A 105,256-nucleotide genomic window follows, 5' to 3' on the forward strand; every position below is an offset into this window, starting at 1 on the left:
GTAAAGTCAATATTTGACTAGAGCTGACTGTGACCGATACAGATGGACTTTTGGGATACAAGAGTAAATCTGAGCTTTCATACAAGTTTTTTTTTGTTATTATTATTATAATTTAAACGTTTAAAAATATTAGCAGACCAGTTACAGAAGTTTGATGTAATAACAAAGGAACAATAATTTCTTAATTTCTCAGTAGTTAAGAGCTGCTGGCTTGCTCCTGTGGTCACTGCGGAGCACATTTATGATGGTAAACAAATTCACTCTCCACTGGGGCCAGTGCAGGGCTGGGTTTCTTCCAAAAGGGAATCCTAGTTCCAGTTGTGCTAATTAGATCTGATGCCCTGGACCCACACGTGATCCTTGATCACAGGTTTGGGGAGGGTGGAAATGAGGCATCTGGTTACTGGACACTCCCATGAATGAGGCCAAAGCCAAATTTCAGTTCATCCACAAACAAGGAAGGATGAAGACAGGCTACTTTTTATTGCCCCATGGAGCAAAACAAAACAAAATGTATTTATCTTAAGCATGAAATTAGATTTTATCTTTTAAAAGAAGGAAAATACTCCTTTCTTTCAGTAGGACAGGCACCAAATATCCCATCCACTTTCCCCGGAGATCAGAAGCCCAAGGAAATATTAAGATCAAGTCTTTACTTCACGGGGTGCCCAGGCTTGTTGGAATGACAAAATATCAAAGCTAGTGTATTAGATAGTCATGTTCATCATTGATTGCAAAAGAGAAAAAAGTACAGATGTTATTTATAATAGCATCAGGAAGAAGCACTATTCTGGAAACCATGGATCAAACCCCAGTCTAGACCAGTCAATGGCTCTCAATCGGAAGACTGGAGACTTTGGGGTTTCAGATCTATATGCCAGCATTCAACAGGCTGAACAAGTGAAACATGGCACACACACACTCATTACCACTCATCTGTTTGCTATGTGCCATGCACTGCGTTAAGTACGTCACACATGATAATTTATTATTTAATGCTCAAAGAAAATCCCTGTGACATAGACAGTGTTATGATTCCCATCTATCTCAGAGATGAGGAAAACTTGCCCGGTGACCCGGGGTGTGTTCAGTGATGAAGCTTCAAGCGTCCACTGTGTGCAGACCCCACATGTGTATGCAGTGCTCAGTCGTGTCTGACTCTTTGTGACCCCACGAACTGTAGCCCGCCAGGCTCCTCTGTCCACGGGATTCTCCCGGGAAGGATACTGGAGTGGGTTGCCAATTTCCTCCTTCAGCGATCTTCCCAACCCAGAGATCCAAGGCACCTCTCTCACATCTCCTACATTGCAGGTGGATTCTTACCCATAAGCCACTGGGGAAGCCCGCATAGCAGCCTGCTATTATTCAAATGCATGAAAATGGAGCTGTAATCTCTAAAATAAGTAAATATTTTATGAAATTTCAGTAGCTGTTTTGGTTAGTAGTATAATTTGTGTTTTCTCAGTCGACAGACACCAGAAGTAGCAAGAAATTATGAACGTCCTTAACATTTTTGGTACTACAGTTTTTTTTACACCAGTCATATCGGTGATGTTCTAATTCTTAGGTTGGGACTGTGGTATATTCCCAAGGTCCATTATGTTGGTATGTTACATAACATGTATATGTATACACATATGCTCATCTCACATTTTCTTGAACGATTCAAGAACTATTTTTTTTTTAATGTTTAAGAGCATTAGCAGTCAAAAAAGTTCCTTTTTAAAGAACCTTTAACAACAAAGGATTTAGGGAATTTCCTGCTGGTCCAGTGGTTCGGACTCCTTGCTTCCACTGCCACAGGTTCAACGCCTGGTCAGGAGGAACTAAGATCCCACACTCCATGGCCGAAATAATAATAACTAAATAAAAACTCAACATTTAAAAACAAGGGATCTTTACGTCTGAGGGATTGGCCTGGCATTTGGGAGGTGCACCATGTGAGTTCCCAGAAGGCTCATTCTGACAATAATGAGCCAGATAACAACAATAATAACAAAACTAACCAGAGCACCTAAGGAGTAAGGTGGGGAGTGGGGAAAAGGAAAAAGTGTGCTCTCTTCCTCTAGCAAAAGGGGGGAGTTTCAGAAGGACTTTGAATGACTGACTGGTACTACCGAAAATAATCATGTTGTTAAACACCTTTAAGGGAAATACTGACTTAAATGGGCTGAGGGTTAAAAAAAAAAAAAAAAAAGTGGGGGGTGGCTGGGAAACAGATGAGGGAGAGGGAAAGAAAATTTTGGGAATTTCTTGGTGATCCAGTAGTTAGGACTCTGCCCTTTCACTGACAAGGGTATGGGTTTAATCCCTAGCAAGAAAAGAAAGGAAAACAGATTGAAAAAGAAACAAACTGATCTGTGCACTTTCTACATTGAGTATGTTTAAGTTTTACAATCCGAAGACTATAATGTAAATAAAATGGTAAATAATTCTAGAAACAGAAAAAAAAAATTTGGGGGGATCCTGGAACCCTAGAACTGTCTCTCCTCACCCCTTCCACCTCCTGGCTCCCAACCATTCATTGACTGAAAGAGCCCAGCACTTCCTCCCTGGAAACCTTTCCCTCTGACCCTTCCCCATCCAGGAGGTTTTCCCCTCTCTTACAGACCTCTGTATCCTATCCCCGTCTCACTAGAGCACTCATCCCATCAGAATCATGAGCATGATTTCCTAACCAACTGTGTGAAGGTGGGCACTGGGCTAGATACCTGACACACATTCCCTCTTTGTAACCATCACAACTACCCTCGGTGACAGGTGTTCCTATTTCTGTTAATCTGCCCCAAGTCAGTTAGTATGTTGGGGACCCAACTCCTTGCTTACTCTCTAGAAAGAGCACGTGCTCTTTCTACTGTAAGTATGTATGCAAAGGTGGTCATATCTTCGGTGCTCAAGTAAAACGTGCTGACAGACTAGAAGATACCTACAACTGTTTGCTGCCAGTAAAGAAATAGATGCTTTTAGAAAAGTATTACTGGACCGGAACTTTTCTATACTAACCTGTTCAGCCAGATAACACCCAGTGGCCCCAGCTTCAAAAGAAACCAGTACACACACGAGAGTGACCGCACACAGGTGCAGGAGCCAACAAGAAGATAACTGCCAAGGCGGCAAGCCAGCACCCTAGTCTCCGCCCGTCTCCTGCCACTTTGGAGGGCCACCGTTCCTTCTAACCCTCCTGAGGACAGTGGTAAAAAAGAAGCAGATTTAATCTCTATTGAGTCAACCCCCCCAAGTCCACTGAAGGTCAGTCACCGAATGAACAACGTCTTAATCGAGGCTAAATACATTTGCTGTAAATTGCTGGAAGAAACGATTTTATTTCTCCTGCATCCCTTCCCAGCCAATTCCAACAGAAAAGACTACAATGAATTCCCCGGTTATAATACTGAAATTTCATCCGAAAACAGCCCTTCTCGTTTTCTACCTATATAGGACAGTCTTCATAGTACAGTGGCAAGCACTGAGCAAGGGCTCCAAAACAAACAAAAACCTTATTTCTACTGGCATACAAATTCCGGCAGCCAATAATTATTTGATAACACGCACCAGACACTAAACTGGGCTTAAGTGCTAAGGAAGAGCAGGACCCTCCATACACAGATCTTTTTGTCAAAAGGCTATTGTTTCGGTAACTATGGCGCTTCCTAGTCGCCACGGGAAGTCCATGAGCACCCGGGAACCCAGTATTAAGAAAATATTCCTTCTCATGGGCCTTCAGTAAGATGCAGTGGCTCTCCTCGCGAGTTGAACCCATTCTATGTGTTCAGTTGTATTATTGTCGGGGAAGGCCCCTTTAATACGCGGGCCATTTCTTGCAAACGGGCAGCTTGCAGCGTTTCGCCGGGCCCTGGGCGCACGCTGGCCTCTCTCCAGGTAAACCCAGACGCCTCCCCGGCCCTGCGCGCCCAGGTAACGCTCCCCTCGCTCTGCGTTCAGGACGCTCGCCCAGGCAGGCGGGGAGGCCGGCAGCCCGCGGCTCGGGTCGGGGAGACGCACGCGCGGCGCCCACGTTCGGCAGCGCGGCGTCGGATGCTGCGGGGGTATCGAGAAGGATCTGGAAGAATCCAGCTAGACCGGGGGGACGGGAAGGGGAGGCCGGGAGAGCGAGCGGCAGAGGCGGGGGCTGGCTGGCTCTCGAGTCCGAGGGTCTCGGGGCCGGGGCGGGGCCAGGCGGCCGGCGGGAGGAACGAACCAGAAACCACCTTCCGCAGGAGCGCCCTGAGCGCCAGAGCCTGAACCCGCTCGGCCGCCGGCGCCTCTAGAAAGTTCTCCCCCCACGTCCCTCGCGGCCGCCCGGCTCCTCCCAGCCCCTCCCTCCGAGGCGGTGGGACCAATCGCTCCCCCGGCCGCCCACGACCCCACCTCCTCCTCCCGCCCGCGCCCGCGCCGGAGCAGAGAGGTGCGCGAGCCCCGACCCGCCGCCCGCACCGCCGCGCACACCCCGGCGCCCGCTGCCCGAGAAACGGCGTGATGACCGCCGAGGAGACGAAGGCGGCCGAGAGCGGAGCGCAGTCGGCGCCGCTGCCCCTCGAAGGGGTGGACATCAGCCCCAAGCAGGATGAGGGGGTGCTTAAGGTAAGGGGCAGGGGGCGCCCCGGGGCGGCGGCGGCGAAGGGGGGCGGGCACCGGGAGCCCCCCAGCGTCTGGCCGGGGCTTGGACGGCCGCCTTTGCAGCCTCCCGGCCGGCAGTTGAACAGGCCGTGCAGCCGTGGCCGGGCGCATCGCCTTCCTGGCCGGGCCGCCGGTTCAGGGAGGGAGGGCGGCCACACGCTCGGAAGGGGAACATCTGGGCTGAGGCTCCCCAGGCCCGGGAAGGGTCCCGGAGCGCAGCGCCTGCTCTGGCTGCGGCATGCGCCGGGAGGGGCGCGGCGGGGGGCGGACGCGCTCGCGCGGGGGACCCGGCGGCGTGCACCGCCCCGCTGCGATCTGCGACCCGCCACCGGCTCCTTCCCAGCCGCCGCCGCCGCTGCCGCCAGGGAGCAACCCCCCCAGCCAACCCCGGCCGCCTGCGCCTCCGGGGTGCGGAGCTCGCCGACCCTGGCAGTTAAACATTAGCCAGGACGCGAACAGGGTCCCGGGAGTTATTGCCTGACCCGCGCGGGCCTTTGTGCGACTTGGCGCGCGGTCCCGGCGCCCTCCGCCCTCTGGTCACCCCTTTCCTAAAGGCTGGGACCCGGCTAGGTCACCCGCTCGGCCATGCTGTCCCCTCCCCCCCCCCCCACCCCGGTGCATGCCGGGACCTGTAGTTCACCCCGCCTCCGCGCCCGCACCCCACCCCACCCCACCCCCGGACCGGGGCCTTCCTGAGCGCGGGGTGCGGGTCTGGGAGGAGGTGCTTTGGTTGGGCGCCCTAAACCGTGTTACGGCCGGAGGAGCCAGGGGAGGGGTCTGGGAGCCAGGCAGCAGGGCGTCTTGACCCGGGTCAGGACAACCGGCCGCGGTTCGGAGCAGGTTCTGCGCTGTCCAGGATGGCGAAATCCTAGGCCGGCTTCGTTCGTATCCTCACCCAGCGTTTCTGCTCCTCCTGGCTTCCCGCAGCTCAGCCCACGTGTGCGTGTGGCCAGGGCGGGTTGGAGACCTCGGGGAGCTTCTTAGCTGTTTCAGAAACGCACCTGGCTGCTCTCCGAGTGTGCACGCGGGCTTCCAGGGAGACCCATTTCCCCTTTTCATTCTCCACGCCTTCCCTTTCACTTTTCTGTTTGTTCGAGTCCATGTCCATTGCATCGTGGGAGCTTTCCCTTAGAGGGTAACTTGCACACTTAACCAGATAGCCCACCTTTTTATAAACGCGAAAGAAGAGAAGCAGGTTCTTCTAAACTCTGGGAAATATTCTAACCCTGACTTCAAGGACTGCAGTCGCCTACCAGTCAGGAACGCTCAAGTCCCAAGTCAGAGCCTAGGGCCTGCTCAAGGGCCTTGGCTCACTTGTAAGCTGTTGATTGCTCTTACCTCTCCTGGACTTTCTGGTTTCCCTCTTTTCTTTCTAAACCAGACCTGATTGGATGACTGGCGTTAGGAAGAATGAGGAAATGTAGCGTAAATACTTTCCCCTTTGCTGCTGATAATTATTCAGTGTTTTACTGGTTTAGTTCTGTAACCACTCTGATAGGGTTTATCATCACTACTTTACGAATATGGTCAGTTTAGAGAGTTAGAGTTACTTTTATAAAATCATAACAGCAAAAATGATCTCAGGTGTTTTGTCTCCAGTGTTTCAAACCAAGTCATGTCGTGGTCCAAGAAAGGGAGGTCAGTTTAATTGTAGCCAAACCTCACAGCAGAGTCATTTGATGATGGGTTTGTTGAGTTACTTACAAGGAGGCAGGAAGAGACCGCTTACATTCTGGCCAGAGGCATGCGGACAGGTGCGGTTCCTCTCCATGTCCATCCCCAGGGACTCACCGTCTCCGCTTCCCTGCCTTCCAGGTCATCAAGCGAGAGGGCACGGGCACGGAGACGCCCATGATTGGAGACCGAGTCTTCGTCCACTACACAGGCTGGCTGCTCGATGGCACCAAGTTCGACTCCAGCCTGGACCGCAAGGACAGGTTCTCCTTCGACCTGGGGAAAGGTGGGCATGGTTAGCAGGCTCTTAGGACAGGGTGTGCGCGCTGTCACAAACAGAAACTGAATTCTCAGAAGCTTAAACAGGGAACGGTTTATTACAGTTCTTTTTTTATGTCCACTGTCCTGAAACTCTATTGATTTTTTAATCTCTCATTGCCTTGATCACCTCTGAAAACCTTGCTTCCTTTTCCGGGGTGGACTGCTTTGTTTTCTTGAACCTCTTTGTTTCAGAGTTGAGTGATTTTTCTTTTTCTTTTTTTTTTTTGAGAGGTCTGAGACCTGATACCATTTATCGCAACCAGATTTTCTACCTTCCTGGTCCCATTTCTAAAGAGTACCCAGCTTCCCTTTGGGCATGGGACAGTAAGTCTCTCAGGCCACTGTTTGAACCTGGAGGGAGAGTCCTGCCAAAGAGGACCTGTTTCTTTTCTGTACCTACAGGGGAGGTCATCAAGGCTTGGGATGTTGCTGTAGCAACCATGAAGGTGGGTGAAGTGTGCCACATCACCTGCAAGCCGGAGTACGCCTATGGCTCAGCTGGCAGCCCCCCGAAGATCCCTCCCAACGCCACGCTTGTGTTTGAGGTGAGTGTCCAGCCACAGAGGGCCAGGCAGAGAGCCAACCTTAGTCTGGCTGCCCTCCAGCCCTTCCTGCTGCCTGGAGACAATGTAGCCAAGGCTGAGGGCCTGCCCTCAGGGGAGGGAAGACATGCAGTGCGCATCACCCACTGCTACTGCCAGAGAACCCTCAGTGAGCAGGTTTCAGGTCGGGGGAGGTGACCGCAAGCCCCCCTTTCAGACTTGAAGCAGCGGGGTGAGGGCTTAAGTCCTGTTCATCTCAAGAGGGGTGCTCAGAGGGAGGTGGACCAAAACGAAGGAATCAGGAGGTCACAGGCTACATGCAGTCATGACTGACAGTGGCGAACATTGGTGCCCTAGAGATAAGATGCGGGCAGAGATGCTTCTCTTGTGGGTCGAGGCGAGGGGCAAGCATTTCTGAGAAGGTGGAACTTCACTGTGTTAAGACTCAAAAATGAAAAAAAAAAAACAAAAAAAGACTCAAAAATGGTTGAGCCCTTCACAGTGGAGGCTCGGAGAATGTTGGGAAGATTGGTGAGAGGTGTTGGGTCATTTCTAATACCTGTCAGAGCTTGTCTGGCAGCTGAATTAGGACCGTCTGGAACGTGTGCTTGTTCTATAGAGCATTCATTAAGAAGACATACCAAGGTTGAGACCAGGGCCGCTCCTGAAAACTTCGCTACTTGGTCCACTCCTCGTGTGGCTGCCTGTGCAGTCAGACCTGCTCTGGCCCTTACTAGGGACTCTTGTGAGTGAGAGGGGAGCATGGATCCTTGGACCTTGTCCCACAGGTGGAGTTGTTCGAGTTCAAGGGTGAGGACCTGACAGAAGAGGAAGACGGCGGGATCATCAGGAGAATACGGACGCGGGGGGAGGGCTATGCCAAGCCCAATGACGGCGCCATCGTGGAGGGTGAGGCTGCACAATCCGGGATTCCCACTCGGGTTCCGCTGTGCAGGGCCTGGGTGGGTTTGGGCGGGTCCATACCTTTCTCTGATCCAGCTTTCTTATCTATAAAGTGAGGGATTGAACCACATTCTCAACATCCCTCTATCTGAGAATGCAGAAGGGCATCTGGGGAGTAGGAAGGGACAGGGCGATGGGGCGGGGGGTGGCTGAAGGTGGCTGGTGCGTCCCTCAGTCACCAGCCCACTGAAACCCAGTGCATTGTCTGTCTTTAATGCCAGTTGCACTGGAAGGGTACTTCAAGGACCAGATGTTTGACCGGCGGGAGCTCCGCTTTGAGGTCGGCGAGGGGGAGAGCATGGATCTGCCCTGTGGGCTAGAGAAGGCCATCCAGCGCATGGAAAAAGGAGAACATTCCATTGTGTATCTCAAGCCCAGGTGAGGCCAGCTCTGGCCCAGGTGTGGGCAGTCTGTAGAGCAGGTGGGCGAACCGAGGTCAGATCTCCTAGTCCAGGTGACTTACAGAGCCGGCTTGTATTGTATAGCCAGCTGTATCCCTCCCCTGCCAGTGGTCACTATGCGCTGGGCACCCCGCACAGACACTGTCAGGACCTCTGTTGTAGTCAAGAGTGTGGCCACAATCACCCACGTCTTTTTTGAATCAAAACCTCATCTCTTGAGTTACGGCTGCGGCAGATTGCCTTTTCCAGCCCAGGGTTTTTGTCTCCTGTTAATTGACTCAGTCATTACTGATGTTTGTTGAAACATACCTACTATGTGCCAGACACAGTGTGGAAAATTCCTGGGTGTTCAGAGACATTGTTCCCACCTTCTAATGGCTCTCTGCTCAGGAAGATAATCGTACTAGTGTGTAATGTGAGTTACTAGAACGATGTATAAGATGCTAAGAGCCCAACTAACTGTGAAGAAGCAGCATCAGGGAAGATTTTGCCAAGCAAGGAAGTTTACACCAAGACCAAAGGGATGGAGGGCAATTTGCAGGAAGCAGGAAGCCGTTTAAGTGTGAAGCAAGTTAAGAAACAACCTGGTGTTTTCTTGCCCCCACAGCTATGCTTTTGGCAGCGCTGGGAAGGAGAAGTTCCAGATCCCACCAAACGCTGAGCTGAAGTATGAAATACATCTCAAGAGTTTTGAGAAGGTGAGTTTGTTCAGGGTCTTCCCTGCCCCACCTTGGACGTAACTCCTTGGGGCGGCTGACAGCTCGTTTTTCTCCTTTGGGGTATGGCAGGCCAAGGAGTCCTGGGAGATGAGTTCAGAGGAGAAGCTGGAGCAGAGCAGCATAGTGAAGGAGCGAGGCACTGTGTACTTCAAGGTGAGCCCACAGCGAGGTCCTCAGACACTCCCAGGGCGCGCTCTGCCACGACAGTGGGCTTTCTGCCAGGAAGTGGACAGGCTGGTACCTGCAGCTGTCACCAAGTAGATCTGAGCTGGCTGGTCGGGGTGGGGGGCGGGGGTCATGACTCTCACGCCCCTGGGTCACTGGTGTCCATGGGCTGTGACAGCCTGGGGCCACCGAGCCTGCCCCCCTTGTAGGAAGGCAAGTACAAGCAAGCTGTGCTGCAGTACAAGAAGATTGTTTCCTGGCTGGAATACGAGTCCAGCTTCTCTGACGAGGACGCACAGAAGGCGCAGGCCCTTCGGCTGGCCTCCCACCTCAACCTGGCCATGTGTCATCTGAAGCTACAAGCTTTCTCCGCTGCCATTGAGAACTGTAACAAGGTGAGGCTCCTTAGGAGGGTGAGGGCGGTGTGCCCAGGCAGGGCTGGGTGAGCTACCAGTGTGCCTGAAACTTGGCCTTGGGACTAGGGCAGGGGTGGCAGGATGGAGCTGTGGGGCTCTGAAGTGGAGGCCCAGAGGCAGCAGTGTGGGAAGCAAGTGGTTTTTTGGCTTAGTTAAGGTTGGGGACGAGGGCACTGAGGCGAGTGGAGGCACTGGTTGGAGCAACCAGTTCAGCACTATCTCCTCCTGGCCCTCTGCCTCTCCCTCCTGTGTACCCGCTTTATTCTGAAGGAGGATGGGCGTCCCTGGAGGTCCAGTGGTTAGGACTCAGTGTTTCTATCACAAGGGGCATGGGTTTGATCCCTGGTGGGGGAACTAAGCCATGAGCCGCATGGTTCTCCTGCCCCCAAAGAGAGAAGAGTGTGTTAATGTCCCAGGTGGTTTTCATCTGAAGACCCGTCTTCCTGTGTGCCTCCTGGACTAAATGAGGTGCCTTCTAGACTTGGGTCCTTTCCACGTGGTGCCCGAGACTTGTTCATTTGGGGGGTGGGGCCCCATCTCACCGGCAGTGACTTGGGAAGATCTGAGACTTTGCTGCTGCTTCCTCTGTGTGTCTTAGGCCCTGGAACTAGACAGCAACAACGAGAAAGGTCTCTTCCGCCGGGGAGAGGCCCACCTGGCAGTGAATGACTTTGATTTGGCACGGGCTGACTTCCAGAAGGTTCTGCAGCTCTACCCCAGCAACAAGGCGGCCAAGGCCCAGCTGGTCGTGTGCCAGCAGCGCATCCGCAAGCAGCTTGAGAAGGAAAAGAAGCTCTATGCCAACATGTTTGAGAGGCTGGCCGAGGAGGAGAGCAAGGTGAGGATGGGCAGGGTGGACGGGAGGAGGTGGCATCACCTGGCCCCATGCCAGTTTGTGTGTGCCCCTGTGTTTGTGTGTGTCCCTGTTCAGGCCCTGGGGGTGGGAGCTGGATGTTCTGGTGAGCTGCCTGGCCGGTATTCTCTGTGCCCATTAGTAAAACAGGTTTAAGAACCTGAGGTTTAAACAGGTGATGCAGTTACATGGTTCGATTCAAACTGCACAGAAGAGCATGTCGTAAAAAGCCTGCAGGACAGGCAGTGCTCCCGGGTGGCGCTGCCTCCTGCTTGTGCCTTGTGCTTTTTGGACGTCACACCTGAAGCTCATTTTACATCAATGTGCAAAAGAGCTTTCTCGTTCTCAGGCTCACATAGTATTTCACTGAGTGGGTTTATCGTATCTTATTTACCCTGTTTCCTGCTTCTTAGTCTCTCAGTGTTCTAAACCTGCACTAACAGAAATATAATGCAAACCACATTTCTAATTTTAAATTCCTAGTAGCTATGTTTAAAAACAAGTAAAATAGGTGAAGTTAATTTTAATATTTAATCGACTGAAGATATCTAAACATTTTAACACATAGCACTTTTAAATTGCGTTCTTTTCCCCTGACTGAGGCTTCAAAATCCAATGTGCATTTTAAACCGGTTTGAACTAGCTATATTTGAAGTGTTGAGTGCCCTGCCATGGACACGTTCAGTTTTCCATAGTATTGCAGTAAACGATGAGAGTCCCTGATTCTGTACGTGCATGCACAGGTGTGTCTTTGGTCTCTGTAATTCTGTTGGAACTTAGTGTGTACTATTTTTTACATCGGGTGCGTGTTTTGGGTGTTTGTGTGTGTCAGTGTGTCAGTGTGCAGGGCGATCACTTGGGTGCAGGCAGGTGAGTGGGGACCTAGAATGACAGTCACCTTTCTCATCAGGAGCCAGGGACAAATGAGGACTGGTGTTGATGCCCTGCCCCTCTTCCCTTCTCACAGGCCAAGGCTGCAGTGGCTGCGGGAGACCAGCCAGCTGACGCAGAGATGAGGGATGAACCGAAGACTGAGGTGGCTGGGGGCCAGCCTCAGGTGGAGGCGGAAGCATAGCCTTGCCCCAGCCCTGTTCCCATGGCTGCCTGCCCGCCCCCCGACCCTACTCCACCCTGTTAGTTTTGTACAAACTGAAGAATTTTGAGTGAATTAGACCTTTATTTTTCTATCTGGTTGGATGGTGGCTTTGGGGGAAGGGAGAGAGGAGCAGGCTGGGGGATTGAGGTGGGTGGGCTCATTTTAGGTGGTGTCGCCCCCTCCCACCTTCCCCCATTCCATGTGAATGAATGTCCCTCCACACGCACACTCATCAGAATGTTAATTTATTTTGTTTCCTGTTTGCTGTGTCCGTTTCTCAGACAGTAGAAGGGGCGAGTGGTAGGGATGTGAGGTCCGACAAGAAGGCAGGGTGGACAGGGAGACTCCTCCTGGGCAGCCACTTCCCCTCCTCCCTCCTCCCGGTCTGTTTCCAAACACGCGGCCTCCACGTGGGTGCTAGGGGCATGGGAAAACCACTGCTGTGCCCGTTACCTCCGCTCCCTTCCTGCTCAGCCCAGGTGTCGCGGCTGATGCTGTCTTCTGGTGTCATGTGACCACCCTCGTACCCCCTCCGTCAGTGTCCCTTCTCAGCCAGGTCGCGTCCCCACCCCCTCAGCCTCTTCTCTGCACGTTGCTGAAGGTCCAGGCTTGCCTCAAGTTTCGTGCTTGAGCAATAAAGTGGAAACACTAAAAACCTGGGTGTTGGGCAGCCCTTTCTCTGTTCGGCCTCAGGGTGGGTGTGGGCGGCTGCACCGTGGGGGCAGAGCTAAGGGAGCCGCCCACGTACCCAGCCCCACCTGCAATGCAGCAGACTTGGTGCAGCGGTCCAATAGGGCCTGCTCCGCTCGGACTACAGCCGGGCCTGCGCTGAAGGCCTGGCCAGGGGTTCCCCACACCCCTCCCTGCAGCAGCCTGGCAGGTTTTAGTAGCTCTGGTTTTTCCTATCTGCTCCGGGGAATAGACAAGCATCTAAACTTCTGGGACCAAACTACTGAGTTTGCTTTGAGGCTAGATGTATCGGCTTCTGCCTAAGTGATTCAGTAGAGAGTTCAAGCTTTCTTGGCTTCCTTACAGAGTGAAACCCCTGGTGTCAGCAACACCTGTCACCTGTACACAAGGGAACAGGGAGGAACGGTCACGAAGCCTGGTAGCACCGACAGCCACTCGGGCCCACACTGCAGCTTGCTGCTTGGCCTCAACGGGGAAGGTTTGTGCTGCTTTCTGGCCGTGCTTTGACCCGTGGCTTCTGCAGCATTCCAGGGCCCTGGGAGAAGCCAAGGGGCACAAGTGAGGCATCACACATCTTGTCCAGATGCTCCCGACTGCAGGCCAGAGCCTGTGTGCCTTTCTGCCCCTGTGTGGGCTGTCCAGTCCTCCCTGCCCCGTGATACAGGTAACCTGCCCATCATGCCTGTGCAGTTCCTTCCAGGAGGACTTTCCTCCATCCTTTGTCACAGTGCAGGATCCACTTCTGTGTGGAAAGGTTCACCAAGCCATAGAGCGCTGCTGCTGCTGCAGCCAGAACAAAAATTCACCTGTTCTCTCCCAGTGCCTCTGCTTGCTCTCTGCTGGGGTCACAGCAACGCTCTGGGCTTAGGGTTTGTGTCCTGGTGTCACAGCCCATGATATAGCTAACCCTCAGTAAGCACTTCTGATGTCAACCCAGCCCTAAACCAAGAGCCTCACACAGATTAACTTGGATCCTTGAAACCATCCCACAGAAAGAGGCATTGCCCCAGATTACAGGTGAGGAAACCAAGGTTCAGAACTTGAACGGGAAGGTCTGCCTGGAATGTGAGATGACCTCTTAACCAAATACAGAGTGGCCTGAGGTTCATGAAACCTTGGGCAAGTTGAGCCTCTGCTCATCTGCAAAAATGGAGATGGAAAAAAGAAACGTGTGAGGGTCCTTCCACCTCTGGGTGCTTCCGCAGGATTCTAAGAATTTGAAACATAACTGGAAAAGAAAAACTGCACTCATGTAGAACCCTGGAACTGGACAAGTTCTGGTCAATGTAACATTAAAACTGTCTTCTGAGGATGTTTTACCAAAGCGTTCAGAAGCCTTTAAGGTTAAAGATAAATGCACCTCCTACTCCATTCTGCTCTGGGTCAGCTGCGAGTGCGTCTGCCAGGCAGCTGCACCCTCCTCACCAATGCCTAAATCTTTCCATGCACAGAGAATGTGGAGTAGACAGAACCAGTAGCAACCAGGCCTGAGCAGTTCCTGCAGAGTTAAAGTGGTCTCTGGAAAATTTTAAATGGGGTTTATCTTGTTCTAGTGCTGGTCTGAACATCACGTTCTATAGATTTTATCTCCTGAGTATCTGCAGTCCTGGTTCCAGCAACCTCCTTCCAGCATTGCCATGGGCCCCCCCCCCCCACCTCTGGTCCCATGAAAGGCACCCCAGTGTTCCCTTGAGTGCCAGGGACCCTGCGTGGCAGATCAGACCTCTACAGGCTTCAGCCCTGACTGCGCCTTCCCAGCCCATCTGGGCTGCAGGTCACCCCGCGGGCTGGGGCCAACCTGCCCTCCCAGTGGTGGTACGCTCGACTCCCCTCCACACCAGTCTGCGTGAGAGGCTCAACTGTGTCCACTGTTTCAGTTGGAGAAAGAACAGACGAGAGACATTTTCGGCAGGACTAGTAACAAGGAATCCCCTTTCAGGAAACTATTGCTTGAAAATCAAGAATGACACAGTGGAACCTCTGATACCTTACCCCTCCTGTCTCAAAGACCAGCCTCCCCTGTCCCTGACCACTTGTGCTTGCAAAGTTGCTTCAGTCGTGTCCGGCTCCGTGAGCCTATGGACTCTAGTCTGCCAGGCTCCATGGGATTCTCCAGGCAAGAATACTGGAGTGGATTGTCATGCCTGCCTCCATGGGATCTTCCTGACCCAGGGATTGAACCCATGTCTCTCACATCTCCTGCCTTGGCAGGCAGGTTCTTTACCACTAGCGCCACCAGGGAAGCCTGACCACCAAAGCCCTCCTCAAAGCCAGGTAAACCTCAGGTGGAAGTGGCAGTGGGTTCAGGGCAGTGCTGAGAAAAGCCAACGTGAGAGTGAGAAGACACCCCTGTTCTCTTTCTGGAAGTCGTTATGCTGGCTTTACCGCCTGAGTTCCCCAGCTGCTTGCCAACCTCCAATAACATAGATGCACCAACAATCCTTAATTCTGAAATGTAATAAAACCTTATTTAGCATGTAATGAACAACACTAAATACACCGCTTTGGGAGGCAAACTGAGAATGTGAAAGATTTACAAAGTGGTTCTAAGGAGGAATGACCAAGAAAAATCAAGGCCTTTATGAACTCCAAGAGTTCCCTGACTAGAGGTGAGGACCAGTCATACCTGTCCCCCCATCCAAGACACACATTCCTTGAGATCTCCAGTCTCCGGTTCCATGGTGAGAAGTGCCTCACACAGAACGTGGTTCCGGTTTTTTTTTTTTTTTTAGGTGAAATTCACATAGTTTTACCCATTCAAAGGGAACAATTCCGTGGCACTTAGTCCAATTACAACGTTGCACGACCACCTGGATCCAGCTCTAAAACGTGTTCACCATCCTTTGCTTTAAGCCCATTTCCTTACGTTTGGCCTTCAGTGACAAGAACTACTCTTCATCCTTCAGTTAATGGGCAATAGAGTCTTGAACAGACAGCAGCCCAGACAGGTTCTGAGAGCAAAGCCTTCCTGAGCTGGGGGTCCTAATAGGGCCAGACCTGTGGTGGTGGGGGGACTGAGCAACCACCTCTCTCAGAGCAGGACTGCCTGCACTGTTCTGCCTAATCTCTAGGTCAAGTTCAGTCCGAGGGACAGGTTTCTGTGCTTCAGGGCCCCTAGAACCCTCCATGTGCTAAGGCGCATCACTAGTCAGACTGGTGGAGTCTCACACAGCCCACTGGAAGCTTGGCTGTGCCCTCGGGATGGTGCGCGGCTCTGGGTCTCACATACAGGAAGAGATTTCTTGAAAGGTCCTCTCTCTCACTAAGCATCCGAGGTCCACACCCTGAACAGGACAACCCATGTCTACTCGGGGAGAAAGAAGTGGACAAACAATCTCCCTGGAAGTGCTTCCTGCTTAACACACCTCCCCTTGCCCTGCTGTTAGCAGGTTTCTACTGAGGCTATTGTTTGGCTATTGTAGAGAATATGCCACCTACACAAACACCACGTGCAAGTCATCTGACCAGGAAGGCGGCCTGGGGAGGAAGCCAAAACCCATGCTGAGAGTGCTTGGCCTAAAGGAGCCAAGCTCTAGATGGTGCCGGTGGAGACCCACCAATCATCTCACCAGAGGGTCAAGAACAGGAGTCTCCTTGTGGAGCCAGGGCTCTGTCCACAAGGCTCTGCAATGCTGGGGCCCTGTTCCTCTCACTGACTGTAATGCTTGGTGCAATTAAAAGTAACCGACCCAGAAGGGAGAGGCGTGGCAGGGATGTAGGAGGGGGGCACTGATTCATGCCTTATTTCCTGGAGACCTATCTTTCCTTTCTTTCTAACTTTATTTGGCTCTCTTGACAAAAGCCAAGAGGCAATGAATCCAGGTTCCAATCACAGTAACATGACCTTCATGACATGACAAACAGAGCAAACAAAAACAGGCACCCCGGCAGAGAAAGGTCAAGAACAATAAGCCCAAGTGATGAGGAAGATAAACCAAGGCCTTGTGGGTGCTGGGTCAGGGTACCATTTCAGAGAGGTGAGTCAGGTCAGGGCACTGGGTGACTGAGGCGAGGTGATCCTCAACTATTTTGTCCCAGATTATTTATTATTTTACTATTTCACTCAAAAGAGCTGGGAAAAAGAGAAAACAATGGAGTCATACATACAGTGAAAAACACAATTCAAAACTAAGTTTATTACATTCAGATATAAACATTTAAAAACTGATTGTTTTTCCACCCCTTAAACCTGGTGGAAGCTTAGGATTGGGGCCAGGATGCGAGAACCGAGATGTGGTAGAGCCAGGTGAGGCAGCACACGTGCCCGCCACAAAGGATGTGGGCTTACAGCACCAGGTACACGTGACGCTCCTTGGAAGAAAAGTTATGACCAACCTAGACAGCATATTAAAAAGCAGAGACATTACTTTTGCCGACAAAGGTCCGTCTGGTCAGAGCTATGGTTTTTCCAGTAGTCATGTATGGATGTGGGGGTTGGACCATAAAGAAAGCTGAGTGCCAAACTGATGCTTTTCAACTGTGGTGTTGGAGAAGACTCTTGAGAGTCCCTTGGACTTCAAGGCGATCCAACCAGTCCATCCTAGGGGAAATCAGTCCTGAATATTCACTGGAAGGACTAACGCTGAAGCTGAAACGCTGGTACTCTGGCCACCTGATGCGAAGAACTGACCCATTGGAAAAGACCCTGCTGCTAGAAAAGTTTGGGGGCGGGAGAACTGGACGACAGAGGATGAGATGGTTGGGTGGCATCACCGGCTCAACGGACATGAGTTTGAGTAAACTCCAGGAATTGGTGATGGACAGGGAGTCCTGGCGTGCTGCAGTCCATGGGGTCGCAGGGAGTTGGACACGACTGAGCAACTGGACTGACACACGTGTGACCCAGGGCCTTCTGCGTAGACCTGGCATGAAGCAGAAAGCTGCGGGCACTGCGCTCAGCGTCTGTCCAGACTGCCTCCTCTTTACTCTTCTGACCAGTTGCTCCCTGTCCTCATCCCACAAGCCATGAGAGCCACAGTACCTCCAGGACAAAAGGTGCCACCCCCTCCCCAGCTCCTGGGGCTTTCTTCCACTGTGTCAGATGATTCCACATCTCCAGGTAAGTCCCTAAGTTGTGTCCGACTCTGTCACTGCTATGGACTGTAGCCTGCCATGCTTCTCTGTCCATGGAACTTCCCAGGCAAGAATACTGGAGTCGGTTGCCATTTCTTCCTCCAGGGGATCTTCCCAACCCAGGGATCAAACCTGCATCAGCTGCATTGGCAGGCGGATTCTATACCACTGAGCCACCAGGGTAAGGTAGATGTCCTTATTTTTACAATGTTGACTCCTGAAAAACCCATGTGTAAATTAGTCTGGGCCTGCAGGCCTAAAGCTGAAAACCCACGGAGCACCTGCAGAATCTCACAAATAACACTTTTGATGCTCTGACTGATGAGGCCCAAAGAAAGGCTGCACTGGATTCAACATGGAAGGTTTCACTCCAAGTCTAGACTTGATGGGGACGTCCCATTTACACTATAGACAGAGACCCTTGAGGAGGGCAAGAGCTTTGTGCTGAAGGGCTAGACCAGACCCAGAATCCCAGCGACCCTGATTTCTAGCCTGAGGACTTTTCTGGGAACTCTGGCAGTCAATGACAGGATGTGGGTTTTGGCTCAAACAATTCTGGTTTGACCCACCTCCATAACTTTCTGCCTTGCTATTTTATCTTGCTGAACCTGTTTTTTTCAATAAATAATCTGGAATAAGCAGACAAGCTCACGTGCACTACCTACATGAGATAATATATGTGTAATGTGCCTTACAAGTGACTATATGTGCTTTACAAGTGATTTTCAAACTTTTACCAAGAGAGCATACCCACCATGGAAAAAAATTTCTTTACATAGTAAGTCTGTATTCACATATATGTGCGTTCAGTCGCATCCGGCTCTTTCCCACCCCATGGAGTGTAGCGCACCAGGTTCCTCTGTCCACCGAATTTTCCAGGCAAGAAGACCACAGAGGGTTGCCATTTCCTTCTCCAGGGGATCTTCACAAACACATGGGTCCAACAGGCATCTCCTGCAACTCACGCATTGGCAGGCGGATTCTTTACCACTGCGCCACCTGGGAAGCCCTATATACATGTATAAATATATACAACTGAAACAAAGGTTTCAAAAAAAAAAAAAACTTACCTTACTACTTGAGATTACTTGGCTTTTTCTATTTCATTTTTTAAAAAGCTGGTCCGGTTCACTACCCTCATTTCAAGACTACTAAAGGGATGTTAGTTTTCTTTCTTTTAAAAACATTGGAAACAAACAAAAAAAATTGGAAACCACAGAGTCGTTGGTTATTACAGTTATGATTCTCAGGGATGGTCTGGGGACTAGGAATCTTCACTGCCAGGGCAACAAAGGACGAGGTCAAGGTTATTAGGTCAAGCCCTCGAGAGCTCTGTTGTCAAGGAAACGACTCAGCCCTGCCAGCTTCGGCTGACCGGTACACGCCGCAACCTGCGGAGAGGAGGAGTGGCCCGAGGCCCTGTCACTCAATTCAGGCTCGGGAGCCCCGCCCACACGCCCGGCGCGCCCGGAAGGCCCACCCCCTCGCCGAGGTTTAGCGAGGTAGGCCGCGATTGGAGGTTCAGACGTTGACGAAGCTTTTCGCTTTGGGTGGCCTCTCCGCTCGGGCGGCTGTTGAGAGGGGCTCGGGGAACACTTAGCGGGGCTCCACGGTCCTTGAGCGCTCGGAAGTGCGATGAGGTCGGTTAGCTACGTACAGCGCGTAGCCCTAGAGTTCAGCGGGAGCCTCTTCCCACACGCCATCTGCCTCGGAGACGTTGACAACGACACGGTCGGTGCATGCGCACTGGAGACGCAGTCCTCTGCGCACGCGGGCGCGGGGCCAGGGGCGGGGGGAGGCTGCCGGCGCCTGCGTGCTGCGTGGGAGTGGACGGCGTGCCCTGCAGGCCGGGCGGCCTGCGCGCGTGCGCACGGGCGCTAGGGGAAATTCACTGGGAGGGGCCGTGTGGGCAACTCCGGTGCGCCGCGTCCTGGCTGCGTTGGTCCGGAGCGGTGTCCTTCTAGGGGCTTCCGAAACGGGCGCGCTGCGTGGTTCAATGACTTGTGTCCAGGAGGACCCAGTAAACTGCGTGGCCGGCTTCCCCGCCCTTTCGGGGCCGTCTTCCCTTTCAGAGCCTCGGAAATAAACACGGAGCGCGCGTGCGGCTCCGCAGGAGCACCTGCCGCCCGACCCGTCCTGGCCCGGCACACCGGACGGTTTTAGGCGCCTGGCCGGCCGGCCTTGGCTTAAATTACAAGCTCAGTGTCCATCTCCCTTTCCTCCCCTTCCTTCTCCCTTCGTTAAAGTGTGTTAATACCAGTAGAGCAGGCCCGAACCGCGTCTGGTGCTCGCTGAAGGCTCCGGGACGCCTCAGCGTTGTCGTTAGTGTTGGATTGTGGTCCGAGGACTCTGCGAAATTCTGGGGGATTCAAAAGTGGACAGAATACTCCCAGTCCGCCCCTCGTGGGGCGGGGGATAGGAGGGGTGGAGAGTGCGATAGTCAAAATAATAGGGAAATGTCATGAGCCCATTGATTAAAATGTGCCAAGGGTTCTAGGGTGGAGGCATCGAAGGGGGCCGTGGCTGTTGAGGGTGCGGGACCCTTTTTCCCCATAATCTCTCATAGTCTAAATGCAAAGCACATTGTTGCCCTTCTGTGGCTACCTGCGTCTCATCCTCACTTCCTTGTTCTATGCTGTCTTTTCCCTGGCAATACACTAGGGCTAAAACATCCCACCACTCACTCCCACCCCACCCCGCCCCGCCCCTAGCCTCCTTTGCCCTGTGATGGGAAAGGTACTTTGCTCTTCCTTCTCTAGGGAGGAAAAAGTTATTCTCGTAAATTTGTATTATGTTTTCTGGGCTTTCACGTTTCTTCATATACTAAGCAGTATAATTTAATGAGAAAATCAAGGGAGGCATTTTAGAGCAGTAAATTACCGAAGTGACTCTAGAGATAAGTCATTTTCCATTTCATCCGATCATCTTCTTTGTTTAAAAGGGAAAATTATATGCCTTTTCTCATAGCTTAAGTGTCACTTTTTTAAAAATTAAATTGTACTTTAATAACTGCATTGCACACTCAATTCTGCAATATTACATATATTATACTATCCTTAAAAAACAAAAGTTGTAAGCTAAATAATGACAGGAATTTTTAATCTTTTTTTCCGCTGCTGTATTCCCTTCCAACACCTAGAGTAGTGCCTGGTGTGTAATTAACACTTAGTAAATGTTTGTTGACTAAATGAGGGTTGTCAGGAAAGGCAGATGTTATTATGTATCTCAAAGCAATTTGAGGGCTTTACCTGTTATCAATAAATGTAATTTTAAAAAGGGCAAGTAGGGGAGGTAGTTGGCTAGTGATGGGATGTGGTCCACTCAGCCTGCATGAGTGTGGATAGACATTTTGTAACTGGTGCTCCAGGCCAGTCTTTGGAGATTCCGGGCCAGAAAAAAATACTTTTATTTCATCCTAATAAACCATTCACCTAAAGTTTTTTGCAAGTGATTTATTTCCTGCTAAGAGGGAGAAGCCAGGGGTGGAATACACACCCACGCAGAGAGAACCCGCTTCCTTTCTGTCCGCATTTCTGAGCAGAGCTGTGATCTGCAGCTTGGTCCTGTGGTGTCACCGGGTAACCTCCGGAGGCCAGGGCCAGGATGGCCTGCAGAGGCGCGCTCACGCTGGGGCGTCTGTCTTTGGATCCCCACCAGGGATTTTTCCCTGAAAAAAAACTAAAGGGCTGACTGGGCATTCTCTTTCATTCTTACTTTTCTTTGTTTCTTAAAAAAAAAAAATTCTAATTTGTCTATTAACGGAATTACCTGGCAGTCCAGTGGTTAAAACTCGGCGTTTCCACTGCAAGGGGCACAGGTTTGATCTCCAGTCCAAAAACTAAAAGATTGCTCATGCTTCACCGCTTGGCGGAAAAAAAATCAAATCTCTTGAGAAAATAGTATTCGTATGAGGACAGGAAGGGGTGTTAGATGTCCCCCTAAGGGGGAATCTTGAAACGACTTCTGGAAATAGGTTTATGGAGCCAGTTGGTTTTCATGGTTATCCCCTTGAAAGGGTTATCCCCTTTGGGGAACCTCTGGGAAAGAGGGCCCAGATGTAAATGGTGAAGAGGCTCCAGACTCTCCTGGTAGCCACCACTTGAGGGCACTAGAGGCCCAGAACTCAGATGCTGCTCCTCAGGCATGTCCACCTGCTTTGTGTTCTCTCTGAGGCACCAATATTAAAAGGTCTTGTTGCTAGAGGAGGGAGTGCCCCAGAGCCACCACTGTTTTTATTTGGCCTCTGATTAAATATGAACTCTGAAGGTAAATTCCTCAAGTATGTTAGTTGCTCAGTCATGTCTAACTCTTTGCGACCCTATGGACTGTAGCCCACCAGGCTCCTCTGTCCATGGGATTCTCCAGGCAAGAATACTGGAGTGGGTTGCCATTCACTTCTTCAGGGGATCTTCCTGAACCCAGATCTCCTGCAGGGCAGGCATATTCTTTACCATCTGAACCACCAGGGAAGCCCTAAATCCCCCAAAGTTGCATATGTGGGGTTGTTTTCAAAACGTGTCCTAGGCATCAGGGTGAATTACAAGAGCCAAAGGCAGGCAAGTAGGGCGTTGAGCTGTTCAGATGTCAGGCTCTTCTGAGATGGGTCACAGATTCTGTATTGCCCCTCCTCTGAGCTGCCCTGCCCTCAAAGCCCACACACCCGTGTGGAAATAAACTGGGAAACCATGGCTGTGTTGGTCTCAAAATATCTGTGATAAAGTCAATGAAGATACAGATTGAGGTCTTGTGGTTTCTGCAGGGTGGGCCGAGTCTAGAAGGCCTTGCGTGGCTCAGCAGGACCCAGCCTAATCCTCTCTTCTCTCTCCTTTTGAAGTTAAATGAACTGGTGGTGGGGGACACCAGCGGAAAGCTGTCAGTGTATAAGAATGACGACAGCCGGCCATGGCTCACCTGCTCCTGCCAGGGAATGGTCAGTATTCAACCCTGGGTCCCTCCTGTCGAGGCACTGTCGAAGCTGGGGGCCCCCATTGAGCTCCCCAGCGTGTGCTCGGCCACCAGCTCCTGGTTCGGGGCTCATTTGAGTCGGGGGGGGAGGTCCCCAGGCAGAGCTCTCCCAGCTGTCCCACATGGGCACGCATGCACACAGCTGGGCTGGTTTTCATTCTATGTGGTGGAATGACTCCCTTAGTAATTCACGGGTCTGCATAGGTTGCCTGATGGTATGAAGTACAGTAGAAAATGGTGGTGGTCATTTGATTATGTCTGGAAATGGTAGTCTGGCTCTCTTGATACATGTAGTTTTTGTTTTGTTTAAGCCCAGGTTGTCTTCACCGCTTTAGGTCCACGTACCGCTGTCCGGTACACGGGACCCAGAGCACAGTAACGGGATTAGCACAGCCGCTTGGCGCGGGCCATGTGCACGCGCTTTCAGCAAATGACAGAGTTGCAAGGAGGTCAGGGAGCACTGGGGTCCCTTGGCGTGTCCCCCAAGCTCCTCTCTCTTCTCTTGCAGCTCACTTGCGTTGGGGTTGGGGACGTATGTAATAAAGGAAAGGTAAGAAGCCCAGGGGCCCCCAGGCTTCCCTTGGCCTACCCCCGATTCCCGTGCTCTGACCACCAGCCCCCTCCTCTGCCTCATCTCACCCAGAACCTAGTGGTGGCCGTGAGTGCTGAGGGCTGGTTTCACTTGTGTGACCTGACGCCTGCCAAGTCCCTGGATGGTTCCGGGCACCACGAGACCCTTGGTGGGGAGGAGCAGCGCCCAGTCTTCAAGCAGCACATCCCTGCCAACACCAAGGTCATGCTGATCAGCGACATCGGTGAGCATGGCTGTGTTTGCAGGCAGCGGGGGAGTAGGAGTTGGGGCAGCAGAGCAGAGGTCAAGGGAGCCGGGGGGTCGTCAGTATTCATCTGGGTGGTGGTCATGCGTTTAACGCCGAGTTACTGCGCTCCTGTCATAAACCAGGCATCATCCTGGGCACTGGGGTTGCAGTAGTGAATAAAACAAAGATCATGGCCCTCTTGGACGTTTACAAGGTAGGGACAAAAAATAAGCAATAGAAATGGGGTAAGAAAATTAAATAGTACACTTGAAGGTATAGAGGAAATACATCAGGAAAGGGGCTGGAGGGTGTTGAGGGAGAGGAGTTGTCAGGGAAGTCCCTGCTGGGAGGGGTCATCTGAGCAGCAGGTCAGGGTTGAGGGGAGTGAGCCCTCAAGGTCAAGGTCAAGGATGCGGGGCAGGTACTTGGGCCAGAGGCCGTCTGGAGGGTGCCGGTAGGGATACGGGTGCATCAAGGCACTGGAGACGTGTACCCGGGGAAGAGATGACAGGCTCCGCAAGGCAGTTGCCTGGTTCTGGACATGAGGGAGGGCAGAGGAGCGGTCCCGGGCTCCAGGGGGCGGTGGCAGCTCAGCAGGTGGGCCCGAGGTTGAACCTGATAAAAAGTGCTGGTGCTGGAGAGGTGGGGAGGGCATGCTGGCAGGACTCAGCTGATGAAGGCAGACTTGGCTCCAAACCCGCCATGTTTTCCGGATGTGCAGATGGCGATGGCCGTTGCGAGCTGGTGGTGGGCTACACAGACCGTGTGGTCCGGGCTTTCCGCTGGGAAGACCTGGGCGACGGCGCCGAGCACCCAGCGGGGCAGCTGGTGTCGCTCAAGAAGTGGATGCTGGAGGGTCAGGTGAGCATCTGAGGCCGGAACCGCAACCCAGGGCTGGGGAGGGGCTCCCTCCTCCAGGGGACTTGGGGCCGAGGCGTGGGCGGAAGGAAGGGAAAATTGCCCTGTGACCGAGACCCAGAGGAGGTCACTTCCAGTGAGAGTCTTAGGGGAGACGGCGGGTAACGGGCAGACAGAAAGGGCCTCTGTGCTGAGGGTGTGAGGTGGGTGTGGTGTGTCGTGGCGGGTGGTCCCCAGGGACGCTGCCCTTCCCCTACCGCTGCCCTCGAAGGCTGAGGACGTGTCCCAGGGCCCCTACCCGCCTGCCCCGGCCTCTGCAGGCTCCCCCTTCTCTCCCAGCCTCCTGTAAGCCCCCATCCTCTGGTGCAGGTGGACAGTCTCTCGGTGACACCTGGGCCCCTGGGTGTTCCCGAACTGATGGTGTCTCAGCCAGGCTGTGCTTATGCGATTCTGCTGTGTACCTGGAACAAGGACCCAGGGGCGCCCCCCACCTCTGAGGGACCCATGGAGGGCACTCGGTAAGGGTTGTGTGGGTCTGTGGACAGTGGGGTCCCTGGCACTGAGGTAGGCGCCCAGGGCCGTGGACGGATCTGCAATTGGCAGAGCTGCGTTGGCCAGGTCCCCGCACCGGCAGCTGAACCCCATTAAGGAAGATTGTTCTGGGGCCAGGGAGTCCCTGCCATGAGTTGTAGCAACTGAGGAGGTTCTGGGGTTCCAGCCTGGCAGCTCCGCGCTCTCTCCCGCTCTCTCGACATGTCCCCTGGGCCAGGCTGGCTGGCCTGTCAAGTCTCCAAGCTGCTTCACGCCCTGGAAGCTCGTACAGAGATGAGCCCAAGGGGTTGGGAGAACCAGGCTTTCTTGGGCTCCCACTTAGCACCACCTCCCTCCCACCCCCTTCCCCACAGGGAGACCCCGGCCGCCCGGGACGTCGTGTTGCACCAGACCTCTGGCCGCATCCACAACAAGAATGTCTCCACTCACCTCATCGGCAACATCAAGCGAGGTGGGGGCGGCGGGGGCGGGGTGGTGCGGCAGGTACAGGGGTGAGTGGGGGGGGAGGTGCAGGGCCCCCCTGCGTCTCTAGCCCGCCCCCCCACCCTCAGTGCCGGCTCTGATCTCACCTCTCCTTCTTCTGGTCCTTCCCCCCACCACCCCCCCAAACCCCTCTCCACCCAGGCCACAGCCCCGACAGTGGTGCCTCTGGTCTCTTTGCCCTCTGCACCCTTGATGGTGAGTCCCCCAGGTCAGCTGCGGGCCGTGCAGGGTGGGTGATCGTGTGCCCAGGCTTCTGCGCAGAGATGGGGTCCCCAGCCCGGCCTGCCTCTCCCCGCAGGGACCCTGAAGCTCATGGAGGAGGCGGACAGGCTGCTGTGGTCGGTGCAGGTGGACCACCAGCTCTTCGCCCTCGAGAAACTGGACGTCACGGTGAGCGGGACCTGGAGGAGGGGGACAGCCTCCTCCTCCTCGGGCACTTTCAGTGGGACTGCTCTCCCTCCACAGCCAAGTTTGCTCCCTGCTCCTCCTACATCCGCTCTCTGGCCTTTTTCAGGGTAACGGGCATGAGGAGGTGGTCGCCTGCGCCTGGGATGGCCAGACGTACATCATCGATCACAACCGCACCGTCGTCCGCTTCCAGGTGGACGAGAACATCCGCGCCTTCTGTGCAGGTGGGACCCCTCCCCGTGCCCAGCACACCTGTCCCCTCGCTCCAGTGACCTGGGGAGAGGGGTCGTCACCCAAGAGAAGCTGCCCGTGTTCCCCGGGGCTGCCACTGAGACAGGAACTCAGCAAACACCCCCTGGGACACTGTCCTGCCTGGGTGTCACTTAGTGCCTGGAAAGGACCAGATACCTTACCGTTTTACTTGCTTTGCTGAGTTCCCGACAGTAGAAACAGAAAGGGGCCTTCAGTGTTCTGCTCGGGGCCTGTGGGCACCTGGAAACTGCTGACACAAACACCGTGGGGCCTGAGCCTCCCAACCTTGTCTCCCCATCCCTGACCTGCCAGGCCTGTATGCCTGCAAAGACAGCCGCAACAGCCCCTGCCTCGTGTACGTCACGTTCAACCAGAAGATCTACGTGTACTGGGAGGTGCAATTGGAGCGGATGGAGTCCACCAACCTGCTCAAAGTGCTGGAGGCCCAGCCGGAGTTCCGGGAGCTGCTGGGAGAGCTGGGCGTGGGTGAGCCCTGGGATTGGGGGTGCTGCTGGGAGAGCTGGGTGTGGGTGAGCCCTGGGCCCATGGCTGCGGGCACCCAGTGGCACAGGTTCCAGCAGACCCACCAGCCTCCGTCTCGCCCTCAGATCCCGATGAGCTGCCTGCCGCCCGCGCCCTGCTTCACCAAACCCTCTACCATCCAGACCAGCCTCTACAGTGTGCCCCTGCGGGCCCCCAGGACCCCACCTAGCTGGACCGGCTTCCTGGCAGAACAAGGAGCCTTCTGAACCTGCCCGCCCCCACCCCCCCACTAGCTGTCTGGCATCTGGAAGACAGGAAGTGCACATTACAGGGGAAGGATGGCGCCCCCCTTGGGTGCTGGGGACTGTAGACCTCCTGGTCGTCTTGGTGAAGGAAGAGACAAGCTGCCTGCCCCTCTGCCCATTTCCTTCAGCAGGCACTGCCCCTCACCCATCCCGTCAGCAGGCACTGCCCCTCCCCAGAGCCCCCCACTCCTGTTGTTTGTGAGGAGTGGCTACACACACAGGGCCCCCTACTCGGGGGGCCCCAACTTGTAAGGAGACCAGGCTTCGGGGCCAGAAGAGTGAAGGCAGTGAGGGCCCAGCCCCCCGCAAGTTCCGTCTCCTGCAGCTCCAGGCGACTAACCTTAGTGACTGTGACAGGAATGGCGAACCACAGATCTTTCACCGTGATGGGGTTACGCCCTCATTAACCCATTGTAGGTTGAAAATACCGTTAAGTGGAAAATGCATTTCCCACACCCCACCTGCTGAACATCACAGCTTAGCCTTGTCCATGTTAACTGTGCTCCAAGCACTTATATCAGCCTGCAGTTGGACACGATCACCTGACACAAGCCTCTTTTATAATAAAGTGTCATTATAAAAGTGTTAGAATAAAGTGGGTATCTTATGTGATTTACTAAATACCGTACTGAAAGAAACTGGTGACTGTGGGTACAGAATGGTTGTAAGTATGTTAATTGTTCACACTCATGATTTTAAAATCTGATGTGGGTTTTCGATCCCAACTACAATCAGAACGGTACCTGGTGCTCTTTATATCCCTTCAGCTGTGGATTCCTGTGCTCCAAGTCAGTGGTTTTCACATTGCAGGTTGCATGTCCATGCACACGTGTGTGCTGAGGGCAACATAGAATATCCCTACTGTGTGTGAGCTGTGTTCAGAGGAACTGGAAAACCTGTACTCAGTTACACTGACCCCAGCCAGAAGGTCACCCTGGGGGGAAGGTCCACGCTCATATTTTCTTCTGTGTGGGAGTAAGGGCAGGGCAATCATGCAGTGTCCTAGAAGCAGAGAAGGACACCAGCTTAGAGAAACAGGTGTTTATTCCAACAAAGTCGCTGCTGAGCTGAGGGCTTTCTTGGGCCTGGGGTCTGCAATGGCAGAAGCAACAGGTGGAAGGGAGAGGAACAGGGTGAGACCCAGGAGCGCAGGGGTCATGGAGGGTGACAGCAGGGGCCAGCACACTCCTGCACCTGTGCCAGGGAGCCCCTCCTCTGGGTGCCAGGGACATAGCTGAGGAAGGTATGCCCAGGGGGCGCAGCCTTTCCTGGGCCTGCTCTCATCTAACTTAGTCCGGGCTCGGGTTTTGTTTCCAACCCAAGGGGCATAGTCCCCTGGTCAGGTTACCTATACCACTGTTTTACTCTTCCCCCAAATTTGAGACTCAGACCAGCCAGAAGGACACCAGGCGCCTGGACCTTAAGGTTTGGGATCCTCTGTTCACAGTGAAGGTAGCAGAGCCTCCTTGGGTCTTTACTGGACTCAGGGCTGGGGTGGGGTGGGGTTGGGAAGAGCTACCAGTGCCAGAGAAGATGAGCTCAAGCTCAGGAGGCCAGAGGTGAGGGGCAGGAAGAAGGTTGAATGAGGTGGATAGTTCTGGAAGTAAGGAATACTGGCCAGGTAAAGTTGGTGCTGACAATCCCACCCTCCCGTCTGGCTTGGGGGGCAGTTCTCCACATGCCCCCCACCTGAAGTTCAGGGGCCTAGCAGGTGAGAAAGCAGGTGGAGGGCAAGTGTTTGGAGTAAGTCATAGAGGTATATCCAGGGTGTGCACGGGGCAATCAAAACAATAACCGGCTTCAGTTGTTTGTAGCCCCAGAAAAGGCAACTGATGAAAGAGCCCACCGCCTTGTGGACCGGGTGTTCCTCTCCCGACACGTCCCCGTCATGACGACGGTTTCTCTCTTGCTCAGCCGAGCACAGAGTCAGAAACGTGGGCCAGCAGGGCCAGGGCCCAGGGCCGGTGAGGGGGCAGGCTAGTTGTGAGGTGAGCAATGTGGAGTCAAGGCCTCGGGGGTGTTCAGGGTGGACAGGGCAGGCAGGGATAGGCAGCAGTTTGCAGCCCCGGACTTGGGGCACCCTGGCTGCGCCAGGGCCCAGCATGGAGCCCCGCTTTGCTGATGTCCTTTTCTGCAGTCCTGATGCGGCTCTGTTCTTGGGAGGGGATAAGGGAGGACAGGGAAACCAGAACCCTGAGGTCTCGGGCCCTTTCTAGGAAAAGCTTTTCTTGGGGGGCAGGGCAGGTGCTGAGAAGCAGAGGAGCATGGCCGCCAGCCAGGGAGACGGGACGGCGGGGTCAGGGTGGTGACAGGCGGGACAGTCCCCAGCTACCCAGCTCTAGTCATGCCCCATCCCCCAGGGCTTCGCCTCCTGAGGCAGGGAGTTTTCCCCTGGGGACCGTCCGGGGCTGCCATCGTCACTGGCCGGGCTCTTGGTACAAAGGCAGGAAGGGCAACTCCGAGAACGGGGCTTTCAGCCGCAGCACATGATGCTCCAGGTCGATGCAGCACTGTGGGTGGGGGCAGTGAGCTCATCTGGGCAGGTGACCCCCTTCCTTCCCACTGCACCCTACTCCTTGCGTCTCCCCATTTTCATGCACCCAGACTGCTGTCGAGAAGGGACCAAGTTCTCCATGTTCTTCAGTTGTAGGCAGATAAGGAACCTCTAAGGAATTGAGGGTAAAATTCCACATCCCCAACTCCCTTCTTATGTGATGGAGCCTGGCCCACGCGCCCACACCCATGCCTCCTACCTCTTTTTCCTGGGCCCCAGTTCAGGCCAGGGTGTGGTACCAGTGTGAGCATCGCCTTACCTGGAGAGAGAGCAGGGTCTGCAGGCCAAGGCAGAGTTCAGGACTCTCCACATCTGCGGGAACCATTTGAGGACATTGCTGTCCTCCTGTCAGCTCTTGCCCTTCTCTGCCCACCCCCGCCCAGGCCGGAGAACCTGGGGGATAATGGGAGCATCTTGGGGGCTGGGGTGCCTCATCTGTGTTGGCCAGAGCTGAGAGGCTCTGCCTTTGCCCCACCCAGGAGGGAGAGAGAGAATTGCTGAGACAGACGCTGGGCTCTGACGGAGCGAGGACTTACCTACCACCTGAGCCGAGCACTCCACGGTCTCCTGGCCCAGCTGCAGCTCCAGCTGCTCCACCAGGGCTGGGGGCCCCCGGTGCAGGTCCCCACCTGGGGCTTTTAGGACCCTCTTCCCTAACCTGCAGTTGGGAAGCAAGGGTTATGGCCACCACGGCCCCCACCCCCACACCATTAATGTCCCTCCCACCACATTTTGGGTTTGCAGCCCATCCCTGGCCCCACGTAGAGTCTAAATCCAGTCTTATCAGCCAGAGCCCCCACCAACTCTTTAAAAAAAAAAAAAAAGAAGAAGAAAACAGTTTTATTGGGACTTCCCTGGTAGTCCTGTGGTTAAGACTCCAAGCTTCCGTGACAGGGAGCTCAGGTTCGATCAGGGTACTAAAATCCCACATGCTGCATAGAGTGGCCAGAAATAAAATAATAATAAAATTAGTAGAGGTTGATACACATTTTTAAAAAAATCAATAAAATAATAGCGTTATTGAGGTATAGTTCATATATATAGTGAAAGTCACTTTTTTGTGTGACCAAGCCATGCAGCTTGTGGGATGTCAGTTCCTCAACTAGGGATTGAACCTGGGTCACAGCAGTGAAAGCCCAGGGTCCTAACCCGTAGACCACCAAGGAACTGCTGAAGGTCACCCTTTTAAAGTAGACAGCAGAGTTCTGCAACCATCACTACCTAATTTCAGAATATTTCCATCACCCCGAAAAGAAGCCCCTCCCCCACTGGTTTGCGCGCGCGCGCGCGCACACACACACACACAGCTCGCCTTACCCGAGGCGGCTGAGGCATCCAGCAGAGATTTGATTGTACTGGGTGCCCGTGTCCACCGCCACCTGAAGCTCCTGGTCCCGGCACTGAGAAAAAGGGAGGGGTCTCCGTGAGTCCCTGGGGGCGGGGGATGGGGGGGCGCAGGCGCAAGGGGGAATGGGCTGCGACTGACTGGGTCATCTTTCCCAGCCCCTGATAAGTCCCTTTCAGAAATGAGTGAAGGGAGTAAACTGAGTCTTTAACAGTGATTCTTCTGGGAGACATACAGCTGAGACAGAAGTGGATCAGATCAAGAATTGTGAGTGGTGAGCGCATACGTTTGGGGAGAATGCCGTCAGAAGTGGAGGAACCAGTGGAAGCCCTTTTGCTGAGAGGAGAGCCGAGCGCCTCCTGTTGGAGGGATCTGGGGTGTGAGTGAGGAGGGGTAGGGGTGGGGACCGCGGCACCAATTAGGAAACGAGACGCCGGAACCAGATTCGCCACTGCAGGTGAAGAAGGATGAGGTCGCTTTCTTTTGGATAAAAACAGAAGTTTGAGTTTGCACTTGATACCGCAAAACAAGTCTTTTCCTCCTTGTACGTGTTTGCTGAGGTCTGCTGTGCGTGGCAGGTGGGAGCGGAGGCAGGGGAGGCTGCCCCCCCCCCCCCCCCCCCCCCCGGTGTCAGTGCGGCGTGGAAGGTCACCCGTTGGGGGAGAGAGTGTCAAGCTCTGTGGGTTGAGGGGCTAGAGCCTTAGATGTTGAGCCAGAGGAAAGGCCCTTCCATTGGGAAAGTTAGGGGAGCATTCCTGGAGGAGGTGACAGCTGGGGCTGGAAGGGCATGGGATGACACCAGCCAGTAGGCAGAGGAGATCCCAGCAGAGACGGGCAGGAGGGAGCGGGCCTGTGTCAGGCAGGGCTCAGAGATGACCAGGCTGTGGCCTGGAGCGTGAGCTTTCCCAGGAGGGCTGCGTTACCCACTCGTGTGCGCCATTCGTGTGCAGAGCACACTCAGGTTTAAAGAGGATGCTTGGCTCACGGGAAAGGAGTCCTGTGGACCTCAGAAGACGGGGAGGCAGGGAGCAAAGAAGGTGGAGGACCCCAGTTCTAGGCCTAGGCTCGGGGAGGAGTGCCTTGGCTCCCCACCCCTCCTCACCTCCGGGGCAGAAGCGAGGGTGGGTGAGGGCAGCTGGGCCCAGAAGAGGTTCTCACCTTGCAATTGACCAGAAGCGCTGGCCTCTCGGGCTTGCTGGTCATCGTCCTGCTCTCCTGCGCCTGGGGAGGCTCCCCCTGAGGCCGGCCCGGGCTCCCCTCCACCACCAGGCGTCTCTGGATCACGCTGTGTGGCTGCTGCTCCATCACAAAATGTGGAGATGCTGAACCCGGGGCCTGGTCTACTCGGTCCCCGAGCTCACAAGTCCCAGGCTCTCCTGCTCAGCCCCACGCCTGGCCCAAGTCTTCCGAGAGTAAGAAGGGGCAGAAGCTTCCCCAAGGGTCCCAGCGGTCAGATCATAATAGCAGAGCAAGCCCCAGCATCAAATCACCCTGGTTTCCAGGACCCCAATGGATAGATCAGTGATGGAGAGATGGGGGGGAGGGGGGTCCATCCTGAGTTAGATGTGACATTGCAGGCACTGGTGGGATGCTGGGAGGCAGGTGGCAATTCTCTCTCTTATCTACAACACATATTTGGGGACATCTTTTCTTTTCTCCTTCCTCTGACCTCATTCTTCCATGGGATGCAGATCCCAGGGTTGACAGTGTGATGAAAAGAAGTCAAAGAAACAAGAACAAAAAAGAAAGGAAAGTCCAAATATTCTTCACTAGGAAGCTGGGAGCCATCCTCCCGTCCTTCACCCACAGCCACTCCGCCCTGTCCAGCCACTTCTTGGTTCCACCAGTTTCGCCTCCTGTGTTTACAGCCCACCTTGCCTTCTGTTACTGATTCGTTCAGCACAGCTCTCCCAAATCCCTGGGACGCCTCTGTTAGTCCATAAGAACCTGCCTCTCAAATCCACCTGCTCAAAGCCAGGGAGTCTCTGAGACTGTGCTACTCCAAGTGCCGTCCTCAGATCAGCGGCTTTACTGTCACCCATTAGAAGCACAGAATCACGACCTACTGAATCAGAACTTTGTTTTAACAAGATGTGCAAATAAGCTATGTGAACCTTGTTTTAACAAGACGTGCAAATGACCTACAGGCACAGGAAAGTTTGAGAAGCGCAAAGCAACCCGTCAGACCAAACATGTCTCTCCCTTGCTTGAAATCCATCAGAGGGACCTCCCTGGTGGTCCAGTGGCTAAGACTCTGCACTCCCAGTGCAGGAGACCAGGGTTCAATCCTCGGTCAGGGAACTAGAGTCCACGTGCCACAGCTAATTGTCCATGTGCCACAATGAAGAGCTGGCACAATCAAGTAAATAAATACTTTTTAAAAATATTAAAAAAGAAATCCATCAGAGCCTTCCTCTCCCCACTTTGCTTGCCTGGAGGTAACAGCCTGGTGAGCTGGCCACTGCCTCATCTCCCTCCGCTGCCATGCCTGGGCCAGGCTGTCCAGGCCTCTGCCCCTGCTCATCCCTCCTCCTGAAAGTCCTCACCCTTCTCTAGGCCAGCCTGGCTCAACTCACTTGTTCCAAAACTGCTGTCTGGGGGGAGGCTTTGATTTTCAGTCTGGGGTTCCGAGAGCATGCTGTCATCCAGGCAGGGTTCACCTCCTCCAGGAAGCCCTCTCTGACCTCTTTGCGTTCTTCCGTCCACACACCAGGTGGGGGCAGTGTTCCATCTCTCGTCCCCCGCCCCCTCCCTGGCATGCCTCTCACCGCTGTTTTCTGCCCTTGAGGTCAGGTCTGTATCTCACTCCTCCTTATATCCCAGGGCTGGGCTCGGCATACAGTAGGCACTCAATAGATGCCCACCAAAGAATGACTGTGTCCCTCCAGGCTCCACACATGATTCCTCACCTGCCCTCCTTTCATGGGAGCCTGGGACTGTTTTCCTACCCTGGTCTTAATGAGGCCCTTGAGGCTGCTCCTGCCGGCAGGCTGCCAGCAGAAGGCCTAGCTCTGGGAAAAGGGGCGGTGAGCGCTGGGAGCGGCTGGGAAGGGCGGCCCGCCCACCTTTCCCACGAGGGGTGCAGGCTCTGGTCCGACTCCCATGCATCGTGCTCCAGAGTCACCCAGGGAGGGAGACAGGGTCCCCCTAACTGCTGTGTCTTCACTCCCCAAGCCACACAAGATAGCTGCTCCAGATCGATTTGAGAGGTCCTGAGGGCAGAAGGCCTGATCTGCTATGCTGGAATACCAGTGTTACTAGAGCCCCTTTGCCAGGGCCGAACAGATGAAGGTGGGCTGATGAGAGCCGAGAACCTGCTTCCCTGCTCCCTTGGGGTCTCAGCGGTGCCCGCTGCTAGCAAGGCCGTTCTCTGAACTGAAATCTCAGTCTGCTCACTTTTCCCTTGAGTGGGGGTGCCGTTGGGCCGGCTTCCTGGAGGGGGAACAATTGGCTGGGAGGGAGTGGAGAGGGAGGGCTGGTTCAGGAAAAGAAGTGAGGGGCTGCATCTGGGTCCAGGTTTCTGGGGAGAGGGGACAGCTGGAGTGGCCCGAGGTCCCCCAGAAATGGCCTCACATGCCTCCCCTTGTAGGAGTCCCTCCTCTCCATCCCCCTGCCTACGAGGTGAGAGAGGCGACAGGGTGCCCCCAGCCTTTCTACAGAAGCTCTCCTCTCTTCTGAGCCAGAGGCCAGAGCCATCTCGTCTTCTCTGGACCCCGTGAACCTCACTTCCTCTCAGGCTAAATGGAGGAGTAAGAGTAACTGGAGAAGGGACTTCCCTGGGAGTCCAGCAGCTAAGACTCTGTGCTCCCAATGCAGGGGGGCCTTCAGTCCCTGGTTGGGGACCTAGATCCCACCTGCTGCAACTAAGAGTTTGCATGCCACAACTAAGACCCGGCGCAACCAAAATAAACATTAAAAACAGAAGAGTAGCTGGAGGAATAACAGCTTTTAGATGATGCTCCCTATTTCCCAGGCACTGTGCTAAGCCCTTTACAGGTTTAGCTGATGTAATCCTGACATTCCCTATGAGCTACAACCTGTTATTTTTATCTTCCTGTAACAGATGAAGAAACCAAGGCTCAGAGACAGAAAGTAACTTGCCCAAGTTGCTAAGTGCTAGAGCCAGGATCTGAACCCAAGATTCCAGGCTCTGCAGAAGTCCACGCTTTTAGCCCCTCCCTCTGTCGGAGGCGGGTGGTGAGTGTATGAAGCTGTCCCCTGACTCACCCACCCCTTGGTGGGCACTCCCTGACCCGGTATCCTTGCAGGGGGGGGCACAGCTGCTGCAGGGGGATGGAAGGAAAGGAGCCTGGAAGGACCACATCACCTAGGAGGAGCTGGGGGGGCCCTGAGGAGCTGAGTACCCAGGCCAGAGCCATGGGTGTTCTAGCAGGGGTGAGGGGGACGGGCAATGAATGTCCAGTCCCCGTGTGCCAGGACCTGTGGTTTCGGGAGAGGAGCAAATCACAGCATTGAACCCACTGGTCCTCCGGGCCCAGCAGTAAACTGCCCCCTGCAAGCCTCTGCTCTAACCAGCACTCTTCACCTCCCCAGAGGGAAGCCTGGAGCTCTCTAGGGAAGCCGAGCAATAGATAGGGTCCCCTAGAGCCACCAAGCCATGGCAACAACCCGGTGAGGAGCCGGGAATGGTCAAGGTGAACCCACAAGTCAGGGCCGCCTCCCCCTACCCTGGGGACAGGCAGGTGTCTGGAGGCTTGGGGTCTGCACCCTCCCAGCAGAGCCAGAGAAGGGGGGGGGGTCCCAGCCGCCCCGGGGAGGGGAGGGGAGAGGGTGGCCTCACCCAGTCCTTGGAGGTGCCGAGCCTCTTGAGGCCGTCCAGGGGCAGCAGGTCGGCCGAGTCCTTGTGCAGGAACTGGGTGGCCTGTCTGAGCCGGCGCTGCTGGCTCAGCCGGGCTCGGCCCCGAAGCTCTGCCTCCCGGCCCCTGTCCCCGCCGCCGCCCTCCGCCCGCGGGGCCTCCGGCCTGATGCTCATGGCCCCCTCGGGGCGGGCCGGGGGCTCCTGAGTGGTCCCGCCCTCCGTGCTCCCTGCCTCCGCAGCCCCTGCCGCGTCCCGGCTGCGGCTCTCCTGACCGGAGGGTCGTCTCGGCGGGAAGAAGAGAGGAAATAAATAAATAACGTGCAGGAGCAGCCGCGTCAGACATCAATTTCCAGAGCTTGCAGTAGAGGGAGCGGGGCTCCGGCTGGAAAAACCCAGCCCTGGAGGAGGCGGGGGGTGGGGGGGGGTGGCGGTTGGCAGGGCTGCAGCTGGCAGGTTCTGCAGCATCTCCAGCTCTGGGGTCCTGGCCGGAGTGGGCGGTGGAGGAGTGTATGTGTGTGTGCATGTGTGGCTGAGGGGGTGTATCTGTGCTGTAAACTGTCAGGGTATCCGTGCCAGGTGGTTGGAAAGGCAGCATGTGCCAGTGTGCGGGGGCAGGCTTGAGATGCAGGACAAATATCCCTGGGCATGTGTCTCCTGGGTTTCCCGGCCGTGCCCTCTACCTGGGGTTCTCTGCAGCCCCAGGGTGGGGTGCAGGCCAACACCTGGGGTGCAGGTTTGGAACAAGGAGGTCCAGCATCACATTTGTCTCAACAGGGAGCCTCTTGCCTTCTGGGTCTCAACCTTTTAGCATCCTTTGCTCCTTTACTCTAGGTCCTGGGTTTCAGGGTTGGCAAGAGCAACTCTGAATCTTCCTACTAGTAGGGCCCCAGCTTCCCCTTCCCCTTTGTGTGAGGCTCACTGAGTCTTGGCTCTTTTTTTTTTTTTTTTTTTTAATTTTGGCTGTGTTGGGTCTTAGTTGCAGGATGCATGATCTTGGCTGTGTCGTGTGGGATCTTTCATTGCAGCACATGGACTCTCTAGTTGTGGAGTGAGGCCTTCAGTAGTTGCAGCCAGCAGGCTTAGTTGCTCTGTGGCATGTGGGATCTCAGTTCCCCTGCCAGGGATCGAATCCGAACCCCCCCACATTGCAAGAGAGAGAGAGCATTGGTGCTCCATGGTGTCTGGCTCTTTGCAACCCAATGGACTGTAACCCGCCCTCCCCAGGCTCCTCTGTCCATGGGATTCTCCAGGTAAGAATACTAGAGTGGGTTGCCATTTCCTCCTCCAAGGGATCTTCCCGACGCAGGGATCAAACTCGAGTCTTCTGTCCTGGAAGGTGGACTCTTTACCTACGTGCCACCTGGGAAGCCTTCTGCATTGCAAGGCAGAATCTTAACCACTGTACCACCAGGGAAGTCCCCTAGCTCTTTTTTAAACAGTTATAATTCAAACATGCAGAAATTTATAAGGAATAAACAATACCCTTTACTCCCCATCTCATTAAAAAAATTTAAAAAAAATGCCACAAACATACATGAAGCTCCCTGGGTGCCTTTCCTCCCCAGATAACATTTGGTCTGGCATCTGGGGCTTCTCCTTCCTCTCTTCAAGCACATACGTAAATGTGTATCCTAAGCAGTGTCATTTCATATTGCCTGACCCACTGTAGACATCCTTCTGCAATTTTTTTTTTTTTTAGGCATGTGGGATCTTCACTCCCCCATTAGGGATTGAACCCATACCCTTTGCATTGGTAGCTCGGAGTCTTAGCCACTGGATGGCTGGGGAAGTCCCAATTTGCTCTTTCTTGCTCATTATTTTATTGGTGAGATTCACCTGTGGGCCATGTGTAGCTCTAGTTAATTCACTTTAATTACTGTATAGTATTTCTCTAGTGAATACATCACATTTAGGAAATTTAGGTTATTTTTCATTTTTACAAACAAAGATGCTGTGAACATTTCTTGCACCTGTCTCTTGGGGTAAGCATTCCTGTAAGCACCTGTAAGCATTCCTAGGAGTGGGATTGCTGGGGCATCAGATATACATCTTGCCTCTTTTGCCATGATGCCAAATTACCCTCCAAAGTGTTTGTACCAGCCGGCACTCCATCAGTAGCAGACGGGGTTCCTTGGCTCCACTTCCTGGTCAGCACTTGGTATCAGACTTTTCCTTTTTAATTTATTTGGCTGCCCAGGTCTTAGTGGTGGCACTCGGGTCCTTTCGTTGTCATATGCGGGCTCTAGTTCCCTGACCAGGGATGGAACCTGCATCCCCTGCCCTGGGAGCACAGAGTCTTAGCCACTGGGCCCACAGGGAAGTCCACTCAGACTTTGTAGAGCCCTGATGCATTTGCCATCAAATTTTTCTCTCCAGCCTTTTGTCCTCACCATCATTGGCACGCCCTGGTCAAGGTTCTGCTGACTTGTGTTGGACACTCACAGGGTGAGTCTTGACCTGGGCCCTGCTCCCTGGGGCTCGATCCCATCCAGGCAACCCAGAGGCATATGCCCATTCCGACCAGGCAGACATTCCCCTGCCCCACTGCGGACCACGCCTCCTTGAGGCACTTTGCAACCACACCAATTACTTTATGATCCCCATTTACAGGCGAGATGTTAGGGGTTCAATCGTGTTCCCCCCAAATCCATATGTTAATGACCCAACCTCTAGGGAGTTTCTTAGGTGGTGCTAGTGGTAAAGAACTTGTCTGCCAATGCAGGAGATGTAAGAGACACAGGTTTGTTCCCTGGGTGGGGAAAATCCCTGGAGGAGGGCATGGCAATCCCTTCTAGTATTCTTGCCTGGAGAATCGCATGGACAGAGGAGCCTGGCAGTCTATGGTCCATAGGGTTGCAAAAAGTCAAACATGACTGAGCGATTTAACTCGCATGCACACACACAAACCCTAGGACCTCAGAATGTAACCTTATTTAGAGATAGGATCTTTACAGAGATAGTCAAGTTAAGATGAGGTCATCAGGGGGGCCCTAACCCAGTATGACTGTGTCCTTCTTTTTAAAAATTTATTTGTTTTTAATTGTAATACTTGCTTTACAATATTGTGTTGGTTTCTGCCATACATCAACATGAACCAGCCACAGGTATACATGAACCAGCCATAAGTATACATATGTCCCTTCCCTCTTGAGCCTCCCTCCCACCCCTCTAGCTTGTCATAGGCACCTGACTTGAGCTCCCTGTATCATGCAGCAAATTCCCACTGGCTATCTATTTTACACACGGTAGTGTTTATGTTTCCATGCTACTCACTCATTTCATCCCACCCTCTCCTTCCCCTACTGTGTCCACAAGTCTGTTCTCCATGTCTGTCTCTATTCCTGCCCTGCAAATAGGTTTATCAGTACCATTTTTCTAAATTCCATACATATGCATATATATGATACTCGTTTTTCTCTTTCTGACTCAATTTACTCTGTATATCAGGTTCTAGGTTCATCCACATCGCTACAACTGACTCAAATCCATTCCTTTTCATGGCTGAGTAATATTCCACTGTGTATATGGGCTGTGTCCTTCTTTAGTCAGTCAGTTCAGTCGCTCTGTCGTGTCAGACTCTTTGTGAGCCCATGGACTGCAGCATGCCAGGCTTCCCTGTCCTGCACTGTCTCCTGGAGTTTGCTCAAACTCATGTCCATTGAGTTGGTTGCCATGCAACCATCTCATCCTCTGTCATCGCCTTCCCCTGCTGCCTTCAATCTTTCCCAGCATCAGGGTCTTTTCCAGTGAGTCAGTTCTTCGTATCAGGTGGCCAAAGTATTGGAGCTTCAGCTTCAGCATCAGTCCTTCCACTGAATATGCAGGACTGATTTTCTTTAGGATTGACTGGTTTGATTGCCTTGCAGTCCAAGGAACTCTCAAGAGTCTTCTCCAACACCACAGTTCAAAACATCAATTCTTCGGCGCTCAGTTCTTTATAGCCCAACTCTCACATCCATACATGACTGCTGGAAAAACCATAGCTTTGACTAAACTGATCTTTGTTGGCAAAGTAATGTCTCTGCTTTTTAATATGCTGTCTAGTTTGGTCATAGCTTTTCTTCCAAGGAGTAAGCGTCTTTTAATTTCACAGTTGCAGTCATCATCTGAAGTGATTTTGAAGCCCAAGAAAATAAAGTCTCTGTCACTGTTTCCACTGTTTCCCCATCTATTTGTCATTAAATGATGGGACCAGATGCCATGATCTTAGTTTTCTGAATGTTGAGTTCTAAGCTAGCTTTTTCACTCTTCTCTTTCACTTTTATCAAGAGGCTCTTTACTTCTTCTCCACTTTCTGCCATAAGGGTGGTGTCATCTGTGTATCCGAGGTTATTGATATTTCTCTTGGCAATCTTGATTCCAGCTTGTGTTTCATTCAGCCCAGCACTTCACTATGCATAGAAGTTTAATAAGCAGGGTGAAAATATACAAGTCTGTTGTTCCATGTCCAGTTCTAACTGTTGCTTCTTGACACGCATACAGGTTTCTCAGGAGGCAGGTCAGGTGGTCTGGTATTCCCATCTCTTTAAGAATTTCCCACAGTTTGCTGTGATCCACACAGTCAAAGGCTTTGGTGTAGTTAATAAAGCAGACGTAGATGTTTTTCTGGGACTCTCTTGCTTTTTTAATGATCCAGCAGATGTTGGCCATTTGATCTCTGGTTCCTCTGCCTTTTCTAAATCCAGCTTGAACATCTGGAAGTTCGTGGTTCACATACTGTTGAAGCCTGACTTGGAGAATTTTAAGCATTACTTTGCTAGCATGTGAGATGAATGTAATTGTGCGGTAGTTTGAACATTCTTTGGCATTGCCTTTCTTTGGGATTAGAATAAAAACTGATCTTTTCCAGTCCTGTGGCCACTACTGAGTTTTCCAAATTTGCTGGTATATTGAGTGCAGCACTTTAATAGCATCGTCTTTTAGGATTTGAAAGAGCTCAAACAGTGTTCTTCTTCAAAGGGGGAATTTGGACCCTGAGAGATCTGGGCTTGGGAAGAACACCACGTGAGTATGAAGGCTGAGGGTGGGGTGGTGTGTCTCCAGACAAGAAAGGTCAGAGGTCACCAGCAAACCACCAGCAGCCGGGAGAGAGGTCTGGAGCAGACCCTGCCTCACTGCGCTCAGGAGGCAACAGTCCTGCCCACACCTTGACCTTGGGCTTCCAGTTTCCCCAGGACAGTGGGACAACACATCTGTGCTGATGAAGCCACCCAGGTTGCAGGACTTTGTTACGGCAGCCCCAGGAAGCGAGTATACCAAGACTCAGAAACCTTGTTCAAGGTTCAGGTACTGAGGTGGGGGGCACAGCCAGGACTCAAAGGCTCCTGCCTGTCTCCCGAGTCCTGCTTGCTCCCTGCTATGCCAAAGCCAAAGCACAAGGGAGACGGCGAGTGTGGACTGAAAACCAAACACTGGTGTGATTCCACTTACCCAGCTCAGCCCCCATATCCTGGCTTCCTGTGGCCTCAGTTTCAGCGGAATATTCCAGCTCCCTTCCACCCCCATGCCTGGACACCCGTTACCCCCATATTAACCGGGCATAGAGGTTGAAGAGGCTCCAGTGGCATGTACTGGGGTCCCTGGTTGTTTCAGCAGCATTAACCATGCACGTGGACTCTGTATATTAAGGATGCCCAGCAGGCCCATGTTGACAGGTGTCTCCCCCAACCTCATTCTCAGCCATCCATTCCTTAGGTCTGAAAAGTCTCCAATGTGTTCAAGAGTCCTTTATTAATACATTCTTTGGAGGGGTGCCACTGTCAACGGTTAAGAATGAGGGGGACCTTCGGGGGCTTAGCCATGTTGCCTAGGGCTGGGCTGACAGCCTGGATGGGTGTCCCAGCATGCGTCTGCATCCCACAGGACGGCATAAGCTCCTGTGGTATAGAAAGGGGACTTGGTGGGGGGCGGGGGGACTTCCCTGGTCATCCATAGCTAAGACTCTGAGCTCCCAAGGGTTGGGGCCCAGGCTTGATCCCTGATCAGGGAACTAGATCCCACACGCCACAAACTAAGAATTCTCATGTCTCAACTAAGACCTGGCACAGCCAAATAGACAAATTTTTTTTTCATTTATTTTTATTAGTTGGAGGCTAATTACTTTACAATACTGTAGTGGTTTTTGTCATACATTGACATGAATCAGCCATGGAGTTACACGTATTCCCCATCCCGATCCCCCCTCCCACCTCCCTCTCCACCCGATTCCTCTGGGTCTTCCCAGTGCACCAGGCCCGAGCACTTGTCTCATGCATCCAGCCTGGGCTGGTGATCTGTTTCAACCTACAAATAGATAAATATTTTTAAAAAATAAAAAAGAAGATGGGGGACTCGGGCATTTGCAGTTTGGACGGGGAGAGGTTGGGGACAGCGTCACCTCTTTCCCAGTGGGTCTGACGAGGCCTGGGAACCAGTTGTGCTCAGGAAATACCATTCTCTGGAATGTGGCTGCAGAAGGGGTCCAGCTGGTTCCTGTGTCTGTGACTTAAATTAATATTGGCTCTCTCACTATCTCATGGTCCCACAGGCTCGGGGGTAAGACTTTTGCTTTTTGCGTCCCTTGGCTTCTTCTTTTGTAAATTTGTCCTTTGCCCCACGTTGGCTGAAGCTGAAGGACTCTGCCACCTGATGCGAAGAACTGACTCATTGGAAAAGACTCTGATGCTGCGAAAGGTTGAGGGCAAGAGGACAAGAAGAGAAGGGGACGACAGAGGATGAGATGGCTGGATGGTATCACCGACTCAATGAACATGAGTTTGAACAAACTCCGGGAGACAGTGAAGGACAAGGGAGCCTGCAGTGCCATAGTCCATGGGGTCGCAAAGAACTGGACACGGCTGAGTGATGAGCAGCAACACTGTGTGGTAGACACCGAGGCAGGCCCTGGGAGCACAGTGGTGAGCCGGATGGAGCCCTGCTTCCACACAGCTCACATCCTGATGGGGAAGGCAGACGATAGACAACTTCACGGATGATGCCGGGTAGGGCTGGGTGCTGGAGGATACACCGGGGCAGAGGAGAGGGAGGGATGAGCGTAGGGGCAGGTGACATCGTGCGGAGATGAGAGCAGGGGAGGGAGAGGGCCATATGGTACCTGGCGGAGGTGCTGCAGCCAGGGGTAACGGGCAGACTGGCCTGGGCTGATGCTCCCACACCATACCCCAGATGCGGTAGATCTCCAACCCCTCTGCCTGGCCTGGCGCCCCCATCCGGTGACCGGTCACTCACACCAGCAAGATGTGGAGAGAACACCCAGGAGGCCAGGACGGAAAATTCCCTCGCTCTCCCAGGCGGTGTTTTTGTCTATTTAATTGGAGGATAATTACTTTATAATGACGTGTTAGTTTCTGCTGTACATCAAAGTGGATCAGCCGTAAGTACACATCTAGCCCCTCTTTTTAGGATTTCCTTCCCACGTAGGTCACTGTAGAGCTCTGAGTAGTGTTCCCTGCGCTGCACTGTAGGGTCTCAATATAATGTTGGTATACATTATATACCAACAGTGCATATATGTCAATCCCAATCTCCCAATTCTCCCGGGCACCGTTAACCCACAGGGGTTAACAAGTCACTGACCCTGGACCTGACAGACGCTCGGGATCAGGGTTCCCGCTACCAAAAGGGCACACAAAGCCCCGCCCAGTGGGTTCTCAGGACTGCGGATGGTGATGGATCTTGTGTTTCTGGCAACAACGAAGGCTGAGAGGCTCTAGGAGGTACCACTTTCTGGGCCTTCACCCTCACAGATCCTCAGGACTTCTGGAGAGCTTTCTGCCTGCAGGTAAACCCAGACTACACCTTGTATCTCCATGGGGTGTCAGTCATTAGTGACTTTAGACTTGTGCTGACTGATGCATGGCCACCGGCCACACACGGTTTCTGAGCAGTGGCGATGTGACCAGCCTGAACTGAGACACGCTGTAAGTGTAAAATACACGCTGGGTGGTGAAGACACTACCAAAAACAATGTGAACTATCTCATTAATAAAAACTATCTCATTATTAAGCAAAGTGTTAATTACATTACTTTTTAAACAAATTTTTTTTTAATATGGACCATTTAAAAAGTTTCTATTGAATTTGTTACAACATTGCTTCTGTTATACATCTTGGTTTTTTGGCCACAAGGCAGGTGGGATTTTAGCTTCTGGACTAGGGATCAAACCCACTCCCTCTGCATTGGAAGGTGAAGTCTTAACTATGGGACTGCTGGGGAAGTCCCTACATTACTTTCTATTGATGGTATTCTGGATCTGTTGGGTTCAATAAAATATGTTACAAAAATTAACATCACTTGTTTCTTTTTTCTTTTTAAATATGGCAGCTAAGAAATTTAAGTCTGAATTTGGCAATGAGTTCATGATCTGAGCCACTGTCAGCTCCTGGTCTTGTTTTTGCTGACTGTATAGAGCTTCTCCATCTTTGGCTGCAAAGAATATAATCAATCTGATTTTGGTGTTGACCATCTGGTGATATTCAGATGTGTAGAGTCTTTTCTTGTGTTGTTGGAAGAGGGTGTTTGCTATGATCAGTGCATTCCAAAGGAGATCAGTCCTGGGTGTTCATTGGATGCTAAAGCTGAAACTCCAATACTTTGGCCACCTCATGCAAAGAGTTGACTCACTGGAAAAGACCCTGATGCTGGGAGGGATTGGGGGCAAGAGGAGAAGGGGACAACAGAGGATGAGATGGCTGGATGGTATCCCCGACTCAATGGACATGAGTTTGAGTAAACTCTAGGAGTTGGTGATGGACAGGGAGGCCTGGTGTGCTGCGATTCATGGGGTCGCAAAGAGTCGGACACGACTGAGCAACTGAACTGAAGAAATTTAGAGTTGTATATGTGACTCCTTTATATTTCTGCAAGACATCACAGATCTAAAGAAATTCACAGTTTGTTTCTTGGAACCAGGTATAATCCACTCCAGTGTTTCTCTACCTTATCAGGAAGTTCTCGTGTCTAATCTAAATCCCTGTGAAGTGAAAGTCACTCAGTCGTGTCTGATTCTTTGTGACCACGTGGACTGTGGCCCGCCAGGCTCCTCCGTTCATGGGATTTTCCAGGCAAGAATACTGGAGTGGGTTGCCATTTCCCTCTCCATGAGATCTGCTTGACCCAGGGATCGACCTCGAGTCTCTTTTGTCTCCTGCATTGGCATTGGTAGGCAGGTGCTTTGCTACTAGCATCATCTGTGCTGTGCTTAGCCCCTCAGTCATGTCCATCTCTTCGAGACCCCACGGATTGTAGCCCGCCAGAGTCCTCCATTCATGGGATTCTCCAGGCAAGAATACTGGATGCGGTTGTCACTTCCTTCTCCAGGGGATTTTCCCAACCCAGGGATTGAACCCAGGTCTCCCACATCGCTGGCAGACTGTTTACCGTCTGAGCCACCTGGGAAATCCCTGTAGCTGTTTTCAAAATCCCCATTCTCTTGTCCAAGCCTCAGTAGACATGGAGATGAACTGGTTCCCACCTCCCTTGTGATAGCCTTTGATGTCTTTAAATATCTTTACACAGTTTCTTTTTAAGAAGAATCTGAGTAGTGCTGTTTCTTATCACCGAGGTTAGAGATGGAGGTAGGGGAGAGTCCATCTGGCACTGTGAAGTCATCCAGTCAAACGCCCTGCCACATAAGGAAATTCTCAGGACATCCTCCTTAGAATGGTTATTCAGAGCTGGACAAATAGCTCCCTCGGGTCCGCAGAGGGTGAGGGCAGCCAGGTCTATTTCAGGCTTTCTCCTCTGGCCCTATCAGATCTGCTCAAGATAGGAATGACGCTTTTTCCAGAATTCTCCTGTCCAGCAAGGGTCCCAGGAGGCTGGGCCAGTTTTGAAATTTTTCTTCCTACCTCCTAGAGATCAAACCAGTCAGTCCTAAAGGAAATCAGCCCTGAATACTCATTGGAAGGATTGATGCTGAGGCTGAAGCTCTAATACTTTGGCCACCTAATGTGAAAAGCCAACTCACTGGAAAAGATCCTGATGCTGGGAAAGACTGAGGGCAAGAGGAGAAGAGGGTGGCAGAGGATGAGATGGTTAGACAGCATCACCAACTCAATGGACATAAGTTTGAACAAATTCCGGGAGGTAGTGAAGGACAAAGAAGCCAGTGCATGGGGTAGCAAAGAATTGGACATGACTGAGTGACTGAACGCAAATAATTTTCACCCCAAAAAGGGAGATATTACAAAGGCCACCAGTCTAGGACCACTGTTTACACTTCAGGCTAAGATGCTTTCCTCCTGTTTCCTAGGTGGCGAAAAACAAGGTATAAGGAGTTCCCTGGTGGCCCACTAGTTAGAATTCTGGGCTTTCACTGCTAAAACCTGGGTTCAATCCCTGGTCAGGGAATGGAGATCTTGTTAGCCTTGCAGTGCAAACAAAAAACCAAAACATAACAACGACAACAAAAACAAGGCACAGAAAGGCAGAACGTTTGTCTCTGCTGGTGAAAGCAGACTGACAAACTTGGAGCTCAGACAACCTTGGTCACATTTCCCAGCTCATTCACTAGCTGGGTGACTTCCAGTGAAGTGCTTCATCTTTCGGAATCACTCCCTCATCTGTAAAACTGAGCGAACGTGTCATCTGCAGGACGGCTGTGAAGTTTGAACGAGAGGCACAACGGCAAACTCGCCAAGAGGGCTTGGAGGCCTGGGTTCACTTGTCTCTAAAATGGGGACTTTGTGGGGCCTTTCTCATCGTGTTGGGAGGGTGACATGGGCTGGTTCATGGAAAGCTTGCGACTCCCTGTCCAACACACAGAATCCTGGGTACCCACCTGCTCCTGTTTGGGAGGTGACATTCACCTTCACGTGAGCGCTCCTGCACACACACACACACACACACGCACACACACGCACACACACGCATACAGGCTCTGACCTAGAGGTTTCTCCCCTCTGCTGTCATAGCACAGCTGGGTCAAACATCTCTTACCTTATTTCTCACACTATTGAAAATTGTTTGCTTGTCCATCTTCCCACCAGATATTAGCCTTTATAAGGGCAGAGTCTTTTTCTTTTTTTGGTCTCTTCTCTCTCCCTATTGTCCTTGCTGCCCCACCCCACCCCCACCCAACCCCAAGTCCTTTGCTTGCCTTTTATCTGTGGGAAACGTTAGTCAAAGAATAAGTTTAACCAGAGAAATGAGAAATGTGGAAACAGAGGAAAATAGTCAAAGGAGACTAACGAATAATAATGTAGTCATTAAGCATAGTCAAGGACCTCTAGTTCCTTCTCAAGGGCTGTGGACAATATTCTGAGCCATATCCTATGAGCTGCTTTATAGATACTGAAGCCCCAGGTGGAAGAAGTTAACTACATGATAACCAGACTGCACCCACGACTTGAGCTGCCACAATTCTGAGAACTGGCCTCAAAGAAATGGAAACAAACCAACTCAGGAACTGAAGTTTAACCGTACTGAAAACAATCAAGATGACGCCAGTCAGACCACTGACGACCAATTTCAAGATGACGGTCAAAGCTGACTGTGCTGTTTCTGCACCGAGCCCTCTCCCTCTGTCTATAAAAGCTCTTGCCCCACTGATTGCCAGTGGTTGGGGGAGTCGGCCTTTGGACAGACTTCCGTTCTCCCAACTTCGCCCCAGTTGCAGGCATCTGAAATAAAGCAAACTTCCTTTCCACCAGCCTGGCCTGTTTACTGGCTTTTGAGTGGCAAGTAGCTGGACCCAACACACCTTCCGGTAACATTTTTACACACGGTCTGCTGACTGAATTGTCTGGCAAGACTCCAGGACCCAGGAGGAACTGTGCTACTGTCTCCGAGGATTCAGGTACTGGGACACCAGCTTGCTGAGCATCCCACCCTCTCTTTCCACTTGCAGAATCTGCTGATGGCCATCAGCTGTCTCTCCAGACCCCGTTTTCCTGGCACCATGGGACTCATTTGCCAGACCCTCTAACCTCTCCCCTCCCTGGGCTCTGCACTCCAATCTTGATCCTGCAAGTGCCCTCAGGGAATCTGGCAAAGATGTTCACCTCCCCTTGAACATCCTGGACATCGCATGTCTGGTGGGGGTGAAGAGGGAGCTTGGAATCCTGCTTTGCCTTCCCTCTGGCCTCAGCCCGTCCCCCCCTAGCCCCACATGCCCAAGTTGTGTTTAATGACTTCCTTTCCTGCTTCCATCTCCCTCCATCTCCTCTTTCTCCTCTCCTAAGCTTTGGACCTGCCCAGGGTGGCAGGTATCACTCTAGTGATACTCCTGCTAAAGAAGCCACTGACTACTGCCCAGGGAGCCTGTCGTGTTGTCTCGTGCCAGGGCTCAGTGACCGTAAAGTGGGAGTCATGCTGGGCAAGGGGAAGCCACATGTCCTGACTCTGCCTTGGAATCTGTACTATATTGAGATGCAGCAGCTTTCTCCCAAGGGGGTCTTTGGGAAGGTCTGTCCTGGGAAGTGCAGAGTGTGTGTTGCCCGAGATTCACCTGAGATGGACAAGTCTGTGAAGAGCCATGGAAACCACTAGACATAATGACAAGCAGGCGATAGCAATGAGTTATCCCAGGTAACAAGAAGAGAAAGTGGTATGGTTCAGGGAACAGCCTGAACCAGGAGAAGCTTGGAGGTGGACGAGACGCAGGACGGTGAAGGGCTTGAGCAAGCAGGTCATCGGAGGATGGAGACTGGAGGCCAGTGCATCTCGGGAGGCCAGGGATGGGGCCAGGCAGCCTGGGCCGAGGTCGGTGGTTCTGACTTGGCATCCCAGAGCAGTGGTGGGACATTCTGAGGCACTGCAATGACATGGGTCAGCTCTGCAGCCAGGCAGTTGAGACGAAGACTGCAGGTCACGGTTGGCTGCTCTGAGACTCCCCAAGGGGCCCCCAGCTCCTCAGCTTCCAGCCTCATGGGCCCCAGCCCTGCTTCGTGCCCCAGCCGCCCACTTATGAGCCAGAACCCGGGCGAAGGACAGGGAGGCTGCGGAGGGGAGGGAGGACCCAGGAGTGGCTCTGAGCCTCTGTGCTGGGATCCACTCGTGTCCTGAAGCTGGTGGCACCCAGCAGAGCACAGTGTTTCCTGGAGAGGGGTGCAGGGTGCGGGTGGGCAGGCTCCAACCCTGCCTCTCTCTTGGATCTGAGAGAGGAGGTCCTTAAGGTGGGCCCAGGCACCAGGGTCATCACCCCCAGAGGCTCTGGAGGACTCCATATCTGTGAGTGGATGTGGGAGGGCTGGGGTAGGGGTGACGCCTGTGGATGTGGGCCGGCTGGGTTGAGGATGGCCTTGAAGAATCCTTAGAACCAGGAGGACCTGTGGAGCCCCATGGCTCAGTGGGATTCAGGAATTCCAGAAGCCTGGCCTCTGCATCTCTGACTTGTGACAGACCAGAAGGCCCGACAGTGCCACCGGCAGGAAGGAGGCTGCTGTCCAGAGAGCAGAGCAAGAGGGTGGAGGCAGGAGTGGAGGTCCCGAGGGATGCCGGCAGCCTGCCTTCAGAGAAGGCGGCTGGGTCTGTAAGGCAGGCATCTGTGAAACGCTCCTTACTCTGCTTCCTGGGCTTCAGCTTCTGGCCAGAGAGGATGAGGTTTTCTCCTCTCTCCCATCCCCCTAAAAGTTCACATTAACCCTCTAAGTGTCCCCTGGGCTTCTCTTACTGGGGTGACAAAACCCAGGCATGATGGGGAAGTAGCCCGAGAAGCAGGATGACCTCAGGGCCCTGGATCCTGGGGTGCACCAGGAGGGCAGGGACCATCTGACTTGTGTCCCTGGGCCTCAGTTTACCACCCAAACCCTTGTTTCCCAGAACCCGACCTCCTCTGACATGTCAGGATCAAAGGCAAGGAAGGGGCCTCCTCTTCCGGCTCCCATTCCTAATCCAGAGCGAGGAGAACAGGCCCATCCCTGAGCCCCACACTGCCCTGGAACACTCTCCTTCACCTCCTGGCTCTGGGCCTCCCCACCGACCCCACACCATGGTGGGGAGGCAGCCAGGAGAAGGACCGTGGTGTAGAATTGTTGATTTGAAACTGGAAGGAACTTTGGAAATGCTCTATACACATCCTTTTTATTATAATTCTTTTGAACTGAGGTGACTTTCACACGACATGGACCATCTTAAAGTTTATCATCCAGAGGCATCTCGTTTATTTGTCTTGTTGTGCAGCCAGCATGTCTGTGTAGTGCCAAAATGTTCTCATCCCCCAAGAGAGAACTCTGCACCGGTGAAGCACTCAGCACCCTCCCCAGTGCCTGGCCCCATCGATTCATCTTTGTCTCTAAGGAATTGCCTACTCTGGACACTTTCTAGAAATTGAATTGAATGGTATGCTCCCTTTTGTGCCTGGCGTTTCCCATTCAGTGTTCATAGTTCATCCACATTGTTGCTTGTGTCAGTGCGTCTGACGCCTTAGGCTGATTCATCTTCCACTGTTTTGCTTCTTTGATTCTATAGGTAATGATTGACAGTTGCAGGTATGGAGGTCACTTTGCAGGTTGGTCACTTGTTTCTTTTATTTATTCCACTTATTTCTTTAATCTATTTTAAAAAGTTATTTATTTATAATTATTTTTGGCTGTGCTGGATCTTCATTGCTGTGTGGCTTCTCTCTACTTGTGGCGAGTGGGGGTTACTCCCTAGTTGCAGTGTGCTGGCTTCTCATTATGGTGGCTTCTCTTATTGCAGAGCACAGGCTCTAGGGCCCATTGGCATCAGTTTGTGGCACGTGGGCTTCAGTAGTTGCAGTTCCCGGGCTCTGGAGCACAGGCTTAATGATGGTGGCACACGAGCTTGGTTGCTCCGAGGCATGTGGGATCTTCCGGGACCAGGGATCAAACCTGTGTCTCCTGCCTTGACAGGCAGATTCTTAACCACTGAGTCATCAAGGAAGCCCTATTCCACTTATTTTTGCCCTAGTGGTTCCCACCGTGTGGAGGAGGAAGCTGAGAGCCTGGGGGGAACAAGGACTCTCTCAGAGGGCGCTCGTCTGGTGAGCGGCTAGACCAGGGCTCGAACCCTGGTGATATTTGATTCCCAGGTGCCTCCTGATTCCCACAGGCTTGAGACAAGTGGGCAAAGAGGGCAGGGGGCAGAGAAGCCAAGAGAAACCAGCTGGGGAAGGTCACTGACGTGGGGGTGTAACGTGGGCGAGGGGAGGGGAGGTGGGCCCCTGGTGCAGCTTCTCTCTCGCCAGCCCCTCCTGCCCACTCCCCACCCAGCCGGGCAGCACCCTTCTGACCCATGCACTTTGCCTGCCTCCCTCACCTCCAGTGCGAAACCTGAGGCCCTGGGGTGAGCACGGGCCCCAAGGTGTGGCTCTGGGGGAACTGCTCCCACTTTTACCTTAAACCCCCACTTTGTTCCTGTCCTTCCACTGAGGCCTGGTCAGCCTTCCTCAGACCCAACTCTCCCCACTCCAGCACAGCCTTGGCCCCACCTCTGCTCCCCCAAACCCTGTGTGGGACCCATAACCCAGCAGGGTGCCTTCCGGGCTCTGTCCGGACTTCAGATGGTCCAGGGAGGGCTGGAACAGAGGTTGTTCTTGCCTAAGAAGCTTCCTGGGTCTTGCCCAATCCCAGTCTTGCTCCACATGGGTTGTGACAGGGGAGGTTACTCATCGTCCACATCCTCTCCCCCCACCACACACACATACACACACATACAGAGACACACAAGCACACATGGATACACACAGAGACACACACAACACACAAACACACACAGATATACATACAGAGACATAGACACACGCAGGTGTACACACAGAGACACACACACACATACACAGACACACACAGACCGACACACACACACACAGAGGTATACATACAGAGACACAGACACACACAAACACACAGAGATATACATACAGAGACACAGACACACACATACACATACACACACAAGCACAGACACACACACACAAACACACAGAGATATACACACAGAGACACACACACAGAGATATACACACAGAGACACACACACGCACAGACACATAGATATAGACACAGAGACACAGACACACAGACACATAGACACACACATACACAGACATGAACAGACACAAACAGACACACATAGACACACATACACACAGACACAGACACAGACACACACACACAGACACAGACACACACACAGACACACAGACATACACACAGACACACACACACAGACCACAGACACACAGACACACAGACACAGACACACAGACACACACACAGACACACACACACAGGCACACACAGACACACACACACAGACACACACACACAGACACACGGACACACACAGACACATAGACACAGTCACACACAGAAACACAGATACACAGATACACACAGACATACACAGACACACAGATACACACACAGACATACACACACAGACACACACACAGACACACACACACACAGGCACACACAGACCACAGACACACACACACACACACACACACAGGCACACACAGACCACAGACACACACACACACACACATACACACACAGAGGCACACACCGCTTCTCCCCAGGAACTGGATTCTCCTCTGCTCTCCCCAGTCCTCCCACCTGCCTTGAGCGGTCGCTCCAAGGAAGACAGAACAAACGAGAATTTCAGGAGAGTCTCCAGAAGCCAGGGTACAGATGAAGCCGGGGAGGGTGGTGGAGAGGCTTTGTCTGCAGAAGCCTGAGTCCTTTGGCACCCGAGACTTCCTGCTGAAGGTGCGTGGGTTGAGAACACCACAGCTGGGGGCTCCGTGTGCCCACCATGGTGCCCACACGCCTGGAGCCGCTCCTACAGGTGTCCAGGTCTCCTTCTCACTGAGGTCCTGCCAGAACAGGCCCTGGGGTGATAGTGGAGGGGCAAGACCACCCGGCTCTCCAGCAGGGTTTGGTAGTTCCTCACCAGGTCCTGGCTCAGAGGCGCGCTGGGCAGCAAGGCCAGCCTGGCCGCCCGCTCCCGGTAGTGAGGCAGCGGGTTTGGGCAGGGCCAGCTCCTGGCCAGATCGTTGGGAAGTGGGTTGGGCATGAGCTGGAGGTCCCCGGGCTCATACTTTCCACCAGCTGAGAAGTGCCGGTACCTATTTGGGGAAAGGTGCAGAGAGGACAGAGGTCAAAAGGGAGACTCAGGGGACAGGGTTGGGGAGGTGATGCTGTCAGCCATCAGTCCATGAGGACCCCTTCCAGCTCTCTGCCCACCTGGACGCGGACCTGCACCCTATGTGATGTTAGGCTGGTGACATCATGCTACGTGGTTGGTCAGCCTTCCACCCTGTGGTCTGTGAGGGACTCATTCAGATTCTAGCTATCCTTTAAGCCCTCCCACCTCCTCTACCAGTGTCGTACTCCTTGTCCTCAAGGTGAACACCACAATTAGAGAAGACCTTCCCGCTCTGACCCGCCACCCTCTGGCCCTGGTCTGCAGACCTGCAGTGTTCAGTTCTGCCTTGGGAAGTCCAGTTTTCACACAACAGAGTAAAATACAGGGCTTGAATACAGAGTTGAATACAGGGCTTCCCTGGTGGCTCAGTGGTAAAGAACCCGCCTGCTAATGCAGGAGGCATAACATTTGCAGTTTGATCCCTGGGTCAGGAAGATTCCTTGGAGAAGGGCATGGCAACCCACTCCAGTATTCTTGCCTGGAGAATCCCACAGAGAGAGGAACCTGGCGGACTACGGTCCATGGGGTCACAAAGAGTTGGACACGACAGAACAACTAATCCTTTCACTCTGCCTCTGGCTCTATTGATGATTGACGTCCTCGCGACATCCACTGTCTGTCTCACGCTTCGGGTACTTGGAGGGTGTGGGCTGGCATTGAGAGCCGTCTTTGCACACGTGTGCAGCGGTACCTGCCTTTTGGAAGCTCCTGGAGGGCAGGGACTGAATGACATGTCTCTGTATCCCCAGGGCCTGGCAGGTGTAAAGCACACAGCTGGATCCCCTAAACTTCCCTTAAGTCATCAAGCCCCTCCCGTGCTGTGGTTCCCTGGTCCCTGCCCCCTCCAGCTATGTTCAGACAGAGTGTGGTTTTCAGGACACGGGAGGAGGGAAGGGAAGGCATCAGAAAGAGGAATGGGAGAGGGAGGGGTCACCTGGACACAGGCGGGCTCCCTGACGAGGGAGCTCCTCTTACTTCTTGGATGCCTTGGGGGGAAGGATGTTGCCATGGGTGTCGAGAGGGGGTGCCCTCACTTCACTCCTCAGCTTGAGTTTCTCCACCTCTTGGAGTTCCTTCACCGTCCTGAAGATCACCTGTTTCTTCCTGTTCACGTCCAGGAAGATCGGAGTACAGGAGATGAAGGTCAGGAAGCTGTTCTGACCCAGCCAGGAGGGAGGGGGCACGGGGGGCTCTGCTGGGGGCTGGCGGTGGGCCCTGGAGTCTGTCAGCCAGCGCCAGACGTTGCTGTCGTAGGGCTTGTCGGGCCTGGAGGGGAAGGTCGCCGGCAGACGCCCGATGTCCAGCCAGGTGTGGAAGCCCCAGGTGTGCTGGGCTGTGTCCTTCCAGGGGCAGGCCAGTCGTTGACGAACCTTGGCCTTCATCTCCGTGTAGGGTGGCGGCTTCAGGGCCAGCTGGTGGTAGGCTTGCTGGGTGAAGCCGGGCAGCTCCTTGGGCTCCCTGGGGAGGAGGAACTCGCGTTGGGCCCACGTGCACGGGGTCGGGAGGGTCTCATGGGTGTGGACCATCTGGGGAGAGACAAGGGAGTCTGGGGTGCTCTGCCTCTCCTCCCCAGAGAAGACCAGCTGCCAGCCCCCTCTGGACTCGGGTTCCCATCAGGACCTGGTGGCCTGGTCAGGGAGTGTTTCTGCCCTGCCCTCGAAATGTGTGGCCACTCTGTGTGATTCACACGCAACTTCATCAGTCTTTCTCTTTCCATCTATCGGGTTTTGGCTTTGATTCCAGCCTCTTTCCTCAACCGACATGTTCCCACTCCTCACTCGGGCTTCACCCCTCCTCCCATACTGGGTCCCCATTCCTGCCTGGGGTCTAGGGCTTCTCGTCAGAAAATGCTGCTTCCAAGCAGAGTGTGGAAGGGAAATGGTTCTCCAGGGGATGGGCCAGGGCTTTTCTGTCCCAGCTCCTCCCCTCCCCAGCTTCTCTATGACTTCTGCGTTCCCCTCACTCCTCACTGAGATACAAGCAAGTGCAGGAAGCATCAGATGGGGTTCCTCCCCTTTCTCCTCCTTGCCCCCATGAAATAAACTAGCAAAGATGTACTTGACATGTTGCTAAACCCTTATCCACATCTCATGAAACCCTCACAGGCTTCCCTCGTGGCTTAGATGGTAAAGAATCTGCCTGCAATACAGGAGACCCAGGTTCAATCGCTGTGTTGGGAAGATCCCCCGGAGAAGGAAACTGGCAACCCACTCCAGTATTCTTGCCTGGCGAATTCCATGGACAGAGGAGCCTGGCGGGCTACAGTACATGGGGCCGAAGAGAGTTGGACACGATTGAGCTGCTTTCTTTCATGTAACCCTCACAGCCTTCGAGTAAGTGCTATTGTTCCATCTTAAAGATGCTAAAAGCAAGGCACAGGAGGGTGAAGAGCTCGCCTGCCGCGCTGAGCAAGGATGGTGGAGTCAGGCCCCAGGCTGTGCTGCTTGGGACCCCCAATGTTTCCCCAAAATGCCTCTCCTTCCCTCTGACCCCAAGAACTTTTCTATTTCCAAAAACTTAACCATTTCTTGGGCCCAGTCCACTGAGTCAAGTCCACACCAGCACCCTGGGGGGAGGGTCTGAGAGGTCATGATCAGACATCCCCTCTCTCCTCTGAGCCCCGTGTTCACAGGGTCACAGGATGACGGTTCATGTGCCAGGAGCTCTGCTGCCCAGGGGAGAGCAAGGCCCATCCCCGGGTGCGGACAGCCCCTCACCCAGCAGGATGAAGGCTGCTGCAGATATGTGTCCCTGCCTCCTACCTTCAGGAAAGTTTCTCTCATTTGGGATGGGTCATCCCGCCCTCTGGGTGGTCTTTGCAGATGGCTGGCCATTTTTCTGGGCTCCCCAGCAGCATGGGCAGCTTTGTAGGGAAGACTTTCTTGGCAGCATTGTTTGCTGCTGGGGTTGCTATGGCGATGCTTCCTGGGTGGCAACGCAGGGAGGAGGCCCTTACCTCTCCCTGGGAGGGCTCACCAGTCCTTTGGTACCTGGCTGCCTTTCAGGTGAGGGATAGAACTGGTAACAGGAGCTGCTTCAGGGGAGGGACTTCTTGCTAGGAAGGCAGGGGGAGAAAGGCAAGGGTCACTGGCTCCCAGGCCCCTCAACAGCCCATCCTTCCCTAATGTTGGGGGTGGGGGGTTGCTGGGTAGGCCTTTCTCTTAGGGAACTCTCTCTGAAAGGCCCAAATTCCTCCAGCAGGTTCAGAGATCCCAAAAACAGGCTGGCTATGAAGGAGAAGCACGGGAGAACTGCAGCTGACTGCTGAGTTAGAGGAGGTACCAGGGTGGGGGTGGGGGGTGGGCGGAGCGCGGTGACCAGGCTGAAGCCCTCTGCACTCTCCTTCCAGGGCTCCATGTCACCTTCAAGCCTTGCATCTTCCCCATCACCAGGTTTGCTGTCACCCACTTTCCTTCCCAGCCCCTCCTCACGCCACAGGGACCAGACACCAGCACGCACAGACCAGCATGTGCCCTTGGGCTTTATTGGGTAGGTAGTTACAGTAGTGTTCTGGAGCTGGGGCCTGTGTATGCGGTCAGCAGGGACCCAGGGCCACTCTCTATGAAGCGGTGGTGCCAGTTAAGGTGGGCAGGCAGGCCAGGTACGGCGGGCAGGCAGGCTGGCCTCCACCTCCTGTCGGGTCTCTCTGGCATGATTAGGCTCCTTATCAGAGAAAAGTCCCTTGGGCACGTGGGGGCAGCCACTCTGGTTCAGGTACCTCCCACCCCCACCTCAACTCTTGACCCATAATAAGAGCCCCCTTTACCAGGATTTCTTCGTGCAGGAAAGCTGACTTGGAAATGGGGGCTAGTGGGAGGGAAGGGCAGTGAGAGGCACCCTGGCAGGCAGACCCGCTCCTCTGGGCACCTGCCGCGAGGAACTCTTGAGGGAGGGGCCCTGAAGCAACCATGCATTGTAGCCCTCCCGCCTCCAGGAGCCAAAAGCAAGGCACAGAAGCAAACTGGAACCCCCCACCCCATCATCCTACCCCTCTTCTGGCAGTCTCTGGATAATGATCTAAGAAGATAGGCTTATGTTTATAATTAGAGGATAATTTGGAGCGTATACACTATTTACAAGGGCCACCTTGCATTGAGCAGGGAAGGTGGGGGGGTGTTGTTGGGCACAGATGCCAACAGTCTAGGGGCCCCTCCTCCCTTCTCACCCTTGTTTCTGCTGTTCCCACTCTCAGTGCCTGATAGGGAGTTGGGGGCACAGATACCAGCTCCCAGGACCTTGCTGCTTGCAGAAGGCCCAGGGGTGGCTCAGACAGGGCGCCTGCTGTAGCATCACCAGTCCGGGGAGTGGGGCGCTGGGCGAGCGGACAGCGCCCGCCTACTGTCCTCGCAGAGGACTTGGAAGGCCGGCCCCCAAGCGCCTGGAGGGCAAGCAGATGGCTTGAGGGACAGGCAGGAGTCCTGCCTCTACCGCAGGTCAGGAACGCACTGAGTCCAGCTGACGCTGCCAGGGCCCAGCAGGTCCTCCTCCAGACCGGGGAAGCTGATGTCCAGCAGGATTTTGCTGAGGCTGTCGTTCATCGTGTCCAGAATCAGGCCCTCGGTCAGAGAGCGGTTGGCCGAGAGGCTGGCCACCTGTGGCTCGGGGGAACCCGGCTTGGGGACCTCCATGTCAGGGGGTGGGCAGCTGCTGAAGGGGTCAGTGGCGAGGTCAAAGGGTTCGGAATTGAGGAGCTCTCGGGGGGAGTCAAAAAGGGGGACGCTTTTCAGCGGAGTGGCACTGAGATCCGCGAGCTCCAGGGAGTCCGGCAGGGGGCCAAAGGCACCCTGGGGGATTCGTACGGGGCTGAAGTCGAGCCCCCCCACTTTGGCCGGGGGTGTGAGCCTCCAGGACTCAGGGGTCATGGGGAGGGCAGATTTGCTGGGGGTGGAGGAGGTGGGCAGCATCTCCTTAACGGGTGTCTTAAAGGGGCCTCCGTCCTCTGGGGGAGAGCCGAGCTGGCAGGTAGGCTGCGGCGGCCCTGCCAGGGCTGGCTGGGGAGCCCCTGGGCCCTCAGAGAGGAGCAGCTCGGGCTCGTCCAGGCGGGGCGGCATGAGGTGCTGTTTCCTCCGAGACCGGCTCATCTCCCGCCCCTCCCTGCGTTTGATCACCAGCAGGTCGGAGACACGGCGGGTGGGGGACCTGGACCCAGTGCCGGAGGACTTCTTGGGCCTGGGGGTTGGGGAGCAGGACGAGTCCTCCCAGGAGTGGGATGACTCCTCCTTGACCGATGGGCAGGGTGAAGGCCACTCTTCCAGGGGTGGGCTCTCGACCTTGATGGGCCTCCCTAGATGCGGCGTCTCCTCCCCGGGCTGGACATCTTCCTCCTTGATGGAAGGGACAGGAAGCAGAGGCGACAGTCCTTCTGCGAGGAGCAGCTTCTCTTCTGTCACTGGTCCTGCTGTAGGCAGAGGGGCCACCCCCTCGTCCGCTAGCAGCACCTGGAAGGGAAGCAGGACACGCTGAAAGGGAGCCCCACAGAGTCCATTAGGCACCGGGGGTACACAAACTTATCACTGAGATGAATGTCGTGCTGGTTTGGTGCTGATCCTCTTGTCTTCAAAGTCTTGAAGGCTATTAAATATGAGACTGTGTGATGAAGGTGGTAGTTCAATTCTAGGGGTAAAAGAGCATTTTCTATGGGTGCTGGATGCACCCATCCAAGAGAAAATAAAAGTGGATGTCTGTTTCATATAAGGCCTTAAACAGGAAAACTAAAACCATTCAAATCCTGAAAGGCAATCTAGGAGAGTATGTCTACAATCTGAGGGTGAGCAGCAGGGCTAAACCAAGACTGGAACCCCAGAAGCTGTAAAAGAGAAGAGAGACATATTTGACTATATAAAAATAAAAATCTTACTGTGGCAAGAGAGATCATAAAGTTAAGAAGCAAATAAGAGGAGTAAAAAATATCTGAAAAGACAAGTTACGAACTTATTAACAAAACCCTGTAAGAAGGCAGGCCATGACTGTAAATAAGCATCTCATAGTGAACGATTCCAAGTGACCAAACATGGTGAGCAGCTGCTGACGTACCCGTAAGCAGAAGAAGATGAAATGAAACAAGCAAGTATCCTTCACACACTGGACAGGGGCAAGTATTGAAAAGAGTGATGATACCAATTGCCGGCAAACATAGGTCTTGTTGGTATGCATGTGAATTATCACAGATTTTTCTTAAAATCAATCTTGCAGTATTTAATAAACTTTAAAACACTTGCCCCCTCAGCAATCTCATGTCTTGTTCTCTACCCACAGAAATAAAAGCACCAGCAAGAAAGATACTTGCAAAGGTATTTATTACAATGGTAGTCATAGGGCAAAAAAAGCCAGAAAAAATGTGCCCATGAAAGCGGAATGGTTATGGCAAAGCCACACCATGGACTACTATGTGCCATTAAAAAATAGTGAATAAGGAGCTTCCCTGGTGATCTAGTGGTTAAGAATCCACCTTCCAATGCAGGGGACTCCGGTTCGATCCCTGGTTGGGAAGCCAAAATCCCACATCCCTTGAGGCCAAAAAACCAAAACATAAAATAGAAGCAATATTGTAACATTCAATAAAGGACTTTAAAAAAAATGATCCACATCCAAAAAAAAAAAAAATCTTAAAAAAAAAAAAAAGTGAATTAGAACAATGCCAAGTGATTGGAAGAATTCCCATGGGGCAGAAAGTGTGTGTAATACGATTCCACTGTCAAGGCTCTGTGTGGTGTGTGTGTATGTGTAACACGGCTATGGTGATCCGTGTACACAGAGCATACTAAGAGCATGAACAAATCACGTGAGAAGGCACGCTAAAACGTCAACATAGATTATCACGGGGAGCAGCAGGGACATGGGGAAGGTGAGGAGAGGCAAAATGAAGGAGAAAAAAAACTGCAAGACTGCACTGTAACAAAAACACTATCCATGCTACAATCACATGAATGCATTTAAGGAAAACTATCTATGCCAGTATGTACACTTTTATGTGTATTAAAGTGATATTTTTTAATTAAAAAACAAAAGTAAACCCAAGTCTCTCTATCTGAAGTTGCAGCTACTTCCATCTCTGAGAAAGGGGCAGAGGGGCCCTTCCTTAATCTGTTACAGGCCAGGTCCTGCTTACAGATTCTTTTCTATACCATGGTGGGGTTGTAACTTGCCCTCCCCAGCCTTCCAGCTCCACCGCTGAGGCTCAGCCAGGAGCAGCTCTCCCCAGGGGACTTTCAGCAACACCAGAAGATGTCCTAGCTGTCACACCAGGCGGTGCTCCTGACATCCAGCAAAGAGACCATGGATGCGGTTGCTAAGCATCCTTCAGGGCACAGGGTGGCACCCCGCCCCCACAAAGCACTGTGTGTGCTCGGCTGCCTTGACTCTTTACCACCCCATGGACTATAGCCCACCAGGCTCCTCTATCCATGGGATTTTCCAGGCAAGAACACTGAAGTGGGTTGCCATTTCCTTACCAGGGGATCTTCCCACCCAGGGATCGAGCTCGAGGGTCTTATGTCTCCTGCATTGGCAGGCTGGAACTTTACCACTAGCGCCACCTGGGAAGCCCTGAATGTCCGCTGTTTGGAGGTGGAGAAACCCAGGGCGAGACTGTCTAGCCACTCTGCGGTTGTGACTGGATGCGCCCCATGGTGTGTCCTTTAGAAGGCCCTCTCCACAGTCTGCTGCCCTAACCTACTTCTTAAGCCTGCTTCCCTAGTGAACTCTTCCTGAACTGTCCCAGCCCATCTGCTATAACAATCACCCTCATCTCAATTCTCACAAACTCATCAGGCACATGTGGGCCTTCCAACAACCACTACATTGTAAAATTCCTTTTTATTGGAAATTTTTTTTTAAAGAATAGTTTATTAGGAGTTTTTTTTTTTAGGCTATGCTGAGTGTCATGCAGGATCTTAGGTTTTTTTTTTGGATCTTAGTTTTTTGACCAGGGATCAAATCCATGCCCTCTGCACTGGGAGTGTGGAGTCTTAACCCCTGGACCACCAGGGAAGTCCCTAACAAGTTCCTTTCTGGCTCTTATAACACTATTGCGTTTTCCTGTGTATCGATGCCTGGTCTACACACTAAATTTACGAGCTTCTCAAGGGACACGAAGCAGAGTCCGTCACGGACTGGGGTCTCTCCTCGGAGAAGACCTGAGGCACTGACCTTGGGGGCGATGCGGACTCGCTTGCTGTGGCGGGCAAGCTCTGAGCTCATGAGCGAGGCCGCCAGGGGCAAGGGCACCTTGACCGAGGGCTGCAGCACCAGCGACGGGTTCGCGGGGAACTGGATGGGCACCAGGTACGAGCTGACCCGCGGCAGTAGAGGCTTCATCTTCCGCCCTGGGGGGAACAGGATGGGTCAGGAGCAGGGGCCAGGGCCGGGTCCTCTCCCAGCCCTGGGTTCTTTGTTCTCCTTCCCTGGGCTCCAACCCCCGCATCCGCCCTGCTACGTGTATGCCCCAGGAGTATGCCTCCCCCTGTACTAACGTGCACCCAGGGGGAGTTCGGTTTTGATGGCCACGTTCCGGCGGAGATCAGGGTTTGGCCGTTTCTGCTGCTGTTTGGGACAGAGAGGGAGAGAGACAGACCTGGGTCAGGAGGGCAGGGGGACGGGGTAGGGGATCCCACCAGCTGCTCCAGGACCGGGCACGGAGCAGACCGACCGCCTGGTCCCAGGAAGGTGGCAGCAGAGGCACAGGGCGGCGGACGATCCTCCCACCTCATCCGGGTGTCCTCACCCCCAGGGTGCAAAGCGTGGAGCTCTAGGAGGGCAAAGAAAAGCCAGGTGGAGAAGAGAGAGCAACGGCCGCCCGCCGGGCCTGTGCCGTGCACCTCATCAGCATCTTGCGGTGAGCCTGTGGCGGGTCCCCCTGCCACATGCTGCTCTGCTCGGGCCACCTTGATGAGTCCACGGGAGTGGGAAGCGGTGGCGGTTACCAGTGTCCTGATGCCCAGAAGCAGGGCTCTGCGTTCAGGGCTGGCAGGCGCACGGCCACAGGCTCCCGTCACCGGCTAACACCTTGCCCCCGTCACCGAAGCCATGCTGAGCGTGGAGGGGAAACAAGGCCAAGCCCCGAGCGGGAGGGAAAGAACCTTACTGATTCCGAGTGCTCGGGCGAGTGTGCAGACCCTGGGTCCAGTGGCTGGTGGTGGATGGGCATCGTGGGAGAGAAATGAGACCAAGTTACCACCAGTGCAGTCAAGCTGACCAGATGGATATACCTATTCCGGATGGACGCCCAGGGCCACCCTCAACTATGGGCTCTCCCGGGAGAGTGGAGGCAGCTAGCGGCAGCCTTGTGGGCACTCTGAAGCCCTAAAGTGATCGCTTCCGACGAGAGATTCTGTAGGCTCCATTTCTACTCTCCACTGTAAAGATCGGATTTTTAAAAACCCATATTTCCCAGACTTTCTAAGAATCACATGAGATTCTTGCTAAAAATATACTCCTGGGCCCATCCCAGGCCTACTGAATCAGAAGCCCCAAGAGGGGCTTGGGAGGCTGTATTTTAAGAAGTATCCTGGGCAGTTCTTATCACAGGGCAGTAGGGGGCCACCCTGCCCCGGGAGGTTCCCTTCCTGGAACAGAAAGTCCTCTCTGGGGCCTGGTCTAGCAGAGAAGGTGCTGTTCCTTATGGGCTGGTTGGCCCTTAACTCTGCCCTTAGCAGACAATCTCATCCCAAGGAGGACTTGCTTCTTTCTTATTTTTTGGTGGAGAGGAAAGTTTGCTTTATTTAGGATGCCAGCAACTGGGGGTGGGATGGGGCGGTGGGGGGGTGGTGGTGGAAGGATGGATTCCTATCCAAAGGTTGGCTGCCTGCCCCCCCTTCCCCACCAAGGACTTGTTTTGTTTTGAGATGGACATCATGACCTCCAGCACTGGCTCTATTTGGACAAAACCGGTACGCTTACCTTAAACACCTGGTCCAGTGTCAGGTAGCGATTGGCACTGGGGTGAATGGTCCAGAAGGAGACCTTGCCGTTGGCAGACGTCTCGCGGACGAACATGTCATGTAGAGAGAGGTTGTGGCGGATGGAGTTCTAAAAACAGAGGATGCCGCTCGTCAGCTACTCTGGTTTTGGAAGCGCCACCTCCAATGGCCCCGAGGAGGTGGGCCCCTGGCTTCGTGTCTCATAACCTTGCCTGCTGGCCACTCCTGGGACTGTCTGCACGCCAGCCCAGGCAACCTGAGCCACCAAGCCAGCTGTTCAGTGGGGACAGAGACCTGGGCTGTTCCTGAGGTGGTGATAAAGCAGGGACCTGGACAACTGCTGGGGGCTGGGAAAGAGGAGTGAGGCTGCGGCAGTAACCGGGAGCCAGAGAGGTGGGGGGAGAAGTTACGACGCGGGGGCGCCAGCAGTTAGGACGCGGTGCTCTCACTGCCGGGGCCCGGGTTCAAACCCTGGTCAGGGGACTGAGGTCCTGCAAGTCATAAGGTGCAACAAAAAAATAAAAAAGAAATCAGGAAGCTGGGGAATTTAGTTGAGGTGAGAGTGTGAGGCTAAAGAGTTCTGCTGTGACCTAGATGTCCGCTGATAGATGAATGGATAAAGAAGTTACAGTACATATATACAGCAGAATATTAGTCAGCCATGAAAAGGAACACATCTGAGTCATTTGCAGAGACGTGGATGAACCTAGAGCCTATTACAGAGTGAAGTAAGTCAGAAAGAGAAAAACAAATATCGTATATTAACGTATATATACGGACTCTAGAAAAATGGTACAGATGAACCTAGTTGCAGGGCAGGAATAGAGACACAGACGTAGAGAACAGACTAGTGGACATGGTGGGGAAGGGGAGGGTGGGATGAGTTGGGAGGGTAGCACTGACATACATATACCACCATGTGTGAAACAGATAGCTGGAGGAAGCTGCTCAACAGCAGAGGGCGCTCAGCTGGGTGCTCTGCGATGACCGAGAGGGGTGGGCTGGGGTAGGGGTGGGAGGCCCAAGAGGGAGGAGGGGATATATGTATATAGCTGATTCATGTTGTTGAACAAGAGATACCAACACAATATTGTAAAGCAGTTACGCACCAATTAAAAATAAGTAAATAAATAAAAACTATAAAAAGACTCCTGCTGTGGGGAAAACAATCCAAAAGCCCCTTGGCTTGGGACAGAGCATCCGTAGGGCACCTGAGCTGTGGCTATGAGACCTGCATGAGCTATGGCTCCAGGGCATGTTTTCCCATGACCATGAGGCAGAGAACATCCCCACCTACTGGAGAAGAGAAGAGACTTTACAGGAGGTGAATCTTGGATCGTGAGGCCCACAGATGATTGGTTTTATCATTAATATCTTTTCACAAAGCTATCAAGACACTCTAGCCGCTGTTCAGTGTAGCTCAGAAGCGGGCTCTGAGCATCACTGAAGAGTGTGCATTACCCGGGGAGTGACAGATGAAGTGGCTGCAGGGCTCTTACTGATGGTTTTGCCTGGATTCAGCAGAGTCAAGTCTCAGTCCAAAAGATACGACTATTACTTATGGTTCTAGCATCGTTGGCACTTAACTCCTCCCCCCGCACCAGACACAGACTACCACTCTTTTGTGTAGACAAAATGACCGGCCTGAGCGACCTAGACTGTGATTGTTGCGGGACATGGTACCTTCCAGCCTGGCTTGGCGATGTGCTTGAAATAAGGGAAGTGGTCCTCGATCCAAGTGTAGATGTCTTTTAGGGTCATGCGCTTCCTCTCTGTGCTGTTGATGGCGAATTGTATCATGGCCATGTAGGAGTATGGGGGTCGCTCAGACACGGAGTCTGGCCAGGGTGCTGACGCGCCAGGGGGCCTCTCCACCTGTGGGCTCTGAGAAGCCAAAGGGAAAGAAAAATAGGCCATGAAAGGAGGGGTCACAAGGCCTCCCCTGCCCCACCCCCACCCCAAGAACACCCTCTAGAGAAAGCTTTTTTCCCATAGACCCGAATAGAAACAAACCCATCTGAGACCACTATTCGATAGACGAGAACTTTAGGATCAGGAAGGATTTTGGAGACAATCTCATCCAGTCTCTGAACACAGGACCACTTCTCTGTCATTGGTCATTTTGTTGAGACTATTGCCCGGTAATAAAGAGAAGTCCATCCAGTCTTTGCTGGTTGAAACCTCTCAGGAAAGTCTGGGCTATGTTATGTCCTTAAAGCACCAATTGTATGTTAAAACTATACCCGTTTTTCAGACCTCAGGGTTGAGGGGCCTAGGTTTTAGTCTGATTCCTGCTCCTGATGTGATGAGAATAAACCCATCTCTTTTCAGTGTTTGTAGGACAGAAATATTCCCAAAAGTGTGGGCAGACAACGGTCAACAATGCACACATCTGGATAAGTCTGACGCAAAGATCTGATCATCCATATTTAAAAAGATTGAGCTATAACTTCAGGGAATTCCCTAGTGGTCTAGTGGTTAGGACTCTGCTTTTACTACAAGGAGTGTGGGTTCACTCTCTGGTCGGGGAACCAAGATCCTATAAGTTGCGAGGTGCAGCCACAACAAAACCTGAAAAACAGACTCCCTGCTTTGGGAATTCCCTAGAGGTCCAGTGGTTAGGGCTTGGCAATTTCATTGTGTGGCCTGGGTTCGATCCCTGGTCGGGGAACTGTTAAAAGATCCCACAAGCCACGAGGCACGACCCCCTTTCCCCTCAAAAAAACTGAGCCATATCTTTATAAAGTACCCAAGTTTTAAGTGAACAGCTCCATTTTTACTTATGAACACATCCATGTAAATTTTCCCCTTTAAAAATTAGTGATGGGGGGAAAAAAAAAAATTAGTGATGGGACTTCCCTGGCAGTCTAGTGGTCAAGACCCTGCGTTTCCAAGGCAGGAGGCAAGAGTTTGATCCCTGGTGGGAGAACTAAAACCTCCACATGCTGCCGACAAGGCCAAAAAAAACCCAAACCTGTTGAATGAGGAATTAAGGGTATATATGAAGAGCAACCATGAAAAATAAACCCAGGCCACACAAATGGGTCAAATCAATTTTGGTTGGAGAGGTATTTAAAATTCACAACTCATTTTATTTGCTGTTAATTTGTCTTCTAATAAAGCGATCTTGTTAAAAATGCTGTACGCCTTTTCCACTGTCAGAATGCCTCTTTAAAGTTCAAGTGGCTTTCTGAACTCAGGCCTCTTCATTAGTCCCTGAATACTAAGTACCTGCTAAGGATAGAGCATTAAACCCAGGGCTGACAGGGTACAGGGTGAGCCAGAGGAACCTGTCCTCAAAGAAATTTCCCAGATGCTGGGGCGGGGGGAGGGGGGAAGATCGCAGGCAGAAAGGGAGCTCCAAATTATGCAGAATCACACTAAATAAAGTGCTAACATGAAAACCTGGCAATTCTGCTCCATAGCCTGCCGGACCTACTTCCCTTCTTAGAAATTCCCTACACTGGCTCTGACTGCCCTGCTGGGGGACAGGACAGGACTGTTCGTTCACCTTGGCCTGACGCTGCTCCACGTGACGATTCTCCTTTTCGTCCACCTCTTGCTTGATGCTGCAGGCGCCCAGCCCGTCAGAAGTCATCTTTCCAAGCCACTGGATGTTGGTCAAGCTGTTGTCCAGGGGGCAGCTGGCTGCCTCACCGCCAGCTACAGGGGAGACAACCCAAGATGCCACTTAGCTGCCTGATCCCCTGCCTGGCAGATCCACCGAGACTGGCAGTTAGGTATCACCTCTCCAGGTGATGAGCGATCAGGGATCACCTCTCCAGGACCTCTGCCTTAAGCAGAGGAAGCGCGCATGCTGAATCTATGGTGCCCTGTTAGGATTTCGGGAGAAATTCAGGAGCACGGCTCAAGTTGCATTTCAACCTGAGCCACCCTGAGCCTCAGAGACTGGTCAAGGCAACCTTACAAAAAGCATGATCGACCATCTCAACAAAGTAAGTCACTTTTCCTTCTCGTGTTTCTCCTTTATTAAGATGGAGAAAGATTCCTACTTCCTTATGTGGTCACTGCAAAGGAGAAACAGAAACAATAAACAAATCCTTTTCCAATATAAAGAAGGCAACAGATGCTGAATTACATTGCAACCCTGTCAACAGGGCCCAAGGATCTGGGTCAAGGTTTCAGGATGAAGGAAGGCAAGACCTTCCCCCAGTTCAGGCAGACACCTGTGTGCCCTAGGTATCAGCATGGTTGACTACGGTCCTTGCATCAGAGAGCCAAGGCTGGCTCCTCCCCCCTTTGCCTTACGGGTCACATACCACAGTTCTTCCATCTCTGCCCAGGAAGAGCTCCCACTGGTCTTGGAAGATTCTCATCCCCAGCTGCAGACTTTGGTCCCAGGGTCTCGGTGATCACTTCCGTCCTCTTGAGGTCCTTGCTGGTTTGGGCTTGAGGCTGGGGTCCTGGAGGGGGAGTGGGGGCTCCCCCGCAGCTGATGAGGATGAATTTGTTGGGCCCGCTGCTGCCGCTCTCCTTCCCTTTGGCAGTCAGTGCTGTGATGATGCTCTGGATGTTGGCGTTGTTGGGGACGACCACCACTTGGGTGTTGGGCATAGTTGGGTGGTTCAGGATCTTGATCCCAGCTGGAAACTTGCATGCGTTGGGCTCCGCCACCTCCTTGGGGGCCTGCGCTTGAGCAGGCTCTTGTTGGGCAGGGGGCCCCTTCGGTTCCTCATCTGCTGTGTCACCTGGGGCATTTTGAACAGGAAGGGGCAGCCTCCGTCTTTTGAGAATCAATGGCCGACGGGGGCTGGTTTTCATCATGAATCTGTGCTTTCACTCTCCATTGAGCATCACAAGCGTGGACCCTGGAAGGGGCAAGGGGCAGAGGGAGGTCAAAGGTTTGTTAGGCTGAGAAGGAGGTTCTGTTAGGGAGGGGTCTTCCTCATCATGTGACCAGGGGTGTGAACCCACAGGCTCAGGTGAATGCTCCCTGGGCCTCTGCAAAGACAGCGGACTATATGGAGATGAGTTGTATAGACAAAACTGAAGCAAACAGAAGAAATTCAAAGGGGGAGAGTGGGATAAGGTTGGTTGTAGGTCCACACAGTCAAGGCTCTGGAAGCTTAAGAATGTTTTTGGAATTCCCTGGCGGTTCAGCTGTTAGGACTCTGCGCTTTCACTGCCAAGGGTGTGGGTTCAATCACTGGCTGGGGAACTGAGATCTGCAAGCCCTGAGGCGTGGCCAAAAAGAATGTCCAGCTACAGAGACAAGCGGAGAAGCTACAAAAATGTGGAAATGTCTCTTCTTGCCTAGTCTAAGGTCACTTGCGGTAACTGTCAGGATGAGGACCTGGGACATCTTGACAGACCTCTGATCCCAGATCCATTCTAGCATAGACCACTTGGTCTGAGCCCACCGAATCAGAGGACAAAGGTGGATTGTACCATTACACTACTGTCACACCACTGAAAAAATCATCTCCCAGTGCACAAGACTTCAGACAGAAGGGAAACTGCTCTACTCAACACCCAGAGTAATGCTGACGGGTGACATCATTTCATGGGCTATTATGCTAGCATCGATCTTAAAAAAAAGTATATACATTTTTTTCTTTCACAATTTGCAAACTGTTTATACAGCGACATTTTAGTACCTGCACATGCTTATTCATATTTCAACTTTCTAAGCATGTTACCGTCTTAACTTCTCTTCCAGGACCAAGACTGTAATCCTTGTCTCCTGACTAGTGCTGTGCATTAAGGAAGAGTTTTATCTTTTAAAAATTGTGTTTTGTTGATTTTGACAGATCCATGGCATACTCTACTACTGTGCGAGTTGTGAAATTCTGCTGAGAGGTACTTTGAGAGACAGAGTAACGGTCTGCCTCTTCTTTAGAATATCTGCAATCTCCCTAAAAATGACTGTCATGCTCGTCTGACATTTGCCATCTGCTTAAGAGGTCCCAGACCCTCTCCACTCTGCCACCTCCCTTTCCTTTATATCTAGGTTTCCTCTACCTTCAAATCTCAGTTTTACTTCCACCTCCTATCTCTTCCGCCCTCCCTTCCTCCCTCCACCCATCAATCAGTAGATGCTCGTATTTCTTCCTCGCCCCCCAAAAGATATTTTCCTGGTCTAAAGCGTCTTAATTTTTCCTTCTACTCTGACCAGCTTACTTGCTACCATTGTCAACACTTTCTAGCTCGGAGACTTCCGGAGCGGCTCCGGGGGACTCACCCCCATCCAGACCAGGGCAAGGTTGCGGGGGTCTCCGGAACCCGGAGGATGGTCCTGAGACAGGGCGGAGTGGAGACTGGGCTACCTAGAAGGGAGAGCACCTGGGCTCAGGGGAGTGTGCGAGCCGCGGCAACCAGCGCAGTAAGCTTAGAGGGACCCCAGCCCCCGGGGAAAGGCTGGGGGGCTCAGTGGGAGAGGTAGCGGGATGGGGGACCGGGAGGCTGGATGCAGCAGCGCGGCGCACCGTCGCCAGTCCCCCCAACCCCCCAGCCGGAGCCAGCCCTCCGCGCCCGCCGGCCCCGGGCCTCCAGCCCGCCGCCCACTCACCTCGCTGCACAGCCGGCTCCGGGCGGCTCGGCGTTGCTCCGACCTGCGGGCCGGGCCGCGACCCTGGCTGCGGGGCGGGGAATCCCGGGATCCCGGCGGGGGAGGGGAGGGGGGGAGGGTGTCCCGGGCCCGGGCCGGGGGTGGGGTCCCGCTCTGGGGCTTTCAGTTTGTTCCGCTGTTTGAAATTGGCGCCGGCGGAGCGTTGCGGTCACGTGACGAGCGTGGCCAATCAGCGCCGGCTTTGTGTCCGCGTTCGGCCGGGACGCCGGCGGCAGGCGGGGCTCCGGGCCCGGAGGGCGGGAGAGGCGGGCGCATCGGCGGCGGCGGCGGCGGCGGCGGGACCGGCAGGTGAGGCGGCACCGCCGGGCTGGCGAGGTGGGCGGGTCGTCTGCCTCGGCGGGCAGGCAGGGCGGACCGATCGGCAGCGGGTGAGGCCGGTGAGGCGGGCCGAGCGGCGTGCGGACCGGGTGGCCGGGTCGAGAGGCGGCGGGTGGGGCCGCAGGCTCGTGGGGGGAGGGCGCAGAAGGGCTCCGCGGCGAGGGGCCCCGGGGGACAGTGGGGACCCCCGGCCGCCCCGCGCTCTTCCCCGCCCCCCCTGGTTCCTCGCTGGAGGCGGGGGGGACTGTCCGCCGTCGACCTCCCGGGCAGCGAGCGTCCTGGACCCCCGGAGCAGCCCGAAAAGGGCTACGACCGCCTCGCTCTGGTTCCCTCCTTAAAAATGACCGCGCACGCCGCGCACCTTCGCCCCCGACCGGAATCTTGGAGCTCTGATCTCCTCCCGCCCAGTCCCTCGCAGTCTTTTCTTTGAAGTAATGGACTTTGTTTTCTTACTTAGCACGTTTTTAGTTGAGCGCCTACCATGTGCGGGGCGGCTCTGGGATGCAGTGGCGGGGCGAGATACGGGGGTCTTTCTCTCGAGCTTACAGTCTGTAGCGAGGTAAGAGGGGCTCACCCGAGCTCCCGTCGAATTGCCTATTTAAGCAAATGAAGAATTAGAGTTGTGAAGTGATAACAGCTCAGGGATAACTGAGTATGCTGAGCAACTGAACTGAACTGAAGTAAGGAGATCTTGCCTTAGGTGAAAAGGGCATTTCTTTTCTTTCTTTCTTTCTTTTTTTTTTTTTTTTTTAATATTTGTTTATTTGGCTGCACCAGGTTTTAGTTGTAGCCTGGGGCATCTAGTTCCTGATCTAGATCTGACTCCGGCCCCCAGCATTGGGAGCGTAGAGCCTCAGCCGCTGGACCCCTCCACCCCCACCCACCCAGCAAAGTACCCAGAAAGGCATTTCTGATGAACTAAAGCTTGGTCTGAGATCTGATGCCTTTATGCAAACAAGGGACGGAGACCCTCCTGGACAAGGGAATTGAGGGGGGTGCAAGGACCACATGACAGGAGGAAGCAGGGGCAGCACAAAGGCTGAAGAATATATCTGAGGGGTTTGAGCTAAGGGACAAGGGTGGACTGTGGGCGATGACACTGGAACCAGAGCAACAGGGCCTTAGCCGCCACGGAGCAGTTTGGTTCTTGCCCCAAACAAAGGTTTCAAACGGGAGGGAGTGGCGATGAGCTTTGCATTTCCCAAACGTTCCCCGGCAGGGGGTGCCAGAGGTTAGGGTAGACCAGTTAGACTACTGCATTACCGGGCCCTAGGCCATTAATTATTGGAATTTGAAGGGTGGTGGAGAGAGGGAGAGAAGGGTAGGGTAATAGTACTATTTTTTCACACAGGAGGAATGCCTTTATCAAATTTTGAGTTGCATCAAACATGTCTCAAAAGTAGATTGCCATTGATTGTGATCCCACATTTAATCCTGAACTATATTACTGAATCCCACACATCTAAACTCCACCCCCCAAATATAATTGACATAGCACATTATGTTAGTTTTAGGTGTACAACATAATGATTTGGTATTTTATTATACATTGCAAAATGATTACAGTAAGTCTAGTTACCGCCTGCCACCATAGTGACAAAAACTTTTTGCCTTGTCATGAGAACTATTTCTTATGAGAACTTAAAAAAATTTTTTTTTTAATTTATGTATTTGGCTACACTGGGTCTTAGTCGCATCATATGGGATCTAGCTTCTTGACCAGGGATTGAACCTGGGCCCCTGCATTGAGAGTGTGGAGTCTTAGTCACTAGACCACCAGGGAGGTCCTGTGATGAAAACTTTTAAGTTTATTTTCTTGGCAACTTTCAGATTTGAAATACAATACTGACTATAGTTGGAGAAGGAAATGGCAACCCACTCTGGTACTCTTGCCTGGAAAACCCCGTGGACGTAGGAGCGTGGAAGGCCCATGGGGTTGCAAAGAGGCAGACACGACTGAGCAACTTCACTTCACTTCACTGACTATAGTGACCACAATGTATATTACATTCTGTGCGTGTGTGCTAAGTCACTTCAGTCGTGTCTGATTCTTATGCGACTGTAGCCCATAGACTGTACATGAACTGTAGCTCCATGGACTGTAGCCCACTTGTCTCCTCTGTTCATAGGGATTCTCCAGGCAAGAATACTGGAGTGGGTTGCCATGCCCTCCTCCAGGGGATCTTCCTGACCCAGAGATTGAACCCACATCTCTCTCTTACATTTCCTGCATTGGCAAGTGGGCTCTTTACCACTGGTGCCACCTGGGAAGCCCCATATTACATCCCACAGTGTATTTATTTTGTAACTGGAAGTTTGTACGTCTTGACCTCTGTCATCCATTTTGCCTACCCCTCAACTGCCCTTCTCAAGAGAAGAGTATTACTTTATTTTAGAAATTTGCCTCTGTTAGTACTTTTAAAAGAACTGTTTATTTATTTGGCTGCCCCAGGTCTTAGCTGTGGCACATGGGATCCAGTTCCTCAACCAAGGATGGAACCTGGGCCCCCTGCATTGAGTCGTAGCTGTTGGACCCCCAGGGAAGCCCGGAGAGGGGTATTATTCAAGGCACGCTTAAGAGGTAGATTTGAGAGGGCTTGATGTTGGGTTGGATGGTCGAGGGGAATGGTAAATGTCAAGGTTTTTGGCCACATAGCTGGATGAGTGATGAAACTGTTCCTTAAGCAAAGGCTCTGGAAGATGATCACTTTTGTGGAGGGAGTGCAGGGGAAATGAGCATGGATTCAGTTGTAAATGCGTCAAGGTGAGCTGCATTTGAGACATCTAATTGTTGTCACGTAGGCAACAATTTGTCCTGGAATATTTGGGTCCTGAGTGTGAGGATTCTAAGCTGAATGTAGAAATGCTGGACTCGCCTACTTCTAGGTGGTTATGGACATGTCAGCAGGTGATTGCCTGAGAAAGGTGTACAGGGTGAGGCAGGCTCCAAAACCCAGCCAGAGGGAGAGGCCCCTGTAGCAAAAGGGACTGACCTCTAGTTAGAGCAGAAAAAGGAGGGTGGGTGCAGATATGCTTCTGTTTGTGCGTCTGCTTCCTGGAAGGTGAGGGTATTTCCTTTGCTGTCTCCTGTGTTATTTGTGCAGGAGGAAGTAAGGCGCTTGGTTGGGAGAGGAGTTCTAACGTTTTAAGATGATCTTTGTGGGGAAAATGAGTTGATCAGGACACAGTGGGACTGCTGAACAGTGTGGTGTCCCGGTGAGACTGGGACTCCGAGCATGCTGTTGACTTGAGCGCTTCTCACTGGGGCCGTTGCCACCACTGTTATCGCTCCCCTGGGCTCCCATGGGAGTCGTCTACCTTGCTTCTCTGCTCCCTCTGTCTATGCCCCCTCTTCCCAATGGCTCAGACGGTAAAGTGTCTGCCTACAATGTGGGAGACCCGGCTTCAATCCCTGGGTCAGGAAGATCTGGAGAAGGAAATGGCAACCCACTCCAGTATTCTTGCATGGAAAATCCCATGAACGGAGGAGCCTGGTAGGCTACAGTCCATGGGGTTGCAGAGAGTTAGACATGACTGAGCGACTTCACTTTCACTTTCCTCTTCCCAACCCACCTTTCCTTACAAAGCACTAAGAACTATTTTCTAAGAGTATAAATCTGATTATGTTCCTTCCCTGTCCTGATCTCCGCAGCAACTTCCTAGCACACTGAGAATAATGCAGCCCAGGCCTTGGCCTTGCCTGGACATGGTTTCATGTGAACTGGCTTCACTTCCTTCCACTCTCCAGTCTAGCCACGCTGACCCTTACTGCCTCCTGAGTGAGTCAGGCACGGTCCCATCTGGCAGTCTTTGCACTTACTGTTCTTTCAGTCTGGAATATTCTTTCTCACATCTTTCTCGTGCCCGCTTGTTCTCAATATCTGCCTTCAGGTCTTTGCTCAAATATCACTTTTCAGATAGGCCTTGCCGGATGACCCTGTCTCAAATAGGCCCAGGTCAGCTCAGCCCCATATGCCAATTTACTTTTCTCTGTATCTCTAATCACTTCCCAACTAGATGTAAGCACCACAAGGGCAGGGATTTAATTTTGTAACCTGGTATATATTTCCAGCACCCATAACAGTGCCCAGAACACAGTAGGCACTCAGTAAATATGTCCTGAGTGAATGAATAAACAGATGGATGTATTTCCTACCTGCGCTCTCCCTAAAATGTTAGATTCCTGAGGGTAGAGACTTTGTCCTCATTTTTCTTCGCCTGATTCTGCACTGCCTAGTGACACAGATCAGAGCGTGTGGCTTTGTTGTTCACTGAATGAAGGATCACGGCTGTCTGATGGAACCTGCCTGCCCTGCTATGTGGCTGTCCCTCCTGGATGCCCCGTGGCCCCTCCCATTGCTAGATTCCCTGGACACCGTCTCAGACTTTTCATCACCCGGTGGGGCTTGTTGACTCTGCCACTGCCTCCAGCATCTCTACTGACATAGCCTGGGTACGGGCCTTAGCAGTTCTCGGACAACACAACCTTCTAACTGGTCCCCCTGCTTCCAGGACACTTGCTCTTGCCTCTGTTGCCTGGAAGATCTGTTTCAAGACAAAAGCACACAGAAAAAATTATGGTACCTATGAGACAACTGAAAATGTGAACACTGGATATTTACTATTTAAGGAATTTGCACATATGGATGTTGCCATTTCCTTCTCCAATGAATACTATAGTTTATGTAAATACATCTAGTATATAAATAAGTATATTTAACACATATAGTATATAAATATGTATAATTATTTATAAGTGAAGTGAAAGTCGCTCAGTCGTGTCTGACTCTTGGCGACCCCATAGACTATACAGTCCATGGAATTCTCCAGGGCAGAATACTGGAGTGGGTGGCCTTTCCCTTCTCCAGGGGATCTTCCCAACCCAGGAATCGAACCCAGGTCTCCTGCACTGCAGACGGATTCTTTACCAACTGAGCCATAAGGGAAGCCGGTATAATACCTATAGGTTTCAAATATTTATATGTGTCGTGTTACTAGGAATGATATCATGACTGGGAACGTTGTGTTTTGAAAATGATACACTGGTAGGGAAATGGATGGGGTGTGGATGGGCTGTGACTGGTCGTAGATTTATGGCTTTTGGAGCTGGGTGACGGGCACATAGCAGCTCGTATTATTAACTTTTTTTTTTCTTTTCCTGTGTTCAAAATCAGCTGGGGTAAAAGCTGAAAAAAGAAATCCAAGTGTGATGATATCCGTCCACTTGAGAATCTGCCCTGACTACTTAGGCCAGAGTCCAAACGCAGGTGGTCCCCCGGGTTTTCCGACCTGGTTGTGATGCCTCCTCGAGCCTGTGTTCTCGCCTGTTGTCTTCTGCCCTGTGTCCAGCTCCATGCAGCCCCTGGGTTTGCCGAGCTCCTTCCCGTCTCTGCCTTGTGTGTGCTGCTCCTCAGCCCGGAGCTGCCCCCCACCCCCGCCCCTCGTTCTTCGGCTTTTCTTGCCCTTCTGTACCTAGGTCAGGTGTGACCATCCCCAGAGAGCCTCCCTGGGGGGAGTGGAGGGAAGCACGGCTCCCATTATTGTAGATGCCTTTCTCCCTCTGCTAGACTCTCAGGTCTTTGAAGACAGGCACGGGCCGTTTCTGTACAAGTGATTGGCACCCTATAAATGATGCTGCAATAAGTAGTTATTCATCTTTGAACTCCCAGCATCTGGCATGGTGCTTAGGCTGCGCTTGATAAGTTTTCACTGGGCGATGTTTGTTGAGTGGGAAGTGATGTGTGATGCAGCTGTAGGAAGCTGGGGTAGGTATGCCAGCACACCCCTTGGGGTAGGGCTGCGAGCTGCTAGCAGAACTGGCTGGCAGAATGTGAGGAGGAGCTGGGGAATCACCAGGTTGTTGGCATTTGTTTCTTCTCTGCAGGCATGGGTTGGAAGTGGAGCCTCTCCCCGGACCAGCCGACAGCCAGCATCATGCAGTTGCTAACTGCTCTTCTCTCACCCGTTGATGCCTCCCAGGAAAAAGCGCCGCCAAGCTGCCCAGAAACCCCAGCTGCTATTCCACCAACAACCACTGGAGGGCCCCAAATACCGCTGTCGATCTCCCCAGCTTCCCGTGGTCACCCACACTAGACAGGTGCCCAGCAAGCCTGTGGACCACAACACCATCACTTCCTGGGTAGGGTTCCTGCCTTGACTTCTGCTCTGCCAGGCTTCTCAGGGTGCAGACTCTGCCCCGTGACCAGGGCTGCCAAAGAATTAGGAGCCTCACGGGCGCAGGGACAAGGAGGCAGTGTTCACTTTCTCTCCATCCTCAGCCATCTTCTCTGCTGTATCTTTTCGCCTAAGTTCGGGAGGAGGTGTGGGTGGACTAGAATTGGAGTCTTTTCCCCACCACGTTCCCCTAAAAGAGTTCAGTATAAAAGTATCCAGTAGCCGGGTGAGAAAGCCAGATAAATGGAAGAAGGAGTGAAAAATGAGATTATTCCCTGAGCTTCATGTGAGAGGTGGAATTTTTAGCTAAGTACTCTATTTACTGTTTTGTTTTTTTTTTTAAATGTGGACCGTTTTTAAAGTCTTTATTGAATTTGTTACAACATTTTTTCTGTTTTATGCTTCGTTTTTTTGGCCACAAGGCCTGTGGGATCTTAACTCCCCGGCCAGGGATGGAATGCACACCTCCTGCATTGGAATTGAAGAGTCCCAACCAATGGACTGCCGGGGAAGTCCCTCTGTTTACTGTTTAGTGGACCAAACAGTGAAGAAAAACCCTCAGAGATGGCATGTGTTCTGTCTTGACAGTTTAAAAGCCCTGGGAAGAGAACACAGCTATGGGATATCAGAAAGTGGTGTAGCAGAAGAGCCAGATAAAAACTTGAGCTCTGCCCCAGAGCACCTAACAGATGTGTGTGGTCCAGGAGTGCTGGGGAGAACTGGACCCCTGGCTCCAGGAGTGGGGAGGAAGTGTAGATGTTAGAGCGCTGTTGGTGGGAGGAGGCATGAACACATGGACGTGTTACGAAGTCCTCACCATGTGCCAGGCCCTGCTCATTGCTCTCCACGCCTGATCTCACTCACTGGTCTGCCTTCAGCCCTTTCGTCCTACACTGGGGTCCTCTGGGTGCCAGGTGCTCTGCTAGGTGGTGGGCATCAGTGGTGAAGACAGCTGGGCCCGCCCTCAGAGCTGAAAGGGAGACGTTAAATGTGTTGCAGCCGTAAGGTGTGATGAAGCCAGGGAGGCTGAGTAACTTGCCCAAAGCCCGCATCCCTTCCTGTGGTTATCCAGTAAGACAGACGGCTGTTGTTTTTTTGGCCGTGCTGGGTATTTGCCGCTACACTTGGGCTTTGCTAGTTGCAGCAAGCAGGGCCGCTCTTTGTTGTAGCGCATGGACTTCTCACTGCGGTGGCTTCTCTTGTTGCGGAGCACGGGCTCTAGGCGCTCAGGCTTCAGTAGTTGTGGCTCCTGGGTTCTAGAGCTGGACTCGGTAGTTATGGTGCATGGATTTAGTTGCCCTGCAGCATGTGGGCTCTTCCCAGACTAGGGATTGAACCTGTGTCCACTGCATTGGCAGGAAGATTCTTATTCATTGTGACACCAGGGAAGTCCCTAGGCAGCTGTTTTAAGTCCATTGCTGTTGTGGGCCCCCATTTAGGATTCTGGTCATCTGATGCAGTTTCCTTAGGTTTGTATCTGGGAGTTGGCACACTTCACTTGTATTTCTTTCTTTTGGAATCCTTAGGTATCACCTCAGTTTGATACAACAGCAGAAAGCTGGTTCCCAGGCAACCGGAAGCATCATCATCGAGACCAGAAGAGGCGTTCAAGTCAAAAATCTACCAGCTCCAGGTTTCCATGTCTAACGTTTGAGACTCCGCAGTCTTCTGCCAGTTCAGCCACACCTGGGATCCCGGCAATCAAGGATGGCCCCAGTCAACCAGAAAAGGACATTTCTGGAAGGCCCCTGGTGCCCATGCTCAGCCCCCAGAGCTGCAGGGAGCTGTCGGCACATGCACTTCCAGACTTCCCGTGTGCATTCATTCCCCGGGACATCCAGACCCCAGGATCCCCGGGGCAGGGAGAGCCCATTCCCTCTGAAGTGAGGGAAAACAGCCTTCCCAGCTGTTCCCTTCACACGAGCACGCCCAAGAGCCCAGAGCCCGGGCCTATTCTGGTTAAAGACACCCCAGAGGAGAAGTACGGGATAAAAGTCACATGGAGGAGGCGACGACACCTGTTTGCGTACCTCAGGGAGAGGGGAAAGCTGAGCAGAAGCCAGTTCCTTGTGAAAGACTGACCGGTTTCCCAGACATCCGTGGTCTCAAGAAATTGATCGCTGGAGTCAAAAGGGAATTGAGTTCCCAGATTTGCTTTTTAAAATATCTTGTGTCGTAAACAGTTTTTAGTATCGTAAACAGTCCACTTTATATTTTTAGTGTATTAACTGTTTAACAGATTTTAAATGTAACTGTTTAGAATGTCTGTAAATAAATGGCTGCAGACTTTTTAGAGAACCCTGCTTCTGACCTACACTAACACAGTACTACTGCTTCCTCCTTCCCCCATAAATGGTCATTCTTAATTGTTCCCTTTAACCACCATCTATTCATTCTTTTAATCACCTCATTTGAAGTAATTCAGTCCATGTGTTTGAGGACCAACTCAGTGACTGCTTCCTTTTTGACCCAGTACATGGAAAAACTTGAAGCAGACTGTGACTTTTCCTAGTTGGGCTGCTGGCTGGTGAAGAAAGAGCAGCAAGCCTGTTGTAATACATATGGTGAAGGGGGGTTGCCAGGGAGATAAAGGGGACATGATTACGTTACTTAGAGTTGCTATGTTTTGATTTTTTTTGTTTCCAATTGAAATAACCTGTAAATATTAACTAGGGTGGGGAAATTATTTCTTGTCCTGTTTAAAATGTATGTAAATAAATCTGTAATCTTATCAAATACTACTTCTTGCTGTAATTAATGCAGAGAGACTGTCCAGTCAACAAAATATCTTACTTTTCCTCCCACCCATACAAGTAGCTTCTCATTCAACTCCATTCCCTCAGCCTTCAGAATGTAATCTGTGACAGGTCCAGCCAGAGCAAGACAAGCAGGGATTATTTTCCATGTGGGGATTTGAAGCACAGATAATGAACCGGGTTCAGGGTCACACAGTGAGTGGAGGCTGGCCAGCGAGCACGAGCTCGGTTCTCCTAACTTGTGCCAAGTTTTCTGCGTTTTAAAAACTTAAAACGTGAAAAAAAAAAAAAAAACCCACAAAACAAAACGTGGACCCCACACTAGCTTCGGAATCGAACTCCGTAAAGTCAACATGCGATGAGTTTTTACAAGATGTTCTGTAGGCACCGTAAAACTGCGAATAAGTTGGGGACAAGATTTACTGGATCCGACAGCGGATCTCATTACGGGATATGAGGTTAGAAGACGGCCCGCAGGCAGTCAAGGGCGGGAGATGGAAAAGACCGTCAGGCAAGCGTGCAGGGCAAGTTCGTGGACGCCCTAAAAGTCTGGGCAGGCAGAAGGCGTCCTGCGGATAGGGGGCGCGGCCGCTCACGGTTGGGAAGGACTGCTGGGGTTGGCTAGTGTGGTTCCGGGGAATGCCTCGGGGTCGGAAGGGCGGCCCCCAGGAAGCGCCCTGGGTGGTCTCTGAGTACTGACCGCCGCGGGGCTGGCGGCAGGGGAGCGCTGGCAGCCAGGGAGCCCGGCCGCAACTGGGGTGTGGACTGCTGCTCCAACCCCGCGGCGCTTAGCAACCCGCCCTTAGCAACCCTCCAGCGGCGCCACCGCCCCTAGAAACCCGTGGTGGGAGCGGCGGGCGCGCGGACCAATGGGCGCGGAGCGGTGGGCACGCGGTGGCCAATGGGCGCGGAGCGGCGGGCTCGGGGACCAATGGGCGGTGGCGACAGTGCGGGGTTCGGTTGCGGGGCGGGGCGGCTGCGCCAGGCTGGCCAGGAGCTGCCGCGGGTGGGGACGCGGTCAGCGCTCGCGGGGAGGCAGGATGGAGTCGTCGCGCCGCCGCCCTGGCCCCCGCGGGGACAGGTCAGGAGCGATGGCGGCGGGCGGAGACCCGAGAGGGCTGTGGAGGTCTGGGCCGGGCGCCGAGGGGAGTGCGGGGCGGGTGGGCCGGGGGGCGCGGGTTCCCCACGCCGAGGGCCAGCTCGTGTCCAGTCGCGCCGGGACCCGCGGGGTCAATCCGGCTTCGTCAGAACGCGTCAGTCAGGGGGTGCTCGACCTGGGCCGGGGGTGCGGGGTGGCTCCGGGGGCCAGCAGCTGTCGGGGCGGCGGCATCCCGGCCCAGGGCGGGCTCTCCGGGCAGTCAGCGCGGGCCGGGCAAGGCGGTTCGGTCGGGGCCCGAAGCGTAGATGCGGGCGGGCGAGCGGGGTGGAATCACGGCTTCGTCTGGGCCCGCTCCCGCCTGCTGCCCGGTACCGCCCGGCGTGCCTCCGGAGCCGAGCCGACCCTGCCCTGGGTCAGCAGCTGAAACCACTGAAAAGCTGGTCGCCCGAGAGGTGTTGGCGCCGACAAGACCCGTTTTTTCTGTTTCATCGGATTTTATTTACGTGAGAGCAGCGCTCTGTGAAGTTGGTTCAGTTTTTTGGTTTCTCAAGTCGAGGGAAGAAGAACCGACATTTACAAGTATAAATATGGACGCTCAAGGGGGAGATCAGGTTTAAAATTCAGCATCATCAGTTGAATTCGGGTGGTGCTCGCTCTGCCGTGGCCATCCAGTTAATCTTAAAGTGAATAGATTTAAGGCAGTAAATTTCCCGGCTATCAGATGTTTGGTGTGTGTGACTCATGATTTTGGGGAAAAAGAAATGGAATTGACTTTGAGAGACCAAGAGGCAAAATGGTTTTTAATTCTTTGGACCTGAAGTTTCAAGGGACAATTGTCAAGTTTGTCCCTCTTTGTCTTCCCAGAGAAACCAGCTCTTTAATCTGAAAATTGACTTCAAAGAGGAATGTGTGAGTCACCAAATGTTTCTCCTGCCGTATGTTCTGTCATTGGTTCACTGAGTTGTTGCTGAGAGGGAGTGGAATGAAAGTCTCTTGCTTTTTTTGGCTTCACGTTGTATGTTTTGGATGTTTTTGATGAGATACATGGATAGAGTTTTGGGTATGAGCACTTTTCAGTGTGAAGGATAACATTTGACTTTTTAAAGTTTCCTGTGACTTTTTTTCTTCTTCTTCTTTTGAGTGATGAGACCGTTTCCCCAGAGTTATTTTCAACAAAGTAGAAAAATTATGAGCAAATACACTGAACATTTTTCCTGTATGTGAAGTATTTAGTGGAAACTGGAGATGGAATTTGAAACAGCACACTCTCAGCTCCTTGGCTGAGCTAGGCGTTTGTCTTGTAGATTCCCCTAGAGATGACAGCCCTGGTTGGCCAGTGCTGGAACCTGAGCCTCTCTGCCTTTGTGTTCCTGATACAGGATTGAAGATGTGGTGGGAGAGGCTGCTCCGTGTGATGTGACCTGGTGACCCAGAGCTGACTAAGGACGTCCTAGTCTATGGTTTGTCCATAGGCCATGATTTTTCTTCAGAGATACCACCAGTAGTGGTGGCTGGAGGTTATGTCTTGGCCAGGCTTGTTATCCTCTTTCACGTTCTCTCTTTTTCAGATGTTTCATCAAATGAGCTAATTGTTGGTAAACAGACTTACCCAGTGCTTGAATATGCTTAGATTAACTAATACAAGACTACAGTATATCTGGACTTTATCAAGAGCTATAGTAAAAGCCTACTGACATTCATCATGCATGTATTTCTCCAAATATGAAGACTTCATAGAGACCTTACAAAAGCAAGAATAACCCCTGTAACACATTTCCTTTCCAAGCAGAGAGACTCAGACATTCTTTGGAATAGTTTTCATTTCCAGCTTCTCTTATTCTTTCCTGTGGAAACTGTGCTGTTTCCCCTGCCTTAGTGCCCATTGAAAGAAAAAGTTAACATCTCTTCTTACCAAGAGGGAAAGCGTGCTTGAGTTGCTCAGAGGAAGAGTGGAAGCTGCCTTCCTTCTCCGTGTTAGAGGATTTGAGGACTGGGGTGGGGGTGGGGGAGTGTGTGTGTGTGGGTGTGTGTGGGTGTGGGTGTGTTTCTCAGTGACGTCCAACTCTCTCTGACCCCATGGACTGTAGCCCACCAGGCTTCTCTGTCCACGGGATTTCCCAGGCAAGAATACTGGAGTGGGTTGCCATTCCCTTCTCCAGGGGATCTCCCTCACCCAGGGATTGAACCTGGGTCTGAGGCCTGGAAGGGGCCTTGATATTTCCCTTAGGTATGTTGAGTACAGTTAACAGTGAAATTGCTAAGGCTTCTTTCAAACTGAGACTTCCCGTGGTCTGCTTTCCTTTATTTCCTCTGAGCCAGTTCCTTAGGAAGATGCTCTTTGTATTAAGTCTGTGCTGCCTCGCCAGACGTTCTTGTGGTTAGTAAGGCCTACAGCATTGTCCTGGCCTGGTTAGAGCTTGACTCCATTGATGCTTGAGAAGAGACGCCTTGTCCACGTGCTGGTAGATGTGCTGTCTTTATGGTCTCTTGGTACTTGTCATGAGTCTTGATAATGAGGATTGTCATCGCTGACCCTTTGCCTTAGAACTGCTGTGACAGCACTCCTGGTTAGCAGGAATGACCTCTGGAATAAAGGGATTGTATCATAGGGGCCACCGGGACCTCTGGGAGACCCCTGTTCTGAAGGTGATGAGAGTAGTGCCCTGGTGTTTATCAGGTGGTCCTTTCTGCTTTCCCAGCAGGCACGGAGGTGGGGCAGGTGCTGGAGGCGCCCACTGGCTTCCTGAGCTCTAGTCCCAGCTTCCTTACTGCCCCTCAGCTACTTCTCTGGCTTAAGTTTTCTCCTCTGGAATCACAGGGTTTCTTCGGATTCCCTTAATGATTTATACTGAATTAATAAAAGAACATATTTCAATAACAAATTTCTATCGCTGAAAAGTATGTCTTCTCGTTGTCTCTGATGTCACTCAGTTTGCTCATTGGTAGGTTTCTTAGGGGGATCCTCTAAAGATTTTCTGTATATTAAATAATCTCATCTTTTCCATTCCTATTCTTTATTTATGTATTTATTTTTGTAAACAAGTGAGTATGTCAGAATTTTCAGGTTGCTTGTCACAGTGCTGATTTCTGTGATTCTGATTTGACAGAACTCGGCTGAGGCACAGGAATGTTAGCTCTTATCAAATATCCAGGGATCATTCTGTGACCCATACATTGAAAAATACCATCTTGAATTTATGGCATGTTGGATTTTTTTGTTTGTGTTACTTTTAAAAAGTTTGGATCTTTTTTTCTGCTACTTAAATTTTCTTTTTTTTTTTTAATTTTTGGTTGAACCATGCAGAATATGGGATCCTAGTTCCCTGACCAGTGATTGAACCCATGCCCCCTTTATTGGAAGCACAGTCTTAACCACTGGACCACCAAGGAAGTCCCTCATTTACTGTTCTTAAAATGTGATGATTTTAGTTTTAGGGTGGAATACGATAGTCTAAACACTGATACCTACTTTCATCATGGGCAAGATATATTTTTAGAATATGAGCTATAGTTAGTTGCTTCAAGCTTTTTTTCCCTGTGATAATTAATGTATAGAAAATAAGGCTTGTAGGAAGAAAATTACTTTTCAGACAAGCTTCTTGAAAAATAAATCATTGCTTCTTAGATTTGCTGGAAGAAAAGTCAATAAATTTGTAGTTTGCCTCTGATTTTCGGTTTTGGAATGAAGCAGGTTTATAGAGGATTGATTTGTTTTCCTATTGAAATTCAGCGTATTTTTGTTACGACAATTTGATACATCACATAAGCCAGAGGCAGACGTTTTGACTGAGGAAGGCTGGTAAGATGTGCTTTCAGAGAGGGAAGATCTGTGGAGATAAAGGGATCCATGATGATGGCTTACATTTGCGTTTCTTTGTAGAGTTCAGAGAGCTTTCACAAAAGTGATGTCTTCTGAGCTTCACAGCTCTGCAGAAATCAGGGCTTCTGACACTGTCTTCATTTTATAGGTGGGGAAATTAAGGCTCAGAAAAGGTGTGATACAGCCAAGATGTGTGACAGGTAAATGAGCTAGTCAGAACTGAAATCTAGAGGTAAAACTGGGCTTTTGACTTCGAATCTCCTCTCTTCTTTTTCTCACTTACTATTAAGATATCCATTCCAGATATTTCTGGATGCCATTTTTGCATATAACCGTAACAGCTGCTACTGATTACATTCTAATTATTTTTAGAGCAAGCAGTTGAAGAAATCAGACATCTTAGCAAAGTACTAATGAGTACTAATTTCATCCATTGGAATGGGAGTGGAAATATTTACTTGGTGTCTTAAGGCAAAAGAATGTACTTTCTCTTCGCCACTTTTATTTTTGGCTGTGCTGCGTCTTCCTGGCTGCTTAGGGGCTTTCTCTAGTTGCGGCGAGCGGGGGCTTCTCTCCAATTGCAGTGCGTGTTTGCCATTGCCATGGCTTCTCATTGTGGAGCCTGGGCTCCAGAGTGCGGGCTCAGTAGTTGCCCCGCGTGGAATCTTCCCAGGCCGGGGATTGAATCTTTGTCCCCTGCATTGACAGGTAGATTCTTATCCTCTGGACCACCAGGGGCGTCCAGAAGAATGTACTTTGATCTTACCGGAGAGAGAAGGGAAATGACATTACCAGAGAGAAACTGAAACTCCCAGGAAAGGATGACCCAGCAGGAGGTGGAGTGAATTTGGATTCTCAGTTGTGTCCTTTTTAAAATCTGTGAGGAATAAACGGATAGTTTAACTTCTGCACCAAGTCATGCGTTTTAAATAACCTTTCTGTTGGGCTCACGAAAAAGAATGCTTTTTAAAGCCTTTGTTGTGTGGGACATGCAGAATGAGAGAGAGGGCTTCTTCGTCTGAAGCAATTTTCCTCACTGTGTTCTCTGGGGCCAAATGAATCATCTCATCAGCTGCCAAGTTTCCCTTCTCACTGCCTCTCTCTCCCCGGGCAGTTCTCCTTTCTCTCTGATTGTCTCTTCTAAATGGGCCTCTTAGGAAATGGGTTTTCATTCCCTCGCTTCAATTAAGTTAGTCCCAGATTGTGGCAGTCACTCAAGTAACAGACCGCTGAGCCCGGAATATTAACAGTTCTCCTGCATGAGGAAGGGTAGGTTTCTGTGGAGTCTTTTCTGGCCGTTCTAATTTAATCTTTATGTGCCTTCTCCCAGAAGCAGTGTTTTGTTCCAGCCAGATGTACTCTTGGGTCTCACTGCGTGTGAAAATACAGCCTCCAGTATTGACATTTGGGATTTGGACAAGGTGACTCTCCTTGTCAGTTGACTTAGAGAAAAATACTTTATTAATAGCTGTTGACCCAAGTACTTGACACCGTGATCAGTTCAGACACAATGAAATCTGATGACCCTTTTCCAATAGTATTTATAACCTGTGATCAACTGCTCCCATGGGCATCTTCAAAATCTATTCACTGGCTTGGAAATTCTGCTGCCTAAAAATACCCATGAACTGACATTTTGACTGAAAAGATTCTTGGCAGACTTGTTGAAATGCCATAATAATGAAATCCCAGGTTCTTTGCTGACCATTTGAATATTTGTGGGGAAGGTGCTGTCTGCACGCTGAGGCAGGTGCTGTGGGGCTGAGGCTGAACTCTAGCTCGTCCACTCATCCACTTTCTGGCCTTGAGCAGTTAGCTCCCTCTCCATTAACAGTTCTCTGGCGTTAACTTTCCTTCTGAGTTAATGATTCTCCCTCTGTTCTGTAGAACTTCATTTTGTTTTGTGTAGATTTGCTAACCAGGCTTGTTTAGGCTTGCTATTAAACAACTTGGTTTGAAATGAAGAAAAGAGAATATTAAAGAAAAGAATGCAAGTTTAGTAAGATCATAATACAGTTTGACCCGAAATCCTAGTTCAGATTTATTATAAGTGTATAAAAATCTTGATTATTTCTGCCAAGTTATAATTTAAAACTAGAACTCAGAGGAAGTGTAACTTTTGAAGTACAGAAGGGATCTAAATGTTACAATTATATAGCATCTTTTTAGTGCCTCTTCTGTTCAGGTCAGAATGCTTTGAATATACCACACTGTTTATTTAAATTGGCCTTCTTGCCCAGGCTTGATGAAAGGATTTAGTGGTGTCCAGATAAGGCATTAAAGACACACCTGTTTTCTTCACTGTTAGAGGCTGTAAGAGAAATGTTGGAGGATTTTAGTTGTTTCAGAATTTAGCATTATTGGAAAGGTTTTAGTATTTTATAGGGAATAAAATGATTTTTAGAGCATTTAAAAAATACTTGTTTATTTGGCTGCGTCTGGTCTTGGTTGTGGCACACGGGATATTTTGTTGCAGTTCAAGGACTCTCTAGTTGTGGTGCATGGGCTCAATAGCTCTGAAGCATGTGGGGTCTTAATTCCCCATCAGGGATCAAACCTGTGTCCCCTGAATTGCAAGGCAGATTCTTAACCACTGGACAACCAGAGAAGTTCCGAGATAGAATGAGTTTTTCCCCCATGCTCACAATTCTGGTTTAGTGAAAAGGGACCAGTGAGGTGGAGGAAAAACAGTTTCATAGCAGGAAATGTTGAAAATACTAGTCTGTAAAAGAGAGTTTATTTTTTGTCTTATTTGTTTTATGTAGGACTTTTTCAAGTGAATACTAATTTTCACTGAATACTAATAATATTCTTGCACTGTATACATAAAGCTTGATTTAAAAATACGTGAATGAGGATTAAAGACAGGAAATCAGGAGCATACCTAGATAGGGGCCCACAAAGTCAAGGTGAAGAGTGTATCATATTTTTGTCTATTTGTGTCTCTTTTAAGCTAAGGAAAAAATGAGATGATTTAACACTTAGTGTTGTTGTTATTCTTAAATGTAAAGGTGGTGGTTGTTGTTCGGTCTCCCGTAGTGTCTGATTCTTTGCAGCCTCTTGGACTGAAGCACACCAGGCCTCTCTCAGGTCCCTCACCATCTCCTGAAATTTGCCCAAGTTCATGTTCATTGCATCCATGATGCCATCCAGCCATCGTGTCCTCTGATGTCCTCCTCTTCGGCCCGAAATCTTTCCCAGCATCAGGGACTTTTCCAATGGGTTGGCTGTTCACATCAGATGGAAAGGTTAAGAAGAAAGAGAGAAGTTGCTCAGTCATGTCCGACTCTTTGTGACCCCATGGACCGTATCCTACCAGGCTCCTCCATCCATGGGATTTTCCAGGCAAGAGTGCTGGAGTGGACTGCCATTTCCTTCTCCAAGATATAAAGGTTACATAGGAATTAATAGAGGGTACTGCCAGAGTTATTAAATCTGCTTACAGTTAGTGGGCAGGAGGAGTCTTTAAGATGGTGCACAAATTCCAGGTTGCTATGCATTATTAAAATTTATAAACCCTTGCACAGTGTGGGACTGTCCTAGTTAGCTGTTCAACCATAGAGAGATGCTTTTGTGTATTTACCGAAAGTGCAGGAAAAGCCCTGCTTCCCTTTGTAGCTGTGGAACATGTCTTCTTAAATAAAGACCTCGTATTTATAGTTTTTTTTTTTCCTTTGGCAAGAAGCTCCTAGTAAAAACTTAACAATAGAAATAATTGAGAACCATTTCTGCCTTGTTTTATACTTAGTTTCTAAGAATGCTGAGTCACAAAATCTTAAGTTAGGAAATTGTCAGAAAAGATTTTCAGAAAGAGTTTAAAGACAGACAGAAGGGTTTGGTTTTTTAATTGAGACAGTAATTTGATTCCATTTTGTTGACTTCCTTCAGTGAAACAAATTTGTCTCCTAATAGTATTATATGTTGTCCATCCATATTTGTAGTCTCTTGTAATGACTGAATAATGTTTTACTCTTTTATTGAAAAGGAAGTTACATGACTTGCTAGATCTTGAAGTCAGTGATTTTAGTAAGATGCTTTATACTACCTACCTATCTCTTAGAACTATTTCCAAAAAAGAAGTAGATCTATATGGGAAAAGAATTTAAAAAAAAAAAATGGATGTATGTATTAACTGATCAATTTGCTATATACCTGAAACTAGCACAACATTATAAATCAATTATATTCCAATAAAAATTAAAAACAAAAAAAACAAAAGAAAAACAGAAGTAGAATATATTTGATTTTTAGATGTAATTTAGACTCTGGAAAGAGACCAGGACTAGTGTCTGTTTCTGTTATTTAAGCCTAGGCGCGGCTCTCCATTTCTGTTCCCTTTATTTTCAAAGTGTGAAAAATGACAGTACTTAATTCATAGGACTGTTTTGAGGAATAAATAAAAGAATAAATTTAAAGTACTTAACACTGTCTGGAATATAATGAATACTCAGCACATGATTTTAAAGAGAAAAACAGTCCTGGCGTGCACGGGGGTCTGTGTTCTGCCCTTTCTCATCCTGTGGGTATCCAGTCTCGTCAGGTCCCCCGGACTGTGTGGCATGAAGGGTGGCCGGTCCTCCTGCAGTCAGTGTGGGCAGCCTGTGGGGACCGGTGCTTCCCCGAGGTAGACTTAACTGGCTCCAAATGGCGCAAAGGAGTAGCTAGCTACATGGAAATGACGAGACTGATGTGGTTTTAAGAGGATTTTCTCTTTAAGTGCTTTCATGTTTTTTTTTTTTAACAGAGCCTTTGAAGATGAGACCATGAAGCTCAGGCAGCTGAAACTGGATAACCAGGTGAGCAGAGTCTCCTCTTCTGAAAGATGTGGACAGCTTATCCTGACCAGAAAGCCGGTGGGCCTGACTGTGGCCACAGCAAGGCCAAAGCACTTTGAGGACATCAGCATTAAAACTGGCCTTGGATTTATAGTCACTGAAGATTCCTTGGCATCTGTCATAAGAATTAGAAAAATGTTAATGCTGTATTTCTGTGTAGTAATACGAAACTGCTGCCCAAATACCTCTCTGCACTGTAATTTCATGTAACTGCAAGATTTTTTCTTTATCTTAAAATGCAAATCTGAAAATGGTACTGTGCTACTTAAAAGCCTCTATTTTCTACGGAATACTTTTTCTCACAGTACTGGTCCCACTTTTCAGTTACGCGTTATTATTTGCAATGATTTGACTTATGTTCATTTCCTCCTTTAGACTAAGCTCCATGAGAAAAGGAGCCAAGAAGTCTGTTAATGATGACCTTTCCATCAGAAGGTCCTGGCCTAGGGCTGGGCCCATTGTAGTCCTTCATTAAATATTAGAATGATGGAAGAGATAAATGCAGTTCTGTGTTGTCACACACTGTGAGAGTCCTGATTAGTCAGCCTAGAATCTTATACCCAACATGTGTTACTTTCATAGGAGTGTTTTCTAATTCAGGAAATTGTTTAGGTCCATCCAGTCTGCCAAAGTAGGATCATTAGCCATCAGTGTCTGGAGTGACAGGTGACTAAAAATACCTTCAACTTCTGTCTTGCTCCTTTATGTTGCTGTTGGACTTCGTAACGGGACTTTTTGTTATTAAGTCGCTGAGGCGTGTCTGACTCTTTGCCACCCCATGGACTGCAGCATGCCAGGCTTCCCTGTCCTTCACCATCTCCCAGAGGTTGCTCAAACTCATGTCCATCGAGTCGGTGATGCTACCCAACCATCTCATCCTCTGTCGTCCCCTTCCCCTCCCCCCTTCAATCTTCCCCAGCTTCAGGGTTTTTTCCAGTGAGTGAGTTCTTCACATCAGGTGGCCAAAGTATTGGAGTTTCAGCTTCAGCATTAGTCCTTCCAGTGACTATTCAGGTCTGATTTCCTTTAGGATGAACTGGTTTGATCTCCTTGCAGTCCAAGGGACTCTCGAGAGTCTTCCCCAACACCACAGTTCAAAAGCATCAGTTCTTCAGCCTTCTTTATAAACTGTCACATCCATGCATGACTACTGGAAAAACCATAGCTTTGACTATATGGACCTTTGTTGGCAAAGTAATGTCTCTGCTTTTCAATATGCTGTCTAGGTTTGTCATAACTGTTCTTCCAAGAAGCAGGCATCTTTTAATTTCATGGCTGCAGTCACTGCAGTGATTTTGGAGCTCAAGAAAGTAAAGTCTGTTGCTGTTTCTGTTGTTTCCCCATCTATTTGCCATGAAGTGATGGAACCGGATGCCGTGATCCTAGTTTGCTGAATGTTGAACTTTAAGCCAACTTTTTCACTCTCCTCTTTCACTTTCATCAAGAGGCTCTTTAGTTCTTCACTTTCTGCCATAAGGGTGGTGTCATCTGCGTATCTGAGGTTATTGGTATTTCTCCCAACAATCTTGATTCCAGCTTGTGCTTCATCCAGTCCAGTGTTTCTCAGGATGTACTCTGCATATAAGTTAAATGAGCAGGGTGACAATATACAGCCTTGATGGACTCCTTTCCTGATTTGGAACCAGTCTGTTGTTCCATGTCCGGTTCTAACTGTTGCTTCCTGACCTGCATACAGATTTCTCAGGAGGCAGGCCAGGTGGTCTGGTATTCCCATCTCTTGCAGAATATTCCACAGTCTGTTGTGATCCACACAGTCGCAGGCCTTGGCACAGTCAGTAAAGCAGAAGCAGATGCTTTTGGGAGCGCTCCTGCATTTCCGGTGATCAGCGGGCGCCGGCGAGTCCACCTCCGGCGCCTCTGCCTGTGGAGCTTCCCCTGGCAGTTCCCGGCGCACGTGCTGCTGGAGCCCGGCTTGGAGGATTGTGAGCATCACTTTGCTAGCGTGTGAGATGAGTGCAGTTGTGCACTAGTTTGAACATTCTTTGGCACTGCCTTTCTTTTGGATTGGAGTGAAAACTGACCTTTTCCAATCCTGTGGCCACTGCTGAGTTTTCCAAATTTGCTGGCATATTGAGTGCAGCCTTTCACAGCATCATCTTTTATGATTTGAAGGAGCTCAGCTGGAATTCCATCACCTCCACTAGCTTTGCTTGTAGTGATGCTTCCTAAGGCCCACTTGACTTCCTACTCTAGGATATCTGGCTCTACATGAGTGATCACACCATCATGGTTATCTGGGTTATTAAGATCTCTTTTGTATAGTTCTGTGTAAGGGGACTTGGAGGGCAGTAAATTACTTCAAAGGTGGAACCTAGTTCAGCTGTCTCCAGGGTGACGTTCCTGGGGCTGTCTGGCTGCCAGGGCCCCTCCCAGGCCCTTGGTGTCCGTGGTGCCTCTGTGGGGCCTGTCACCACGTCCACTGCCTCTCAGGCCAACACATGGGAGGGATCCAGCCTTCTCCTGTGCCCCCGGAATGGAGCATGACCCAGTGGTCTTCAGGCACCCTGTGCTTCAAGGTGGTGGCAGTCACCTCAATGGTGTATACATGTGTCTGTTCTTTTTCAAATTCTTTTCCCATTTAGATTATACAGAATATTCAGCAGATTTCCTTGTGCGGTACAGTAGGTCCTTGTTGGTTATCTATTTTAAATATAGCAGTGTGTACATGTCCATGCCAAACTACCTAACTGTCCCTTCACCCTGGCAACCATAAGTTCATTCTCTAAATATGTGAGTTTTTCTGTTTTGTAAATAAGTTCATTTGTATCTTTTTTTTTTTTTTAGATTCTGCATATAAGCAGTATCACAAGATATATGTCTTTCTCTGTCTGACTTACTTCATTCAGTATGATAATCTCCAGGTCCATCCAGGTTGCTTCAAAAGGCATTATTTCTTTCTTTTCAATGGCTGAGTAATAATATTCCATTATATATATATGTACCACATCTTCTTTATCCATTCCTCTGTCAATGGACATTTAGGTTGCTTCCATGTCTTAGCTATTGTGAAGAATGCTGCAGTGAACACTGGGGTACATGTAGCCTTTCAAGGGCATGTACTCTCTGGATGTGTGCCCAGGAGTGGGATTGCTGGATCATATGGTAGTTCTGTTTTTAGTTTTTTAAGGACCTTCCATACTGTTCTCCATAGCAGCTGTAACAGTTCACATTCCCACCAACAGTGTTGTTGGAGCCCCGTTTCTGCACACCTAAAGGATAATAAATTTTCTTTTTTTCTTCCAGTTAAAAAAGTAGGAAAGTTTAGAAAACTAGGAAAACGAAAAATATTATCCATTTTCTACCTGCTAGAGAAATCACTGTTACCATGTTCCTTCATCTTTTCTCCCACTCACATGTGTTTATATAAACTTGTGATTGTGATTTGATAATAATATGTTAATTACTATATCTTTTTAATATGCTTGGATTATTGTCTTTGCTTGGCTAGAAATGCATTTGGATCACTTTAGATGGCTTTCATAGGTATTTAGTAAATATTTATTAAATGAAGTGAATGGATCCTTACCCCTCTCTGTGCCTCAGTTTTTCCCACTTCTTGAGTGGGAAAATGTAATTTACCAGAGGTTCTGTAAGGCTCTGTGAAAGACTGTATATTCTGAAGTAGCCAGACCTGGTGGTTGATGGCTGTCCTCTTGCGATTCTCCTTAGAGAGCGCTGCTGGAGAAGAAGCAGAGGAAAAAGCGCCTGGAGCCGCTCATGGTGCAGCCGAACCTGGAGGCCCGGCCACGGCGGGCAAAGCCGAGGGGCTGTGAGGAGCTCGCTCTGCTGGTGGAACCTCAGGCCCCACATGGCGGTGTCGTCCTGCAGGGTGTGTACTCAGGCAGCGTCCCCTCCTGCTGCTGCACGGCTTTCACAGACCTGGAGGGAGGCAGAGCCTTCTCAGGAGGGCCAAAGGGACGATGTTGGCATCATTACCAGGTCCCTTCATAATCTTTAGGCTTTTGAGTTGAAATAAACGCAGTGGTCCGATCAGTGGAGGATACCTGAAAGTTCACAGCCATCCTGGAACAGTTGTTTTAGCTGCAGAATGAATGGCTGTGGGATCTTAGTTCCCTGTTGAAGTGATGAGTCTTAACCACTGGACCACCAGGGAAGCCCCCAGCACAGCCTATTTGAGGAGTTTGCAGGCTTGGTGGTTATCTCCCGCAAAGTGAACCATAAAGCCAGGAGCAGGTAGAGGCAGCCATTCCTCCAGTCCCTGGACTCAGGGAACAGCAGCGACAGTGGCAGGGAGGAGGAAGAGCAGGGTTAAACACGACTAAAGCCAGCCCCTGGCCACCTGCCTGGACCAGGTCTCAAGTCCGGAAGACCTGCTTTGCTTTCTCTCTCTTTCTTAAGTTTCTGAAGCACAGCATCAGGTGCATTTTATTAATACTTTATAGCTTCTAGTTGGGACAGCTTGATAAAATGAACACAGATAATGGAGTGGCTTCCTCTGTTAACAGATGTTCTCGTGGAGGTTAAGGCTGGAGAAGTGAACCAGTTTGGTGGGTGTTCATTCGGATCACACGCACCAAAACCCCCTGTCCACAGAGCGGATAATACTGGCTTCTGTTTTCTTTTCGTTGGGCTCCTAGGCATCGATGGTCCTGCTGCCTTCCTGAAGCTGGATGCTCAGGACGTGGACACCAGACTTCCTGTTCTCACGGTAGGCTCTTCTGCCGCAGAGGACACTGAAGGGAGCCCAGACGGGGAGAGCACGCGGGACCCCGCCCCCAAGCCGGATCTGCAGGAGGTGCTCCGACAGCACGGTGAGGGGGTCCCCGCTTTGAGGCCGTGAGCTGGTTGAGCCGGAGTGACGTCAGGTGTGGGCTGGACAAGAGTTACTCTGTGCTGTGAGGAATGGAGGGGACGGGTGCTCTCTAGACCAAGATTCAGGAAGTGTCATTTTGAAAGATAAGGTTCCTCAAGTGGAGGTTCGTTTACTTGTCTTACAAGTTTGGGAGAAATCCTTGATCTCTGTCTTAAGGTACATGTTCACATAAACTGAGTTCTTAGTATAAAAATGGTGTTTGGAGACATGGTACTAACGTTGTAAGTCAACTGTACTTCTAATAGAAGAAAGCATAGTAGAAGTGAAGATACCCATGTGAGAGTGAGGTCCCAAGAGTTTTATGCCTTTTTGCTACCCGCCCCCAAAAGTTAACATTTTAGGGAAGAAAAAAAAAGAAATGTCCGTCACAAACCAACGAATCTTTTAAATGATAGTTTTATTGAGATCTCATTCACATAACACACGGTTCACCCGCTTAAAGCCGGCAGTCGATTGGCCCTTTAGTGTGTCGCCCAGAAGCCTGCAGCCATCAGCACTCTCAGTTTTAGAATGTTGTCTGACCCCACAGGGCTTCGTGCCTGTTAGCTGTCCCCCCTCATTTCCTGCATTCTCAGCGCCCCATCCGTAGGCGGCCACCGGTCTCCCTTCTCTCTGCGGACCTGCTGATTCTGGGCTCTCATGTCAGGAGCCACACGCTGTGTGGGCCCTCTGCCTGGCTGTCGCTTAACATCATTTTCTCAGAGTTCATCCGCGTTGCGGCCTGTCAGTGCTTCATTCCTCTCTATGGTTGAGTGACGTTCCATTGTACACATGAGCCATCTTTTGTTCTTCTTGTCGTCAGCTGATGGGCAGTTGGTGTGGTTCCACTCTGGCTGTTAGGAATAGCGCTGCTGTAAAGAGTTACGCATATATTTTCATATGGACATATTTTTCCTGGCCTTAGTCTTATCCTTGGGTGTCCTTGAGAAAAACGAATACCATTTATTTGTGAACTATGTGAAAAGAGCTCATGGTGGTCCGTCCTCCGAGACGGGTAGGACTGCCTGTTGCTCAGTCTCCTTGTCAGTTACGATTCGGGGGCTGTGCCAGCTACTGTATGAGGGGCAGCCTCACCCCAGAGACTAAAGAGAAAGAGGGTTGGGTTTCAGGCGTAGCTCTGCTTCTTTGTCTTGGGCAGAAATGCTGCTCCCGGGCCTCCGCACTGTCATCTCCAGGCCTTTGTTACCTTCGCAGACTGAGCCACTGCCTCCCCAGCTCCTCCTCTCCCCTCACAGCTCACATATATAGAATCGCAGGGGCTTTGGCCTTTTGTATCTGACTTATTTTCACTTAGCATAATGTCTTTAGGATTCATTCATGTTGTAGCATGTGTCAGGATTTCATTCCTTCTTAAGGCTGAATGACATCCCATTTATGTATGTACCGCGGTTTGTTTATTCATCAGTTGGTGGATGTTTGGGTTGTTTTCACCATTTGAAAATTGAGAAGAACACTGCTCTGCACGTTGGTTGTTCAAGTATCTGTCTGTGTCTCTGCTTCTTGTCTTTTTGGAAATATACCCAGAGGTGGAATTGTTGGATTCTCGGGTAGTTCTATATGTCTATTTTAGGAACCACTATATTGTTTTCTTCTGTGGCTGCATAATTTTGCATCACCACCAGCAGTGCACGAGGGTTCCAGTTTCTCCACATCCTCACCGACACTTATTTTCTGTTTTTGGGTTTTTGTTGTTGTGTTTTTAAATTATTAATTTATTTTTGGCTCCATTGGGTCTTTGCTGCTGCCCGGGCTTTTCTCTAGTTGCAGCAAGTGGGGGCTACTCTCTAGTTGCGGTTCTTGGGCTTCTCATTGCAGCGACTTCTCTTGCTGCAGGGCACAGGCTCTAGGTGTGCGGGCTTCAGTAGTTGCAGCTCCCGGGCTGTAGGATATGGGCTTAGTAGTTGTGGCACATGGGTTTAGGTGCCCTGCAGCATGTGGGATCTTCCTGGATCAGGGATAGAACCCGTGTCTCCTGCATTGGCAGGCGAATTCTTTACCACTAAGCCACCAGGAAAGCCTGGTATTTTTTTTTATAGTAGTCATCCCAGTGCTTGTCAAGTGGTATCTCATTGTGATTTTAATTTGCATTTCCCTAATGACTAGTGATGTTGAGGATCTTCTCATGCTTATTGGCCACTTACATATCTTCTTTGGAGAAATGTCTGTTCAAGTCCTTGACCCATTTTTGAATTGGGTTTGTTTTGTTGCTGTTGAGTTAAATATACTGGATATTAATCCTTATTAGATATATGATTTGCAGATATTTTCTCTCATAGAATGTTTTAAAGAGGCTCAAATTAGGGTGGCAGCAGTGGGCAGGGAAAACAAAGGGTGGAGTAGGTGAGAATATGAAGAAAGAGTTGTCAGAATGTGCATAAAAGAGCTGTGTGTTAAGTCAGAACAGCTGGAATGTTTTAAGCAAGGGAGTTAAAATTGTATTTGGCTCAAAGATTTTCTGGCCTTTTTTTAAAACAGTTTCTCCCTTTCTGCCAGGGATCTCAGGGAGTTTGAACTTTGACGAGGAGGAGACTGATGGGGAGGAAGGAGAAGGGAACCAACTAAGGTCTCAGTCGCCATGTTCAGAGGCGGAGAGGCCCGGTTCTGCATCCAGCCAGAAGCCAGCCCCGGTATGTAGTCCTGAACCTTCTTCCTCTGGGGCTGATTTCACTGCTTCCTGGACACGTCTTCCTGTTTAAGTGCCATCACTGGATGAGGGCTGCTTCCAGGATTTAAGCTGGAATTACACTTAGAACCCATGACTCTGTATTTCCTGTGTCTTCAGCCAGCTTTTGTAAAGCTGTATCCCATTTTCATACTTCCCTTCTTCATTACTCCCAGTGGTCATGTGGGTAAATCAGTAAGTTAATTTGTCCTTTAAGTGTTTCTCAAAGAGAACATGAGGTTTCCTGACCCAGCTCCGGCTGCTCTCTCAGGACACAGGGGCCTCCGGGAACGCAGCCCCACACTCTGACATTCAGCTGGGAGAAATAGAGGACTTGGAAGGCTTCGCGTACAGTCCCGCCCCGCGAGGTGTCACAGTGAAGTGTCGAATAACCCGGGACAAGAAAGGGATGGACCGGGGGCTCTTCCCCACCTACTACATGCACTTGGAAAAGGATGAGAATCGCAAGGTAGGCGAAGTGGTTCTTATCTTGAGATGGAAGGAAGCGTGCTGTAGAGGTGGGGGCGGTAATGGTCTTAAGAACAGGGGTGGTGGGGGTACCAGCCTTAGACCTAGTCAGCAGGAACGAGGTTGTACTTATGAGTTTCCAGTGCCGTGTTCTCACTGTCTTCAGAGAGGTCCTAGTCTAATAGTCAAAATCCACCCCCACCCCAGAAAAAAAGAGAGTTTTATCCAGGAGTCATAAAATGGAGGAGGATATTTAGATGTAATTGTTTTTACCTCCATCCCTCTTTTGGCATGCAGGGGTTTCCAGCATGCTCTTAGACTTTTATTCTTATTACATGGTAGAACATGCCAGTGTGGAAGAAAGTACATTTTAGGGAATAGGAGGAATTGGAAAAACAAAAACATGTTAGTGAAATGTCTTGTTTCTCATCCTAGAAACTCTGATTTACCCTTAAATTTGAGGCAGTTAGTATTTGCTAGTGACTAGCCTATTTTGTGTTGATACCAGGTCTAAGTGGATGATTTTAAGAGCCTTGAAATAAGATGGTGGTAGTCGGTGTCAGTGCTGTTGACGCCCACTGTTCACTGCGTGTGTACTGCGTGCCAGGTGTGTGCTCCGGCTTGGTGTGTCTTGTCACCTGGAGCCCTTAGGACAGCGTGTAAGACAGGAGTCCTTGTCCCCCCTGTGCGGGCGAGGTAGCTGGGGCTTGGGGAGCCCCCATATCACACCAACAAGTGGCAGAGCCAGTCTGAACTGGTTTGACTCCATAGTGCCCCCCCACCCCCGGGTACTGCCCTCACCCGCCGCCCTGTTACTCTCCAGGTCCAGCAGGGTTTGGGAAGGATGCCCACACCACGGTACCCGCACCCCTGAAGCCACAGGAGCTCAGAACAGCCACGCACACAGTGGGCTGGAAGGTGGTGTGGTGGGGAGCGGGGGGTCAGTGTCCAAGGTCCTGCCTCTCCAGGGCGGAGGCAGTCTTCTCGTGAAACTGCATGAAGCTTGTTTAAAATGTCAGTGGAGTGGGGCTTCCCTGGTGGTCCAGTGGCTAAGATTCCACTCTCCTAATGCAGGGGGCCTGGGCTTGATCCCTGGGCGGGGAACTAGATCCCACATGACACAACTAAGACCTGGTGTGGGCAAATAAATAAAAATAAATAAAATGTCAGCGGAGGTTTTGGGGATGAAGTTACAAATAATGATGTGGAGAATGAAGCTAGTGAATTTAGAAAAACTGGGCACTTGGGAGACCCTGGTAGCGAATTCTGAAAGGCATAAAGCCCAAACAGTGGGTGTGCTGGTGCTGCGAAAGGCCTGGAGGCCCCAGGGGCCCTGGGAGAGGAGGCCGCAGTGGCTTCCATGGTGCACCTGGGGGCCCGAGGCCACTGAGCACAGGGCGGCAAGGTCAGGGACAGGGAGTGGGTGCCCCTCACCCAGCTGGGCGCCTCGTCCAGGCTCTGCAGGAGACCTGTCTCTCGTGCCTGTCCATCTGGGAACGCGAGATGACTGACTTCTGCCTGGGAGTATCCCTCCAGGACTAGGTTTTGAACATCATGCGTGAGTTTTACACGTGCTGGCCTGCGGACCAGGGGCCAGGCATCGTCACCACTGGGGTTCCAGCGCACAGAGGCTGGTCTGGGTGTTTGGGGCTTCAGGGAGGTCACTGCTGCCATCTGTGAGGCCATGGTTCTGGCCAGGTTCTCCACAGTCCTTGTGTGGTGAGGCTGCTGGGAGCGGGGTCAGCAGGCCCCACCCCATCCTGCAGGCTGACTGGCTGCTCGGCTCCGGGCTGGCGCCTCTCACCCCCGCCCCAGGACCCTAGCAGAGCCTCTGCTCCTGTGCCTGAGAAGCTGCCAGCCGGCCAGCATGGACAGCACTGTGCTGTGGCTGGGCTGCACGCCACCCCGGGCGCTGTGCCGAAATTGTTTCTGATGGCATTGCCAAGACTTGGGCTGCCTCACCCCAGGCTCTGAAGGGAGAGCGTCTCTGAGAATGCGCTGAGCGTCCTGTAATGACCCACACCGGAGTCTCTGTGCAGAGGACCCACACTCCAGCTGTGGCCACCACATGGCTTTTCTATAAGAAAAGTTAAAGTGAATTAAACCTGTTTAAAAGTAGAAAAGACCCAGAGGTGGAGTACTTGGTATCGGACAGGCAGCTGCTGGATATTTGCTCACTGAATGGGTAGGACACACATGGCAGCTCTTGAGTGCATTTTTTACTGAAATGTTTTTTCCTTTTCTAGATATTTCTTCTTGCAGGTAGAAAGCGGAAAAAGAGCAAGACATCCAACTACCTCATCTCCACGGACCCCACAGACCTGTCCCGAGACGGGGAGAGCTACATTGGCAAGCTCAGGTCGGGGCAACCTCATGTCACGTCTTCTTGGGAGAGCTTGATTCCTGTAGTCTCAAAGCAAGTTCACACTGGTTTTACAGTGAGCTGGGTTGATGTCATCTAAAGACAAATAAGTCAATAGAAAGCCCAAGGCCTCGCCTTGTTTCAAGGATGGAAAATGAGAAAATTACAGAGCTCTGTGGTGATTTTTCCTCTTGATTCTAGGTCCAACCTCATGGGGACTAAGTTCACCGTGTATGACCATGGTGTGAGCCCGGCCAAGGCCCAGGGCCTGGTGGAAAAGGCCTACATGCGGCAGGAGCTGGCTGCCGTGTGCTACGTGAGTGCTATCTCTCCGGCCTCCTGAGCAGCCCCGAGCTCACAGTCTGCACCCCTCCTGCCCCCCACGCTTGTTTCCCAGTATGCTCAGGTTTGCTTGTGATCTGCCAAGTTTAGTGTGTTTACTGTTCCGGCAGGCCTGCCTCCTCTGCTCTTGTCCCTTCCCCATGCCGCAGTGGTGTGAATGCTCACTGTGTTACCGCTGACACGCTGGCTAGAGGGGACAGTGACTGGGAAGCCGGTCCCTGCTTCCGTCTTCTCCGGGCTGCTGCCCTGCTGCCCCGCTCCAGCGGACGGCGTCCTTCTGCTCCACAGCCTGTCAGGCTGCCCCCTGAGTCCAGAGTCCAGCCAGACCTCCCACCTCACTCTCCGACTCCCCCAGCAGCATGCTCCCTGCCCCTCTAGCTGCAGCAGCCCTCCTGTTGTCTCTGACCTCCCCCCACCACCGCCCCAAACCTGCCCGCCCCCTCCTGCATGCCCACCAGGGTCTGCAGAGGGGCCTCTCCCCACATGGGACGTGCTTGACGCTCCCCTCGGCTCCCCTCGATTCCTCTTGCACCCCGTGAGCTCCCCTTGTCATGCTTCTGATCCTTCTCTGACCACTTTGTAAACTCCTGCTCACTGCTGTTTCCACACAAACCTGGACCCGCTGCGTGTAGAGAGCACGCAGAGTTAGAGAAGTGAGAAGGAATTAACCTGACTCAGTTGTTGCTTTGATCCTAGAGCCTCAGCCTTTCTTCAGTTGGAATTAATCTCATCACTTGATTCCCATGAGATTTTAACTGTGTGACTGAGAATCATTTGACTTAACCCTTTATAACCTATGGTATGTTTTCTCTTAGCTTCAGAATCAATGAAATATTTTAACTATGCATAACTTTAATATGCACATGTATATGTGTGTAAATAAACACACATCCACATATTTAATGTACTTGTTCATGTATAATCTGCCTGGCTTGACAGGCATTTTAATTTTTTATTTCCAAGCACAGGCTTTAGTTAAACTGTAGTTCTCCCTGTATATCATATAGTGCCCTGTCCTTAGTTGGGAAGTAGATATTGATGATGATTAAACTGGGCAGTTTGCTCAAAATTGTCTTAAATTTCACTTCAGGCTAAAGAGGAAGAGTAAGGTTTCTAGATAATAGAATCTGCTTTAGATTCAAATGTTCAAAGTAGGTTAAAAAGAGGAAATACTATTTTCCTGGTCTTGATTCCCCGTCTCTCTTGGTTTAACTACAGTGAAGTAATTGAATGGTTTTTAGTGCTCTCCACATTGTGGACATTTCGCATGCCCAGCAGAGTCTTGTGTTAAGAATGTCATCGCTTTTCTTTTCTGTTTCAAGTTCCTGTTTATTTCCCTCTCTTCTAGGAGACAAACGTACTTGGATTTAAAGGCCCGAGGAAAATGTCTGTGATCATCCCTGGGATGAATATGAATCATGAACGGATCCCTTTTCAGCCACGAAATGTAAGTTAGAGTGTATTCGTTTTTAATAAAAAAAAGTATTTTTAATTGAAGGATGATCACTTTACAATATTGTGTTGGTTTCTGCCATGTATCAGCTTGAATCAGCCATAGGTATTCATATGTAATCAACAAAGGACCCTAAAAATAAGACCGTGATGCAGATAAGATCAGTAGAAGAGACTCCTGCTTCCACTAGAGCCCAGTGTGGTGACCGGCCCTCTCCTTCAGAGCCGTGCCGTCGCTCCAGACCCCCGGGCACCTGCACTTGCTCATGCAGTTGATTGTAGCCACTTACTTTGCAACTGCTAGTGATTCTCTAAGAATCCAGAAAATCTGGCTTAATCTTTGACGTTCTGTTTTATTTTCTGAAATGGAGAAAATAGGCCGCTCCTCTGCCCGCCCCTGCACAGGGTGGAGGAGGGGTGATCTCCCCTGGCTCTCAGCACCGACCCTTTGCCTGCAGGACCACGAGAGCTTGCTTTCAAAATGGCAGAACAAAGCCATGGAGAACTTGATCGAGCTGCACAACAAGTCCCCGGTCTGGAACGATGACACTCAGTCCTACGTCCTGAACTTCTACGGCCGGGTCACTCAGGCGTCTGTGAAGAACTTCCAGATCGTCCACGACAACGACCGTAAGCCCCCAGGGAGAAGGGTGTTCTGGCGAGATTCGGAAATGAGCATTTCCCTTGTTTGGTAGGAAGTTACACTCAGGAGAGAGTGGTTTAAGAAAGAGAAATGGTTCCTTTGGAAGCACAGAGCTGCATTGTACAGTCGGACCTCTGAGTCGCTGTGTGGAGGGCAGACGTGAGACAGAGATGTCCCGGGGGAGGCAGCGTCCGAAGCAGGGGCACAGACCCTCCCTTCCTCAGTGACGGTTCTGGGCGAGTCCAGTCAGGCCCACAGAGTTTGTGCTGCGCCGGGCAGGCTCCTCTTGGCCGTCCCCTCCTCTAGCCCTGCCCTGGGCAGCCTCCTTCCCCGGAGCAGAGTGGATCATAGTAGAGCCTGGGGTGGCGGGGAGTGGGTACTCTTGGTCACGCCTCTTTCCATCCTTCTGAGGGATTCCCATTTCAGAGAGCTGGGATCACTGGCCTGTGTGGAGGGTTTGTCTCTGTATCTAAAGTGGGCCCTTCCAGGTAGAAGCACCTCCCCCACTGACGTGCCTGCCCTCTGCTTCCAGCTGACTACATAGTCATGCAGTTTGGACGCGTGGCCGACGACGTGTTCACGCTGGACTACAACTACCCACTCTGTGCACTCCAGGCCTTTGCCATCGGGCTCTCCAGCTTCGACAGCAAGCTGGCCTGTGAGTGAGACCGAGCGGCCGGAGCAGAGTGCTGCCGCCCTGCTCTCGCCCCAGGACACCCGGAGCGACAGACTGCCCCTGTGGAGCGGTCCCTGGAAGTGTGTGTGTAGATGTGTGTGGATTCACATACGTGTGCGCCCACATGTATGTTTGTACACCCCACCCCCTGGTAGCACAGCCCTGTTCAGGGATCACGGCTTAACTCGGGTGAGAGGCTTTGCAGAGCACAGAGGTGGTCTGACATCATCGCCCAGCCGCCAGGGTCTCGTTCTTGGAAATTCGTGTCCAGGATCAGCTTAACTCCCCTTTCCTGCAGACCCTCTCAGAGGGGGGTAGTTCCCTCAGCGACCTTCAGTCTCCAGGTCTGCAGACTTTTTCTGAAAATGGCCGGTTCATCCATGGAGATGTGACCATCCCCCACTTCCAGGGTCTCTGTACCGCCCTGGGCCTGGCGGTCTTCCATAATGAGCCTGTGGTCACGAGAGCACCTGGGGGGACGACTGCCTCCAGGAGTGCAGGTTGGAGCTGAGGCCTTGTCCGTTGGCCTTGTCCGCTGTGACGTAGCCTTTCCCATGTCCTGCCCACAGTGGTTCCCAGAGTATCGTTTACCATCATGGTCATTCCAAGTCCACCCAACACCTGCCTCACCCATGGAGGAGGGGCCCCGGGAGAAGTGCTCGCCCCCTGCTGTCTTTGTCAGGGGGCAGGGGTGGGCTGGGGGAGTGTGGCGCCCATTCCCCAAAGCAGCCGCTCCACTCGGGGGCTCAGGAGTCACCTGATCACAGTCCCCTCTTCCCTCAAGGCTGGCTGACTGGCCCCTGTCTCAGTCAGGGTGGCTGTGGCCCGATTTGTGATCAGTGATGTGAGAAATTTACAAATTGTCTTGATCATGGTTTAGGCTGGAAGCGTGGACTTTAGAGGGGACCTGACCTGGTCAGGTCATGACTGAGAGGCTTTGACGTGGCCTTCACCATTCTCAGCCCGAGCACCTCCCTCGATGGGTTACCGTGGAGCCGTTAGTGCAGACACACCTGCTGCCCCGTGGGAGGGAGAGAACTGTGTGTGTGTGGAAACCTGCCACTATCACGGTCCAGGGCGAGGACGCTCGGGCCTCTCTTCTCAACGCAAGTGTCGGCAGCCCCAAGGCCTGGCTCCCCCAGCCAGGTCACGTCCATCGCTTCTGCTCGCAGATTGTAAGAGTTCTGCTACGTTGTTCAGAGTATTAGCCTCTCCCAACAAATTGCATGGCTCTGCTGCCGGTTTACAGCCTGCTCTGGCACCCGCCTCCTGCGTCTCAGGAGCCCATGAGCTCCGCGCTGGCGTCGGTCACCCCCAGGCCTGTCCGCCAGCCTGGTGCTGGGCGGCGGCGGCTGTTGCTCCTTCTCATTCCTTCCGTGGACGTCCTTTCTGTCCCTGCTTCCTGTCCCTGCTCCACACCGAACAGCAGTGGAAGGAAAGAGACTGGGGGTGAGCCGACCCATGGCTCACCCCACCTGCACGTCCACTGCTCTGTCCTCACCTGGCGGTCATCTCAGGCTGCGTCCCTCAAGTGCCTCGGTCCTCAGGTGCCCTCTCCCCGCTGGCCTCTCCTGAGGCTGCTCCCTTGCCTCCAGCGGGGGATATGAAGTGTCTAGGGAGGGGCCTGGGGGCGGCTGCTCTGACCTGCTTCCTGCCCTCACTCTGGCGCAGACACCCCGGCCTCCTGTCCTTCCTGCTCAAGTGTGCAGGTGATCAGTTTTACATATTTATACTTTTTGTACGCTACAGAAATAAAAAGTGATTTCTATAAAAATGTGAGTGTTGCCATTCTTCTTTCAGACCCCCCATCCCTCGCATGGCTCCTTCCATCACATCTGTCATGATAGTTTCATCTTTAGGCAGCTGTGAACTAGTCAGTTCTTTGAAGCCAAGTGACTCTCACTGTGAGTTTCCATCACAGAAGAGCAGGGGTCTGAGGACTCATCACATGCATGACACTGGGCGTTTCCTAGACGCGCGATGGAGCAGAGACTGAGACGGGGGGCCCAGAGGACAGACGATGGGGCTGAGGCTGAGGGGGCCCAGAGGACAGACGATGGGGCTGAGGCTGAGGGGGCCCAGAGGACAGACGATGGGGCTGAGGCTGAGGGGGCCCAGAGGCTGAGGGGGCCCAGAGGACAGACAATGGGGCTGAGGCTGAGGGGGCCCAGAGGACATGATGGGGCTGAGACTGAGGGGGCCCAGAGGACAGATGATGGGGCTGAGACTGGGGGGCCCAGAGGACAGATGATGGGACTGAGACTGGGGGGCCCAGAGGACAGATGATGGGGCTGAGACAGAGGGGGCCCAGAGGACAGATCATGGGGCTGAGACAGAGGGGGCCCAGAGGACAGATCATGGGGCTGAGACAGAGGGGGCCCAGAGGACAGATCATGGGGCTGAGACAGAGGGGGCCCAGAGGACAGATCATGGGGCTGAGACAGAGGGGGCCCAGAGGGCAGACGATGGGGCTGAGGCTGAGGGGGCCCAGAGGACAGACGATGGGGCTGAGGCTGAGGGGGCCCAGAGGACAGACGATGGGGCTGAGGCTGAGGGGGCCCAGAGGACAGACGATGGGGCTGAGGCTGAGGGGGCCCAGAGGACAGACGATGGGGCTGAGGCTGAGGGGGCCCAGAGGACATGATGGGGCTGAGACTGAGACAGGGGCCCCAGGGGACAGATGATGGGGCTGAGGCTGAGGGGGCCCAGAGGACAGACGATGGGACTGAGACTGGGGGGCCCAGAGGACAGATGATGGGGCTGAGACTGAGACAGGGGCCCCAGGGGACAGATATTGGGGCTGAGACTGAGGGGGCCCAGAGGACATGATAGGGCTGAGACTGAGGGGGCCCAGAGGGCAGATGATGGGGCTGAGACTGAGAAAGGGGCCCCAGGGAACAGATGATGGGGCTGAGACTCGGGGCGGCCCAGGGGACAGATGATGGGGCTGAGACTGAGGAGGCCCAGAGGACATGATGGAGCTGAGACTGAGAAAGGGGCCCCAGGGGACAGATGATGGAGCTGAGACTGAGGAGGCCCAGAGGACATGATGGAGCTGAGACTGAGGGGGCCCAGAGGGTGGTGCTTGCACCTGTCAGCCTCCTGGGTCACCTTCCTGATGTGCCAGCAGAAAAAAACAGGATGAAGGGACCCTCTCTCTCAGCTCTCAGTGGTCACATTTAAGGCTTCCTTCTACAGACAAGTTAAAAGGAATATGTTCACAAGTTCTGGTGAGGCCTTCCTGCTCTTAGGGTCACGGGATGAGTCCTGTGGAAGAACGGGAAGAGTCACATCATGGTGTGGGCTGGGGTCAGTGTGATGGGTACAGCTTGGGTTTTCTTTTTCACTTGATTTTTCTTTTTTTTTGCCAAACAGGTTATTTGTGACTCAGTTATATACACTTTTCAGTGACCAAGAATAATATCAATGGTCATTGATATGAAAGATACCAGGAAGTGATTTTCAAACATCTGTACAAGCCTGCAAACGGCTCTCTTTAAAGTTTATTTTTAATTGAGGGATAATTTCTTTACAGTATCATGTTGGTTTCCGTCATATTCATCGGCATGAATCAGCCATAGGTATACATATGTCCACTTGAACTTGAACCTCCCTCCCGGCTCCCACCCCATCCCATCCCTCTACAAAAGGCTCTTTTTGGGTGGAAGGTTAGTAGGTGAGAAAAATGAACGAGCATCAGTTCACTGCCTTTAGACAGCATCATGGGTGCAGAAATAAAGCAACGGTCAAATGGGGCAGAGTCCCTGGGTTCTGGCTCTTTTCCTGCCAGGGATTTGCCT

At 51.7% G+C, this 105,256-nt stretch overlaps 7 protein-coding genes across 18 annotated transcripts; 4 read left to right on the top strand and 3 right to left on the bottom strand.

The window, feature by feature from the left end:
• Positions 1 to 4,056: 4,056 nt before the first annotated feature.
• Positions 4,057 to 12,422, top strand: FKBP4 (FKBP prolyl isomerase 4). Its single transcript, XM_043881425.1, has 10 exons — positions 4,057 to 4,581; positions 6,433 to 6,577; positions 7,015 to 7,157; positions 7,943 to 8,063; positions 8,339 to 8,495; positions 9,126 to 9,216; positions 9,307 to 9,390; positions 9,612 to 9,797; positions 10,417 to 10,656; positions 11,639 to 12,422. The coding sequence occupies exons 1-10, from the start codon at positions 4,477 to 4,479 to the stop codon at positions 11,744 to 11,746; spliced, it is 1,380 nt and encodes a 459-aa protein (XP_043737360.1). The 5' UTR covers positions 4,057 to 4,476; the 3' UTR covers positions 11,747 to 12,422.
• Positions 12,423 to 18,958: 6,536 nt separating this feature from the next.
• On the top strand, positions 18,959 to 27,249 carry ITFG2 (integrin alpha FG-GAP repeat containing 2). Its single transcript, XM_043881426.1, has 12 exons — positions 18,959 to 19,261; positions 22,365 to 22,460; positions 23,004 to 23,045; positions 23,139 to 23,310; positions 24,035 to 24,174; positions 24,541 to 24,689; positions 25,077 to 25,174; positions 25,348 to 25,401; positions 25,505 to 25,596; positions 25,721 to 25,838; positions 26,179 to 26,352; positions 26,475 to 27,249. The coding sequence occupies exons 1-12, from the start codon at positions 19,166 to 19,168 to the stop codon at positions 26,576 to 26,578; spliced, it is 1,335 nt and encodes a 444-aa protein (XP_043737361.1). The 5' UTR covers positions 18,959 to 19,165; the 3' UTR covers positions 26,579 to 27,249.
• Positions 27,250 to 27,682: 433 nt separating this feature from the next.
• Positions 27,683 to 35,859, bottom strand: NRIP2 (nuclear receptor interacting protein 2). 3 transcript variants are annotated; one of them, XM_043882287.1, is made up of 6 exons: positions 35,355 to 35,859; positions 31,712 to 31,849; positions 30,526 to 30,608; positions 29,745 to 29,866; positions 29,408 to 29,467; positions 27,683 to 29,164 (listed from the first exon to the last, which is right to left on the bottom strand). In XM_043882287.1, the coding sequence occupies exons 1-6, from the start codon at positions 35,544 to 35,546 to the stop codon at positions 28,983 to 28,985; spliced, it is 777 nt and encodes a 258-aa protein (XP_043738222.1). In that variant the 5' UTR covers positions 35,547 to 35,859; the 3' UTR covers positions 27,683 to 28,982. The 3 variants fall into 3 exon arrangements, with proteins under 3 accessions (XP_043738222.1, XP_043738223.1, XP_043738224.1); XM_043882289.1 differs by lacking the exon at positions 29,408 to 29,467 and adding an exon at positions 29,468 to 29,520 and having other exon boundaries at positions 28,856 to 29,164; positions 35,355 to 35,853; XM_043882288.1 differs by lacking the exon at positions 29,408 to 29,467 and having other exon boundaries at positions 35,355 to 35,857.
• Positions 35,860 to 51,935: 16,076 nt separating this feature from the next.
• TEX52 (testis expressed 52) lies at positions 51,936 to 55,733 on the bottom strand. Of its 2 annotated transcripts, none has more exons than XM_043882172.1 (3): positions 55,251 to 55,733; positions 53,464 to 54,014; positions 51,936 to 52,408 (listed from the first exon to the last, which is right to left on the bottom strand). In XM_043882172.1, the coding sequence occupies exons 1-3, from the start codon at positions 55,320 to 55,322 to the stop codon at positions 52,123 to 52,125; spliced, it is 909 nt and encodes a 302-aa protein (XP_043738107.1). In that variant the 5' UTR covers positions 55,323 to 55,733; the 3' UTR covers positions 51,936 to 52,122. The 2 variants fall into 2 exon arrangements, with proteins under 2 accessions (XP_043738107.1, XP_043738108.1); XM_043882173.1 differs by having other exon boundaries at positions 52,295 to 52,408; positions 53,423 to 54,014.
• A 211-nt stretch (positions 55,734 to 55,944) lies between these two features.
• Positions 55,945 to 69,076, bottom strand: FOXM1 (forkhead box M1). 3 transcript variants are annotated; one of them, XM_043881820.1, is made up of 10 exons: positions 68,935 to 69,076; positions 68,608 to 68,692; positions 66,686 to 67,234; positions 65,917 to 66,068; positions 64,089 to 64,289; positions 62,386 to 62,514; positions 61,571 to 61,615; positions 60,960 to 61,029; positions 60,637 to 60,812; positions 55,945 to 57,926 (listed from the first exon to the last, which is right to left on the bottom strand). In XM_043881820.1, exons 3-10 carry the CDS (start codon positions 67,188 to 67,190, stop codon positions 56,913 to 56,915), a joined length of 2,292 nt encoding a protein of 763 aa, XP_043737755.1. In that variant the 5' UTR covers positions 67,191 to 67,234; positions 68,608 to 68,692; positions 68,935 to 69,076; the 3' UTR covers positions 55,945 to 56,912. The 3 variants fall into 3 exon arrangements, with proteins under 3 accessions (XP_043737755.1, XP_043737756.1, XP_043737754.1); XM_043881821.1 differs by lacking the exon at positions 68,608 to 68,692 and having other exon boundaries at positions 60,960 to 61,026; positions 68,935 to 69,061; XM_043881819.1 differs by lacking the exon at positions 68,608 to 68,692 and having other exon boundaries at positions 68,935 to 69,061.
• A 70-nt stretch (positions 69,077 to 69,146) lies between these two features.
• Positions 69,147 to 78,224, top strand: RHNO1 (RAD9-HUS1-RAD1 interacting nuclear orphan 1). 4 transcript variants are annotated; one of them, XM_043881822.1, is made up of 3 exons: positions 69,147 to 69,282; positions 75,197 to 75,451; positions 77,013 to 78,224. In XM_043881822.1, the coding sequence occupies exons 2-3, from the start codon at positions 75,281 to 75,283 to the stop codon at positions 77,565 to 77,567; spliced, it is 726 nt and encodes a 241-aa protein (XP_043737757.1). In that variant the 5' UTR covers positions 69,147 to 69,282; positions 75,197 to 75,280; the 3' UTR covers positions 77,568 to 78,224. The 4 variants fall into 4 exon arrangements, with proteins under 4 accessions (XP_043737757.1, XP_043737760.1, XP_043737758.1 ...); XM_043881825.1 differs by having other exon boundaries at positions 69,240 to 69,362; XM_043881823.1 differs by having other exon boundaries at positions 69,269 to 69,371.
• Positions 78,225 to 79,190: 966 nt separating this feature from the next.
• Positions 79,191 to 103,230, top strand: TULP3 (TUB like protein 3). Of its 4 annotated transcripts, XM_043881660.1 has the most exons (12): positions 79,260 to 79,323; positions 80,721 to 80,801; positions 87,906 to 87,957; positions 91,687 to 91,846; positions 92,616 to 92,789; positions 95,345 to 95,478; positions 95,785 to 95,982; positions 98,228 to 98,340; positions 98,545 to 98,659; positions 100,034 to 100,132; positions 100,596 to 100,767; positions 101,313 to 103,230. In XM_043881660.1, the coding sequence occupies exons 3-12, from the start codon at positions 87,925 to 87,927 to the stop codon at positions 101,444 to 101,446; spliced, it is 1,332 nt and encodes a 443-aa protein (XP_043737595.1). In that variant the 5' UTR covers positions 79,260 to 79,323; positions 80,721 to 80,801; positions 87,906 to 87,924; the 3' UTR covers positions 101,447 to 103,230. The 4 variants fall into 4 exon arrangements, with proteins under 4 accessions (XP_043737593.1, XP_043737592.1, XP_043737595.1 ...); XM_043881658.1 differs by lacking the exon at positions 80,721 to 80,801 and having other exon boundaries at positions 79,191 to 79,323; XM_043881657.1 differs by lacking the exon at positions 80,721 to 80,801 and having other exon boundaries at positions 79,241 to 79,368.
• The last annotated feature ends 2,026 nt before the right edge of the window (positions 103,231 to 105,256 follow it).

This window comes from Cervus elaphus, chromosome 22 (genome assembly GCF_910594005.1).
Source record: "Cervus elaphus chromosome 22, mCerEla1.1, whole genome shotgun sequence".
NCBI lineage: Eukaryota > Metazoa > Chordata > Mammalia > Artiodactyla > Cervidae > Cervus > Cervus elaphus.

Excerpts from the sequence above, each read along its gene's own strand:
- FOXM1 (XM_043881820.1), bottom strand. The coding sequence starts at position 67,190 with ATGATGAAAACCAGCCCCCGTCGGCCATTGATTCTCAAAAGACGGAGG. Across the intron at positions 64,290-65,916 it reads TGGAGCAGCGTCAGGCCAAG|AGCCCACAGGTGGAGAGGCC; the intron begins GTGAACGAACAG and ends TTGGCTTCTCAG. Across the intron at positions 61,030-61,570 it reads CGCCCGAGCACTCGGAATCA|CAGCAGAAACGGCCAAACCC; the intron begins GTAAGGTTCTTT and ends TGTCCCAAACAG.
- NRIP2 (XM_043882287.1), bottom strand. The coding sequence starts at position 35,546 with ATGAGCATCAGGCCGGAGGCCCCGCGGGCGGAGGGCGGCGGCGGGGAC. Across the intron at positions 30,609-31,711 it reads CGCTTCTGGTCAATTGCAAG|TGCCGGGACCAGGAGCTTCA; the intron begins GTGAGAACCTCT and ends CCTTTTTCTCAG. Across the intron at positions 29,468-29,744 it reads GTGCTCGGCTCAGGTGGTAG|GTAAGGCGATGCTCACACTG; the intron begins GTAAGTCCTCGC and ends CTCTCTCTCCAG.
- RHNO1 (XM_043881822.1), top strand. The coding sequence starts at position 75,281 with ATGCCTCCCAGGAAAAAGCGCCGCCAAGCTGCCCAGAAACCCCAGCTG. Across the intron at positions 75,452-77,012 it reads ACAACACCATCACTTCCTGG|GTATCACCTCAGTTTGATAC; the intron begins GTAGGGTTCCTG and ends TGGAATCCTTAG.
- ITFG2 (XM_043881426.1), top strand. The coding sequence starts at position 19,166 with ATGAGGTCGGTTAGCTACGTACAGCGCGTAGCCCTAGAGTTCAGCGGG. Across the intron at positions 25,597-25,720 it reads TCGAGAAACTGGACGTCACG|GGTAACGGGCATGAGGAGGT; the intron begins GTGAGCGGGACC and ends GGCCTTTTTCAG. Across the intron at positions 25,839-26,178 it reads CATCCGCGCCTTCTGTGCAG|GCCTGTATGCCTGCAAAGAC; the intron begins GTGGGACCCCTC and ends CTGACCTGCCAG.
- TULP3 (XM_043881657.1), top strand. The coding sequence starts at position 79,283 with ATGGAGTCGTCGCGCCGCCGCCCTGGCCCCCGCGGGGACAGGTCAGGA. Across the intron at positions 95,983-98,227 it reads AAAAGGATGAGAATCGCAAG|ATATTTCTTCTTGCAGGTAG; the intron begins GTAGGCGAAGTG and ends TTCCTTTTCTAG. Across the intron at positions 100,133-100,595 it reads TCCCTTTTCAGCCACGAAAT|GACCACGAGAGCTTGCTTTC; the intron begins GTAAGTTAGAGT and ends CTTTGCCTGCAG.
- FKBP4 (XM_043881425.1), top strand. The coding sequence starts at position 4,477 with ATGACCGCCGAGGAGACGAAGGCGGCCGAGAGCGGAGCGCAGTCGGCG. Across the intron at positions 9,217-9,306 it reads ATCTCAAGAGTTTTGAGAAG|GCCAAGGAGTCCTGGGAGAT; the intron begins GTGAGTTTGTTC and ends GGGGTATGGCAG. Across the intron at positions 9,798-10,416 it reads CCATTGAGAACTGTAACAAG|GCCCTGGAACTAGACAGCAA; the intron begins GTGAGGCTCCTT and ends TGTGTGTCTTAG.
- TEX52 (XM_043882172.1), bottom strand. The coding sequence starts at position 55,322 with ATGGCCAGCCATCTGCAAAGACCACCCAGAGGGCGGGATGACCCATCC. Across the intron at positions 54,015-55,250 it reads TGAGAGAAACTTTCCTGAAG|ATGGTCCACACCCATGAGAC; the intron begins GTAGGAGGCAGG and ends GTCTCTCCCCAG. Across the intron at positions 52,409-53,463 it reads CCCCCCAAGGCATCCAAGAA|GTACCGGCACTTCTCAGCTG; the intron begins GTAAGAGGAGCT and ends TTCCCCAAATAG.